The following is a 144,179-nucleotide window of genomic DNA, read 5'->3' as shown; positions in this document are numbered from 1 at the left end:
TACGTGGTTTCTCTCTCTTATTTGGATCCTGACAGATACAATTCTTTTTCAAAGCTGCAATGTCACTTTTTATAGTTATAGTTTCTTGCTGAAGTGTTTTTTCTCTTGCTGAAAAAAAATTTTTTTAAAGATTTTTTATTTATTTATTTGACAGAGAGAGGCACAGCGAGAGAGGGAACACAAGCAGGGGGAGTGGGAGAGGGAGAAGCAGGCTTCCCGCCGAGCAGGGAGCCCGATGCGGGGCTCGATCCCAGGACCCCGGGATCATGACCTGAGCCGAAGGCAGATGCTTAATGACTGAGTCACCCAGGTGCCCCTCTTGCTGAAAATTTTAAGATTGGCTTTTACCTTAATGAATGTAACAGGCATGGTTATTTCAGTTTGCATCTAGTAACCACTTCTGGAGTATCTGAGTCTGTTCCTAGTGTCTGCGTTTGTACTGATTCTTGTTTATTTGCCTCATCCCCTCATTATATTTGATTTTGTGTTGCTCATTACAATTTTACAACTATTTATAGAAATAAGTTGTGATAAAGCATAGATGTTACTTTTCTCCAGACATGTCTTACTTAAGTTTCTGCCAGGGTCTTAAACATACTAACAATACAAAATTACCTCAATATAATATCAACTGACGTTTTCTAGACAATCCAGAGGACTTAAGAGCAGGCTGCAGGTAATATCATGGTACCTATAGATTTTCCTTTACTCTCAAGGTGCAGCCCTTGAAGGCCCAGCACTAAGCACAGGGAGTTACACGAAGTCCTCACCGTTGACCATCCCTTGAGTCCGGTGTTTGTCCTTCTAGCCCTGGAAGGCTGTCGCAGTGCTGTTCAGCTACCCAGCCACCTCTTCTGGGCCAGCAAATGTCTTCTCAGCAAAAGCAGTCACAAATGCTAGACTTAATTCTCTGGATTCCTATTTCATCTTGGATCTTATCCTTGTAAACTTCCACTATCTTTTTAGTTCCTTGATGTTTTTAGAAAGATTTTTTGGGGTGCCTGGGTGGCTCAGTCAGTTAAGCGTCTGCCTTCAGCTCAGGTCATGATCCCGGGGTCCTGGGATCGAGCCCCACACTGGGTTCTCTGATCAGCGGGGAGCCTGCTTCTCCCTCTCCCTCTGCTGCTCCCTCTGCTCACTTGGGCTCTCTCTCTCACTCTCAAATAAATAAAATATTTTTTAAAAGACTTAAAAAAATATGTTGTCTAACTTTTTTGCTGGTTTCAACAAGATTGGGGTATTAGGTAGTTCAGCTCACACCTACTAGTAGAAGAGAGCCATTATTTATTCTTTACTGAAAACAAAGTCTTGAACCATGAACCATCTGTAGGCTTAATTCATACTCCAGAGCATCATTTCCCCCAGGAAGCTGTCTTCAAGCACCCACCTTCACCTTCCATAATAACCTGTGCATTTTTAATGACCTATTTAATCCTATCAGACTATGAGTTACTTGAAGGCAAGAATGGTTTCATATTTATTCTTCATATCCTTGCTGTCTATCATGGCGCCTTGCCTATGGGAGGTGGTCAATAACTGTTATGGGAGTGAAGGAATGATTAATCATGGCTTGGTTCTGATTTCTTAAATTTTTGACATTTCCTCCAAAATGCTGATCTTATCCTTGGGAGCAAGAGTTCAATCTGTTCTTCAACAACTGAATATTAAAGAAGAGCTAAGAAACTTGCTCAGGCTTGCTATAGACTCCTGTCTTTCTTCCTCTTTCTCACAGAGCTAATCTCGCTCCACTGAGAGCTTTTCTTTCCAGGTATTCATGTTTCAGCAAGTCAGAAGGCAAATGATTAGACATTAACTTAGCATCAAAAAGAAAGCAGCCTGGGATCACAAAGTGGATTTTTAGAAAATCCACACACAGAGAATTAATTTACTTTAAAGTGCTTTAATTTTCTTTAAAGTATTTTGGCAAGGACAATATGTAAATGTGTGTGAGTGTGTGTGTGTGTGTGGGGGGTGGTGTTTAAGATGCATGTAAGAAGTCAGTTTCTTTAATCAGGAAACTTGCTCTTCAAAAGCGGTCAACTAACATTTAACCTAATAGCCACACAGCAGAGTCAGCTACTACAAAAACTTCACTACACATATATGCTTTTTTCCCCTGGATTTTTTTTTTGCTCTCTTTTATATATATCTTGATCAATAGGAGAGTCTTTTTTTTACTAGAAAAATGAATGTCATATATAGGTTTTCAATTAGTGGCTTTCTAAACAATATGATGGGGGACACCTGGCTGGCTCAGTCAGTAGACCATGTGACTCTTGATCTTGAAGTCATGAGTTCAAGCCTCATGTTGGTGTAGAGCTTACTTTAAAAATAAATAAATAAATAAAACAAACACTAAGATGGATGTCAGAAGTGGGCTCTTTCCCCACAAAGAAAACTTTAAGCCCAGTTTGTTTTATAGACAAGTCTGCCTATTTGAAGAATAGATCATTCTAATTTATAAAGACTTTTTTAGAGAATGAAGAAGAAAGATTACTCTCCAACTCATTTCATGAGACAAATATAGCTTTGAATTTTTTAAAAAAATAGTAGGAATAGTATCCTTTAAAGTCAGAAAGGAGACAAAGATGCCCACAGTCACCAGGTCCATTCAACATGTCCCAGCCAGCACAATAAGGAAATTCAAGTCATAAGCACTAAAAGGGAGGAAAGAAAATTAGAATATTTTATAATGATACTATTGTCTTCATAGAAAACTGAAAGGAATTAACAAATTACTAGATATAAACAAGAGAAAGTTTGGCAAACTGATAGATATCAGCATATAAACAGTAGTTCCATTTTATTCAGTGGCAACGACCGATTAGAAAATTACACTTTTAAGAAAACACCATCTCATAGTAACAAAAACCTAGAAATAAATCTAATGAAAGATATGCAAACCCGATACAAAGTAAATTATACAACTTTATTGAAAAACTTTTAGAAAGACCCAAATAAAGAGAATGATAGTATGTTTATGGGCAGGAAAGTTTAACTTGAAAAAGTCATACTTCACACACTGATCTATGGATTTAATGCAACTCCCATCAAAATCCACAGCAGAGTTTACATGTTTGTTTTTGTAAAACATGACAAGTGTGTGAGGAAGAGCAAATGTATATTCTAAAATGTATAAGGAAGAGCACTTCAGAATATCCATGACACTTCTGAAAAGAAGAGGAAAGAGAAGAGCTTCGTTCTGCCAGATATAAAGACTTCTGAGAAAGCTACAGTAATTAAGACCAGGATGTCACTGGCTCAGAGACAAAGCAACCAATAGAATGAAACAGAGAGCCCAGAAACAGATCTATACATATGAGGGGCATTGATATATGACCAGGGGGTCATGGCAAATCCTCAGGGGAAAGGAAAACTACTCAATGACAGAAAACAGGTTATCCATCTGGAAAAAAAAAGGAACATGGATCCCTACCATAAAAACAAATCCTGAATAGATTAAGAACTTGAATGTCAATAGAAAGAAAATGTAACGTTTAGAAGAAACCATAGGTGACTTTTTCTAACCTCAGAGTAAAGGATAATTTTAAAGTAAGCCCTACTCTACAAAATACTTGACCAGTACTCCTCACAACTGTCAGGGTGCAAAAAGCAAAGAAAGACTGAAAAAACTGTCCTATACCAGAGACTAGGGAGACATGACAACTAAATGTATTGTGGTTTCCTGTATAAGACCTTGGAAGAGGAAAAGGGCATTAATGGGAAAACTGGCAAAATCTATGTAAAGCCTGGAGCTTAGTTAATAGTAACATTCCAGTGTTGGTTTCTCCACGTTAACATGGTACCGTGATAAGATATGATAACGGTAGGGAAAATGGACACTGGTAAGGGGGATACAGGAAATCGCTACTCATCATCCCTGAAATTCCTCTGTAAATCTAAAATTATCCCAAAAGAAAAATTCTATTTAAAAAATTAATAAGACCCAAGAATCTCTAATGATAAAACAAAATATTGACGAACTTGACATCAATAAACTTAATAACTTTTTTTACCCAAAATATTCAAATCGCTCATTGATAACTGTTAACAAGTGGTGTATTATTAAACTTTGGGTACTGGGGATTCATTATATTATACTTCAGACTTTCACATGTTTAAAATTTTCCATAATAAAAAATAAAAACACACAACTAAAAAAACAAACAAAAAAGATCCCCTAAAGAAAGTGAAAAGAAAACTATAAACTGGAAGAAGGTATTTGCAGTACACATCACTGACAAAAGATTACTACCAAATATACATAAAGATCTCCTAAAAATCAGTAAGTAAGAAAACACAACCCAAAAGAAAATAGGCAAAGGGTAAGAACAGGCATTCAGAGAGAAGGAAACACGTGGGAGCCAGTTATGAACGAGGGACTGCCATTCCTAGTGCAGGCCCGGGCAAACGTTCTAAACTTTCGGGAGGAAGAGCTTCCTTGTCAAAATGAACTCCCTAGCCCCGATTTCTAAAACAGGTCCCTGACCTAGAACATCTCCCAGCCATATTAAAATATAAAAATCTGTTTGAGATGGGAGATTTGAGGTTGCTTCCTGGGCCAGGCTTCCTGGAAGGGGGTGATCTGCTGGCAGAGGCTCTGCTCCCACAGGACACTGACCTGTGACCAAGGAGACAGACAGTCCTGAGGACAGCAACTTCCACAAAGCTGGGCTTGTTTCCTGTGGGTGCCAGGATGCTGCAGCTCGATGCCTGAGAGCGCTCCGGGGCAGAGTCTGCTGCTGTCCCTGCCCAGGAGCCTGTCTCCTTGGGGCCAGATTACACCAGATTTCTCAATAGAAGGATGGTCTGGTCCAGGGATGACCAAACTGACTCTAGGGTCCCTCTAGCCCACGATTCAGGCCCATGAGAGCTCTTGGACCACAGTTAAGGGAGGTGTATCAACTGGCTGTTGAAAACCCACCCCAAGCCAAATTATTTTCTAAAATTAAACCAAAGCATCCTAGATCTGCTAGCTTGTGTATTCCCCACATTAGGAAAGTGCCTGCATGAGTCTGAGTCATTTATGGATCTGTTGACTCAGCTCGTTCTCTATAGTTGTGTCTTGCAGTAACGCCATTTGGGCATATCAGACTCGGTTTTACCCTTGGCTTTCTCTTTGTTCTTTTCAAATATAACTGGAAACCTCTAAGCCAACATGAGAATTTGAGTCCCAGTGCAATGATTAGGAAAAAAGGCTAGATCTTCTCTTTGTATAAGTGGCTGGTCCTAGGACTGAACTCAGAAAGTACAGATGAGATTGAAAATTGAAACATCTTGTTGTCCCAGAAAATAAAGAAGTGCTCTAAAAATGAGGGGAACGTGTCAAAAAGACACAGAGACCAGTTTGGAGGAATTCACCCTGGCCAAATCTGGGACAATTTGAGCATCCAAATAAATGCTAATAATGAATTATAATCCTTTGAATGGAATAGGAAACCATAAGTCCATGCTGATATAAGTAAGGGAATAAATAAAGGTTTGGTGAAAAACAGGATATTTACATAGTTTCAAAACACCTCCCCATAACATGCTTTTTAATTCCAAAGGGAAAGGAGTAACCCTACAGTCTGGGAGATACCACCTGCCTCTGTCAGCTCAGGCTGCTGCAACAAAACAACCATGTTTAGGTGGCTTATAAACAACAGAAATTCATTTGTCACAGTTCTGGAGGCTGGAGGTCTAAGATCAAGGTGCCAATACAGTCAGGTTCTGTTGAGAACCCTCTTCTGGGTTGCAGACTGCCGACTTTTCATTTTATCCTCACATAATGGAGAGCAAAGAGATGATGTAAAGTCTCTTGTGACTCTCATGAAGGCACCAATCCCATTCATGAGGGCTCCATCTTCATGACATCATTTAATCCTAATTACCTCCCAAAGGCCCCAACTCCTAATACTATCACATTGGAGGTAGGGTTCAACATAAACATGGGGAGCGGGGGAGGGGAACACGAACATTCAATCCATAACACCATGTTAACATAGTGATCAAAGGCAATGTCACCTGTTATGGGACAAATCAGAATTATGGGCCACCTGATGGGATGCCATGAGGAAAACGTGACATCACTTGTGCAATATTCCTACCAAAGATACACAATAACCAAAGATATATCAAATGAGAAGGAAACATCAGACACACCCAGACTGAAGAGCATTCAGTAACTGAATAACTGGTCTAATAATCTTCAAAAGTGTCAAGGATTTAAAAGTCAAAGGAAGACTGAGAAACTATTTCAAATTGAAAGAGACAATAAAGACATGGCAGCTTAAGGCCCCAGGTGATCCTGACCTGGATCTTTTTGTTATAAAGGACATAACTGGAGCAATGGGTCATTCTTAAATGGAGTTGAGGATTAGGTGGTAGTAACATGTAATGTTAATTTCCTAATTTCCAGGGGTTTCTTGAGGTTGTATAGGGAAATATCCTCATTCATGGGAAACACATGCTAAAGTATTTAGAGGTAAAGGGGCATTAGGTCAGCAACATACTTTCCAATTATTGAGAAAAAAAAAAAGAGGTTTTTGTACTGTATTCAGCTTTCCTGTAAATTTGAGATTGCTTCAAATAAATGAAAAAGAAAGGAAGGAAGAAAGACAGCCAGACAGATCACAATGCTCCACCACCGTGAACGGAAACAAGGGACAAAAAGGAAAACAATGTCCACATATCATGCTTAGCATATAATTTGTAATCACCACGTTTTGCCTCACATTTTAAGCCAAGGTGTGACATTAACTAATGGGACTATTGAAGGTCATTCCCCTGTTTATCGTGTTCATCTTCCAGTAGTTACCACAGGAGTAAAAGCAAGAGTTAACCGCTCCAGACGACTGACAGAGGAGAATGGAGGAAGAAATGTTCCTGATTCCTGGAACCTCACCTGGGAAGTGATGGGACTTACAGCAAGGAGTGACAAGTCCTCCTAGTGGCAGGGTCAGGGGTCCCTGGGCTTCTGACTGAGGCAGCTGAGGGAGGGTTCCTAAGCCTGCACTGGAGGGGGCTGCTGCCTCCGCCCAGGCCCCCCGCTGTCCCCTGGGATGGCTCTTCCCTGCACATTCCAGTGGTTCTGGCTGTCCGCTGGCTGGAGGTGGGGCGGGGGGGGGGGGGGCAGGTGGGCTAGCAGTTCCTGACTAGCAGGAAAGAGGGGGGACAAAAGAATCTTCTGCTGAGATCTGCACCATCTCCCCTCTTTCATCAGCTGCCTTTGCAAACAAGGGCTGGAGGGCTGAGCAACAGACTGGCCAGCCGGGAAACCTGATGCTGGCCCTGGGGAGCCCCCATGCTTCAGGTCCACCCCAAGTGACATGCCATCCGGTGAAACTCATTTCTTGAAACTTCCCCTTACTCAGGGTGGGGCACTGGGTCGTTCTCAGTGCCCAGCTGTCTAGGAACCTTACCTGGGCAGTGCTCACTGTTTTCTTCTCCTGCTAAAGGGACAAAGATTCAAAAGAGGTGTTTTCAGACTCTCAAGTCCCTGAAAACACAGACTACACCGAATATTGTTTTTAAGGTCAGTTTCATCCTCATTGGAAACTACACAAACAAGTCTGGTGTTACTGGGCCTAAGACCACAATCCCTTTCAGAAGTCAGGCCTTACACCTTTCCGTGAATCCAAAATTTGAATCAATCACAGCACTGGGGACAGCATTATGGCTGCAACAAAGAAACTGAGCAGATAGGCTATGCATTAGGCAGAGTCTGCTTCCAGAGTCATTACTGCAAGGAATCAAGCCTACCAGTGGGTGACAGGTTAATGAGTAACAGGATATTTGACATGGTCTTAGAGTATATCCCCACAAATTGCTTCTTAATTACAAAGGGAAAAATAATAACTAAAGTGGAGAAGCCTGGCAGTCCCCACCTTAACCTGAATCTAATCATGAGGAAACATCAAACAAGCCCCAGTTGAGGGGGTCAATGCCCTGTGTCAAAGACTGACAGGAGCATGTCTGTGATTGAATGAGCTGGCTCTCGTCGTAGTCTGGGTGAGGGAGAGTGCACACCCTGTGATGTGGGGCTCTCAGTCAGAGGGTGTTAGAGAGCACTTCTAGGACTTGGGCCCTGATAGGGTGGTTTGGAGGAGGGCTTAAGGAAGCAGGGCTTTGCTTTGGATTGGATACTGTCAAGAAGCAGGAGTGAGTTGTAACTGGGCATCTTAACAATCTTGTCTATAAGGAGGGCAGGCTAAAGCTGTAATTGGTAAGGCAGCAGTCCTTCATACTGGCCGGAGAGGGAGGTACTTGGTGCTTTGTGGTTTTGGCAATGGTCATGTTTTGTCTGTATTCAGACATGATTATAGGCTAGTTTTGTTTTTATCATAATCCAGCATGGTCACAGAGTGGCCTCGGTGCTGTGGGTGTTCTGTGAGGTTGCTGGTTTCAACAGGAGAACACCAAGACCTTCTGGTGAGTGCCCCACCGACCCAGAACAACACTGGGGCCTAATGACAGTAGCCAGTCAGTGCCTGGTTATCAGGGGCTCCATTTCTCCTTCTCAGAGACACCCAACAAACTGCCTCCTACTCTTCAAGAATATGGTCAAGAAAGACAAAGAAATATTGAGACATGTCTCCAGATTAAAATAGACTAAACAGAAATGATAGTATATGATCTGGACTTTGATTCTGGATGAGAAAAGTATGAAATTTGAATATGGATTTCTTATTAGATAGTAGTATATAAATGTTAAATTTCCAGCTTCTGATTATTGTTCCATGAGAGAGACTACACTGAAGTATTTGGGGAGAAGGATAATGTCGGCAACTTATTCTCAATCTGTTCAGGAGGAAAATGTTTACATAAAGTAAATAACAAGGCAAATTGGGCAAAATGTAAATAATTGGTGTATCTGAGAGAGGGACATCACAGGGTTCCCTGTACTATGCTCACATTTTTGCACGTTTGAAATTATAAGATGAAAAGTCATCGAAAAAGGGTAAACCTTGAACACTGATCATTTTTATTAATTTTCTTCCCTCAAAAGGAGCTAGATCACAACAAAAATATAACTCAGCATTTAGAGCCCCAGAGTCTTTTCTTCCCTGGAATGTGGAGGGTTCAGGGTGATGGTTTCTCTACTAGGTTCAGGGAAGAGAACAGAGCTGGAATCTTTGACCAAGTTTCTGTGTTGCTTTGCTGCTTGCCAGCTTGGTAAGTCAGCCAGAAGTGGGATTTTAATCACTCCGTGGGTCTGCGGGGGTCACATAGACCATGTTCTTTTTATTTTACAAACATGAAAAATGAGGAGCAGCATAGTTGAAGTTTGTTCTTTTTTTTTTTTAAAGATTGTATTTATTTATTTGAGAGAGAATGAGTGAGAGAGAGAGCATGAGAGGGGGGAGGGTCAGAGGGAGAAGAAGACTCCCCGCTGAGCAGGGAGCCGGGCGATGCGGGACTCGATCCCGGTACTTCAGGATCATGACCTGAGCTGAAGGCAGTTGCCCAACCAACTGAGCCACCCAGGCGCCCTGAAGTTTGTTCTTTAACTGACTTCACAGAGATGTGAGAACAAAGCAAGATGATGTTTCTGAAAGAGTTTTGAAAAGAAAGTGGGACCATGAAAGTATAAGATATCAATAATAGACACAGATTTTTTGTTAGTTTTTGTTTTGATTTTTGTTTTTAGCTCAGATAAATTTGGTATAATTACACTCAAGTACAGTTTTCTTTCATTCTATTTCTATTTTATTCAGGGTTTTTAAAACAATAAATACAGATTATTATCAAATGACTTTCAGCAACTATTGACATTATTATGGAGATTTTTATTCTTTACTTTGTGATTGGATTATATCAGTAGATTTCCTGATATTGAGTCAACCTTGCATTATTAGTCAAAATTTATTATTTTTGATATGCTTTTTGATTGAATTTGCTAATATTTTATTCAGTAGTTTTTGTATCTGTATCCATAAAGGAGACTGATCTGTAATTTCATTCTTTGATTTGTCTATCAGACTTTGATGTAAATTATGCAAGATTCATAAACAAATGAATGAATTAGTTTTAATGGCCTGGAATAGTTTCAATAAAATTAGAATGAACTCTTCTTCAAAGATTAGATAGAACTGAACTGTGAAAGCATGTGTGACTGGCAGATTGTCAATCGGCTCTCCAATTTTTTCTATAGTAATTGTTCCATTTTTCTTATATAAATTTTGACAATTGTATTTTTCCTAAGAAAACATCCATTGCCTCTAAGTTTTCAATTTTGTCAAAGAATTGCAAGCAATATTCTCTTCAAATTACTTTAATATCTGTGTATATGTGGTTATGTCTTTTTCCTTTCTCAACTTGTAATCAGGCTCATGAGGGATTTCTCCATATTGAGTTATTCAAATAGCCCTAGGATTTATTTGTCCTTATAAAAAGAATTTGGTTTTCTATTTTATTGATTTAAGCTTTAATGTTTTTAATTCCTTTTTCGCACTTTCTTTTAATTTTATTGTTCTTTATAAGAATGAGTGCTAAGTTATTTTTTATTTTTGTTTTTTATTCTTCAATAATGAAGGCATTTAAAGTTATAATTTTTCTTTGGGATATAGTTTTAACTGTGTCCTATATATTTTGGCACAAAGTGTTCTAGAATTTTTAATTTTGATTTTTATTTCTTTTTTGATCCAAGGGTTATTTCGGAGGATGTTTCTCTTTATTTTTTAATTTACCTAGTAAAATTCACTCTTTTTCATATACACTGTTTTTCTAGGCATTTTGACAACCACCACAATGGAGATACAGAACAGTTAATCACACTACCCTCTCTCCCCAGGTAATTCCTTTGTGATACCACTTTGTAGTCAAACCCCCCCCCACACACACACACCATGTCTTAAACCCTAGCAATCATTGATCTGTTCTCCATCCCTATAGTTTTGCCTTTTCCAGAATGTCATTTAAATGGAATCATATAGTATGTGGCCTTTGAGTCTGGTTTCTTTCACTTAACATAATACATTCAAGATTCATCCACATTGCTTCTTGTATCAATAGTTCATTTATTTTTTTTTGCTAAGTAGTAGTCCCTTGCATGGATGTACCGCCGTTTGTTTATCCACTCAGCTGTTGATGGACATTTGAGTTGTTTCCAGGTTTTGGCAATTACTTTTTTTCAGGTTTTGGCAATTATTAATAAAGCAGCTAGAAATATTCCCATAGAGGTTTCTGTGTGAACATAGGTTTTCATTTCACTTAGGTAAATACCCAGAAGTGGGTCATATGGTAAGTACGTGTTCAACTTTATAAGAAACTGCCAAAAAGTTTTCCATAATGTCTGTGCCAGTTTATATTCCCACCAGCAATGTATGAGAGTTCCAGTAGCTCTGCATGCTCACCAGCATTTAGTATTATTAGATCACTGTGGTGGGAAGTGTTTCTTAATTTCCAAGTTTTTAAGATGACATTAGACATCTTTGTATTATCTATTTTTATTATTATCTAATTGGATTGCTATGGTTAGATAACATAGCCAGTAAACTTTCCATTAAAAATTTCTTTTATTTGAGAGGGTACGTACTGAATGGAGCACTGGGTGTTATACGCAAACAATGAATCATGGAACACTACATCGAAAACTAATGATTTACTGTATGGTGATTAACATAACATAATAAAAAAATTTCTTTTATTTGAATATAGATCACACACAATGTTACATTAGTTTCAGGTGTACAACAATGATTTGACAAGGTTATATGTTATGCTCTGCTCACCACAGGTGTAGCTATCTATCACCATACAATGCTATTAAATGTTCCATATTTTTAGTTAAGCTTTTCTCTGTTATCGATCTTTCTCATATATATATTTAACTTTTTATTTGAGATATGTTTCATATACCATAAAATTGAGATATATTTCACATACCATAACATATAATTAAATGGTTTTTTAATATATTCACAATGTTGCACAACTATCACCCTTACCTATGAAGATTTTTTAATCTCTCAAAAAAAATACCTCCAAACCCATTAGCAATTGCCCCACATTCCCCCTCCGCCTAGCCCATGATAACTACTAATCTACTTTCTGTCACTATGGATGTGTTTATTCTGGACATTTCACATAAATAGAATCATAATGTGGCTTTTTGTAACTGTAAATAATGTTTTCAAGGTTTATCCACGTGGTAGCATGTATTAGAATTTCATTACTTTGTGTGGCTGAATAACATTCTATTGTATGGATATACTACATTTTATTTATCCATTTTTCAGTTAATGGATGTTTGAGTTGTTGCCCCTTTTTTTGCGGTATTAATTCATAATACTGCTGCTATGAAAATTTGTGTGCAAGTTATTGTATGAATATACGTTTTCAGTTCTCTTGGGTATATGTCCAGCAGGGAATTGCTGGATCACATGGTAATTCCATCTTTAAATGGAATTTAAACCAGGGCGCCTGGGTGGCTCAGTCGTTAAGTGGCTGACTTCGGCTCAGGTCATGATCCCAGAGTCCTGGGATCGAGTTCCACATTGGGCTCCCTGCTCAGCGGGAAGCCTGCTTCCCCCTCTCCCACTCCCCCTGCTTGTGTTCCTGCTCTCGCTGTCTCTGTCTCTGTCAAATAAATAAATAAAATCTTAAAAAAAAAAATAAAATAAATGGAATTTAAACCAATAAATTTTCCAGAGCAGCTGCACCATTTTACATTTCTACAAGCAAAGGATTCCTATCTCTCCACGTCTTCACTAATGTTTGTTATCATAGCCATCCTAGTGGGTAGAAGTGGTATCTCATCTCACTGATTTGCATTTACCTACTGACTAATGATATTGAGCATCTTTTCATGTACTTACTGGCCATTTGTATATTTTCTTTGGAGAAATGTCTGTTCAAATATTGTGCCCTTTTTAAATTGGGCTAGTAGTCTTTTTATTATTGAGTTATAAGAATTCTTTATAAATATAAAAATATTTTTGATAATAGACCTTTATCTGACATATGAGTCACAAGTATTTTCTCTCATTCTGTGATGTAACCCTATACTTTTAAATTAAGTTTTTAAATTTTAATTCCAATATTGTAAACATACAGTGTTATATTAATTTCAGGTGTACAATGTAGTGATTCAACAATTCTATACATTACTCAGCACTCATCATGGTAAGTGTACTCTTAATCTCCTTCACCCACTTCACCCATATCCCTACCCACCTTCCCTCGGTAACCATCAGTTTGTTCTCTATACTTAAGAGTTTGTTTCTTGGTTTGTCTCTCTCTTTTTCCTTTGCTCATTTGTTTTGTTTCTTAAATTCTAAGTATGCGTGAAATCATACAGTAGTTGTCTTTCTTTTTTTTTTTTTTAAAGATTTTATTTATTTATTTGACAGAGAGAGAGATAGCGAGAGCAGGAACACAAGCAGGGGGAGCGGGAGAGGGAGAAGCAGGCTTCCCGCTGAGCAAGGAGCCCGATGCGGGGCTCGATCCCAGGACCCTGGGATCATGACCTGAGCCGAAGGCAGACGCTTAACGACTGAGCCACCCAGGCGCCCCTACAGTAGTTGTCTTTCTGTGACTGACTTATTTTGCTTACCATTATACTCTTTAGGTCCATTCATGTTGTTGCAAATAGCAAGATTTTATTCTTTTTTATGACTGAATAATATTTTGTACATATATACACTCCTCTTTTTTTTTTTAATATACCACTTCTTTATCTATTTATCTATCTGTGGACACTTGGACTGCTTCCATAATTTGGCCATTGTAAATAATGCTACAATAAGCATAGGGGGTGCATGTATCCATTTAAATTAGTGTTTTTGTATTTTGGGGGTAAATACCCAATAGTGCAATCACTGGATTTTATGGTAGTTCTATTTTTAGCTTTTTAAGGAAACTCCACACTGTTTTCCAGAGGCTGCACCAGTTTGCATTCCCACCAACCATGCAGAAGGGTTCCTTTTTTCTCCACATCCTAGCCAACACTTGCTGTGTTTTTTTAAATTTTATTTTAGCCATTCTGAAAGGTGTGAGATGATATCTCATTATAGTTTTGATTTGCATTTCTGTGATGATGAGTGATGTTGAGCATCTTTTCATATGTCTGTTGACCATCTGAATGTCTTCTTTGGAGAAATGTCTGTTCATGTCTTCTACCCATTTTTAATTGTATTATTTGTTTTTTGGTGTTGTGTAAATTCTTTATATATTTTGGATACTAACCCTTTATTGGGTATGTCATTTGTAAATATCATCTCCCATTCAGTAGGTTGCCTTTTAGTTTTGTTGATTGTTTCCTTCACTGTGCAGAAACTTTTTATTTTGACGTAGTCCCAATAGTTTATTTTTGCTTTTATTTCCCTTGCCTCAGGAAACATATCTAGAAAAATGTTGCTATGGATGATGTCAGAGACATTACCGCCTGTGCTGTCTTCTAGGATTTTTATGGTTGTCAGGTCTTACATTTAGGTCTTTAATCCATTTTGAGTTTATTTTTGGGTATGGTGGAAGAAAGTGGTTCAGTTTCATTCTTTTACATGTAGCTGTCCAGTTCTCCCAATGCCAATTGTTGAAGAGACTTTTTCCCGTTGTGTATTCTTTCCTCTTTTGTCAAAGATTAATTGACCATACAATTGTGAGTTTATTTCTGGATTTTCTATTCTGTTCAACTGATCTATGTGTCTGTTTTTATGCCATACTGTTTTGATTACCACAGCTTTGTAATATAACCTGAAGTCTGGAATTATGATAACTCCGATTTTGTTTTTGTTTTTCAAGATTGCTTTGACTATTTGGGGTCTTGTCTGGTTCCACACAAATTTTAGAATTGTTTGTTCTAGTTCTGTGAAAAATGCTATTGGTATTTTGATAGGGATTGCATTAAATCTGTAGACAGCTTTGTAAGATATAGACTTTTAAAAGATATTTGTTCTTCCAATCCATGAGCATGTAATGTCTTTCTATTTCTTGGTGTCATCTTCAATTTCTTTCATCAATGTTTTATAGTTTTCAGAGTACAGGTCTTTCACCTCTTTGGTTAAGTTTATTCCTAGATTTTTTTTTTTCTTTTTTGGTACAGTTGTAAATGGGATTGTTTTCTTAACTTCACTTTCTGCTGCTTCATTATTAGTGTATAGAAATGCAATAGATTTCTGTACATTGAATTTGTATCCCATGACTTTACTGAATTGATTTATCAGTTCTAGTAGTTTTTGGTGGAGCGGTTAGGGTTTTCTATATAAAGTAACATGTCATCTGCAAACAGTAAAAACTGAAAAGTTTTACTTCTTCCTTACCAATTTGGATGCCCTTTATTTCTTTTTGTTGTCTAATTGCTGTGGCTAGGACTTCCAGTATTATGTTGAATAAAACTGGTGAGAGTGGACATCCTTGTCTTGTTCCTGACCTTAGGGGAAAAGCTCTCAGTTTTTCCCCATTGAGTATGATGTTCACTGTGGATTTTTCACATTAAGGCCTTTACTGGGCCTTTGTTGAGGGTTTTTATCATGAATAGATGTACTTTGTCAAATGCTTTTTCTGCATCCATTGAAAAGATCATATGTTTTTTATCTTTTCTTTTATTAATGAGATGTATCATGTTGATTGATTTGTGAATAATGAACACCCTTGCATCCCAGGAATAAATCCCAGTTAATCGTGATGGATGATTTTTCAATGTATTTTTGGATTCAGTTTGCTAGTATTTTGTTGAGGATTTTTGCATCCATGTTCAGCAGAGATACTGTCCCGTAGTTCTCCTTTTGTGTGTGTCTTTTCTGGTTTTGGTATCAGGGTGATAGTGGTCTCATAGAATGAATTTGGAATTTTTCTATTTTTTTTTAATACTTTGAAAAGAATGGGTATTAATTCTTCTTTAATGTTTGGTAGAATTCACCTGTGAAGCCATGTGGTCCTGGACTTTTGTTTTTTGGGAGTTTTTTGATTACTGATTCAATTTCTTTGCTGGTTATTGGTCTGTTCAAATTTCCTATTTCTTCCTGCTTCAGTTTTGGTAGTTTATGTTTCTAGGAATTTATCCATTTCTTCTAGGTTGTCCAACTTGTTGGCATATAATTTTTCATTATATTTTCTTACAATTGTTTGTATTTCTGTGGTGTTGGTTGTTATTTCTCCTCCTTCATTAGTGATTTTGTTTATTTGGGTTCTCTCTCTCTCTCGCTCTCTTCTTTTTCATGAGTCTGGCTAGAAGTTGATCTTTTGAAAGAAACAGCTCCTGGTTTCATTGATCTGTTCTATTGTTTTTTCAGTTTCTATATTATTTATTTCTGCTCTAATCTTTATTATTTCCTTCCTTCTGCTGGTTTAGGGATTTGTTTGTTGTTCTTTTTCTAGTTCCCTTAGTTTCAGTTGTTTATTGGAGATTTTTCTTGCTTCTTGAGGTAGGCCTGTATTGCTATAAAATTGCCCCTTAGAACCATTTCTGCTGCATCTCTAAGATCTTGGACCATTGTGTTTTTATTTTCATTTGTCTCCATGTAATTTTTCATTTCTTCTTTGATTTCTTGGTTGACCCATTCATTGCTTAGTAGTATGTTATTTAAGCTCCATGTATTTGTGCACTTTCCTGACTTTTTCTTGTGGTTGATATCTAGTTTCATACTGTGGTGGCCAGAAAAGATGCATGGTAAGACTTTGATCTTCTTGAATTGTTGAGACTTGTTTTGTGGCCTAATATGTGATCTATTCAGGAGAATGTTCTATGCGCATTGAAAAGAATGTGTATTCTGCTGTTTTGGGATGGAATGTTCTTATTTTATGTTATGTTATGTTATTTTATTAAGTAATCTCTAAACCCAGCATGGGGCTCAAACTCACAGCTCCAAGATCAAGAGTCTCCTGACTGACTGACTGAGCCAGCCAGGTGCCCCCTTGGATGGAATGTTCTGAATATATCTGTTAAATCTACCTGGGCCAATGTGTCATTCAAAGTCACTGTTTCCTTGTTGATTTTCTGTTTGGATGATCTGTCCATTGATGTAAGCGGGGTGTTAAAGTCCCCTACTCTTATTGTATTATTATCAATTAGGTCCTTTATGTTTGTTATTAACTGTTTTATGTATTTGGGTGCTCCCGTGTTGGGTAAATAAATATTTACCATTGTTATATCTTTTTGTTGGATTGTCCCCATTGTTATTATTATATAGTGTCTTTGTCTCTTGTATAGTCTTTGTTTAAAGTCTATTTTGTCTGATGGGGCGCCTGGGTGGCTCAGTTAGTTAAGTGCCCAACTCTTGATGTTGGCTCAGGTCATGATCTCAGGGTTGTGAGATTGAGCCTGGAGTTGGGATCCATGCTGGGTGCTAGGTGTGGAGCATGCTTAAGATTCTCTCTCTCCCTGTCCCTCTGCCCCTACCTCTTCCCTCCCTAAAAAATTAAAATAAATAAGTAAAGTATTTTGTCCGATATAAGTATTGTTACTCTGGCTTTCTTCTGATATCTATTTGCATGGATATCAAGAAATATTAAAGACATGGAGAAAGAAAGAAACATGTAGTTTCTCCATCCCCTCACTTTCAAATCTGCAGGTGTCTTTAGATCTGAAATGAGTCTCTTGTAGGCAGCATATAGATGGGTATTGTTTTTGTATCTGTCACCTTATGTCTTTCTTTTTTTAAGATTTTATTTATTTGTCAGAGAGAAAGAGAGAGTGCACACAAGCAGGGGGAGAACAGGCAGAGGGAGAAGCAGGCTCCCTGTTGAGCAGGAGGAGCCCAATGCGGGACTTGATCCCACGCCCCTGGGATCATGACCTGAGCCAAAGGCAGACACTTAACTGACTGAGCCACCCAGGCGTCTCCTTTATGCCTTTTGACTGAAGCATTTAGTCCATTTACATTCAAAGTAATTATTGATATGTATTTATTGCCATTTTGTTACTTGTTTTATGGTTGTTTTTGTAGTTTTTCTCTGATCCTTTCTTCTTGCTCTCTTTCATGGTTTGCTGGCTTTTTTTAGTGACATACTTGGATTCCTTTCTCTTTATTCTTTGCATATCTATTACTGGTTTTTGATTTGTGGTTACCATTCAGTTTGTATATAACATCTTCATACTTCCTTTGTTCCTGGGGGTGTATTCTCATGATCCTTGTCTCTCTGGGACATGCTTTGAGATGAGCAAATCACTCTCCCTCCCGTGTGATCCAGGCGTTTTTCAAATTGCTGCTTCTACACTGTATCTCTGCTGACTCTATATCATGCTGTCTCTTTAAGGGCAGGACTCCACTTCCTAATGCCCTCTGGACTCTCCTAGATTGAGCACACCAATTTTTTAAAAATTCCAGCCTTTAAGTCCTGCTGGTTTTAAGAACTCACAAAATTCAGCCCTTCTCACTATCAAAGCCAAATGTTATGGGGATTCATCTTCCCCATGTGGGCTCCCCAGTGTGACAGTCTGTTTCTCGCCCTTCACTGTGACCCTCGTTCCCTCCTACCACAGATGCCCATAATTCATTTTGCTCCCAGTGTCTCTGTCCTTCCTACCTTCTTCTATATGGCCTCTTCTCTACCTTTAGTTGTGGAGCTTGTTTTGCCAGTCTTTGAGTCAGTTTTGGGGTTATTTGCACTGACATGAGTGCTATCTAGTTGTATCCATGGGATGAGGTGAGCTTAGGGTCCTCCTACTAAACCATTTTCCTTAATTACATCTTTCATCAACTTACACTAAAAAAGATTTTATTTATTTATTTGAGAGAGAAAGCATGAGTCGGGGGGAGGGGCAGAGGGAGAAGTGGACTCCCCACTGAGCAGAGAGCCCAATGTGGGGCTTGATCCCAGTACTCTGGGATCATGACCCGAGCAGAAGGCAGATGCTTAACTGACTGAGCCACCCAGGCACCCCTACACTTTCTTGATAGTGTTGTTTGACAGAGAAAAGTTTTAAATTTTGATGAAATCCAATTTATTTTTTTGTTGGTTGCTTATGCTTTTGGTGTCCTATCAAAACAAACAAAGAAAAAAAAAACCACCTGTTGCTTAATCCAAGGTCATAAAGAGTCACCCGATTTTTTTTCTAAGAGTTTTATATTTTAAATTCATACATTTACATCTTCAATCCATTTTGAGTTAATTTTTGTATATGGTATGAGGTAGGGGTCCAAATTCATTCATTTGCATATGGATAGCCAGTTCTCCTAACACCATTTGCTTGGAAGACTATTATTTCCACATTGAATAATCTTGGCACTCTTGTCAAAAATCAATTGACCATAAAATGTAAGGGTTTCTCTCTGGACTGTCAAGTCTACTCTATTAATCTATATGTCTATCTGTATGCCAGCAACATACTGTCTTAATTACTGTAGCTTTGTAATAAGGTTTAAATTTGGGAACTATGAGTTCCTCAACTTTGTTCTTTTTCAAGATTTAGTTATTCTGGATCCATATGAATTTGGGTTGGCTTTTACATTTCTGAAAGAAAAAAAAGGCTGTTGAAATCTTGATAGAGATTGTGTTAAATCTGCATATTGCTTTGGGGAGTACTGCCATCTTAAAAATACTATCTTCCAATCCATGAACATAGGATGCTTTTCCACTTATTTAGGTCTTCTTTACTTCTTTTTCAGCAATGTTTTGTAGTTTCCAGTGTACAAGTCTTTCACCCCCTTGGTTAAATTTATTCCTAAGTATTTTATTATTTTTGATGCTATTGTAAATTGAATTATTTTCTTAATTTCATTTTGTAATTGATCTTTGTTAAACCACAGGCATACTCTTATTCCAAAATACACACACACACACACACACACACACACACACACACACGTTGAATGCAAAATTCTCTGTATATGAAACTGCATATCTATTAAACTATATTAATTATCTTGTTCAATTTCTCTCCGTTTTTACTTGCTGTTTTATCTAACAGGCCATTCTGAGAAAGATACATTAAAATCTCTTATAATGTTAATAATCTTTGAAGCTGGGTAATGAAAACATTGGAAAACATAGTCATTACACTAGTCTTTCCTCTTTTATGTATGTTTAGAAATTTCCATACAGAGTTTATTTCTTAGATTTCAAATACAATCACATTTTTACTACATTCTCTTTGCATTTCTAATTATTTTTTGGCTTTATACATTTAGCTACTGTTGTTTGGTGGATACAGATTTATACCAGTTATATCTTTTTCATAAAGTCTGTCTTTATTATAAGGCCACTTTCTATTTTATTTTCTATTTTTAACCTTAAATACTACTTTGTCTAAGGTTAAGTGGCAACTTTGCACCACCCTTCCCCCACCTGTGCATTTGCCAAGGATTACTTTGCCTATTCCTTTATTTTCACCCTACATTTACTACTTTAAGTGTGTGCATGTGTTTTAGTAGAATGCACATTTTTTATTTTATTTTTTTTAAAGATTTATTTATTTGAGGGCAGGAGGGACAGAATGAGAGACTCTTCAAACAGACTCCCTGCTGAGCGTGGAGCCTGATGTGGGGCTCAATCTCACCACCTACGAGTTCATGACCTAAGCCGAAACCAAGAGTCGGATGCTTAAATGACTGAGCCACCCAGGTGCCCCTTAAGTATGTTTCTTATAAACAACATATAAGTTACAATGTCTGACTTCTAATAGGGAATTCAGTCTTATCACATTTAGTGTAACAAAGATTATAGAGTACTTGATTTTAATCCGTTCATACTATTCTTTACTCTTTATTTTATATTGTTGTTTCCTTTCCTTGAATTTGCTGATGTGATCACATTCTCCTTTCTCATCTCCCCTTTTCTTCTTGTTAATTTGGAGATTTGCAGGCAAGTTGTGTTCCAGCTGGAAAGAATGCTGGGGGGGGGGGGCTACTGGGGATACATGGGCACTGACTCTGGTCCCAAGGCAAGGACTTGATGGTTCTGAATTTGGTTCAAAAACCAGCAGAACTTCACTTGTATTCATTCATGAAATAGAAGTATTAGGGTTGTTTGTATAAATTATTCCTGAACAGGATTGCAGGTCCTAAAAATAAAGGGTTGTAAGGCATCATAGAATTGAACCTCTCATATTAAGCAAGATTTTAGCTGCACTGAAATGCACAACTTGTCTGGTTCTGTGAGGTCTCTTCACTATGTTAAGTTTCTGTATTCTTGGCCAAGGAAATGAAGAATTTCCAGTGTATGAATATGGGACTGGGGAGTGGGGATGGAGCAACAAACAGGTGTGTCTTTCTACCATTCCTTAGCTACCTGAGAGATGCCAAGTTTTACTCTAATTTTCCATTCCACTAGGGTAACCATCCTACACCTAGTACACATAAACAAATATTTACTATTACATGTAAAACCAAAAACCAAAAACACAGTACAAACTACTTCCCTACACCAAGGTCCTCCTTTCCCTCACTAATAAGATGAAATCTTGAGAATGCTCTAAGTACCCTATTTCCTCTTTGACCGAAATGGGACACATGGGTGGGCCATGGCTCTGATCATATAGTTTAGTACTTCTAGTTTCTGGCTATTATTGGGGTTTTGCTTATAGAATCATTTATGTTTCAATATCCTTATTTAGCACTCTGTGACCCATTCCTAGTCACTCTATCATCTTACCCTATATTACACCACAAACACACACACACCAACACACACCAGTTGCCATGAAAACATGACACTCTAGTTGGAGGGACAAAACTTCATGTCCCAAAATAGTAAAAACTCATCCCAATAATTGAATGTCTGAGTTTCTTACAAAGAATGCCTCTATTTGCCAGAACTCAAACCACCAAAGGGAGATAAAGATCTCTAGCAGAACACCATGGGAAACGTTTGTTTCCCCAATTCCTGCTTCCTCCCAGTGTCCCTGCCTTTTTCTGACAGTCTCTTAGACTGATCCTCCCACCTCCAGAACTCTTCAGATGGTCTCCTTCCAACCACAGCTCAAGATTTGTGACCTGACTCCTTTAGGCAGACAGACATGTAGCTTGCTGGGTTCATCTTGTGGAAAAGCAGAGGCATTCTGAAACACGTGAGCCCTCCCAAAAAATCAGTTCGCATAATAACCAGGAATTTTGACTCAAATCCAAAGGAGTCTTGAATAGAGAAATTTTAGACACTGAGGTGAGGGTGATGTTTGGAAGGTGTTTTTGGTCAGAGATTTTTCCAGACCCCTCAATTCACAGTGGCATAGAAACCTTAATACTTCTTCAATTCTAGAAAAGCAGATTTTTGGTTGTCCAAGCAATTTCAGCCTGGAGTCAAGAAAAAGGCCCTCAGTCTTTTCCCTTCTAGGAAAAAGAAACCAAACCACGCAGCATTTGTTGTCTCTCATGTTACCAATTCTTCTGGAGATTCTGGAGGTTCCTTTCATTTGGCTCACAAAGGGAACATCTAGAATGTTTACTCTAACCTGGAGAACTGGAGGCGTCTCCTTGGGTATTTCTGCTGCACATGAAAGACAAAGCTATTTCATTTAAGCCAAAAACATATGGAAGGGGCTTTTTCAGTATGAGGTTTAACTATTTGACTGTTAAGCTCCAATCTAACCCTGTGCATTAATCCTACTGGGGCCCATAAGACACAAGCCTGGGAACTACCATCTCTAGGTCCTCAGTACATACACTCAACTGTCTGTCCTTCTTGTTTGGAATCAGAGTGTATCAGAAACAAATTTCCTTGGTAATCTTGTTAGAATGTGTTAGGCCAGCTTTACTATCACCCCAGTATCTCACAGTCTCTCCAAACTGGGGCCTCTTGATCTTCTTTGCAGGGATAGCCCCATTCCAGCCTCCAGACTAAATCCCTGCAGTAGAAGAGATATATAGTCCAGGACTGCTAGTTCAGGCTTGTCTGGTGTCCATTTCTGATGAGTGAACTTCTTCCTATTTCTGAGACCTTTAGGCTGGCTCCACTTGGGTTAACTGAGGTTTTGTATTGCTTCTTGTACACGATCTCTGTTATAAAAAATGCTGGGTCTTGGCTTGCACATTCCAGACTCCATAGCTGGGCCCTGATATCTGCTGACTCCTTTGCTGATGCAGGTTCTGCTTGTCCATACTGCTGAGTGTCCCTTGCCTCCAGTCATGCTGATATGCTTATCTGCAGCCTACTCCTTGATACATAGATCTGCTGCTCTGCCGGAATACTGTCATTGTCTCTGGTGCAACCCATCTGCCATTTTCTGAATATGCTCTGAATGCAGAGTCAGTAAGTGGGATATGAGAGATAGAGTAAAGGAAACTCTAAGGTTTGGCCTGAGAAACTAGAAGGAAGGAGTTGCCATCAATGGAGATGGGAAAGGCTATAAGTAGAACACGTATGGGGTTGCAGAAGACCAGAAGTTTAGTTTTGGGTATGCTAACATAGATACGTTCATTAGCCATCCAACTATGGAGATTGAGTTGGTCATTGGACATACACTTCTGAAGAATGTGGGAGAGAGGCCTGGACTGGAGGTTATTTTGGATGTCACTAGTATGTAGAGAGCATTTAAGCCATTGCACTGGGGGAGATCACCAAAAAAGGTTGACGTAGGTAGAAAAAGTCCAAGGACTGAACCAAGAGACACTCCTACATTAGAGAACATGACCATAGATGCATGCTAGGATCTAACCAGAGTTTTTCCTGTTTCTTCACAGTATGTGCCACATTTCACACACAAATAGGATGCTACATACCATTGTCTGAGGCCTTTTTTGTATAGTTCTTACCATGGACTTGGGTTTGCTCCAAGTCTTCCTCATTTTCTCCTGGTACGTGTGGGATCAGTAATATGATTTCCATGAAGATGCAGCAGAAATGATGACTCTGTCCAGAGACAGTGCAGTTTATAGGCTCACATCAGATTGAATACAAGGTTTAACTACCCAAAAATGCTAACCAATGATACCTGCAGGTGAGCATTTGGCTTTTTGTGTATATATTCATCATCTGGTAAATGGTGATTCTTTGGGAACTATTTTCTCTATGTCTTTTTAAGGAAAAACTGGAAAATTTTGTGTTTCGTTGGCTTTTATATGAAAGTGTAATCTCCTAGCTAAAATATAAACTATTTAAAATATTAAAAGCCCAGAAAAAATTTTAAACAAACCCATTGAAAAAAATGTATAAAGGGAACTGTATTAGTTTTCTAGGGCTGCCATAGGAAAGCACCATAAACTTGGTGGCTTAAAACAACAAAATTTATTCACTCACAATTCTAGAGTCTAGAAGTCCAAAACCAAGGTGTTGGTGCTCTCTTCCTTGTCTCTTCGTTTCTGGTGGTTCCCAGCAATCCCTGGTGTTCTTGGCTTGTTGCTTCACATTCCAATCTCTGCCTCTGTCTTCACATGGTCTTCTTTCCTGTGTGTCTGTGTCCAAATTTCCATTTACTTAGAAGGACACCAGTCAATATATTAGGGCCCACACTAACACAGGATGGCCTCACTTTAACTTGATTACAAATGCAAAGACCCTATTGACAAACAAGGTCACATTCACAGATTCTGGGGGGATATGAATTTGGGGGGTGGGGGGGCACTATCCAACCCAGTAGAGTACGAGTAAACTTAATATGTAGCTAAATACAAGATATTATAACATTCTCATAAAAATGAACATACATGCCCACAGCAAATAGTTAACAAAGTAAACACTTAACAGAAGAGGACTTACCCTCCCAGTTCATATCACACTTCGTTGTATTTCTCTAGTGTATTTTCAGAAACCATAGCACTCTACTACTGTGCTCCACTGTGTTCCATGAGATTCCTTAGTTGGCCACTTGCTTGCCCTTTTATGAGTCATCCCTGATGGGTTTGATAATCTACTAGGGACAAAAATGAATCAGGTAGCTCTTTGGTTTTTCCTTTATCTCTGCTTCATAGAGAATCCCATATTAGTTGCCTCAAGCTCTTTCCCTAGGTCTCCAAACTTTTGGATCTAATCAGATTGGATTTATTTTTATTTTCTTATTTTTAAAGATTTTATTTATTTGACGAAAGAGACACAGCGAGAGAGGGAACACAAGCAGGGGGAGTGGGAGAGGGAGAAGCAGGCTTCCCGCAGAGCAGGGAGCCCGATGTGGGGCTCGATCCCAGGACTCTGGGATCACGACCTGAGCCGAAGGCAGACGCTTAATGACTGAGCCACCCAGGCACCCCTCAGATTGGATTTAAATTACTGGGCCAGCAGTGAGCCTTACTTCTTCAGAGCTAGTGTTGGCCTCCTAAAGGGACAATCTCCTATGGAATGCATACTGGCTCCCTCCATTCAGACATGGGTCAATGCAAGTGAAAGCACAAAAAAGTTGGGGTGTTAGGCTATGGACACCTCTTCCTTACTCTGAGTGCCACTCTTCCCTGTTTTGTGGAGCAGTGGACAAGGTGGCCCCAAACAGGGTCAAGCACATAGTTTACAAGTGGGGAGAGCATGCACCTGATTTCTTATACCATATATTTCCAATTTACCAAGTGGCTGGAGATCTTCATCTTGGCTGTCAACATGTAGAGATGGTTATTTTAAAATATACAATCTAAACAAGGAATCTCAGATATTTACTTCATAGCACAGATTTAAATTTTGTCGCTTCAGCACTATATAAACTAAAACACTAAAACAGCTTTTTTTTCTATTCAGCATTCAACTTTTCCTTTAATGTCAGAATATTTCTGCTGTATCAGTGGCCTCCTTGGGCCAAATATTAGGTACAATTTATGCTAAGCCAGTTTACTACTACTTAAAGAAGATCTTTGCTCAAACAATGAATCATGGAACACTACATCAAAAACTAATGATGTAATGTATGGTGATTAACATAATAATAAAAAATTAAAAAAAAAAAAAGATCTTTGCTTATCATGTCTGTCCTTTCTTCCCTAAGAGACAAACTAATAGGTAAAACCCACCCACTTTAAGAAGTTGAGGCTCTCAGCGGATGACTGAGTGCAGTGTTAGGGGTAGTCTCATGAGCTAGTTGATAAAACCAGAAATTTTTCATCTTTTCCCTACAACACCAAAGTTCTTCCAAGGAAAATATCAATTTGGCTAACCCACTAACTTTACCGGCTCCCAGGACTGCTAACTTCAACACAAGCTGTAATTCTTCAACTACCGTAAGTATAAATAGTAAGCTACTAACAGTGGAGAAAAATAATAAAAATGGAAAAACCCTTCTTTTCATGCTCAAGTTCTTTCCCACAAGTTGGTTCCCAAAGGTTCCTTCTTTTTGCTGAAAAATGGTACCGTTAAGCTTGTCAGGAGAATGCAAAACACTGATATATTTCTCCCTCAAAGGCAGTGTGTAACCAGTAGCTGACAAAGATTTGTGAATGTAAGAAATAATCATATGGCAGATTAACTTTTGGCTCAATTACCCCACTACCATAAATGTGTCCTTGCCTCAAAGTGGGATAACAAAGACCACTCACCAAAGTACAGAAAGACAAATCCTAGAATGGGTACAAACTTCTAAATATTCTCATCCCTTTTCATTCTTGAAGTTTTTATGATTCAAAATGTATGTAATACATTCTTTTGGCAATAAATATTTATCTCTAACCACATTTAACCTGGACATTGTTAAACTCATGGCAAAAGAGTCAAGGAAATGAGAATGGATCAAAAAGCCTCTAGGGAATGGTTTCTAAGATTCAGGGCAGGAACCTCTACAAAGCGGTTTGAGGCTGTAGAACCAACTGCCTATTCCATTCGGTTATCTCAAAAGCACATCAGATGCAAGGTGTTATACCCAAGCTCATTATGTTCCTCCCCCATCCTCGTCCTGTTCCAGGCTTCACTAAATTGCATTAGTTGTGAAAGCCAAAAATCTACAAGCCATCTTTGACTCATCCCTTTCCTCATTCACCCTAGCCCAACCCATTATGAAGACATGTCAGCTTCATCTACTTTATCACTCTGGAGATGGCTGCGGCCACCACCACCACAACTGCTCACCTCACCATGGTCTCGTTAAGTATCCACACTATCCATCATCAGCCCTCTAGACTCTGTTCTTCACATTAATGCAGGTTATCCATTCTCCACCGAAATGTGCAAACAGTACTTTGAAATAGTTCACAAACAGTAAAGAAAAAATATAAATATGTACACTATAAAGCATAATAAAATGAATATTCATGCACCTACCACCCAACTTTTTTTTTTTTTTTTTTGGCAAATGTAATTCCCCTGCATAAAAGCCACGTATTTTAGCCATACAGGTATTTTGGTTCTTAGGTTATGGCTGCCGCTTCTTACCTCAGGATCTTTGCTGTTACTATTTAGAATATGCTCTCCCGCTTTTTCTGCCCTTCTAACTTCTCTTACGCAATTCTCCTTAAGGTGCCCAAGATTTTCCTTCACAAGCACTTACATTAGAAATGGCATATTTATGACTGATCATTACAAGTCTAAAAGCTCCATGTTGGCACAGACCATATCTTTTTTGCTTGTCATTGCAACGGTTGTATCCACGTAATACCCTGGCACCAGTAAATATTTGTTAGATGATGAAAGGTGAATTGGCTGAACTATGGATGGAGAGCAGGGGAAGGAAAGATCCTTAGAATTTCCTGTATTGTATAGTCACTATATATGAAAGGGACTTTTCTCCCCATCAGTGAATCCTACCTTTAATGAATTCTAGCCCATGGGGTAGTATATCTGACATAAGAATTGCCTAATTTAATTGCTTCAGCTTTAGATATGCTTCATGAACTTCAACCAGTGGGCCTCTCCATATTATTTCTACTCATTTAGTTACAGTCTATGTACAACTGCCCTTAGGACTAGTACTTTAAAAGTTCACATCTTTACTTTGACCTTGCTCAACCAAGAATGTGTACTAGGAACCAAAATTAAGAGCTTAATAAATTATCTATTGCTACTACATAGTTGGAGAAATTTTAACTGAACACACGTTTGCATTAAGTATATATACTTGAAATAAATGTTCTATAGCTGTACATGTGAATGTAAAATATTAAATTTACAAGTACCCTTTGCCATGAATCAGCTATAAGCCAAGTTGTTTAACAATGTATATATACTTCTTAAATAAGTATCTTAAGAAACTAAAATATGAAGCGTTGATTCTCACAAATCACCTAGAAACAAATTTTTATTCTTTAAAGTCAGGAAAAACTATTCTTTATGTAAAAACTGAAGTTATTTCTATCTTATAGGCTATTTTATATATATATAGAGAGAGAGAGAGAGAGAAAGAAGGAAAGAGAGAGAGACTGTATTTATTAGGTCCACAATTTTGACTGGGATTTAAATTCAGGTTCTGCAGTTTCTGGCAATGACTCCTGGAAAACCCCTGATTTAGTTTCCTCATCTAGGAGAGAGGAGCATTGCCTGGTTAACAGGATTATCTGAAGTTCAAACAAAATAACATATGAGGAAGCACCAGTCACAGTCTGTACTCAGTAAAGGTTAAAAAAATTAACAGAAACTTTATAGCATTGTAGCATATACAGGTTATAAAATCCTATAAAGGTAGTAAGTTATAAATAAAGCAAAACACAAACCCCAGAAGTATCTCTTCTCTTGTTTATAGTAAAGCAAACTGTCATAAAATCTTGGACTAAACCCCTAGAATAAATCTACAGCAGCAATTAAAATAATCTGGTTTCAAAGAGGATAGAGTGTGAACAAAAGTTGCATGCTGTCTGGCTGAAAAAGGTTATCACTGACTCACTGTGTTAACTATCTCAGTATTAGTAATAATTTTTTAAAAGCTTCTGAAAGTTCTGCTCACATTCTTTTTGTTCCAAGATCCAGCACAGAGAAGCCTTTCCTCTCCTTCCTCTTCTTTCCCTTTTGTAGCTCTGACCCCCTCTGCCCACAGGGCCTGCCAGGTTAGTGCTCTGGGCCGTGTGCCAGGGTCTTCTGCAGTAATGCCTTCAAATGCTTGACCTAACTTGACCAGACTGCAACCTCCCCTTCATTCTCCTCAGCGGAAGGTGTGTGCTAGAATTCATTTGAAACACTGCTCCCTTTCGGATGGAGACTTGGTCAAATGTGTCTGGCCTCTTCTTCCTCACACACAAGCATATCTTTAATGTTTCCTTTCGGGTAAAATGAGAAAAAGATGTGAAGAAAACTCTTGCCAGTCATTTCTGTAGACCTCAGCACAAGTATTTTGTCCATTTTTCAATATATTTTCTTGACAATTTAGATATCAAGATAAGACTTAATTTAACATTTATAAATACTTAAAAAAAAGGAATCAATTTGGAAACTTTATCAACAAGTTATCAAAACAAAGGTTTGTTTTTTGACAGTGAATGTACAATATTAATATGGTTTGCCATTACTTCCTCTCTAGGAAGAAAGGTAAAATGAGAAATACAGTATATAAGTAAGTCATTGGAAGTTCAGTAGATTTTTTTCAACACTTAAAGAGACACGAGTCAGAAAAAGTGCAATCAAACAAACCAACTGTAGAAGCCATTTTGCAACGAATTTGAATATGGACCACATATTAGATGATACTAAGTAATTATTGTTTGTTAGGTATAATAATGCCATTATAGTTGTGTTTTTGTTGTTTTTTAAAAAAGATCTTATCGGTCAGAGACACAAACTGAAGTACTGTAAGTAAAATGATTCATGTGGGATATGCATTAAAATATTCCAGCTTAAAAAAATTACATTATGTGTATTGTAGTGGTGGTGGAGTAGACAGATAATACAATAGACCAGAGTATTCTAATACTGCTGTTAATATATATAGAATAAACAAAATAGTGGAATTTCATGTCCATATTAAGTGGCACCTGGGCATAATGCACCATACAGACAAAAAAAAAAAAAAAAGGTATTTAGGTTATGCACTGCTAAGCACACCTGTGACTTGTGAGAGTGAATCTAGTGTCAAAATGTTAGGGTGTGTAAGGGTAATATATAGGTAGGAGAATGGAAAGAATACACTGGTATCACAGGATCTCCTACAACTCAGAGAAAGGTAGAAGGGGAGGTAAGAGAGTTGGGGTATTTGTCTATATTAGAATTAATGTATTATGAAAATAGAAGACAACTTTTGAATGAGAAACTCTTTCTATGCCAGACTTGAGGCCACCACATATTATCCTCGTTCTTTATTTCTGTGGTGTAAGCATATCACCAGAAACTCTTGAGAGAATTAAATCAACATTCAAAACGCTCATAATCCAACACAGTTCCAATCCATAAAAATAAAACATTCTTTATGTTGAATGCATTATTAAGCATTCAAGAACAATAATCTAGACATTTTTCATGTAGGACTTAAGTAGGAGTAAAAGTGAATTAAACCATTTGGATAAAAATGCAACTAAAGCTGCATTAGCTGCTTTGATGACTCATGAACATTTATATATATACTATTATGTGTGATACTCCATCCACATAAAAAAAGGCATTCTATTTCTTTATTTTTTTTATTTGACAAGCAGCATTATCATGTTTGTCATTTTAATGTAGATACAATTATTAGGTTATCTGTCATATTACAATATTTAAGTTTTTTATTTTATGTCCTTTAAGATACATTAAAAAAAAAACACATCAACTGCAAACGTGAAGGGAGAAAAAGCATGGTACCCAACCAAATTTCCACATTTCAGCAATACTTCACTCATTCTTTTAATAAAGTTTTAAGAAATGTCATAATGACATGAGCTTGAAATATCTCTAGGCATTTTCTCTGACGCTCATGACGTGGCACTGGTGATGTTGTAAACAGCAGAAAAACAGGGGCTGCCAAATGACCAAATTATGGAGGCACAGGCCTGCTTTTTCCCACAGGAACACACCAAATGGTGATGGCAATGATCTTCTCACACCCACACTAGAGGAGAGCGACATCACGCTACGTAACTGTATTCATCTGCTGACGCTTGGCTGCGTTCGATGTACTGTTTGTCTATCAGAACTTCAATACACTTCTTAATCATGCTGATACTAGGATTAAACCTAGCTCTTGACTGGCTAATCACCTGTGTGAGAGAGACATGGATGTCAAACTACTGCTAATTAGTCAGCTATAAATAATTACTTTTAACCAATCAGCTGTGAAGCGCCTCAAATGTACTGAGGTTCCATCAAACAGACCTAATACATGTGGGAAAAGTATACTTAAAGTAGTTATGAAATCATATTAATTAAAATGAATAAAATCATTCTAAATGGATGGATGTGATACATCAAGCAAGTGAATGCCACGAACATTATTAAATTTTTTAAGCTCAGACGGCAGTGCACAAGGAGAGAGGAAACAATTAGATCAATGGTGATGACAAAAAAAATTTAATGCAAAATAAGGAAAAAGCCTAATGTTTCTGTTGTGAAGGAATTACAAAGCAGAACACAGATATAGCAAAATCCAATAATATTTATACATAACTAAATTAAACTATAAATTAATTCATCTATCTAAATACGCATCCACACTCCCCAGCTTCTATTTAAACTCCACTCACCTTCCAAGTCCTAGCTGAACTAACACTTTCTCAAGAAAACTTTCCCCAACATCCCCTAAGTCAGTACTTTTGTGTACATTCTCATACTACTGTAGCTCTTTTCCCAGTGCATGTTAATGTAATTTTATATTTTGCTTGCATACTATTTCAATAATGTACTTCTTCCCTACTAGAAGGTGAACTCCGAAAGGGCAGGAACCACATCTTGGGTTGCTCTGCATCACATCCCTAATGACTAGCACAACACTCTATCACATGTAGACACTCATATATTTATGGAATGAATATTTGAAATCATCAATTTCCTTCAATAACTGGACAGAAGGCTCAAAATATTGGTGAACTTTAGACCTCTAAATCTAAGCCAAAGCAAACCTGAATTTAATACTGAAATTATAAGTGAGTAACTGTTTTCATTAAGTAATGAGGCATTTCTATACGCTATTTGGGAATCCTATTATTTATGTATCATTTTGACAAAGAAACATTCCTAATCCATTCATTGATAATACCCGTTACCCCAAAAAGCCTTGAGGGCTTCTCCTCCTTTTACCTCTTGAATAAGGGCATTATGACGAAGTACTTTTCGTGCTTTCATGATACGAACTATAGCAGCCTGGAGATACATTTTCCGGTCCTCATCTACAGCACTTCTAGTCTGCTCCATTTCCTGTTTCACAGGGGGGAAAAAAAAATTAAATGAGACATTAAGTCACTGAACCTTTCATAATTCATTTTATCAGTGAGTTTACATAAATTTCCAATCAATACCGAGCATCAAATTATACAGTTATCATGTGCCCATTATCACATAACCATTACCAAACGAATACCTACAGTCAATTATTTATAATTTCTTGGGTTAAAGCTGGAAGGTTATTAAAAAAATTAACACTATTGTAAAATGTATTTAATGTAAACAGGCAATAAAGTAGAACTTAAATGACATAGAGCAGTAATTTTCAAGACTTCTGCTTGAGATTCTCTCTCACTCTCCCTCTGCCCCTCTCCCCTCAAATAAATAAATATCTTTTAAAAAATAAAATAAAAGATAAAATATAATCCAAATGTTACAAATTATTATTCATTACTCCAGAGAAAAATGGGATCGCAAACATTTTAGGGTTCAAATTTAATTAGCAATTAACTAACATCGGTCTCCCCATGGGGGAGTAATTCCTGGAGAGGGCCTAACATCTTATATAACTTTACATCCTGCCCCATGCCCAAGGATAGGGTGGCACACAGAAGGTCATCAAGAAACTTAAGAGACATTACCAGGCTATCCCATAACAAAGCAATAATCATTAGTGATTTAAAAGAATCAACAGCAGATGTTCACCTTGCAAACCAGCTCATCTGGTAGTTTGAACCGCACTCCAGACCTATTAGATCACACTTTGAGTATCAACAAGATCCCAAGTGGTTCATTTGCACATGAAATTTTGAGAAATATTTCTAACAACTTTTCTTTGAATGAAATGTTATAAAGCCTTTCCTTATTTTACAAATGAAAAATGTGAGAGATTATATTACTATTCAAGGTAGGAATTTTTGTGAAGAATGCAAGCAACGCTCTGCATTTCAATATAGTCTAAAAGCAAGTATGACTATACTGCAACACCATTTTCCTTAGACACCCATTATATTATTATTTTTATAATCTAAAATACTGGCAGCAGTTTTGTTTGCAAGATTCATAAATTCAGAGAATAAACCAGAAAAAAATGTATCACATTATTAATTTTGATGTGCAAAGTTTTGCATTATCTCAGTTACCACTTGTCAAGTTCAATGCTTAAATATTTCCGAAAGAAATGACTTTAAAAATCACTCACCTGTGGTGTGTCTTTCTGCATTGATGTAGTAATTTTAAATTTTGTTCTTTTACTGCTAAAGTTCATATTTAATGAAAATGAAGATTCTGCATCAATGTCTTCCTACAATTAAAAATAATTCATTTCTATTTATAAAAAGTAAAATCATTAAATAAGAGTTGTGCAAATAATATGCCATAAAATTAAATGACCAAAGAAGACTTAAACTCTCATCATTTTACATTATAAAGATTATTTAAGAGAAAAGTACCTGTCTTCTGTCAAAGAAAGAAAGAAGCAAAAAACAATTCTTTTCTAATTTTACACTTGAATTTTAATCTGTTTAGATTTAGAAATAAGCTATTTCCTGGCCCAACTATAACTACTAGGCTCAGAGTTTTTCTATCACCCCATTTTGAAAAAGTGAGCAACCAAATGTCTTTTGAAGTGTTGCAATAATATGGGACACCTGGGTGGCTCAGTCGGTTAGGCATCTGCCTTCGGCTCAGGTCATGATCCCAGCGTCCTGGGATCAAGCCCTGCATCGGGCTCCATGCTCAGTGGGAAGCCTACTTCTCCCTCTCCCACTCCCCCTACTTACTTGTGTTCTCTCTCTTGCTGTCGCTATGTCAAACAAATAAATAAAATCTTCAAAAAAATTGTTTAAAAAACAGTGTTGCAATAACAAAATACAGATTATAAATAACCAGACGACAGAAGCAAGTAGTTTCCAGCAGCACACATGACCCTGGTGTGGTTCTGATGAAGTTTACCCCTGAACTCATGTTTTATTCAGTCTACCTAAAGCAAGTGGCCTTTTCTCAAGTGAAAGTTAAGCCAATTTTTATATTCATAACTTCTCTATCAGGCTTAAAAAAGCCATTCTGATCATACAGTGAGTTTTCTCATCAGCAGGATCAAAAAGCACTTGGCAAATGAACTCATTCTCAATACTAAGCTAAGAAGTTCTGCTAAGGAACGTCAGATTCATAATTAAAATTTAATGTGCAAACAAGCAAACTATATTTTGTACATTCCTGGGCAGCAAAAGTAATACATTTTAGAAAACTATACAACTTCTTAAGCCCTTAAAATTTAGCTTACAAATTTAAACTTAAACTTTAGATTTTAAAAAATTCATGCTTAACTTACAATTAATTAATTGACTTAATTAAAATCTTAATATTAAGAATTTAGTATTTTGTTAGGATTCTGAAGTCAGAAAAATCAATCATTTCTCAGTATTAAGAAAAGCTTCATTTGAATTTCAGAATATATGCCATTTAAAGCTATTCAATTACAGGCTACAAAATATCATCAGTTAGGGTTGCCTGGATGGCACAATTAAGCATGTGACTCTTGGTTTCAGCTCAGGTCACGATCTCAGAGTCATGAGATCGAGCCCCACGTTGGGCTTTGCACTCAGTCGGGAGTCTGATTAGGATTCTTTTCTCCCTCTACCTCTCCCACCGCCTCTCAAATAAATAAATCTTAAAAAAATATATCATCAATTAAATGAATTGATGACAGAAACAGTAGGTTATTAACTTCACCAAAATAAAAATGATACCTCATTTACAAGAATTTTTTCTTATAGGCACAATCTGAATTAGATTTAACTCACATCTGTTGCTTTTGAACCACTTAAATATCCAAGATATACTATAACAATAACAAAAATTTGCTACTAGGAAAAAAATCTAAAAAGAAAAGAAGTATATTACTGGCTTGCTATTCTTGTGACAGATAGTACAACTATATGGTGGTTATTAGTTGAGTCCTGGAATGAAGGGACAGGAGACTGAGAGCATTTAGGATGGTCACACAAGCCAAATATGCATACAAATAATATCAATAGGTGGTCATTTCCTATTACAGAACCATGTAATTAAATAAATATCAATTAAACACATGAAAAAAAAAATACGCTACAGTTTTTAACCTCAAATAACCAGAATCCACCTGATGGCAATTCTTTCACAATTTTCAGTACACTGTCACAGTATGGGACAAATGAAATCAAACTATAAAGGGCACATAGGTACCAACTTCTCTGTGATTCCAGAAGCTCATAGCTGTAAGGAGCCTGCAGCACTGTTAGCTGACTCAAGTGCTTTCCAAAGTACAAAGGACATTACAAATTACAACCTTACTTTAAAAAACTGCAAACATCTCATGAAAAAGATATGTTTATAATGCTTAAATTCCTTGAAATACTACCCCATACCTTTTCTGAATCATGGTTAATCATTTTCACATCAAGTAATGACTTGATTGTTTTTGTCAGTTCCTTTTCGTTCATCTGAGTGCTGTCCTGAAGCTCTTTATAGCTGACGGTTTCACTGTTGTTAAAGGCAAGAAGAACTGCCATTTGGTATGTGGTAACCATGGCTACATATGGTTTGCCCAAATAGTTCATTTTAACTTCACCTACAATTAAAACAAAATTGTTGACAATAAACTGATCATTCAAAGAAAACATTTCAAAACTACTTGAGTAATAATTGTTTATTTCAGCTACTTTCTCCTGAGAGAATGAACCAAGGACTTATTAAATTGCTATGAAGCCATTCTTGCTAGCAGTGTAATCAGTTTGTTTGTTTGGGGGGTTGGAGGGAGGGCTATTAGTTTTGAGTATGCAGTATAAATCACAATTAAACAATCATACCTCTACCAGTAGGTAACAATGTCTTTAAATGTTACTAGAAGAGCTATGACTTGGGCAAGAAAAAGCAGTTAAGAGAAGGTGAGGGTAGGAGGAGAAATGGACAGATAGACAAAGGGAGAGAATGACAGCTTGCGACAAATAACCGCCTCATGTGCTGTCTCTATCTGGCAACGTTCAAGCACTCAGGGAGGTCTACAAGCATACAGGAGATGCTTCTCCAATGGCTCTAACCCACAGTTTCTGCTAAAATTTAACAATGCTATTTTATCTCATAAACAAACATTATTCTTCCCAGTAACTTCCTAGGGGCAAACAAATGGAAGGAGAGACAAAAAGACAGATTTATTATTTTGCTGAAATAGTTGACAGAATAAAAAAGTTATAGATTCTACATGACCCTGAAAGCTATAAATGATACAGCAGGTTTAGGCACACTATGGTTCTGCAACATCCCAGGGAGAGAGCACACTGAAAAGTTTGTAACAAACAGTATGACAAACATGTATGCACCACATAACATGTAAAATAAAAAGCTAATGCAAGTCAACGAACTGTTTCCTAAAGCATAAAGCTGTGGTTTAGTGACGGTATTTCTTTATCTGTGTCTCTCTCTCATACACACACACTCTGAATTATTCGATTGTTAATGGATTATAAAATAAACCACTACAAGATCTGGTTTTAGAGCTCTACATTTTAACTCAAGGAAGCTGTATTTCACATGAACTTACCCTAAGGCCTACATTCTTTCTCCCTATTAGTGGTAATTAGTAACTCTGATGAAGATTTTGTGCTTAATTTATACATACATAATTAAAAATTTTTAAAGGATATGAAGTCAATTCTCCAACTAACTTATTATCACAGAGATGCCTATTCTAACTTTCATTCTGCCTCAACCTATTTCGGAAACAACAGTTATTCAGATAATTATTTGGAAACACCTCAAGAAAAAATTCCTTGTCTCTGAATCTTCATGAAAGTAGGTTTAATATATTAATTAGAATAATCAATTCGCACAAAGAGTTTAAGTAAAAAGTTAACATCAGGAGTATCCTGCCAACAGGACAAATAATACTTTAAGGACTCTCAACATTTACGTTTGGGAAATGTGGTGAAAAGCAAAATATCACATAAATTGTATCATTTGTGCAAGGATTGTTTAATCATATGTCAGAAACAAGTACGAAACAATGCATCAAGCAAGTAGATGATGAAGTATAGGACCATCAGGCCACACATCCAGTGATGTATATATCAGATCCAATGCTATAATATACTGTCATGGGTTGGGACCCAGAATTAGCTTCTTGCCACACCAAATAGTCTTTCATCACCACCAGAACCCAAGGAGCATTAGGAGACAATGCCAGTAAAGGGTCAAAGTATCATTTAGTTATTAAGTTCATTCTGCAACACTAGGAAAACTAGTTAGTACCGTATTAAGGCCCTTTTCCCCCCATTTTTTAATTGTTGGCATTAGGGGTACCTCGGCCTCTTGCCCCTCTTTCAGCACCATTCTCCTTTTAGCTCACAGTTGAACAGACTGGGATAAGGGTAGAGGGCACATGTGGGGCAGGGAAGGACATCTCTAATTTGATGATTCATTTAATTACTGCCATGTAAACAGAAAAGAAAAATGACAGAACAGGTCATTTAACCTGCAGAATAGGTTATTCTCCAAACTAGAATAAAGCATTCTGATACACACTTACTTTAAAAAATACACCAAACGTAACTGAAGAGATATTTACAACTACAGGAAGTAATGAATGGGCAGAACTCACAATAATTTCATCCAAGTTACTCTTCTATTACCGACAGCTCCTTAGTCTCTAAGGGAAAGCCTTTCTTTACAGAAGAATGTCAGTTACTAAATGCTGAACAAGTGATAAGAGTATCACCAATTTGCAGCCAGTAATGGAATAACTGATTCAAGCCATGATCATCAGTGGGTGCCAAAGCCATTAGGTAAGGTTGTTCCTGAAAAAGGGTATTCATATGGGACCTCGGTATCACCCCTCGGATCACTGAAAAGGGGAAAAGAGTATCTTTACAATGAAGAGATCTGGTGGTCACCACCTTAACCAAGTGACCAACTTTAGTGTCTCTAATAGTGGGACAATCTGACATTACATGCCTTCAGATGTAATGCATTACGAAGTATACAGGACTGCCATTTAAAAAGTAATCTTGCTGACAATATGTAATTTGAATAGAATCAAACTTTTGGACCTAATTTAGAAATACTAATTTAGAGAAGTACAGGGAATAGAAAACAAATAAAATACATCACAAGTAAATAATATGACAAATCCAAACACTGTCTGGTCTTTTTAAAAAAGTATGTCAAGAGGGCTAAAGGGGGTTAGGGAAGAAGTGGTAGGGAAAAGAAGCAGGAAAACACTATAACCAAGTGCAATTAGTGACCTTTGATTACATTAAAAACAGGCAATAAAGTCTCTCTGGGGACAGTCAGGGAAATCTACATATGGACTGGACATTAGATAATGTTGAAACCCCTCACAATTTTAGCTGTTAAAATACTTGAAATCAATAATGAAAAGAATTCAGTTAAGGATAGAATGAATCACTACCTTTTAAGGAATGCGCAACAATATGGTGTGACTTTCATTTTGGCAAATAACACTTATAGGACACACAGTTCACTAATTGCTAGTGTGATCTAATTATATGTATTATTTATATATTATCTACATACTTATGTCTTAACCAAGGAAGTGTTATCTTCCTTGAATTCATTTCTCAACTTCTCTCTCAGCAGCTGACTTAGGATTCCTATAAAATCTTGATGTGCCATAAATAAAACTTATTTATATCCAGACAGTATAAGTTTCCGGGTTCCGTATTTGTTATTTCTTCATCCAGTTTTTCTCTCAGAATAATTCTATCCAATATCCTAGTCATAAATCCAATGGAATTTTCATCGTTCTCTCATTCAGTAGCTCTGTCACATCTCCTAGCATAGTTGCTTACTTCTTAGTAAGCATAGTTGCTAAAATTCTTACCTCTGTTGGTAATATGCTCTCAACATTCTTCTTTGCCTATCTTGGCTAAGTCCTATTCACACTTGAAAACCAAGTTTAGATGTTGTTTACTCAAAAGCTTTCCTTTACCAGTGGCTGTCTGCTACCACCAATCTATGGGAAACTAATACCCTGGGCTTGCCTCTCTATTGTAACAGTCAAAACATTTACCGTAATTATTTACTTGTCTGTCCTCCCATTAGATGTGAGCTCTTTGAGGGCTGAGCCTCTGTATTTTATCTGTTCTTAGCATACAGCAGTACTAGGAACAAAGAAGATGATTCTCTGAATTGATAAATGAATTTCACAAAGATAAAGATGAAGAAATAGGCTCAGAGAAGTTAAATAATTTGCTCAAGGTTACAGACTTAATAGGCTAATAACCCTACATGTTCTGATTCTAACTTCCTCCAAATACCACTTGATACCCATCTCCAACCATTTGTAAAAACTCTTGGATTACAATACAAAAAATACCTGGAAATGTGGAAATGGACTAGGAAAGAGTAATTTTGATTATATGTGTAAATATGAACGATAGGGGTTCTTGAGAAACAAAACTCTGAGTGATCAGTCCAGAATCAGAGCCAATATTTTAAAGGAGCCCTGGAGCCTTATGACAAATGTGGGGACACCAGAACAAGCATCTTAAGGGTGGATGGTGTTTGAAAACTTTTTGTTAATGAGTAAATGAATAAATGAGAAACAAAACCAAAATAAAACCTTAGCAAATGGCTTCACTGATAGATCACAGGTATTTTCAGTGCTTTCAGTGATTCAAAACAAGAAATGAATTTACAAGGCTAACATCTCTTTTCCAAAGGAATAAACTCTTTGGCTTTAATTAAGACACATATACGCAACACTAAAGTAAGACCAAAAAAAAGAACAAATGAGCTCCAAAAATCTGGTTATTATGGACCAGCCTGGGAATTTAGTATAGTTCAAAAACAGGAAAAGAATGTTGATATCTTTCCTATTTAGGTGTTATTGATAACACTTTTCAGGTCAAATTCCAATGGCAAAAACTATATATATATATTTTTTACATTTTATTTATTTATTTTTAAGATTTTATTTATTTATTTGAGAGAGAGAGAATGAGAGAGAGACAGCACATGAGAGGGGGGAGGGGCAGAGGGAGAAGCAGATTCCCTGCTGAGCAGGGAGCCCAATGCGGGACTCGATCCAGGGACTCCAGGATCATGACCTGAGCCGAAGGCAGTCGCTTAACCGAGCCACCCAGGCGCCCGGCAAAAACTATATATACAGTTTTTTCTTTATTTCTATATACAATGAGTTGCTGAACACCAAAAAAGTGAGCCCCTCATTAAAATACTTTAGGAGACAGGCTTATTATTGCTGAGGTAACTAGAAAAACAAAGAGAGTAAACTCCTAAAGACATTCAGGGGAAGTAAAACTAAATTAAACTCAAGTACATTAAGATATATTAGAAATTCTTTTAGTTATCTAAAACACTGGTTGAGTGGGGCGCTTGCGTGGTGCAGTCAGTTAAGTGTCCAACTCTTGGTTTCGGATCAGATAGTGACCTCAGGGTTGTGAGATCGAGCCCTGTGTCGGGCTCCCTGCTTGCGGGGAGTCTGCTTGAGATTTTCTCTCCCTCTGCCCCTTCCACTTGTGCACTCTCTCTCTCTCAAATAAATAAATTTAAAAAAATAAAACACTGGTTGAGCAATTTTTTTCCCTTAAAACCAATTATATTTACTAAATGAAAATAGAAAAAATTCATAACAGATGTAAAATTAAAGGTCAAGTACAAACTAACCACTTATTAAGAATATCATATCTCTTTATTTCACAAACTGCTGAAAAAAAATGTAAATGCCCAATTTGTTTAATAAAAATAAACTTGTATAAGTATATATTACATGTACCAATTATGTACTAATATGTACTACTAACATAATGAGACATTATATTACAAATATAAAGTGGTCAAATAAATGGCACTTAAAAGAAATTACTTAGATGAAGTTCCTCTTAATGAAATTTCTCTTACATGAGTGAAAGAATTTCCTAATAAAGGTTATGGCACCTGACTGATCAAATATTCTCATGCCATTCCTAAGAGATATATACCTTTTCCTTATACAGAAGGAAAGTTGATTCAACGCACTTTCAAAGCATATAGCTTTAACGAAAGTAGAGAGAATTTGAGTGTTTGCTTTGGCTAACATCTTCAGGCAACTCAGGGCAACTGCACATAGTCTACAATCATTCAGGTATTAATCCTACTTTCAAATAAGTGGACCCCACTGTTCCAAAAAGAAGCAAAGGACTGGATTCTGACTAAACTTTTCTAAAATTGAAACTACTGGGAATTAATTGCGACATTTTGGAAAAACCATTTACTACTGCAGTTCACTACAGCACCACAAATAAAAATCAAATGGTTAGATCTCCTTATGATGCTATAATGGTTAAAGAAATTTCTGAGGATTTCTGACATATTTAGAGAAAATAGTTTTTTAGGAGTATCTGACTTATCAAGTCTTGGTTTCTAGATAAAATTTCTTTTCTTTTTTTTTAAAGATTTTATTTATTTATTTGAGAGAGAGAATGAGAGAGAGCACATGAGAGGGGGGGAGGGTCAGAGGGAGAAGCAGACTCCCTGCCGAGCAGGGAGCCCGATGCGGGACTCGATCCAGGGACTCCAGGATCATGACCTGAGCTGAAGGCAGTCGCTTAACCAACTGAGCCACCCAGGCGCCCTCTAGATAAAATTTCTAATGTCTAGATAAACTGGTGTGTTACAGAAATGTAATAAACTATTATAAAATTTAGAAACTTTCTTAATAAGCATTAATAATATAAGCAGCATAAATTAATAAAGCACTATTAAAAAGTGCTGCACTTGGGGCGCCTGGTGGCTCAGTGGGTTAAGCGTTTGCCTTCAGCTTGGGTCATGATCCCAGGGTCCTGGGATTGAGCCCTGTGTCAGGCTCCCTGCTCTGTGGGGAGTCTGCTTCTCCCTCTCCCTTTGCCCCTCCCCCTGCTTGTGCTCTCTCTCAAATAAATAAATAAAAATCTTAAAAAAAAAAAAAAAGTGCTGCACTTAAACTTCATTAATACTTGGTTTAATGATAACCAGCAGGGTAGACAGAGGAAAAGAGGTTAAAAGCCATCATTAGGGAAAAAACTATCATTAGGCTATAAGAAATCTTTTCCTAAATTATTAAGATACTTGTATCAGGTAAATTTCACTACACTAGATATAATTAAATGCATTTTACCTGTACAGAGATAATGTAACCATGTCAGTTTCCTTCCACTGAAATGCTGGCTGTAAAATAATTCAAACTGTAAAGAAGAAAAAAAAATTATTTTCAGCTACTATAACATAACCTACTTAGCTATTACCACACAAAAAAAGTTGATGTTAGAGAAGACATTATAACCCATCCAGTATACTTACTCATTTTATAGATGAGAAAACATATCCATGCAAGTCCCTGACCAAGATCATACAAATATCAGTGCAGCTCTTTTCACTTAAAACTTTGTCCAGGGTTCTCTCCACTAAACCACAGCCCTCCACATTTGACTTTTTGTATAAATTCAGAAATGAGATAGTCAATGATTATCAGTTTTGAATGATAGCAATTTGGACTTTATAAATACTAATTACTGACCAAAAACACCATCATATAAATTTCAATATGAAAATGCAAATCATACCTTCACTTCTATTTTCCTATTTGCCAACATATGCCCTTGCTGAAGTGACAGGTTAATATTTCTGTGATTACCTATAAGGTGGTATCTACAATTTAACTTCCACATCCAGCCAAACACTAATATAAACAAAGCTTCAAAGTACTCATCTTTGTATCTTTTGTTGATATTACTGTAAAAAATTTAACATTCTATTAATGTTGCTTTGAAATTTAAAAAACTCCTTCCTTGAATTGAATGTATAACTGTAGGACATCAATCCAAAAAATATCTTTTAAAAGAGTCAGTACATAAATATATAGTGAGAAAATGATACTGAAATGTAAAAAAAAAAAAACAAAAAACAAAAAAACCCCAACAAACAAAACCCGAAACACTCAATTTCATTATAAAACTGAAAAATAAGCAAACACATCATATCACAATTCAGAATTGTGGACATACTTTCAGCATAATGTGCCACATGTAATATTTACACCTAAAGCTTTTAATTGTATCAAACTTAACCTTCTGTACTCCCAAAACAAAGTTTCAATAAAGCAATCAGCAATGTTTGACCTGCCAGCCAAGAGAATTAGTAAATTCTTTCAGCAGTCCATTCCAAGTTTGCTTAGTCCTGGTAAGCTAACTTGTTGAGCATGCTTTCCCTCCAATGGTACAAATCCACCAAGCCCCTGGCATGATAAATAGGAAATGACTAACACTTGAAATACTTAGGATTTTCTGCCTAGTTCTAATCTAGACAAATGAAAGTCAAAATAATGTCATAAAAGGATCCCAGAAGTAGGCTTTGACTAATTAATAACCTCCAAAGGTGTCAATAAAATTCAATTACTACTATATAACTCCTAATTTAATTATGAAACATTTATAATGACTTTGTGGACAAAAGCAAAATAAAACATTCTGAAATTGAGAAAACCAAACTTTAAAATGTTCTTTCTAAATTATTTAAGTGCAAGGATGTATATTTCAGGGATCGAGCCCTGCATCGGGATTTATATTCCAAGCTCTGAAGGCAATGTTTCGCTTCTTTCCACTCCTAACAACTAGTACTATCAATAAAGTTTTATTGATAATGATAGAGATATGTAGGCAGAAAACATTCCTTTACCCTTGAATTTAAAATCTGATTAAAGATTTTCATAAATAACTAGTCAAGAACAAAAAGATTGAGTACCAAATGGAAACATTATAAATTCATCTGGTATTCAAAGACAAAAGCTATAAAACCTTGCTTCATTATATCATTAAACAATTATGCTACCAAAGTTTATTAGTAAAAAATATATCTTGCCTAAACTTCTCATTTTAAAATAAATAATAGTCAGGCTAGGACACCATCCTTTAAATACCATTTGAGAGTATTAATTAGAACTCAAAGGACCTTAAAAATAAACAATTCATATTTACTTCTAATAAAGAGCTGCATTAATACACACTATTTTATATTTCTTGGTATTATTCAGATTTGTAGACCAGGTACAAAAGAAATACAACAATGAAGATTATTGGTCTAATATGCAAAATACTTTTAATTAAAGCTTCATTTCCATAGTTTTAAAAAGATTCCTATGTGTAAAATGAAAATCATTTTTGATAAACTGCTATATTTAAGATTAAGATATAAAATATATAAATGATCACTAAGGCAAGATGAATTAATTTATATGTGAAAACGTACGGTGTTAAGTACACAGATGAATTTTGAGTCCTATATAACTGAACACTTGGATTTACTAGGAAAAAATAGAAGGACAAACTCCCTCTACTGGTAATTAGAGAAAATCCAAATGGAGAGGACAATATTCTTGGAATCATAATTTTATAGTCAGAAAAGAACTCACTTCCTGTTTGCAAATGAAGAAACTGAAACCTGATGAAGGTTATACATTAATAAAAGTTGAAGGGGTTAAAAAACTGTTAATGGAAAATGATTAACTCAAGGGGAGAGAGAACAGCAACATAAAATTAGAAGGAAACTATTTCTGGCAGCCCCTATTCTCTGCCTTAATTGCAATTCAAAAACTCAGGTTCTTTTAAGAAGTAAGTTTTAGTACTGTTAAAGATGAGTACATCAAAATGCCTTACCTGGCTACCTCATCTCCTACCCCTAGCTTGCATCTATCCTTCTTGCAAAATCCATAATAACCTGCCCACCCAAATGAATGCTTTTCTTCATACAGTTTTTAAGATGGTTGTGCTATCATGCCTTTCTAAAGAAGACGCAAGAAGTCCTTAAGTTAGACTCCTAGTCTGAAAGTCTACCTTATGCTTGGTATCTTGAAATCTACCTGGTTGTTTATACTCTGCTATTATCACTACTACTATAACTATTACTTCTTCTATATTGGCTACCATTTATTGAGTACTTACTATACACCAGGCTAAGTGCTTTACATTATTTCATTTTATCTTCATATCAACACTCTGAGTAGTCCTATCATCAGAAACATCAGTAAGTTATTTACTCAAAGTCACAGAGCATAGTAAATGGCAGGACATATGAAACCAGAAATTATGATTCCAGAGCCTACACTGTGTTATTTTCTTTATAATCCTTATTTTGAAAGAAACAAAAAACACACTTACTTTAAAAAATGACTCAAATTACCCATTGCAAACATCTGTAGGAAACAGTGTAATGAAATACCATTTTCAACCTCAAGTTACTGCCCAAATGCAATAATGAAGATTTCTCTAGAAAAAAATGCTACCCAAACTTCCATCCAGTCAAGAAATAAGAAACCTCTTTTGGTGAGTTAGGAAATCAAAAAGGGTCAGTTTCAAGAGAAATGAAAACATGTCCATTCAAAAACTTGTACATGAGTGTTTACAGTAGCATTTTCATATACCAAAAAGGTGGAAACAACCCAAATGTCCATCAACTGATGAATGGACAAATAAAATGTGGTACATCAATACAATGGAATATTATTTGGCAATAAAAAGGAATTAACTATTGATACATGCTACAACATGGGATGAACCCTGACATGCTAAGTGAATGAAGTTAGTCACAAATGGTAAGACTCTGAGATGTCCAGAATAGGCAAATCTATAGAGAAAGAAAGTAGATTGCTTAGGGCTGGGAGGAGTGGGGAAGGGAGTTGGGGGAAAATGGGGAATGACTATTAATGGGTAGGGGGTTTTGAAGGGACAGTTCTGGGGCAATAAGAATGTTCTGAAATTGTGTGGTGGTTGCACAACTGTGAATATACTAAAAATCACTGAAATTGTATACTTTAAATGAATGAATTATATAGTGCTATGGTTTGAACATTTGTGTCCCTCCCAAATTCATATACTAAATCCTAAGGCCCAGTATGATAGTATTACGAGGTGAGGCCTTTGGGAGGTGCTCAAATCATGAGGGTGGAGCCCTCATGAATGGGATTAGTGCTTACTATAAAAGAGATCCCATAGCCCGTTCTACCATGTGAGGACACAATAAGTCTGTGACCCTGAGAGGGCCCTCACGTGACCACGCTGGCACCCTGATCTCAGGTGTCCAGCCTCCAGAACTGTGAGCAATACACTTCTGTTGTTTATAAGCTACCCAGTCTGTGGTATTTTGTTATAGGAACCTGAACAGGCTAGGACATATGGTATATTAATTATATCCCAATAAAGCTGTAAAGATACAGTCTCTTTAAAAGCTTTTTGGTAAGCATTGTAAGGTTTATATTCAGTCACACTTTAAAGCATTTTTTCCAGATTATTTCACATTCCATATATACTTACCTAAATTGCAGCCCAGAAATAAAAATAACTATTATAGGGGATAAATGTGGAGGCACAAAATTGGCTCCAAATTCAAATGAAAAGTTAGAAAATGACTATTTTAAGTACTGGGTTCTAAACTTTCTTCTAATACCAAAATTTCTGTAATTTAAAACTGCTTAAGAGCAGATAACTGATTTAATAAAAATAAGAGACACACTTTGACAAAGAACTGTATGACACACCCTTAGCATTTTAGTTTTAATATTAGGAACTACAATAACTTAACATTCTTCCTACAGGCAGACAAACTATCATTTGTGCATATACTTTTATATCATATAAGGCCTTAAGACTTTGGAAAAATATTTAAAGTAATATAACATGAAGACAATTATTAAAGTTTCTTTGGTCTTCTAACATATTTCCTGCAAACTTACCATCTGTACACTTTTTTCCAATTCCTGGGGAATTGCAAATGTAGATGAAGGAGCCTGAGTAAGAGGCCATGCACCAGCCTAGAAGGAAAAAAGTTAAACAGATAAATATCTAACTTAAAAATAAAAATTTATAAAATGATTTAGGCGACTAAAGCACCTTTTTGTTTTACCTTCCTCAAAATGTTGATAAAACCCATCAACATTTCTATCATGACACATTTCATTCCAATTCAATATAACACGTAACTTTAGAAGCTACCAACCACTGACTGAAAGAAATGTAATCAGGCATCCATATATTAATCCTTTGCATCAGAATATTTGAAATGGTTAATAAATGCCCACAATGGAACACATACTCATACCTGTAGAACATATATTTGAAAACTAATTCCCAAATCTATTACTGTGTCTTGATTTTTGATAAAATTGTTAAATTTATTGTTGAGATCGGCACTGACACTCATATCTGTATACATCCGATGTAGCTTGCTGGTAAACTCATAACCACAGGCTTGCTGTAAAAGAAAAAGTTTTTGAAAATATAAGATTTAAAAAGAAAAATAAAAAACCATATTGATTATTAAGAATGTATTTCTACTGATAGGTCTATGGTCAAAGGTCCTGCTTATGTATTTACTCCAATGGCCTGTATTATTCATAATCCAAAGCAGCTATTCAAAGCAAAACCTTTCAAAGATTTTTTCCTTTTCAATGCAGAATAAATGAAAATACAGATTTATGAAACAATAAATTTCCCTTTAAAATAAAAACTTTTCTATAAATGCATGTATCTTATTTCAACACTACAAAATGCTCCATTACTATATATAAGATACCTTATAAAGTTTACATATAGGATCAAATACACACGAAAGATGACTATGTATATTTGAGTCAGTGGTCAAGTTTAAAAAGGAGGATACTTAGGCATATTTTTAATACCATCTACTGAATAATGAAGAAATCCACTTCCTTGAAATTATTCAAAACTCTGTCATCACCAGTTCAGAACATTTGGATCTCTAATCCTGGGATATAAAATGCTTTGTGTTTACATTATTTTTAAAAATCAAAAGATAACTATTGACTGGTATATTTAAAAAGGACCACATAGTATATTCAATGTCTACTATGTAGGAATTATCAACTACTAAGTAACTCATGATAAATATGAATCAGGTACTATTTATCTCATCAGTGTGTATGCTAAAATGATATAAAAATGACCTGAAATTCAACTGCACTCCAAAACTTATACTTAAAGGAATACTTTAGCTGTATTCATTCATTAAGTAATACAAGTCTTTTGTAAAGTTAACACTGTTTATATCTTGTGGATGATTCTAAATCAATATAGAGAGATTTTGTCTTTTCAATACCGTATTTGCATATCCCACCACATGAATATACATTCTATATTTTTTAACCAGTTTCCTATCGATGAAATATTTTGGTACTACATATAATGCTCCAATGAATATCTTTATGTGCTCATGGAATAATTTCTAGGACATTATCAGATCAAAGGCTTAAATTACCTTTAATTTATTGATCATGGCTTCTTCAGAATCCATAGACATAGATAATCCATGAATTAAACGTTTTGCCAGCATTCTTGCGTAGAACTATATTAAAAAAATTTTTTAAAGATTACTTTCTTTCTGATGATTTGAAGTTCAAAACCAAATCAAAGCTGACTAAAACACAAATAAAACTTCTCTATTAACAACTTACCTTTTGAAAAACATCCTTATCATCGATATACTTGAAAACGGTAATGAAGCTCGTGAGTTTGTCCTCTACTTCATTCTCGGTCATCCCCTTCGCTGACTTCTTTAATAAGTTGTCACAGTACTTAGCAAGCTCAAGTAGAAATTGACAGTAAATCTTAGATAGGGCCCTTCTGTACATATCATGCCTCAAAGGAGGCAAAGTGGCAACAATACAAAATAAGATCAATGGGTAAGGTCTTTGCCATCCTAAAGCTTATGTTTTAAAAATTATGAATATGCCCCAAAGAACTTAAAATATATTCTATAAGGTTAAAAAAAAAACTAGAAATAAGTAAAAAAAAATCTAATCAACATGTAGAGCCCAATAAAGCATTGATATAAGTAATAAAAGTTTCAAAAGAATATCTAGATGAGTTTTGAGAGGCTCTGGTATTTTTTACATTAAACAAGTACTTTTTAAAAATCTTACAACAACCTTGGTAAGCAAATTTCCTGTAAAGGCTATCAAAAATTTACCATACAATTTCCTTTAGATTTCAGATAAAATAAAATCCCTATGAGAAGTAATGCAAATTATTCCAAAGCACACATACTTTAAATGCCAAACGTTGTGAAATGGAGTATTTTCCCTGTCAGTTATTCCTTTAAAAAAAGGCTTTAATACATGGCCAATTGCATTCCTTAAATAAATGCCAAATTATAAACAATGTACATAATAATTTTTATTTTTAATAATTTAATTTCATCTATTTTTCTGAAAGATACTATAAAACCAAATTAATTTGACGCTCTCCTCAGTTTTCTTTTTCTAATACTGATTTTCGGTAAGATTACTTTTAAGCAACCATCAAAACTTACCAGTTCAGGTGCTTTGCAAACAGACTTGGGTTCTCTGTAATTTACAACTGATGTAAGGGCCTAAATAAGAAAACAGACCAGTAATTAGCTCCCAGTAACGGGGTAAAAGTGCAGCTGGTTCCATATTGTATGCTATAATCCGTACATCCAAAAATTACTGCCTCACACAAAACATGGCATTCTGATGGTAGTGTGTTCCTGTTTTCATATTTAACACAGGGTAAATTTCTAACTGTAACCCTCATGATAATTATATAAAAAATTATATATACTCTTCCTACTGAAAGATATTCTCTATAATTCATTACTGGTTTTTGAACACAGATAAAATAAGACTACATTTTTTAAAAATCTTATAATAACCATGTAAACAAATTTCCTTTAAAGGATACCAAAATCCCAAAGTTTGTAAAACATACTGATTTTTATTTCAAATATTACTCAGTATAGTACCTTAGTATCATATTTAAAGGAAAAATTAGCACTAAAGGATACTAAAATTACATTTTTAATTAATTACACTTTTAATTTAAAAAATTGCATTTTTTTAGAAGATACTAATTTATTAGCAATTGCCCCCTATATAGCATACTCATGGGAAATTCAATTCCCATATAATTCAAGCATTCAATTTAACCACTCAGTTATTAATCTAAAAGTTATATTTCTATTTTGACTTTGTCTAGATTAGAAATCACATACACAATCAATTAGGAGCCCTAATTCTGAAACTGCCTGAAGAATGGTGATTAAATAAAGAAAATTATATATATACTTTAAAAAGTTACCTTATCCAATGCACTCATAAAGTGCTGATCACCATTTAAAACAGTGTTGATAAGTTGAACAAATTTACCATGTACTTCCAAAACTGACTCCACAAATAGTGTTGGCATCTAAAAATGTGAAATACAAAGTACAAAATCACATTTTAAGAAGTTCAAGGATAAAATGAGGCTTACTAAAAAATTGTTTAATTACGTGTAAAGTTTTCCCCAAGCAAATTAATATTACACACACACACACACACACACACACACACACACACACACAAACCCTCAAAAATGTTTTTAGCTAAGATGGCCTTAAAAATCTATAACTTTAAAATTGAAATTAGCTTGTCATTCAACACCAGAGAAATGCAGGACTGGAGTTCTTCTGCCAGAAGAACCCACTAAAAACACTCCTCTCTGTGTTGGAATACCATATCTTCAGGGTAACAAGATACAGCCTCTGAACTACCAGGCCTATCACTTTCATAGAGGATTATATAAACAAAAACTGCCTTCAAAGCTACTGAAGGCTGAGAGAGAAAGAAGAGTTAAAAAGCCAGAGTCTGTGAAAACAGAGACCCCCTGAATTAAGCAGTACAATTCCCCCACATCTGAGAGGGAAGAAGTATCTAGCAGTGCAAAAGTGAGTTTTTGAACTTAATGGAGGGAACTACGTCAGCTAAAATTATTTGGGTCTACTACAGATGTATTCTCTTACACTTCCACCCCCGTCCTTGACACGGCACCCTATGCCTCTTTGCCCAATATCATTCAACACCCTGAACCTAAAAGACTAATAATATAAACTAATGGTTTTACTTAATGCATTACTGTGGCAGAACATAAAATCACTGAAGTGATCAGCATTTAACAAATGCTCCCGAATGATGATGTCCATATAAAAATTATTGCAAATGAAGAGCCAAAGCTCTACTTCAGGAAGAGAAGTAACATTTCATGTCATGTCTATCTTATTGGTTAAGCCATCACTAAGTAATAACAAAGAAGTTCATCCAACAAGATTTGATGATAGTAACACACTTTGAGAGGAAAGACACCTTGCTGTAAATAGTCATTTGACCGGCAGGGAACTCTTCAGAAAGATAAGTATTAGAGACATGAGGTTCACTGCTGGATATTTTGGGTAGCAAGCATATATTTAGGGAAGACTCTTAATTTAAATTTGTTTCCTGGGCTACCAAATTCAGAGCATATATAAAGAAAGCAAATTGTAACTTGCCTATACTACCACTGATTAATACCATTATCACTACAACTATTAATGCCAATTACATAGAAACACAATCATTTAGAAACAGCAAACATATTTTTCTGTGAGCAGTTAATTAACAACTGCTAAATGAACACATCAATATGACTATGAAGAAGCCTATTTCATTCAATGATTTTCTAATAATACGACAATTCCAGAATGAGGCCAACAAACTACAGGTTTAAAACATTTTAATAAAGATATTTCATTTGTTATCATGGTAGGACTTTTCTGTCATTGTTTAAAACAGTAAAGTCATAAGAAAAACTCCATGATAATCTGATTAAGAGAAAAATATCCAGTTCCTTATATAACTCACATTTTCCTGAGTAAGATTACTGGTTGCTCTAAGGCCCTCATCATGGATATGATTTTGCAGCTCCTGAATCATATGAGGTAAACCAGTGGACACAGCACGAAGTAAGACATACATATTTGCCATGTCTGAAGAGAAAAAAAAATTTGATTATTAAATTTCCAAAGAGTTCAAAAAATATTTTAATGTATTTGGTAATGCATGGTTCAAAATGCAGAATTACAAGAGAATGCAAAGAAAGTCCCCTACACCCATCTCCCAACCATCCACAGGAAAGCAATATTGTAGTTAATAACAGTTCAAAGATGTTTCATGCACATTCAAACAAATACATATAGTCTTCCCTCTGCCTCTTTTTACACAAATAATGTAGCATATTTTATGTATTATTTGCAACTGCAGAACACAACATTTTAACTTAGAGATCTTTTTATATCATTACATAAAGGTTATTTTACAACTGCATAGCACCCCCATTATATAGCTATATTATAATTTCTTAAAAATTGATGAAAACTTGGTTGTTTCTAATCTCTTGATATTACAATATTACAATTAATAACCCTGTATATGGGCAAGAATATCTGTAGTATAAATCCCTGGAAGTGGGACTATTGTGTCAGAGCTTCATCTTATAGACAGATCCTTATAACACAGCTCCCAATAGCAGGAAGTTCCCTTGCCAACAACGTGTTATCAACGTTTTGATCTTTCCCATTGAAAATGATGTCTCAGTGCAGTGCTTTTTATTTTAAACTTTTTATTGAAATATAACACATATACAAAAAGTGTACAAACCATAAGTATATATCTCAATGAATTATCACACGTGAACACATACACACCCATGACATCACCCCCCAGGGTAAGAAACAGACATTCCCTACACCTAGAAGTTCCCTTCATACCTCCTCCCAATCACTATTCCTCTTGCTTTTCTGCAAAGGTAACCACTATCATGACTACCAACCCTCAGATTAGTTTTGCCTGTTTTGAACTATTAATAAAAATGGAATCATACAATTCCTTCATGTTTGGTTTCTTTCGTTCAACATGTTTATAAGGCTCATCTACATTTTGTATGTAGCTGTAATTGTAATTGTTCTAATAATATTCCATTATAGGAGTATACTGCACTTTATTCTACTGTTATTGGACATTTGAGTTATTTCTGGTTTGGAGCTAATACAAGTAATGCTGCTATGAACATTCTTTTACCTTTTTGTATATATTTGCATGCAGTTTGGGCAGGGGATTATATATCTGGGATTGGAAGGGCTGGATCAGAAGATATGCATACATTCAGCCTTAAGAGTCAATGTCAGTTTTTCAAAGTAGTTGCATCAATTTATACTCCGAGCCCAGGGTATATAACAAATTCTCGCTCCTCTACACACTTCCCAACCTTACTATATTTGGTCTTTTAATTTTTTTTTCCCCCAGAATCTCTTGCTTTATTCAACACTATCTAAATTTCAACAATCTCTCCAGTTTTACCCTAGTATTTTTTAAAATTTTATTATGTTATGTTAATCACCATACATCAGTTTTTGATGTGGTGATCCATGATTCATTGTTTTCGTATAACACCCAGTGCTCCATGCAGTACATGCCCTCAATACCCATCACAGGGCTAACCCATCCCCCACTCCCCTCCCCTGTAATGGTCTTTTAAATTTTGTATCAAAATGTGAGTACTGGTATCTTAGTGTGGATTTTAATTTGCATTCCTCTATTTTAATAAGATTGAGGGCCTCTGTATATGTTTACTGGCCACTTGGATATCCTCTACTCTGCAGTACCTGTTCAAATTTCTTGACTGTTTTGTATTTTGGACATAAACCTTTTTCAGTGATTGCAAATATATTACCCTATGATTGTCTTTTGATGCTCTTAATGGTCTTTTAATGATCCAAAGGTTTTTTTTAAATGCAGTCCACTTGATCAATCTTTCCTTTGTGGTTAGTGTTTTTTGTGTCTCATTTAAAAATATCTTTCCTTACTTCAAGGTCATGAAGTTATTCTCCTATATTATCTTCTTGAAGTGCTACTGTTTTACATGTAGGTCAAAAGCCTACAATGTATTGACTGAATCTGTATACGGTATCTGAGGTAGAGATCAAACTTTACTTCTTCCCAAGTGAATATCCAATGGACTCAGCACTGTGTGTTAAAAAGACTGTCTTTCACCTACTGCTCTACTATGTCACCTTGGTCTTAAATCAAGTATCTATGTATGCATGGGTTATTTGTAGGCTATTTTATTCCATTGGTCTATTTGTTTACCCTCGCACCAATGTCTCATTGTCCTAATTACTGTGGTTTTATCATAAGTCATGCTATCCTGCAAAGTCTTCCCATGACGGTCTTCAAGACTGTCTTGACTTTTCTTAGTCTAAGAGTTTAACTTTCACAATTAAAACAAACAACAAACCAAAAAAACCACTGCAGTTTTGAGTAGATTCTCCTGGATCTATAAATCAATGTTGCTTTCAACAATGTTTCATTTCCTGTGTGGGTCTGGCACATATCTTGTTATGTTTATTCCCTGTTATTTGAAAATTTTTAGTGCTATTTTCTCCTTTAAAAAAAATTCCATTTTGGGACGCCTGGGTGGCTCAGTCGGTTAAGCGCCTGCCTTCGGCTCAGGTCATGATCCCAGGGTCTTGGGGTAGAGCCCCACATCGGGCTCCTTGCTCAGTGGGGAGTCTGCTTCTCCCTCTGCCTGCCACTCCCCCTGCTTGTGCTCTCTCTCTCTCTAATAAATAAATAAAATCTTTAAAAAAATTCCATTTTTTATTGCTTATTATTAGTATCTCATTATATCTTTATTTTGTATTTTCTTCTATTTTGAATGAGACTGAGCATCTGCATATACTTAAAATCTATTTATATTTCCTTTTCATCTTTGCTTTTTTTCCTGCTGTTTATTAGAAACTCTTAATGTATTAAGGAAATTAGCCCTTGTGATATGTAAAAATGTGCAAACACCTTTTCCTAGTTTTTCTTTTGACTTGGAAAACATACCTTTCCAAAATAGTCTTTTTTATTAAGAATTGGTAAAAAGGCATATCAAATATTTTAGATTATTACTAAAAATGTCTGAAATCTAAGGAGGCTTGGAGATGATGTAGAAAGTGGGTTTATAATTTAATTTCTATTCACATTCACTGTTTCATATCACTTACCATTTTTTTTCTCTTGTCGGATGATATTATGACATTCTGCATGTAAGAACTGTAAGTGGTCTGCTACCATTCGTTGCTGACATTCATGAATCACTTTAGTATATGAACTTGGATGCAAGTATTTTCGACATCGAATTTCTTCATCTTTTAATCTACCTAGAACCTTTAGAAATATATTCTTACAGTCATGACCTACTATGAGGAAAAACTGTAATATCAGTAAGTAACTTAGGTAGCCTAATTTTAATGGCTCAATTAAAGATGGCCAGGTAACAAATAAGGATTACATAACCAATTTAAACCCACATTCCATAAATCATTTCAAATTTTTATTTAGGCTATTAGCTATCACCTACATTTTACCAAAATCTTATGAACACGAACTAAAGTTAAGTGGTCTGCATTTTGTCTTCATTTACTGACCCTGATCATCCTATTATATGGGAAATCTAACATGCAACAGGAAAAGTGAGTAAAAATTATTAAAAACCAGAACAGGTGGTCACTTTATGAATATTTAACTATCAAACTAAAAAATAGTTTACACCAATTGGATCAAGTAGATTAACCTAATTATTTTATGTTGGTCCCTCTTCTTATAAAAAGTAAATGTTATCAGTAATATACATGATAATTACCAAATTAAAGATTTCATTAAAATTTTTCAAAGTCAATTATATTTAGTCATACTTAAATATGTCAATCAAGAGCTTTAGTAAAGCTTATTCTATATAAGAAACACTGGGCTACCAACAATACACTGATTAATATTAACAAGAACCAGCTAATAAAGATAAAAGCTAGAGAATCTGGCTAATTTCTACCTCAAAACAAAACTACATTCGCAATTAAAATCACGCTAGCATAGCACATACACACACAAATGTTTAGACTTCGAAAACATTCTACTATATGAAGCTATAACTAGAGTTTCTGAACTTAACTGGTCCCAGAGAACTATATACAGTTAAGCCTTTGGAGAGTACTGCTGACTTTGCCTGGACATAAGAACGTAATACTGGGAAGTAAGGTGATGTTGAGAGGGGAAATAACACATCATTCCTGGATACCTCTCAGATACCTTTTGATGAAAATGAGGAACCTACTATGCTCCCTGGTGGAGCCAGAAGTCTAGGGCAAAGTCACAGAAAGCAAAAGTAGGCAAGAAGGTATCTGGACTAAAAGATGTTCAGTGCATATTTAACCAACTAAGAAAGTCATTTTTGTCAAAAAGTTTTTCTTTTAAAAGAAAACTATCCCTTAAAAGGATTATGCCTATTAGTCATTATAGCGTACTGTAACTTTAATGTTTATGGATTAACTAAATGCAACAGGAATTAGAGTCAGGAGGTGAGGGAGGATGAGAAAAGGAAAAAAATTAATGATAATGGCAGGGGAGGGGTGCACATCAAAAGAAAGGTAGACAAGAGTGGAGTGTCTCAATGAGGGGCTTCAAAGAGTTATAAAACCACTTACAGCTGGGGAGAAAAGGCCAAAACTACAGGTAAAATAGAGAAAGAGAAGCAGGAAGGCTACATTAGTCTGTTAATTAAATGAGCTAATCTTATAAATGCTACTTCCCAAACATAATTTCCAATGGCCCTCATTTTAACAGTTTGAGATATAATTTACTTATCATATGATTTACCCACTTAAAAATATAATTCAATGGTTTGGGGTATATTATATTATTAGTGTTTTCAAAATTGTGGTAAAATATATGTAACATAAAATATGCCATTTTAACCATTTTTGAGTGTGCGATTCAGTGGCATTAATTACACTCACAATGTTGTGCAACTGTCTATTTCTAAAACTTTTTCATCACACCCAACAAAAACTCTGTAACCATTACAAAATAATTCCTCATTCTCTCCTCCCAATAACTTCTCATCTACTTTCTGTCTCTATGAATTTACCTATTGTAGATATTCCATATTCTAGACAGTGTATGGCTCTATATAAGTGGAACATACAATATTTTTGTCAAGGGCCTCTTTTTAGAGCCAAATATAACAAGGAGTATATGTATCACTGATAATCCGTGCGCACTTTTCAGGATTGGATCTAGAACCTTTAACGAGAGTTTAAGAAGCATAAAGGGCTTAAAGCTAAGAGCCACTGACTTGGTGTAACCTGTACTTAATAGATGGAGAAAAATGTCCTAGAAGGCTTACTTGAGGTCCTAGAGCTAATCAGTGACAATAGCAGGAAGAGAATTGAACAACTCAGACTTCCAGACCCGGGCTTTGTGGAATTTATAACAATGTACTGGTATTTCATGACCTGTGATCTATGGAGGCCACTCTACAGCTATTCCACTTGCAACACATTATCTTCTTCACGAAACAAACTAACAAAAATCATCGGATAATAAAATGCTTGGAATTCAATACTGCAAATGAAAAAACCTGGCTAAAAATTTAATACATCTTATATAATGACTGACTTTGTAACACGACTATTCCTTTACTAAAAAAAAGTATACATGGAATTTTAAAAATAGTAATCAATATGTGTTGGTTTAAGGATTAATTAAAATTTCTTGTGGAGTTTTTTCTCAGTCTTCCAAAAACTGAACAGACCAAAAGAGTAACCTATCCAAGTATCTAGAATTATTATATTTTCCCTTCCATTTTAAAGAAGGAAAAGATAAAAACCCAAACACCTAGCTTCTATGCTTATCCTATTCCTCAAACATCTACTAACCACAAATATAATTTATTCTTTTGCCAAGAATGTGAATATTAATTTTAAAGACAAGCAAATCAAGCAATCAGGATTTATCAAGAAGCAACAACCATGATGAAAACTGGATAGAATTTTTCCTCATGGAGAATGCCACAGCAAGAACAATGATCTATCAATAGGTACTGTACATTAACTATAACTCAGAGTAATGATCAAACAAAAAAAACCCTTTTTCCACCAAAAAAGTATATTAACTAAGAAAACAAATGTTAAATAAAACCAGGCCTGATATATAACAGATGATGCATTTAACATAATATGTTCTTTCTTACCTTTTCCATATACTGTGAGCAGTTTGATTCTTGTAATAAATTTGAAGCTTCTTGTTTGTAATACTCTCCTGTTTCAGTCAGAAAGGGAGACTCAAAGATTTCCTGATAAAACTAAAAAAAAACAATTAAAATCATATTTAATAAAAAATAATAATAAATTAAAAATTAAAAATAAATAAAATAAAATCATATTTAAAAAATTAGAACAAGTAGTTTAAGAAATTAAAGGTCTGATTATGTTTTTAAAGGAGGCTTTTTACCTTTAAGGGGAATTTTTTCTTATACTGTTCAACATGAACAAAGGAGTTAATAACCCCATGGATTACTTTCTGGTTTGGGTCTTCTCCACCACGATCACTAAAACAAGATATAACAAAAAAATATTGAGAATACAAATTATCTGTGGAAAAATACCATAGTATGCCAAAATATGGCTGCTTATTCTAATCATATTATAAAGCATTTTAAAGGTCAATGCATGCTTGATGCTTAAAAATAAATTTTTTCATATCACAGCTGAATTAACATTTGTTATGATAGTTAATGTACTCATCAGATGTCATTTCAATAAAAGCTTTGATTGTTACATTGATACATTTGATTACATTGACACTAAAATGATACTTCTTTAATTTTAGAGTAGACATGAGCCCATTAAGACTTTAATTATGCTGGTTAAGAATATCTGAATTTCACTTACCACAAACTCTATTATTAGACGATTTGTTCTGAGAATTCAGTCTGAACCATTACAAGGATGCCAATAGTGATCTGAGAGTACACATTCCTCAAAGGTACACTTTATATATTATCACTCACTGAAGGGACTAATAGCTGTTGTTCTTTAAGAGATCTGCTAGAGCCACTGAGTTGCTTTCCATTCAAACACAAAGGTATTTTTCTTTTTAGAAATTTAGTGAGATATGTTTTTGTAAGGAATCTAAAATCATCTCAATTATTCATGTGACATTTGGTAAGTTCCTACTTAGCCAAGGCACTATGTGTAATGCAAGTTTTAATCACTATAAGAAATGTACCTGAGTATCAGGCTTTCTAATTACAGAAAGAGGAAAATGAAATAAAAAAAAATAGTTTGCCTAAAGCCAGCCTGGCCCCAAGTTGGGAATTTCTGACTCCAGTACTAATGCTCTAATCAAACCATTATGCAGTCATTTACCTTCCTTTTGGCAATCTTTCACCTCACTTTAAAATGTTTTTTTTTTTCTCTGAATTAATGATTATTTTACAAAGAGAGCAACAGGAAATATATTATCATCATTCCATTGTAAAAGCTTCTTGTTCTTTATAGTAGGATATAGACTTCCTAGCACTGTCCCTCCCTGTCTCCGTATCATGCTGCTAATCCTTTTTCATGTTTCAATTATCTGGATAGTCCAGGAAACGTTTTTTGTACATGAATTAATATGGGTACAGTAATTCTGTCAGTCATAGAATCTCAGATACTAAGTCTACATTTTGATATTACTAATAAAAACAATGAGTTTCTCTAAGGTCACATAGAGTGAGCACATTTCCTCTACTCACCTTCCATTAGTTCCTTCCTAAACACAAATTAAATCTGGTAAAATAATGATCTAACCGATCTTATCTATTTGAAACACACTGTTTTTTTTTTTTTTTTTTTCCTTTTAACTTTGCCTAGGATCAAATAAAAATCAGTCAAGAATGAGAAACATCTGAATATTTGGAAAATCAGGTTAGCCAGAATTCTTTTCATGACCAAATCCTATTCTCCTTGCTCAGCACCAGGAAAACTTCCACTACTGATACTCCCAACACTCCTGCCATTTGTTTCTGATCCCAAAAGGCCCAGATAAACTGGAATCAGGCAACATACCGTCTAGAAGAAACACTGATAGTCCCAGTGTTTAGTAACTAAGTTGTCCTCCCTAAAAAGGTAACAACTGAACACAGAAATTCTGAGGCATAATTATTCAATCTTTAAGATCACCACAAATTTTTATAACTGCACAAAAACATTATAAATATACAGCATTTGTATTAGGCTGCCAGATAATGAAAATAAGCTGTGGAATGATGCTGTTAGTAATATACAAAAGCACTGACTAAACTGGTCATCTGAATAAACTCAGTTTCATCTAAGAACAGTGGTCCCAAGAGATAAACCTTGAGAAAAGAATATGAAGAATTTTAGAAATATGGCTTATTATTTGATCCTAACAGGACTGTGTGGAAAATGCCTAGAGCAATCATAATGAAATTGCCAATATAATGAAACCACTCAGCTGGGATGACGGAGACTAATAGGAATATTAAGCATAGACCTTAAGGCCAAGATTTTGGAGTCTGACTGCCTGGGTTTGAGTTCTGGCTGCATTAATTGTCACCTTGGACAAGCATTTCTTAACCTCTTAGTACTCAGATTTCCTCATCTGTAAAGTGGGGATAATAAAAGTACCTAAACCTCATGGATGCAAGGATGTGGTAAAGATTAAGCATAATCCAAGAAAGCCTGTAACACAGTCCCTGGTACCTGAGTAAACAATAAACACCTATTATTTTAAGTCCTGATAGGAGCAAAATGGAACCATTTTTAATACATTATAGAGGAGAATAAAGCAAGAGACCAAAAGAGACCACAATCACTGACTGTGATTTTAAAATCAAGGCTTTTAAAGAAAACTAAATGAGCTTTTAACTCAAATAGCAGGCCAGATTTGTGATAGTCATCAAAAGTTAGGCTGGAACTCTGAAAAGCCCTGATACTGAAATATGACAAGGGACAACTTAATCTGTTAGTGAAACCTTCCTTTACCCTTATGTTTAAAATGAGACTAGGGTTCCAGCAAACTAAATGCAGTCTCCTGCTCCCACTCTAAACCTGAGAAATGACAGGAAGGATACTTTTCAACACCCCATTGTTGGAAATAGCCCTCGGACTTACAGAAATTGAAAAAAAGATGGAAAGAAGACTGAGTAATGTAGGAAAATAAAACTACACACCAAACCGCACAAGAGAATGTTACAAGGAGAGGGTGGGAAGAGAGTGGAGGAAGACAGGCCGAGAAGTGGCCGAGCCTGAAAGCTGGATGGCGCACAAAGGATGAGAAAAGCAGCGAGGTCACCAGGAACACAAGCCAGGCTGTGCAGCGAGGCAATGAGCAGCAGCTGTGTCCGCGTCCCTGCTGGAACTGTAGGCGGTGCGTGAGGCAGCTGAGCCCGACAGAAGGGAAACCTCTGCAGCCAGACCACTTGCTGCAGCCCTCACCGGAGAACACTCCTACTCTCCCCTGCTTCCACGCCAGAAGGCACAGGGAAATCAAGGGAATGTTTTCCCTTCAGAGTGGCAAGACTTCATAAGAGCAAGATTGCTGAGTGGTCGAGAAACAGACTCTGCTTGTGGAAGAACAAGCACTTCAGAGGGCAAACTGGCAAAACTCTAAACGCACCTACTCTGTGACTCCAAACAAACACCTGCATTTTGTGCACAGAAAAAGCAAGAGTTGTATTAGTGGAAAAACTGGAAACAACCTAATACACTCATGAGAAGAATTTAATAAAATGAGGTGGAACCATATCAAATATTTTTTTTTAAAGATTTTTATTTATTTATTTGACAGAGAGAGACACAGCGAGAGAGGGAACACAAGCAGGGGGAATGGGAGAGGGAGAAGCAGGCTCCCACGGAGAAGGGAGCCCAACGTGCGGCTCGATCCCAGGGCCCTGGGATCATGACCTGAGCCGAAGGCAGACGCTCAATGACTGAGCCACCCAGGCACCACCATATCAAATATTAAGTAGCAGTTTAAAAAGAATGCACTATGTACTAACAAAAAAGTTATCAAGATATATAATTGAATAAAAAAAGTATAAGTATCATTTATGACTGTCAAAAGCTAGAAAAAAATCACATGAAAAACGATCTCTATATTGTACTTATTTCTGTATGTAAATATAAAAATTCACAGGAAACGGTTTGTAAAGATAGTTAACCAAATAGTAACAGGGATTACCTCTAGGTAGAGGAAGACTGAGGGAAGAATCTAGTTCATTCCAAGTTTTTCAAGAATGCATCTATGTGTCACTTGTGTATTTAAAACTAAGTTTAAAAAAAAGGGGGGGGGGGCACCTGGGTGGCTCAGTCGTTAAGCGTCTGCCTTCGGCTCAGGTCATGATCCCAGGGTCCTCGGACTGAGTCCCACATCGGGCTCCCTGCTCAGTGGGGAGCCCGCTTCTCCCTCTGCCTGCTGCCCCTGCTTGTGCTCTCTCTCACATGTTCTCTCTCTCAAATAAATAAATAAATAAAATCTTTAAAAAAAATTAAAAAATAAAACTAAGTTTTTCATTGAGTAGCTAATTACAAGGTCTGGGGAAGAAAATGTACAAGATAAGTCTGGAACATCCTGACACACTAGATAGCAAGGAAGATAGCAAGGATGACTAGGGTCATATCAAAAAGACCAACTAACCAAAGAGAGGCAATTTAAACTTTAATAAAACAATGAAGAGAAATGAATCAAATGTATTTAGGTCTATAAGTTCATCACAATATAATGGAAAAAAAAAGCTAATTGGTCACTTTCTGAGGATCACAGCAAACCAATTAATTACCTTGACAAGTGAGTAAAGGAAAGAAACAAGCAGTTATTTTATCCTCCCTACATGACCTTTTACCATTGGGTAACCAAATAGTAGAGGAGAGGGAAGCATGTCTTTATAAGATTATTCCAGGTAAAAATGAAAACAAAATGACAGAATTAAAGTGACAGTTTTACAAACTTCAATAAACAAAAAGATGTCGGTGTTCAATATCAGTGGCTGCTTACATCCAAAAAAGTGAAAAAACAGACACTATGGAAGAATATCTATAGTCTTGCCGGAGGGAACCAATGAGTCTGAGTAAGCCTCTGGTCTGCCAATTTGCAGGAAATACAGAGGACAAAGGAACATATTTAAATGTGCCTCATGCAATCAGCAAAATCCAGACAATGGGGAAGTCTAAAAGATCAAATGGCCAGGGTTCATCAAGTACAAGGGGGGAAGAAAAGAGTGCAAAAGCAACTTGCTGATTAAAAGACTTAAAAGACATTTAAAGTTCTTTTGGATGGACAAGACTAAACTCTTAGAGAGTCTCGGAATATACATGTGGGTGATAAAACCATAAGAAAAAGAAGAAAGGAATTACCTTGAGAGTCAGGATAGTGGTAAACTTTTGGAGAAAGGGAAGGGATGGGACACATTCAAAGGTTTCAGGGGTGGCTGGCACGGTTCTATTACTTGACTCGGATGGTAGTAACAAGAATATTCACCTTATAATAATTCATTAGGCTGTACAATTGTGTTGTACAATTGCATTGTACAGTTTTCTGTATCTTGTATTTTACACTAAAAAAGTTAAACACACACACACACCAAAGCCCCCAAAAGTACAAAGAAAACTGATATAACAATATTAATATGTGCCACAATAAAGAAAAAGTACAAGATGGACAAAAATACATTACAATAAAAATAACCATGAAGATGACAACCCAACAGAGGTATGAAACAAAAAAGAACAACTGCAAGGAAAAAAGTTAATAAATCTAAAAATGAGCTGGGAAATTTTAAAACATATCTCTCAGGAATTGAGAGATACAAAAGAATAAAGACTACTAAGTTAGATTTTATCTTTATCTAAGACTGTATTTTTCCTCAATGAAATCTCCAACATCTACACAATTTAGAAATAGAATAACAAACACACAGATATATCAGAGAAAACACAGATCAGCCATAGCAGCCTATGTTACAGTGTTCCAAATTCAAAGGGGAAGAAAGAATTTCATTTTAATTTTTACTTTTGTTCAAACAGTACTTAACATTAGAAAGTTAACTACAGAATTACTGGAGAAAAGAAACGCAATTTTGAATCCTTTTAACATTAAAAACTCAGGCTTTTCAATAAGCAATTCCTTTTACCAGCATTTAAAAATATATCTATTCATTTGTTTTTATAATTTCATATATCCAGTTTTAATTTTAAAGATTTATTTATTATTTGAGAAAAGGAGGGGGAACATGTGCAGGGGAGGGCAGGGAAAGGGGGAGAGAGACTCTCAAGCAGACTTCACACTGAACACGGAGCCCCACATGAGGCTCGATCCCATGACCCTGAGATCATGACCTGAGCCAAAATCTAGAGTCGGAAGCTTAACGGATGGAGCCACCCAGGCACCCCTCCAATTTTAATTTTAAAGTAAAACTAAAATTCTTGCAGAAAATTTATACCACAATATTTATGTTTCCAATTATTTGGTTATGCTTGCCTTTTTATATATCACTGAAAATATTCAAATCTTACACTGTGACATTTAGATACATGAAGTTACAATTTTTATTTATTAAAATTATAAACAACTTTAGGTTGTTACTGCACTGAAAGTCCAGTTGGCAAGTCTACTATATTAATATAAAAGATAGGTAAGTTAGCATATGAATAAAATTTATCCTTCCAAGTGAACTAAACACTGAAAAATATGCAGATATACAATCTATGGTTACACCAGGTGTTTTCTTCCTTATATAAGAGGAATACCTTTATTTAAGGATTATCAATTACATTTTGTGTGTACAGATTTTGTGTTATCATGAAAAAAATTTTTAACCATTGTTTCATTGAATCTCTTAACAAAAAAAAATTTACAACCTACATTCCACTTGTAAATCTAGTATTTCTATAAAACACTTTTTTTCAAAACGCATGAAACTGGGATTATTCCTATAGTGTTTACATATCTCAAGAGAAGCCATCTTTTATAAGAACACGATTAAGCAAAAAGAGACCAGTCCTAGTTTACATCTTAAAAGCAGACGATGCATGATCTTTAAGCCATGAGCTCCTCCTTTTCTCCCTTTACATCATTTTAGATTGCTGTTTTCTGTCTGTGTTCTTTAGACCTTCTTCTTGTCCTTCCTGCAGAAATCCCACTGCATCCAATTACAACTTTTCTCCAAAAGTCATGAAATCCTAACTACAGTTTACCAAGTATTTCAGCATTCATGCTCCATAAGAATTTTCACTTAGTGGAAGATACTGATTTCACAAGGAAAAATCCTCCATTAGCCTGACAGATTACTTTACTCCTTTAAAGAAGTAAATTTTTCAATTTTCTGAAATCTTCCAAGAAAGTACCTTGGGGTTGGGGAATCTTTATGATCTATACATACATTTCTCTTAAAATAAGGAAATGTAAGATAGTTCTATGTACTATCATATGCAAAAATTCCTAGAGATATGGGTGGTGGTATAGCATAAAATACACCTAATACACCTTCACATAACCAAACTTACATTAGGGAGTCATCTTTTCTTTAATGGTGCCAACCAAATTAATTCATCTACTGATGAGTTTAAGACTACACAGCTGAAAGAGGGAGAAAGTACATTACTTTTGTTAAAAAAAATTATGATCATTATAAAATTAACTGAGGTAGAGATTATCTAACCCAAATTGTAGCAAAATAGCTATCCCCTTAGTATCAGATAACTACCTATGCAGTAGAAGCAAGCATTTTAGCTAAAGGACAGTGCTTAAGAATCATAGGGCTAAAATGAAATGTAGACAGCTGCTGGAACACAGTTTTAAAGTACCAGTACTTAATAAATGTTGAATATCTAAGTGCAAACAATATACTAAGTATGTAAGAATTAAGAAAGACACATGTTCTTTTCTTTTAGCAACTCTTGGCCATTGTGCTAAAAATAACCTTCAAACTACATTAAATAATTTTAGCACTGAGAGCCATCTAAGCAGGAAAAAACTACAGTTCTATCAGTCAAGGATTGCTTGCTCGTTATTACTGTCTACTCTGAAGTCTTTTCACTGTATAATCTTCTCTTCAGTTCCACTCATTTTTTTTCAAACTATGTTTCCTTGTGCTCTCAGCAATTTACCAGTCTCTTGTCACAGAATATTTATTATCATGCTTCTCATCATCCTACTTGACAGTCTAAATCTAATTAGACCTCATATAAAACCAGGTATCGGAAAACAGAAATTCCAAGTTGAAAGGGGCCTCCGAAGTCAGCTGATCCAACCTTCCCTATTTTACAGGTAAGGAATCCAATGAAGTAATTTACTCAGGAAACAGAGTATGTGAAGGAAATCAGAATGCCCTGATTACCAACATGTCTGTTGTTTATACAAATGATTCAGATAGGGTTGCTTAAAATTTAAAAGGAGGTAGGGGTCAAGGAATCAAGAAAGAGTAAGACCATGAAGGCTGAGAATCATTTTTCTGAATATATCTATGAATATTTTGTCAAGAATTTGGGAAGTAAAACAGTATTAACTTCCAAGAGTGAGAAAAAAATTGATCCAAAAGGCATTTCAACCTGATAAATACATTACAAATCTGAGGTGACTGGGTGGCTCAGTTGGTTAAGCATCTGCCTTCAGCTCAGGTCAAGATCCCAGAGGTCATGATCCCAGGTTCCTGGGATCGAGCCCTGCATTAGGCTCCCTGCTCAGCTGGAGTCTGCTTCTCCCTCTCCCTCTGCTGCTCCCCCTGCTTGTGCTATCTTGCCCTCTGTCTCTCTCTGCCTTTCTCTGTCTCTGTCTCTATCAAATAAATAAAATCTTAAAAATATATATATTACAGATTTGAAGAATAATAGATATAAGTTATCTGCATTCATTAGCAAGTTGTAAAAGGTTAAGCTGTCTTGACAAGCTTTACATAAGAACCTGTTTAAAGAAGAATATCTACATAAGTTGGATTGCTTTAGGGAGTTATTATAAAAAGTTTTCACTTGGATGTTAATTTTACTGACACTTATTGTATCTTATTATGCCTCAGGCACTGTAGTAAATACTTTATACAAATCATCTCATTTCATCTTAACAACAGTAATATAAAATGGGTATTGTTAACACTCTCTTTTAGTAACTTGATTTAGACAAAATTCTTTCGGCATCAAAGTAAAAATAGTTAGCAGCTAAAACACAGAAGTGTGTAAAGATATTCCCTGGGGAATAAATTACTCCATGCTGGTATTTGGTAAACTTTTAACTTTCAATCAATTTTCATTTTATTTTACTTCTTACTCCTAATTGCTCATTTAAAAAAATAAATTTCATTATTTTTGTAAATAAATTTCATTATTTGCAGTAGGATATATGGGCAGTTATGCAACTAATATTTCTTATTGTTATTCTTAAATATCTTTAAAAATTAACGGAGCTCTAAGTAATTAAAATAAGCTACAATAAGCTAAGTAAATTATTAATGTCTTCATTTCCTTTAACTGAGATTATCACATAGAAACAATTTTTAAATATCCAGAATTCTAAATATTGTCTCACATTAGGAACCCTTCCTCAACCTCCATACTATATACTCATATCTCAACTGAATGAATACCACAGATTACAGTAAAAAAAATACTTTGGTTAAAGATTTTGAAGATTCCCCCTCACCAAAGATTCTATGTGCATTTCAGCCCAATCTAAAAACACTCTTGTCTCCCAGAAGAAGGAAAGGAAAGAAAAGTAAGAATGGAATATACAATAGGGAAGATCAATAAGACAAAATTGATTCTCTGAAAAAAATGCAACAAAATACACAAACCTTTCACAAAAGTCATCAAGAAAAGATGCACATAAGCAGTATTATGAAAGAAAACATTATTCCAGATGGGGATTAAAAAGAAAATAATACATTAACCAAGTGATTAAAGTTTATCACAAGTAAAAAAAAGTACTGTTGATATTCTCAACTCTTTGATATTATATGATGAGAAGGAAGTATATATCACCATGTGGAATTCTTCCCCCAAACCCATAATCGCAGTCTAATCATGACAAAATATCAGAGAAATCAAAGTTGACAGACATGCTACAAAATACCTGATCACCCTAATTTTTTAAAAAAGTGTCAACTCATGAGACACAAGGAAAGACTAAAAAATTCTCCACCAAGTAGAGGAGACCAAAAGAGACGTGAGAGCTAAATGCAGTGCTGTGGTTTAGACTGGACTTGGGACAGAAGGAACCCATCAGTGAAAACACTGGGGAAATGCAAATATAATCTGTAGTTTAGTTAACAGTTTTATACTAATGTTCATAAATACACCATGGGTTGTGAGATGATAATATTACGAAAACAAGAGTATACAGGAACTTTCTGCACTAGCTTTGCAACTCTTCTGTAAATTTAAAGTTCCTTCAAATAAAAAGCTTATTTTTTATTTTATTTTATTTTTTTTAAAGATTTTATTTATTTGACAGAGACAGACACAGCAAGAGAGGGAATACAAGCAGGGGGAGTGGGAGAGGGAGAAGCAGGCTCCCCATAGAGCAGGGAGCCCGATGTAGGGCTCGATCCCAGGACCCTGGGATCATGGCCTGAGCTGAAGGCAGATGCCCAACGACTGAGTCACCCAGGCGCCCTCAAATAAAAAGTTTTTTTAAAGAAAATACTGTCAACAGCTACTTCCAATAATTCTGAAAAAATAATTCACAACTGACTTAGAAGAAATAAATATCTTACTGAAAAAACTATACGCAGTGTAAAAATCTTATTTAAAAAATTCTGTGACAACTGCTTTGGAATCCAGCACTCTACTAGAGACTGGAAAGATGGCAGAGTAGGAGGATCATGAGCTCACCTCATCCCATGGACAGACACACCAAGGCAACAACTACATCTACACAACTAACTCTGAAAATAATCTGAAGACTGGCAGAACAAATCTTCCACAGCTAGTTGTAGAGGAAGCCACATCAAAAAAGGTGGGGGGGACAGAGATGCAGTCTAGAACCAAACCCAATCAACTAACTACAAGGTGGGAGAAACATGACAAGCAAGGAGTGAGGGGATCCGACCCTACAGCAGGCACTCCCAGCCCTGGGGACCCACACTAGTAAGACGGGTCCCCATAATGTATGGCTTTGAAAATTATCCAGCTTAACTTCAGGAGCATTAAAAATCAGCAGAGCTTAACCCCTGGAGAGCTGGAGGGTAAAAGGAAACTGAGTCCCTGCCCTTAAAGAACCAGCACACTAAATAACTTGGCAGAAATATAGCAGAGAAGCAGCAGTTTGAAAAGTGCTTGGGGTATATGTGAAGATTTACTGACTAATCTTAGAACATGTGCTGGAGTGGCAGCGATCCACAGGAGATTTCTCAAGGAACTACACTGTTGGTGGGTGCCATTTCTCTTCCACTCCCTGGTCTAGATAACAGACACAGTTCTAACATTCTCCCATCTACATTGCTTCCACAGCAGGTCCTCCCTGCCCCAGTGCTCCCCTATAGACCTGCTCCACCCAATAAACCCACCTCAGCAGACATCCCTCCAAAGTGGCTCTTGCCTTGCCACACCAATCAGGCTGCCCCTGCCAAGGCCGGTGCCACTCCAAAGTGACTCCGGCCCTGAGAAGTTGGGAGACAACACAATGCACTAGCCAACCCCCAGTTCCTACAGCCAGTCCTCTTAGCTGGCTGCACACGGAGCAAGCCCTTGCCCTTCAATGTGCTTGCAGCGGTGGCAGAGGCTAACTGCGGACAACTAGGCTGAGTGCTGGCCCCAACCACCAGTTGCAGCTGGGCCTCTCAACAGTGTGGGGAGCAAATTCTGCCCAGTGTCCCAACAGCAGGCAAAGTGGGTTATAGCAGACAGTTGCCCATAGCAACTATGGCTCAGCCACAATAGGAAGGCACATGCAGCTCACACAGGGAACACCAATGGAGCAGCTGGTTCTGGTGACCGGGGGGGATTGTGCTACAGGGCAACACACGACTTCTTCTACACAAGGCTACTACTTTCAAGACCGCAACACAGCTAACCTAACTGATACACAGAAACAGAGAGAGTTAAAATAAAAAGGCAGAGGAATACATCCCAAATGAAAGAACAAGACAAAGTAACAGAAAAAGAGCCAAGTAAAAATGGAGATCAACAATATTTCTCATAAAGAGTTCAAAGTAATGGTCATAAAGATACTCACCAGCCTTGAGAGAAGAGTGCATGAACTTAGTAAAAACTTCAACAAAGAGATACAAAATATTAAAAAAAAGAGTTGAAGAACATAATAACTGAAATGAAAAATATACTAGAGGGAATCAACAGCAGACTTTTAGAAAATGCAGAAGAATGGATCAGTGATCTGGAAGACAAGGTAATGGAAAGCAACCAAGCTGAACAGCAAAAAAAAAAAAAAAAAAAAAAAAGGAAAAAAGAAAAACAAAAAAAGAAAGGATAACTGGGTGGCTCAATCGGTTCAATAGGAAATAACATTTGTATGATAGGAATCCCTGAAAAAAAGGAGAGAGAAGGGGCTAGAAAATTTATTTGAAGAAACAATAGCTGAAAATTTCCCTGATCTGAGAAAGAAAGCAGATATCCAGGTCCAGGAAGCATAGACAACCCTTAACAAGACAAACCTAAGGAGATCCACACCAAGATACATAATTAAAATGGCAAAAGTAATAATAGAGAATTTTAAAAGCAGCAAGAGTAAGGATACCTGGGTGGCTCAGTCGGTTAAGTGTTTGACTTTTGGTTTTGGCTCAGGTCACAATCTCATGGGTCATGAGATCAAGTCCTGGGTCAGGCTCTGCACTCAGCGGAGAGTCTGCTTGAATATTCTCTCCCTCTGCCCTTCCCCCCAACTCACACGCTCTTTCTCTCTCTCTCTCAAATAAATAAATCTTAAAAAAATAAATAAAAGCAGCAAGAGAAAATACTTATATACAAGGGTAATACTTTAAGACTATGAGCTGATATTTTAGCAGAAACTTTGCAAGCCAGAAGAAAGTGGCATGTTATGTTCGAAGTACTGACAGGAAAAAACTACAACCAAAATACCCTGCCTGACAAGGTTATCATTCAGAATTGAAGGAGAGACAGATTCCTAGATAAAAGTTAAAGGAGTTTATCACCACTAACCCAGCCTTACAAGAAATGTTAAAGGGACTTCATTAAGTGGAAAGAAAGGGCATAACTAGAAGAAAATAATAAAAGGTATTTAATTACACAAATGAAAACAAACATATAGTAAATATAGTACATTAATTACTTATAAAACCAGTATGGAGGTTAAAACACAAAAGTAGTAAAATCAATTATATCTACAAAAATCAGTCAAGAGATAAACAAATTAAAAAGATGTAATATATGACATCATATACGTAAAACGTGGAGGGAGGGCGTAGAAATTTAATGCTTTCAGAATGTATTCGAACTTGAACAACCATCAACTTAATATAGCCTGCTATACACATAGGATGTTATATATGAACCCAATGGTAACCACAAATCGAACACCTATACTAGATACACAAAAAATAAAGAGAAAAGAATCTAAGCATAACACTAAAGAAAGCCATCAAACTACAAGGGAAGAGAACAAAGAAGAACAGAGAACTACAAAAACAACCAGAAAACAATGAACAAAATAATATGTAATAAGTACATACTTATCAGTAATTACTTTAAATATTCAAGGACTAAATGCTCTAATCAAAAGACATAGGGTGATGTGGATAAAAAAAGAAGACCCATCTATATGCTGCTTATAAGACACTCACTTCAGACCTAAAGACACATACAGATTAAAAGTGAAGGGATGGAAAAAAATATTCCATGCAAATGGAAATGAAAATAAAAGCTGGAGTAGAAATACATACATCAGACAAAATAGACTTTAAAACAAAGACTGTAGCAAGAGACAAAGATCATTACATGATGATAAAGGGATCAATCCAAAAGGAGAATAGAATAATTATTAAGCATCTATGCACCCAACATAGGAGCACCTAAATATATAAAGCAAAAATTAACAGACATAAGGCGCCTGGGTGGCTCAGATGGTTAGGCGTCTGCCTTCGGCTCGGGTCATGATCCCAGGGTCCTGGGATCGAGTCTCGCATTGGGCTCCCTGCTCCTTGGGAGCCTGCTTCTCCCTCTGCCTCTGTCTCTGTCTCTGTCTCTCATGAATGAATAAATAAAATCTTTAAAAAAAAAATTAACAGACATAAAGGGAGATAGTGACAGTAGTACATTAATAGTAAGGAATTTTAACACCCCCACTTATATCAGTGAATAGAGAGATCATCCAAACAGAAAATCAACAAGGAAACAATGGCTTTGAAAAACACATTAGACCAGATGGACCTAATGATATATATAGAACATTCCATCCACAAACAGCAGAATAAACATTCTTTTCACGTGCACATGGAACATTTTCTCAGACAGATCACATTAGGCTACAAAACAAGTCTCAATAAATTTAAGAAGACTGAAGTCATATCAAGCATCTTTTCTAATCTCACAGTAAGAAACTAGAAATCAATTACAGGGAAAAAAAATTGGAAAAAAACACAAACACATGGAGGCTAAAAAAACATGCTACTAAACAACCAATGGGTGAACAAAGAAATCAAAGAGGAACTCAAAAAATAAATGGAGACAAATGAAAATGAAAATATAATAGTCCCAAATCTTTGGGACACAGAAAAGCAGTTCAAAGAGAGAAGTACACGTTGATACAGACCTACCTCAAGAAACAAGAATATCGCAAATAATCAAACCTTACAAAAAAACAAAACCTTACACCAAAAGGAACAAAAAAATATGAACAAACAAAGCCTAATGTTAGTAGAAGGAAGAAAATAATAAAGATTACAGCACAAACAAATGAATTAGAGACTAAAAAAAAAAAGAAAGAAAGAAAACACCAATGAAACCAAGAGCTGGTTCTTTGAAAGATAAAACTGATAAGCATTTAGATAGACTCATCCAAAACAAAAAACAAAAAAAAGGACTCAAATAAATAAAATCAGAAATGAAGGAGAAATAACAACCCACATCACAGAAATACAAAGAATAAGAAACTACTACTAATAATTACATGCCAACAAATTGGACAACCTAGAAGAAATGGATAAACTTCCAGAAACATATAATCTTCTAAAATTGAATCAGGAAGAAATAGAAACTTTGAACAGACCAATTACTAGTAATGAAAATGAACTGGTAATCAAAAAAATCCCAACAATAAAAAAGTCCAGGACCGGATGGCTTCATAGGTGAATTCTATCAAACATTTAAAGAAGACTTAATACTGACCCTTCTCAAACTATTCCAAGAAATTTAGAAGAGGAGGGAAAACTTCCAAATTCATTCTACAAAGCCAGCATTACCCTGATATCAAACCAAGAGAAAGACACACACGCACACAAAAGAAAAAACAAACACAACTACAGGCCAATATCCCTGATGAACACAGATGCAAATTACCTCAACAAAAATATTAGCAAACCACATTCAACAATGCATTAAAAGGATCATTCACCACAATCACCATGATCACCACGATCAAATGGGATTTACTCCAGGGATGCAAGAGTGGTTCAACACTCACAAATCAATGTGATACCTTGCATTAACAAGAACAAGGACAAAAACCATCTGATCATCTCAACAGAGGCAGAAAAAGCATCTGACAAAATACATCCATTCATGATAAAAACTCCCCGACAAAGTTAGAGAAACATATAATAAAGGCCATATATGAAAAACCAACAGCTAACATCATATTCAGTGATGAAAAACTGAAAGCTTTTCCTCTAAGATCAGGAACAAGACAAAAATGTCCACTCTCACAACTTTCATTCAACATAGTACTGGAAGTCCTAGCTGCAGCAATCAAACACAAAAAAGAAAGAAAAGGCATCCAAATTGGTAAGAAAGAAGTAAAAACAACACTATTTGCAGATGACATGATACTAAATACAGAAAACCCTAAAGACTCCACCAAAAAACTATTAGAATAAATGTGAATTCATTACTGAATTGTAAGCTTGCTGGATACAAAATTAATATACAGAAATGCTGTGTTCCTATACACTAATAATAAAGGAGCAGAAAAAGAAATTTTTTTAAAAATCACACTTAAAATTGTACCAAAAAGAATAAAATGCCTAGGAATAAATTAACCAAGAAGGTGAAAGACCTACACTCTGAAAACTATAAAATATTGATGAAAGGAACTGAAAATGCACAAACAATGCTTGTGAATTGGAAAAATCACTATCATTAAAATGTCCATACTACCCAAAGGAATCTACCAATTGAATGTAATCACTACCAAAATACCAATAGCATTTTTCACAGAACTAGAACAAATAATCCCTACAAATAAAATTTGTATGGAATCACAAAAGACCTTGAATAGCCAAAGCAATCTTGAGAAAGAACAAAGCTCAAGGTATCACAATCCCAGATTTCAAGATATCCTACAAAGCTGTAGTAATCAGGGTGCCTGAGTGGCTCAGTCAGTTAACCATCTGACTCTTGATTTCAGGCTCAGATCATGATCTCAGGGTCCTGTGATCGAGCCCCACATCAGGCTCCCCACTCAGCAGGGAGTCTACTTATCTCCTTTTCCCTCTACCCTTTCCCCCACTTGCACTCTCTCTCCCCCTCTGAAATAAATAAATAAATCTTAAAAAAAAAGGGCAGCAGAAATCAAAACAGTATGGTACTGGCACAAAAACAGACACATAGATATATAGAACACAATAGAGAACCCATACTTCTATGGTCAATTAACTAATCTATGTCAAAGGAAGCTAGAATATACAACAGGGAAAAGACAGTCTCTTCAATAAATGGTGTTGGGAAAACTCAACAGCTATATGCAAATTAATGAAATTGGACCAGTTTCTTACACCATACACAAAAATAAACTCAGAATGGATTAAAGATCTAAATGTGAGACCTGAAAGCATAAAATGCTTAAACGAAAACATAGGTAGCCTTAGCCTTAGCAACAGATTTATGGATATGTCCTTAGGAAAGGGAAACAAAAGCAATAATAAACTATTGGGACTACACCAAAATAAAAAGCTTTTGCACAGCAAAGGAGACCATTAATAAAACAAAAAGGCAACCCAGTGAATGGGAGAAAATATTTGCAAATGGCATCTAATAAGGGGTTAATATCCAGAATACATAAAGAACTTACACAATCAACATCAAAAAAAACAATTTAATTAAGAAATGAACCAAGGACCTGAACAGACATTTTTCCAAAGAGATACAAATGGCCAACAGACACATGAAGAGATGCTCAAATCACTAATCATCAGGGAAATGCAAATCAAAACCACAATGAGATCTCACCTCACACTAGTCAGAATGGCTAGTATCAAAAAGACAAGAAATAACAAGTGTTGGTGAGGATGTGGAAGGGAACCCCCATACACTGTTGGTGGGAATGTAAATTGATGCAATCACTGTGGAAAACAGAATGGATGTTCCTCAAAAAAATGAAAAACAGAAATATCCTATAATCTAGTAATTCCACTATTCGGGTACTTATCCAGAGAAAATGAAAACACAAATTCACAAAGATATATGTACCCCTGCAATTACTGCAGCATTATTTACTAGAGCCAAAAGAGGGAAGCAACCAAAGTATCTGATTGAATGAATGGATAAAGATGCAGTATGCATATACAATGGGATATTACTCGGACATTAAAAATGAGATCTTGCCATTTGCAACATGGATGGACCTAGAGGGTATTATGCTAAGTGAAATAAGTCAGACAGAAAAAGACAAATGCTACATGATTTTACTTACACGTATAATCTATAAAACAAAACAAATAACAACAACAAAAAAGCAGGCTCTTAAATACAGAGAACAAACTGGTGGCTGCTGGAGGGGATGTGAGTAGGGCGGGGATAAGCAAAACAGGTGAAGGGATTAAGACGTATAAACTTCCAGTTGTAAAAATAAATAAGTCACGGAAATGAAAAGTACATCATAGGAAATATAGTCAATAATATTAATAATGTATGGTTACAGATGGTGACTACACTTAATCGTGGTGAGCACTGAGTAATGTATAAAACTGTCAAATCACTATGTTGTACACCAGCAACGAATATAACATAGTATGTCAGCTATACTTCAATAATAGAAAATAAAGGCAAAGGTTAATTTGTAAACGTGAAAAAAAATTCTTCTTACAAAGAAACTCTAGACCCAGATGGTTTTGCAGGACGTTTTACTAAATACTCCAAAAAATGATCACCCCATGAACATTAAAGAGGGCATGTGCTGTAATGAGCACTGGGTGTTATGTAAGACTGATGAGTCACTGAACTCTTCCTCTGAAACTAATAATACAATATATGTTAATTAACTCAATTTAAATAAATTTTAATAAATGATCACCCCAGTTTTATACACTCTTTTACTCAAAAGAAAAAGAGGGAATAGCCCCTAATCCATCCTACAAGGATGAGCCTGATACCAAACCAAAGACATTATGAGAAAGAATATTTATAGGCCCATTCCATTCATGGATATAGATTCAAAATTCTAAATAAAGTATTATTTAGCAAATCAAATGCAAAAGTTTATAAAAATTATTATAGACAACAACCAACCTGGGTTTTATTCTAGTTATATGAGGATAGTTTAATATTAAAAAATCCATAAATGTAACCTACCACACTAACAGATTAATAGAAAAAAACCATGATCACTCAATACAAATAGAAATCATTTTATAAAATTCAATACCAAATTCAAATTAATTTCATCATTCTGATAAAGAATATCTAATAAAAAAACTAGAGGAAGCATCATTTTAAAAGAGGAAATGTTACATGTGTAACCTTTAAAATGAGGAAAGAGACAAAAGATGCTCATTATCCATCACTCCTCTTCAACATTGCTGTGGAGGTCCTGGTCATTGAGGTGTGTGTGTGTGCACAGCAAGTGTATGTGCACACACACAAAAAGGAAACATAACTATCATTTACAGATTATGATAGCTTACATAGATAGCACAAAAATAAGCACAAATTTTTAGAAATGACACTTTTTTTTCTTGGAGAAGAAGCTAGAAATGATGGAATTTAACTAAGTGGCTGAATGTAAAATTTATATATTAGGAGTACTGTATTTCAATACATGAGCAGAAAACAAATAGAATGGATAATTATACAAACTTTTTGTACCAGTATCAGAGAATATGAAGTATCTTGAAATAAATCAAACAAAATGAATGAAGAACATTTACAAATAAATTTATAAAAACTTATTAGGAGATAATAGGAAGATGTAATAGGAATAACTTAATAGGAAGGTTTAATAAAGATGTAAATTCTCTCCAAACTAACTTATATATTCAACTCAATTTCAATACTGCAGAAAATTTTTTCTAGGTAACTTATAATCACCTTTAAAAAAAAAGATGATTATGACCTGTATATGAAAGAGTAAAGGGTCAAATAACAGCAAGAACACTTCTGGCTTATGGAGGGCAAATCTGCCTTACCAGATATCAAGACTTATTATGCTATAATAATAAACACAGTGAGGCATGGGCCCAAGGACAGACAAACAAATGGAACAGAAAAGAGCCCTGATAGGGAACCACACCTGTAGGAAACTTTGGAATCTAACAGGGGTATGATGTTAGAATAGTGGTGAAAGTAGGAAGAGTTCAAAAACAAAACAAAACAAAACAAAAAAACCCAGGAGCTATGAATTCAAATTTTTTTTTCCATTTGTCACTTAATTCTTGCCTTTGTTTATGATTATACAACAGAGAGAGGATGCTAAAGTCATGACTGCTTTGCTGCTGAGTTATAATTTCAGAATAAATAAAACTTTTCCAATTTAACAAATATTAAGCACAGAGACTTATTTCAGATTACAATTTGCCAAATGATTCTCTTGGGGATAAAGAAGTCCACCATGTAAATTCTAAGGCAGCAATTCTGATCCTATGAATCCATAAACCTTCTAAAAAGTATGTAAAGTTTTGTGTGCATATGTATATTCAGTATCTTTATGGGGGGAGGCTCCAGAGCTTGCATCATCTTCTTAAAGGAATATAAAGATTCCACACAGAAAAAAAATAAATAAAAACCACTGTACTTAAATAAACAAATATTTACAATGATGGTACAACCATCATCAGTAGTTACTTGGGAAGAGAAGAAAGTTGCAGCTAAAAGGAAGAAAACTGGGATATTCACATTTTATGTGCCAGTTAAACTTAAAAAATATATTTTTTAATTTTGAAATAATTATAGATTCACAGGAAGTTGCAAACATAATATAGAGTGGTCCTGAAAACGGTCATCTGGTTTTCTCTAGTGGTAACATCTTACATAATTATGATACAACATCAATCACAGGAAATCAACATTGATTCAACCTATAGACCTTTAGATTTTTGACCTTATTCAGTTTTTATGCGCAATTATTTGTTTGTATATATGTAATTCTATGCAGTTTTATCACATATCTAGATTCATGTTACTGCCACTATATTCAAGATATACAACTACTTTATCACCATAAAGCAACTAACTCCCTCATACTACCACTTTATAGTCTCACACCAACCACTAATCTGTTCTAATTTTTAAGAAAAATATATTTTAAGTATTCTTAATACTTATGTAAACTCCGTGTGTAGATATATACATAGACACATCCATATAAATGCATGTACACACATATATATATGCACATATACAATCTTAAATGCATGGAAAATTTCTATTAAAAATACTTTAAATCCTTAATAATGGTTTGCTTCAAATAACAGAACTGAAGGCATCAGGGGAGAAGTAAAAGTCTTTTAATTTCTCTTTTTAACTTTCTTTACATTTTTAAGTATGTACAATCAACATATTTTACTTTTATAATTTTTTTGTAGAAAGTTAATGCTTTTAAACATCCCTTGTGTAAGCTTGATTTTCAGTGGCCAGATCTGAGAAACCATAAGTTCACAGTAATGCCCTTTAGAAACTTGTAGAGAATATCTAGGAACCTAGGGATGATTACAGGGAAAGGAAATTGTGAATAAGTTGACAGGAAATCAAACTTGTAATATGCTCTGCTAGATCTGAAAAGATTTTTTCTCTAAGTTTGCTGGAGCTCTTTCCACAAAGAAGTTGTAGGCACACACAATAAAATACTTCTTTGTTAGCAGCAATGGCAATGAGATGCAACTTCAGCAAACTACTGCTAAGAATATGTAATATATGGGTAAGACCACAGACTCAAGGACCAGAATGACCTAACTTCTGATTCTCATTAACCCATATACTAGATATGTGACCTGAGTAAGTTGACTATCCTCTCAAGCCTCATTTTCCCCATTTGTAAAATGAGCCTATGATAATATTCACCATCACATCCCATTATAAGGCTCAGACAAGTTTACCAATGGGGAATACCTACCAAAGCCACTTGTCCTTGTAATGGAAGTTATGATATCTGGCCATATTATCTCAAATGACAATGGATAAATAGATATTAAAGCAAAGCAGTGGAAATACCAAAACTGGAAGTTTGTAGGCATGGAGTCTCTTTCCTTAGCTATTTCAAATTCAATAAGTCATTTCTACTTATTGAAGTTCAATTTACTTACTTATAAATAAAACTTGCCCTGCCTCCTTAAGATCAAATAAAGAACTGTGTGTAAAATTACTAGAATATTCAAAGCATTATAAAACTAAAGTGTATATAAAAGCTAAAGTACTAGAACTAGGAATGAAAGAAATATTCTGTGAATTTAAAAGACAGGCATAATGGATTTAGAGTTTGCAGAAGCCATATTTGAATCCCTGGAATTAAGAAGATAGGGGCTGGACTCAAATTAGCTTTGTTAGAGTACCACCACTGACATCTTATTTGTAAAATGGGAATAGAAGTAGTATCAACATCCCAGAGTTATGAGTATTAAATGGGATAATGCAGGTAAAGCTTTTAGAATACTTCTTGGCACAGAGCTCCCATATTTTATTATTATCATTTTTTCCCCATATTTTATTATTATTGTTGTTGTTGTTATGCCTTAGTTTCCTTAGCTGTAAAATGTGGGATAACACCTACTTAATACAGTACACATGAAAAATGAATGAGATATTAGATTAGTAGGGCATGTCAAATAATACTTTCATGGAAGCTGATTATAACAACAAAATTAAGACAAGTTGGCCTAATATCTGTAACCAAATAACCTCTATGTCTTTTCCAAAATATCCTGTATTGTATTATTTTTTAATTTTTATTATTGTTTTATTACTATTGTACTATTTTTCATATGCAGTTAGATTTTCTTTAATTTCTCATCAAATTCATTTTTAACAAGCTAACAATCACACTTAAGAAGATTTACTAGGTTGGGACAAAACATATTAAAAGGGACATTTAAAAAAACTACATTTAGAAAATTGAAACAGTATTTTCAATAAACTTAATGTAAAATAGCTGAATTCCAAGTCAAGAAACAGTTAATATTTCATAGCAAAATAAATACATTAGAACCTACAAATATTGTTGGGAGTGTTCTTTTAGTTAATTATGGTTTAGTAAAGAAAAGAGAAAGAAAAAAAATTTTCCCACCCTACTCCTTCACTATCCTTTTCTCTCCATCTCCCTATCTTTGGGTAAAAAAAGGGTGAGCGACAGTTTTTTAAAACCAAGTTACTAATTGCTACCATCTACTTTCTACTATTTAGCATTAACATTAAATTCTAAAATATTCCCTTATCCTCTTTGGTGGCTTGTTTTTTGTTTCTGTTTATTTGTTTGTTTTTTTTTTAATGTCCTATGAGGACCCCATAGAAAGAACAATGCTTTCCTCTTCTCTCCCCTCACATAAAAAAACTCATATTTGGGTATTCTTAAAGAAAGCATTTTCAGATGGAGTGGCCATCATCACACTGCAACTCGCTGGTCTAGATAATTCCTACAACATCAGTTCCAGTAAAATGAAATTTATTATACACACAGCTGTATGACTGACTTTTAGTGCTTCTGATTCCCCAAAACTGAAGTCTAGTAAGAATTTTTTAGGCCAGGGGCACCTGAGTGGCTCAGTCGGTTGAGCGTCTGCTTTTGGCTCAGGTCATGATCCCAGGGTCCTGGGATCGAACCCTGCATTAGGCTCCCTGCTCCGCGGGAAGCCTGCTTCTCCCTCTCCCACTCCCCCTGCTTGTGTTCCCTCTCTCGCTGTCTCTCTCTGTCAAACAAATAAATAAATAAAATCTTAAAAAAAAAAAAAAAAGAATTTTTTAGGCCAGAGCTGACCTAAGGATCTTCTATTCTGGACTCCACAGGAAAACTTACTCTCTTAAATTCTATTCACACAGCAGTTAGGTAAAGAGTCCACCATGCTGGCCCATGAGTAGAGTGGAAAGCCATTTTCCCACAAACTAACCTCACATATAGACAAGTTACGAATTTAACACTGGGGCTAAGAGGTAAACAACTACCTAGAAAAATCTGTGTTCTCAAATAGGTATGTTATCCTTTCAAGATTTAAACTGAGAGAATATTCAGTTCAATATTCAATATTCAGTTCAATTCAGCTATGCCCTGGAAGATCCAAAAGGTATCAGGTTTGCAACAACAAATGACAGGTCAATTCATGGAAATCAATGAGAACGAAAACACATCAGTCCAAAACCTATGGGATACTGCAAAGGCAGTCCTAAAGGGGAAATACATAGCCACCCAAGCCTCACTCAAAAAAACCCAGAAAAACCCCAAATTCACCAACTAACTTTACACCTTAAAGAACTAGAGAAAAAGCAACAAACGATGCCTAAGCCACACATTAGAAGAGAAATAATTAAGATTAGGGCAGAGATCAATGAATTAGAAACCAGAAACACAGTAAATCAGATCAATGAAACTTAGAAGCTAGTTCTTTGAAAGAATTGATAAGATCAATAAACCACTGGCCAGACTTATCCAAAAGAAAAGAGAAAGGACCCAAATTAATAAAATTATGAATGAAAGGGGAGAGATCACGACTAACACCAAGGAAACAGAAACAATTATTAGAAATTATTATCAACAACTATATGCTAAAAAATTGAGCAACCTGGATAAAATGGATGCCTTCCTGGAAACCTATAAACTCCCAAGACTGAAACAGGAAGAAACTGACAACCTGAATAGGCCAATAACCAGTAACGAAATTGAAGCAGTGATCAAAAACCTCCCAAAAAACAAGAGTCTAGGGCCTGATGGATTCCCGGGGGAATTCTACCAAACATTCAAAGAAGAAATAATACCTATTCTCCTGAAGCTGTTTCAAAAAACAGAAACAGAAGGAAAGCTTCCAGATTCATTCTATGAGGCCAGCATTACCTTAACCCCCAAACCAGGCAAAGACCCCATCAAAAAGGAGAATTTCAGACCAATATCCCTGATGAATATGGATTCCAAAATCCTCAACAAAATCCTAGCTAATAGGATCCAACAATACATTAAAAGGATCATCCACCACGACCAAGTGGGATTTATCCCCGGGATGCAAGGGTGGTTCAACATTTGCAAATCAATCAATGTGACAGAACACATTAATAAGAAGAGAGAGAAGAACCATATGGTCCTCTCAATTGATGCAGAAAAAATATCTGACAAAATACAGCATCCTTTCCTGATTAAAACTCTTCAGAGTATAGGGATAGAGGGAACATTCCTCAAGTTCATAAAATCCATCTATGAAAAACCCACAACGAATATCATCCTCAATGGGGAAAAGGTGAGTGCCTTTCCCTTAAGATCAGGAACACAACAAGGATGCCCACTCTCGCCACTACTGTTCAACGTAGTACTAGAAATCCTATCAACAGCAATCAGACAACAAAAAGAAATAAAAGGTATTCAAATTGGCAAAGAAGTCAAACTCTCTCTCTTCACAGTTGACATGATACTTTATGTGGAAAATCCAAAAGACTCCACCCCCAAATTACTAGAACTCATACAGCAATTCAGTAATGTGGCAGGATACAAAATCAATGCACAGAAATCAGTTGCTTTCTTACACATTAACAGTGCAACTGTAGAAAGAGAAATTAGAGAAACGATTCCGTTTACAATAGCACCAAAAACCATAAGATACCTCGGAATAAACCTAACCAAAGAGGTAAAGAATCTATACTCTAGGAACTACAGAACACTCATGAAAGAAATTGAAGAAGACACAAAAAGATGGAAAAACATTCCATGCTCATAGATCAGAAGAATAAACATTGTTAAAATGTCTATGCTACCCAGAGCAATCTATACCTTCAATGCCATCCTGATCAAAATTCTAATGACATTTTTCAAAGTGCTGGAACAAACAATCCTAAAATTTGTATGGAATCAGAAAAGACCCCGAATCGCCAAGGAAATGTTGAAAAAGAAAAACAAAGCTGGGGGCATCACGTTGCCCGATTTCAAGCTATATTACAAAGCAGTGATCACCAAGACAACATGGTACTGGCATAAAAACAGACATAGAGACCAATGGAACAGAATAGAGAGCCCAGATATGGACCCTCAACTCTATGGTCAAATAATATTCGACAAAGCAGGAAAAAATATGCAATGGAAAAAAGACCGTCTCTTCAATAAACGGTGCTGGGAAAATTGGACAGCTATACACAGAAGAATGAAACTCAACCATTCTCTAACACCATACACAAAGATAAACTCAAAATGGATGAAAGACCTCAATGTGAGACAGGAATCCATCAAAATCCTAGAGAACATAGGCAATAACCTCTTTGACATTGGCCACAGCAACTTCTTTCAAGATATATCTCCAAAGGCTAGTGAAACAAAAGCAAAAATGAACTTTTGGGACTTCATCAAGATAAAAAGCTTCTGCACAGCAAAGGAAACAGTCAACAAAACAAAGAGGCAACCCAGAGAATGGGAGAAGATATTTGCAAATGACACTACAGACAAAGCGCTGATTTCCAAGATCTATAAAGAACTTCTCAAACTCAACACCCAAAAAACAAATAATCAAGTCCAAAAATGGGCAGAAGACATGAACAGATACTTCTCCAAAGAAGACATACAAATGGCTAACAGACACGTGCAAAAATGTTCATCATCATTAGCCATCAGGGAAATTCAAATCAAAACCACTTTGAGATACCACCTTACACCAGATAGAATGGCAAAAATTGACAAGGCAAGAAACAACAAATGTTGGAGAGGTTGTGGAGAAAGGGGAACCCTCCTACACTGTTGGTGGGAATGCAAGTTGGTACAACCACTTTGGAAAACAGTGTGGAGGTGCCTCAAAAAATTAAAAATAGAGCTACCCTATGACCCAGCAATTGCACTCCTGGGTATTTACCCCAAAGACACAGATGTAGTGAAAAGAAGGGCCCTATGCACCCCAATGTTCATAGCAGCAATGTCTGCAATAACCAAACTGTGGAAAGGGCCGAGATGCCCTTCAACAGATGAATGGATAAAGAAGATGTGGTCCATATATACAATGGAATATTACTCAGCCATCAGAAAGTGTGAATACCCAACTTTACATCAACATGGATGGGACTGGAAGAGATTATGGTAAGTGAAATAAGTCAAGCAAAGAAAGTCAATTATCATATGATTTCACTTATTTGTGGAACATTAAGGAATAACATGGAGGACATTAGGAGAAGGAAGGGAAAAATGAAGGGGGGGAAATTGGAGGGAGAGATGAACCATGAGAGACTATGGACTCTGAGAAACAAACTGAGGGTGTTAGAGGGGAAGGGGGTGGGGGGATGGGCTAGCCCAGTAATGGGTATTAAGGAGGGCATGTACTGCATGGAGCACTGGGTGTTATACGAAAACAATGAAGTGTGGATCACTACATCAAAAACTAATGATGTATTGTATGGTGACTAACATAACATAATAAAATAAAATTAAAAAAAAAAAAAAGAATTTTTTAGGCCAGAGCTGACCCAAGGATCTTCTATTCTGGACTCCACAGGAAAACTTACTCTCTTAAATTCTATTCACACAGCAATTAGGTAAACTCATGCTGGCCCATGAGTAGAGTGGGCAGCCATTTTCCTACAAACTAAGCTCACATATAGACAAGTTACGAATTTAACACTGGAGCTATGAGGTAACCAACTACCTAGAAAAATTTGTATTCTTGAATAGGTATGTTACCCTTTCAAGATTTAAACTGAGAGAATATGTTCAAACAATTCAGCTATGCCCTGGAAGATCCAAGAGGTATCAGGCTTGCAACAACAAATGACAGGTCACTTCCTTCAGGGACTTACTTATTTACTAAGCATATTGGGCTAAAGACCAAAGACCTATCAAAAAAAGATTATAAAACCATTTTAGAATATTGGCATTAAGATGGAAAATGAGGCTTGTTTAAGTAAACCAAGGCCTATGTCTAGTTAACAGCCATGCAACTGTACACTATTTGAAACCATTTCAAACAGCAAATTAGAATTGACTCAAGAAGACAAATATCAGTACTCACTTTTTTATTTCTCGGAGCAACATTCGGATAAGGATGGTCTGAAGTGGTTCAACCATCAATTTCCTCCACATATCCAATGCTAGCTGCCAGGAAAAATAAAAATTATCAAGGATGAATTACCTAGTATTTGTTTTTAACATTTATTAAAATGTTAAAAGACTTCTTAAAGTAAAAATACACATCAAGTATTTACAACTAATACTTCAAAAGTCAAATGAAAATTGAATATACATAAAAAAATGAATTTCTAATTTAAATTGAAAATGAGTATCAGACTTGTATAAAGAACAGAATTAAGGCTTCAATTAATTGAAATTGAATTGAATTCAACTGAATTAATTGAAAATCTTAAAGAAATAATTGATTTGATTTTTATAAACTATAATTTACTGGTTGTTAAATGCCTGGTATTACGGAAAGGCTGTATAAATGTCAAGACTAAGAGAAACAAAGGAATTATGTTAAAGTGATTTGGCTGTTGGCTGATTTTTAAAATTATAAAACCTCTCATACAAACATAAAGGGTAAGTCAATTAAAAGAATAATAAAATAGAATATCCCTGTATTCACCACCCAGTTTAAGAAACTCAACTTCCCTATTAGTGTTGCTCCAAACGTCCTCCTACTTTCCCCTCAGAGGTTACCACAACCCTGAATTTTGTGTTAAATCATTCCCTTGCCTATAGTTCTATCAAATGTGTACATATCCCCATATTTTTTTTAAATTTTAAGTCCAGTATAGTTAACATACAGTGTTATATTAGTTTCAGGTGTACAATATAGTGATTCAGCAGTTCTATGTATTACTCAGTGCTCATCAAGATAAATGTACTCTTTTTTTAAAAATTTTTTTTATTGTTATGTTAATCCCCATACATTACATCATCAGTTTTAGATATAGTGTTCCATGATTCATTGTTTGTGCATAACACCCAGTGCTCCATGCAGAACGTGCCCTCCTCAATACCCATCTCCAGGCTAACCCATCCTCCCACCCCCCTCCCCTCTAGAACCCTCAGTTTGTTTTTCAGAGTCCATTGTCTCTCATGGTTCTTAAGATAAATGTACTCTTAATCCCCTTCATCTACTTCACCCATTCCCCTCACCCACCTCCCCTCTGGTAACCATCAGTTTGTTCTCTATAGTTAAGTCTGTTTATTTTGTTTATGTTTCTTCTCTGACTTATTTCACTTGGCATTATACTCTCTAGATCTATCCATGTTGTTGCAAATAACAAGATTTCATTCTTTTTTATGGCTGAGTAATATTCCTTTGTATATATAGACCACATCTTCTTTATCCATATATCTATCAATGGACACTGGGGCTACTTCCATAATTTGGCTACTGTAAATAATGGCGCAATATACACAGGGGTGCATATGTCTTTTTAAATTTGTGTTTTCATTTTCCTTGGGTAAATACCCAGTAGTGGAATTACTAATTATAGGATATTTCTGTTTTTCATTTTTTGAGGAACCCGTTCTGTTTTCCACAGTGATTGCATCAATTTACATTCCCACCAACAGTGCATGGGGGTTCCCTTCCACATCCTCACCAACACTTGCTAGTTCTTGTCTTTCTGATACTAGCCATTCTGACTAGTGTGAGGTGAGATCTCATTGTGGTTTTGATTTGCATTTCCCTGACGATTAGTGATTTGAGCATCTCTTCATGTGTCTGTCGGCCATTTGTATCTCTTCTTTGGAAAAATATCTCTTCAGGTCCTTGCTTCATTTCTTAATTAAATTGTTTAGTTTTTTTGATGTTGATTGTGTAAGTTCTTTATGTATTCTGGATATTAACCCCTTATTAGATGCCATTTGCAAATATTTTCTCCCATTCACTGGGTTGCCTTTTTGTTTTGTTGATGGTCTCCTTTGCTGTGCAAAAGCTTTTTATTTTGGTGTAGTCCCAATAGTTTATTATTGCTTTTGTTTCCCTTGCCTGAGGAAACATATCCATAAATATGTTGCTAAGAATGATGTCCAAGGGAATACTACTTATGTTTTCTTTTAGGCATTAATTAAATTGTTCAGGTCTCATGTTTAGATCTTTAACCCACTTTATTTTTGTGTGTGGTATAAGAAAGGGGTTGTTCCATTCATCTGCATGTAGCTATGCAGTTTTCCCAACACCATTTGTTGAAGAGACTCTTTTCTCCAATGCATATTCTAGCCCCCTTTGTCATAGATTAATTGACCATAGAAGTGTGGGTTTGTATGCATGGGTCTTTTATCCTGTTCCACTGATCTATGTGTCTATTTCTGTGTTAGTACCATTCTGTTTTGATTACTACAGCTATGTAAGATAGTTTGAAATCTGGGATTATGATACCTTCAGTTCTGTTCTTTCTCAAGATTGCTCTGGCTAGGGGCGCCTAGGTGGCTCAGTCATTAAGTGTCCGCCTTCGGCTCAGGTCATGGTCCCAGGGTCCTGGGATCAAGCCCTGCATCGGGATCCCTGCTCGGCTAGAAGCCTGCTTCTCCCTCTCCCACTCCCCCTGCTTGTGTTTCCTCTCTCACTGTGTCTCTCTCTGTCAAATAAATAAATAAAATCTTAAAAAAAAAAAGATTGCTTTGGCTATTTGGGGTCTTTGGTGGTTCTATACAAATTTTAGGATTATTTGTTCTAGTTCTGTGAAAAATGCTATTGGTATTTTGATAGGGATTACACTGAATTTGTAGATTGTTTTGGTAAATTCTTGTGGTTTTAACTGGCATCTTCTTGTGTGAGGCTGGGCATCTTTTTGTATGTTTATTGTACATCTTAAGTTTTTTTCTGTGAAATGCCAATTCATCTCTTTTGCCCACAAGTCCATAGTATTTATCTTGTTCTTAATAAAAACTAGAAGTTTTTTATATATTGTAGAAATTAATCCCTTGACAGTTTTATATATTGCAGTCATAGTTTGTGACTTAACTTTTGAGTTCCTTTATAGTGTTTTTTTAGTAAAAATACATTATACTTTAATATCTCAAAGTTATCAATCTTTTCCTTTATTGTTTGTATTTTTCTTGTCTTTTAAGAACTTCCTTACTCTAATGTCAGGGATATGTGTGCTCTTATATTGCCATCCAAAAGTTTTCAAGTCTTGCCTTTCATATTTAAACTCCAATATATTTTTCCCATAAAGAGTACAAATTATTCCAGTATCAAAAATTGATTGCTCCTCTGTTTCCAATATAATTGCATCTACACAGCCATTATTCTGGTTTTAGCCTCTCTATTCTATTTCCCTGGGGTAACTTTATCCTATTTCAAATAAGTAAAAGCATCCGCCATCCCACAAGGACCATTCTTCAAGTTTTCCCTTATTTTTTGCTTTTTAAATAGCACAAACGGGGAAAAGGTGATAAAGAAAATGAGATGTTATTAGCTATGACAGGAGAACAAACTATGAAGCCTTTTGAAAGCAAACTGGAGGAGCTATCAAAATTCAGGGTGTGCTAGACCCAGAAAATCCACTTTCAGGTACCCACTCTAAGAAAATGTCTGCTTGTGTACAAAGAGATATATACATAAATGTTAACTCCCTAAATGTAAGATCTGTGTCTACTTTGTTCACTACTGTATTCTTAGTATATAGAAAAGTGCCTGGCACACAGAGGGGTTCAAAAAATTTTTAATAAATGAATAAATGAACAATGATATTCACAGCAGAATTGTTCATAACAACAAAGAACTAAAAACTAAGGAGAATAGTTTAATAAATGATTAATAAATTATTCTATATTCCTATTATAGAATACTGAGCTCTCACAAAAATAAACTTATGTGCAAAGAACTAGACACATTAACCAAAAAACAAAACAAAACAAGCAAGAAATACAAGTTGCAAGATATATAGTATGCTATCATTATGGTACATATGATATGATACCATTAATGTTTAAAATACCAAATTAAACCATCATGTGCATAGTATAAGTATTTATATGCAAATGCACAGGTAAAATTCAGGAAAGACATATTGTTTATGGTGACTTCCTCTGGGAGGAAGAGTGAGCTTGATGGTGTTGGTGATAAGGGACAATTATTAAAATATTCACTAATAGTCCTACGAACTAAAGCAACTACTATTTCCCACTAATCTGTTACTCTACATCCTTTTTCCCCTATAGTTTTATTCCTATTAAACATATAATGTGTCCAGATTTTTTCATGAAATATTTTCCCCTTTATTAAAGTTTCTATGAACTGTTTTCTACTACTAATTTATCTCTTTGCCTTCATAACAAAATCATACTGTACATATTCATCTATGTATAGTTTTTACTGTTGGATATTAGACATTTAGATGGTCTACCCATTGGTCACCCTTATTGACAATAATTATTTATTTTGGTGTAGTCCCAATAGTTTATTATTGCTTTTTAGGCATTAATTAAATTGTTTAGATCTTTAACCCACTTTAAGTTTATTTTTGTGTATGGTATAAGAAAGGGGTTGTTCAATAATATTTAATTTTTAAAGATTTTATTTATTTATTTGACACAGAGAGAGAGTGTGAGTATAATAAGCAGGGGGAGCAGCAGGCAGAGAGAGAGGGAGAAGCAGGCTTCCCGCTGAGCAGGGAGCCAGATGCGGAGCTCAATCCCAGGACCCTGGGATCATGACCTGAGCCGAAGGCAGACGCTTAACGACTGAGCCACCCAGGTGCCCCACAAGGAACACTTTTAAATATTTGAACTTTTTTCCTGTTATTTATTATTTTCACAGTACAGATTACCAGACATGGGATTATCTGGTTAACAGATATTGCGCATTTTAAAGTCTACTGAAAGACAACGACAAATTTCTTTCCAAAAGGATTATTCTAAATAAAATTTCTACTAATGCTGCATCTTAGCTGTTTATTTCTTTCATTAACACTCACCACAATTTCACATTAATTTCTATTCTTATTTGGCATTGCTTCCCCATGAGGACAGAGACCTTCTGTCTGTTCACCATTGTATCACCAGTACCTGGCTACTCAATAAATACATATTACATGAATAAACAAACATTGTACTGGAGTATTTCTTTCACAGTGAATATATGCTTTACGTAATTTTCCACATTTAAATTTGTACTGTACCTCAAGAATCTGAAAGAACTACTTGATCTCCACACTTCATTGTTTTACTCTGAACTTAATTACTTTTTAAAGTTAAATTTGTTATATCCATAAATCTGTATATCCTCTCTTTTAGGATCTCTTTTAGGCCTATGACCTTTGCACTTTATTTTTTTTAAAGAGAAGGAGCATGCATGCACATTAGGTGAGGGGAGGGGCCGAAGGAGAGGGAGCGAGAGAAAGAATCCTATGCAGGCTCCACACTCAGCATAGAGCCCGACACAGGGCTCAACCCCACAACCCTAAGATCACGACCTAAGCTGAAATCAAGAGTCGGATGCTCAACTAACTGAGCCACCCAGGCGCCTTGACTTTTGCACTTTTTAACTACAAGAATCTCAAGAGTATTTTCTGAATACTCTTAGAAAGTATTTTCCTAAAGACTTTTTATGAGCTTTTTCACATAGTGGAACTATTAACCTGTCATTTATTCATCCATCATTAATTTAATTATTAAAATAATACTAATCATATCTCTTCTGTTCTCATCTATGTGACGATTCTTAGGAAATCACTGCAGTGTTTTATTAACTTAACATTTAGGATGTTTTAAATCTCGACAATGTTAAGATAGTCAACATGGTGTCCTTAAAAAAAAGGACAGTGAATCAAATTCCCTCAATATATATAAAAACACTCTCATGTTTGCCAGTCATTTAAAGAATTTCCTACCTCTCCTATTTCCATAAGTGGTTCATTCATATCTACACCACCATAGCCATACTGAAGGTCAGCTTCTGTCAATTTATTCTTTTTAATAAACTGGGTGTTGAGATACCTGAAAAACAAATATAGTACCATTGGACACTATGTTAAAATCAGTAGGAAAACAAATAACTTGCAACTTGAAAATAATAATTTTAGGGTTATAAATCAACTACAGAAGAGTGTGGTAATATATCCAAAGAAATTCTGCAGAAGTTAGAAATATAATTTAAAAGGATCAAAGGTATCAGCCGAAGGCTTTAAGAGCAAAAGAATAACCTCTAGAGTAGGGGGAAAAAACCCTATTACCTCAGTCTCACTTTAAAAAACTCAAGGGTTTTGCTCTAAAAATTTCCAGTACTCATATAGCCCAACAGCTCCTACCCAAGGAGCTTCTACAATCCTTCTACAATATAATTTGCTCATTCCCAGATTCTTCTTAGAAAGTCAGGATAAGTTCACTTTGCAAAGAATTAAACCAAGAAATAGTTAAAAGATAAAACTCAGGTCAGTCCTTCAATTTATATCTATCACCAGGAAAAGATGTAACTTTTCATTTTTAAACAACAACAAAAAGAGATCAGATTAGTAGGTAAGAAAATGAAATAGCCTATTATAGACAGTAAGAAGTATGGGCAAAACTGACTAATGTAAGATCACTTTGTCTACGAGAGGAAAACAGCTTTATAATGTTTCGACATATTCTAAGACTAATAACTGTAATGAACTCTACAAATTACTGAGATGAATATAGATTTCTTTAAAGTAAATAAAATGTGTAGGAAGGGCTCAAAATATTCTAGCACTCACTTTTCACAATCTTAGATTTCACTATAATGCCTATAATGCTCACCACCTAAAAGTACTGACTTGAAAGGTTCTGCCATGTGTAAATAGCTATAGACAACCACAAATAGGCAATAGCCACGAAATCTCTATAGTAAAACACACTTTCTAGTGTTCACTGCATCAAAATGAAAAGTCCACTTCACATTTGCAGACAAATGAAACTGAAAACAAAGACAACAAAAATTTCAACTGCATAACTCCACCAACAACTCTAGGAGACAATGAAAAACACAATTCCTGGAATTAACTCCAAAGCTGTACAGATAAACCATTTACAAAAGTTGCACTCCCACACTAACTACAAGCCTCTAGACTCCAAGGCTTAAAACCTTGGTACTCTCTTTGACATTTTAGTCTCCTCTACCCATATGTTAAAATGTCCTATTATATTTTTCCTTCAAAATGCCATTTCACCCTTCCTTCCATTCTCTCTAGTAGTATATCCTTCTAATTTCATGCTGGCTTTTCAACCATGCCTTCCAATTGAAGAAAAGGGAATAGGACTGAGAGAGACAGAAGAAAGAGGTAGAGAGAGAACATCTGGGAGATCTGGACTGAAAAAGGGATATATAAAGTGGAGAGATCTTTTAACCCCTGGCCTCTGTCATCAGGCTCAAACACACTTCTCTCAGGCCTGATCTGATACCAATCCAAATGACCTTTAACTTCCCATCCCATTAAAGTAATTATACGCAACTGTTTTATATTTTTCACGGTACTTACTACTTTGTGAAATAATTCTTTTATTTGCTTACTTGCTCTGTATATCTGTTGCCTCTCTAGAATATAAGAACTACAAAGCAAGGACCTTGCTTACACAGCATCCAAACCAGCGGCAGGTAAATACGAAGTCCTCAAAAAATACTTCCTTGATGAACTACTGAATACATAAACGGATAGCATTCCAGACAGCAGGGAGAGCAAAAGCTAATATTAGAATACAAACTTAGAAAAGCAGCCTGGAGCCAGATCATAAAAGCCACAAATGCCAGGAAATAAAAGTAATCACTAACATTTACTGAGCTCGTGTCATGTGTCAGGCATACCCCTAAGCATTTTATGTGGCTGAATACTATGAAGTAGATATGTGTGGTACTACTATGACCCTCCTTTTATATGTAAGAAAACTGCAGCTTAGAGAGCTTAAAGAACTCGCCAATGGTCAATCTGCTAGTGGGTGACAGAGCTGGCACAGAAATTTCACAAGTTCTCCCTCTCTCATTCAACAAGTATTGACCAAGTGTGAACTCCAAATCAGGCAGTGTGCCAGGCCCCAGGGACAGAAAGATGAAAAACAAAAATGTGGGCTTCCTGCACAGAGTTTATAAATCCGGTAGAATATACAAACATAAACAAATACAATATTTCAACAGTAACATGTGCTCCCTGAGTAGTGGGAATTTAATTGTCGTATCTTTACCATTTATATGTGCCTTCCTATATGGATCCTTTGCACCAAACCAGTTTCTTTTTTTGGTCTGTGGTACCATGGCCATCCCAGTAATCCCACTAAAAGATTAGAAACATTTATCTCTCATCCTTCCATTTTACTCCTTTAATCAGCTGCTCTTCACGTCCTCCTAAACTACTACTCATCCTCTCCCATTACTTTCCTTCTCTCTTCCAATGCCTTTTGTTTAATCTCTGCTTCGATCATGTGCAACACTCCCATGACTGGTCTCTATTTCCTGTTTCCGCTGTCTCTAATTCATCTAAAATTTACTCACCTATTCAGAATACTAAGTAGCTCCTTTATACCTATAGAGTAAGTATAAACTTCTTAGGATAGTGGTTTGCTAATGCTGAACAAGCAGCTGCTAGATCTGCAGAGGTCTGGAATCACTGTTCCGTTTCAAAGATCTGTATGTATATTCTTGAGCCAGCATACTGCTTTAGTGGAGCTTTATGTTTTATATCTGATAGGACAAGTCACTATTCTCTTTACCTCATGGAATAAAACTTGAACTTACATTAACTGTATCTTTCTCATTCCAGATTTCTACTCCTGATGTTAAGTTTAAGCTTGATAGATAAGCTTTTAAAATAATTTAAAGATATAACTTAAAATGTAAACAGTGCAATTTTTCATTTTGATGTGGATACAATTCTTAACTTCTAAGTCACTGGGAGTATTTTACAGTCAATTTTATTCATCACACATTTGTTTTTAAATAAAGACATACGTTCTAGGAAATCATAAAAGAATCAGGTCCTAATAATTTCTTAAAATATTTTATACTCTACCACACAGGCAATACCTGGCTGTTCTGCTCACATATAATGCAATAGTTTTTATAATTTTTATAATGTTTTTATAATTTATTTCACCAACAAAGTGTTTAATAAGTATCCTTTGCTTTCCTGGAATATTAGCACTGACACAATTAAAAATAGTACTTGACAATAATGAATAGCCAAAATTTTGAAGCCTCAGAGAAACCAAGCATTTCAATCTGTCTTAGGAAATTCCATTACAAAAATTGTTCTCATGCTAATACCTACTGGATTTCAAGAGTTGTTAGTTCTCCAGCTAATATCTTACGTACTCCACTTCAAGAGCCAGTAGGGTCTAAAGAGATATGTAGTACTGGGAAACGTGACGCAGGAATATCATTATTTTCTTTAAAGTCAGAATCCTTAAATTACCTATGCTAATGCATATCCATCGTATAAATCAATCAGAATAAAGAAGAGGCTAGAAATTACTTCATAAAAGTGTTAAAAAATACTTTTAAAACAAAACTGAATTTTTCCTTTATATTTCTTTACACAGATTTCCTTATAGAGTATGACTAAAAATGATTAGCTAGCCTGGATAACCTCAGTACCCCACAATTAAAAACTATCATTAAGCAGTTTTCATCTAATTATTGCCAACTATATCCTCTATGAAAAGGATTTTACCATCTATTCTACCAATATAATTAAATAAATGATGATCAGCCACATGATGCCAACACCCCAGTGGTCAAATAAAATTCTCTCTAAGTGAATCCCATGAGCCATCAGTTCTAAGTCTTTGCTACAGACAGTGGACGGTTACTACGTGATTTCAGAGAGTGATCAGATGTGCATGTTAGAAAAAAATAACATGAATTCAGTAAATAGAATAAATTTGAAATCAAAGGCCAGAAGACTGGTTACAGGGACTTTATCATTAATAGTTCAGGTGAGAAATGATAAAAAGCTTGCAATGCAAAGGAAATAATGAATTTAAGAGACATCTGGAGGACCTGACCAATAGGGATCAGGTAGAGAGGACAACCGTAAGTGAAGAAAGGATAAGTGAGACTTCCGGCATCTATGTCTGTATGTACAGTATTACTACCAATTAAAATTAGTAATACTGGGGCGCCTGGGTGGCTCAATTGGTTAAGTGTCTGACTCTTGATCTCAGCTTGGGTCTGAATCTCAGGGTCGTGAGTTCAAGCCTTGCACTGGACTCCATGCTGGGCATGGAACCTACTTAAAAAAATAAATAAATAAATAATAAAAATAATACTGGGGACAGTGTGTATGTAAAAGATAACAAGCTCAGTTTTGAAATCTGCAGTACTACAATGTACCCATAGAATACCCTGAAGGTATAGGCAGGCTAGGTAAAAAAATACTCCTCTGAAACTCAGACCACCTGGGATAAACACATATTTTGGTGGTTAGCAACATATAGGTTGTAGCTAAAACCAGGAGTAACTGAAATCATTTTAGAAAGAATGCATAGTGTAAGATAAGGGATGAGAACAGAATCTACCTAAATGACTAAAAGAGTGTATCTAGAATGAGACTAAAGTAGAATGAAGAAGTGAAATAGGTTTAATTGGGCTGATCTGGGTTTAAATTGTGATTTTTTTTTTGTAGCTGAGTGACCTTGAGCAAAGTCTTAAATGACCTCTCTGAGAGCCTAGTTTCCTCAGCTGCATATTTGGAGACACCAACTACCTCATATGGTTTATATACACGCATACATTTGTGTATATAGCATATATATTTAATAAAACTTCACTAACAGTACCAATTTATTATTAATATTAGTATTAATTTAAATAGTACCAAATTATTGGTTTTGATGCAGGAGAACCTAGAAAACTAAAAAAAAAAAAAAGAAAGAAAGAAAACCAATTTAAATCTTTACTAAAATGTCTCAGCTCAAGAGGGAACCCACTGCACACAGCACACTGTACTGGCATACAGTCTAAATACTCCCTTAAGTCATCTATATACCAGTGGCCCAAGCATGTGGCCAAAGGCATGCATGTGCTCTCACACTCATCCTTAAAATTCCTCTAATTCTCCTCCACAATTTAGCTAGGGAATTCTTAAAAGTTCTATTTATGACTATCTTACTTTGGTGGACAAGGGAAAAAAAAAACAACCATGAAATGTCAGGATGTTTTATGTATGGCAAACACTTTTATAAAAGCCAAAGCCACGGTAAACCTTGTGCTTGTCAGCAACTGCTGGCTTCTGATTTTATTACATTTGGCTCTTCTAAGAAGAAATAAAAGCTAATGGAGGTTGGAATAAGCTCCAGTTTCTAACAGAGGCAACTTACAGTAAGTAAACTCCAGTGTTGTTATAAAAACCTACAGGAACATGAACCAGCGACAAAGGACAAACACGCCAAGAGAACCAAGCCCTGGCTTCAGTGTGGTAGTCCAGCAATGCATGGAGTCACTGTACAGATAATACTCTGACACCCAGCTTCACTCCTCAGTTTCTCACTGGGGAGAAGTGAGGAGTTTCTCCCCAGTGAGAAACTGAGGCAGGGATCCATCTCTGCCCATGCCACAATGCATAGGCCAAAATTATCACCGCCTCCATCGCAGGCCACAACCATTTCAAGAGCAGACACTCTCATTCCAAGTGTCAAAGGCCCAGGTGACTTAATGACACTATTCCTTATTTATCCACTATTCTTCGGTAAATAGGTTTCTGCCTTATGTACCCAGGAATTTATTTCCATTGTCTATGTGAATGGGTTAGAAAGGATCAGCGCAGAGTACCACAGGAACATGCAGGAGTGACAGTTAACACAAAAGATCTAAATAGGAGACTGCGTAGAACAAGGAAGAGGGAAGTTCAGAGACAGGAATGGTGGAGAAACACATCAGAATTCGTCATTCAGAGAAAGGAAGACAAGCAATCCAGACAGATACGACAGCACAAGGAGAGGCAGGAAAATGTGAGAGATCATAGGACATTATGACACTGTAGGTAATTGAATATAATGCCTAAAGGATAAGGTAGAACTTCAAGGGAACAACTGCTGAGTGCTTTAACTAAGTGTTTCCATGAGGCATAAAATACTGGATCTTAGAGTCAAGTAAGAGCATACGGGAGGGGAACATGGGTTTGGATTTACTCCACCAAGTTTCATCCAAGCTGAAGTTGCACTTTGGAACTCTGTCAAGATCTAACATGTGCCATATATATATAGAGAGAGAGTCCCAGACAATACGAAAAAAAACAGAACTATGAAATTAAATACAGTTTTAGTTTTCAGAGAATAACTTTCCATATACTGCCTGGCTCCCAAAGACTCACATGACCCAGACTACAGACCTTTCCCCATAGCAGACAAAGTCCATTGACTAAAAAATGCTTTAGTTTTGTTCATTTATTTAAAAATTTAAAAACAAAAAGCCAAAACCCAAAACTCCTTCAATTACTGAATACAGGCAACACTGTTTAGGTTGTCAAAGAGTTTAAAGGCGTACTTACCTATACAAGCAGTCCATATAGTCTGCACCTTTGCTATATTCCTCCCAATACCTATGATACATAACAAGTACTTGCTCTTCAGACTCCAGAACTGTCTATATAAAGAAGAAATATATTTTTACTTGGAAAGCACTAATGATTTTCATTTGTAAGCTATGAAATTTATAAAAAATGAATGTTCTAAAAAGTAGTCTAAATTACATTTACAAATTACATTCTAATTTAACTGCTTTTAGTAAAATTGAAACGACCAGAAAAAAGTGTGTCTTAGATATGAAAATAAAGCATTCATCCATACTAGAGAGTAAACAGTTTCATTCTCTAAAAGGATAAAATGTGATGGTGTGAGGTTGTCTTTGGGCTAGAATATCATATTAAGATCAGTTTAAAAGAAGATGTAATTCTACTGCCACATATCTGTGTGCTTCCTCAAATCCCTCACTTTTGATCATCCTGCTAGTTATAAAAATATATCATTACTCTGAATTATTCACTTATGTCAATAAGACTATTTATGAAAATTGACAGCTTTTCTATATTCCCCAAATAAGTTGTTTTATATTTACTTAACAGAAATCTGTTACTTTTTGAAAAATAAAAATCAAGCTTAAATCTGAGATCTAACTTTTTCAAAGTTATTTTTGAAGGAAATCTAGTCTAACAGTAAAAATACACTGGACTGATATTCAAAAGATATTAGGTTCTTTTATCTCAGTTCTTTCATTAACTGTCCATATGACTTTAAGCGAGTCATGACCTCAATTTCCATCTAATTAATTCTCTGCTGAAATGCTATGCTTTTAAACTTGGAATTTTAATAATTAAGGCTCAAGAGACAGAAACAACCTATATATAGTATCTTTTTTGCCTCTCATATTAATAAATTAATTAAAAATAGCAACTACTATTAATAATGCTGGGGGAAAAAGCACACTTAGAAACTGCTGCTGCTGGGTGAATAAATACGAGAACAATTTGTTACTATATATCAAAACAATAAAAAATGTTCATGACCTATGACTTAATAATTCCGTATCTAGGTATTTATCCTATAAAAAACTCAGCTACACAAAAATAATTTAGCTACCAGGATATTCATAGAAGCATTCATTGTTTATAAAAACAAATTATATATATTGCAAATAACCCATATGCCCAGCAGTACGACAATATTTTGTGTGTGTGTGTGTTTATTGTTATGCTAATCACCATACATCATTAGTTTTTGATGTAGTGTTCCATGATTCATTGTTTGTGCATAACACCCAGTGCTCCATGCAGAACGTGCCCTCTTTATTACCCAACACCAGGCTAACCCATCCTCCCACCCCCCAGTATGACAATATTTAAACAAATTGTAGTATCTCCACACAATGAAAAATTTTACAATCATTGTCAGGATTATAAAAGTCCATTTAATGACAAAGAAAGAGACTTATAATATTATTAAAATCAAAAAGATTATAAAGTGTATAATATGATTCCGTTTTCTAATAAAAATGGACGTCTACACAAAGCAAAAATATGCTAAGGACAAATATCAAATTTTATATATATATATATAAAAAAAATATATATATATATATAAACATATGCCCAAAGAGATGTATTTAAGTATAGATAATCAAAAATATTCATAGTAGTTAATTCTGGAAGTATGTTATGAGTATTGTTTCGGTGATAATTTTCTTCTTTTTGCTTATCTGTATGTTCTAAATTATCTAAAACGGCAATGCTGGGACGCCTGAGTGGCTCAGTCAGTTAAGCGGCTGCCTTCGGCTCAGGTCATGATCCCGGGGTCCTCGGATCGAGTCCCGCATCGGGCTCCCTGCTCAGCGGGGAGTCTGCTTCTCCCTCTGCCTGCCGCTTCCCCCTGCTTGTGCTTGCTCTCTGTTTCCCTCTCCTTCTCTGACAAATAAATAAATAAAATCTTAAAAAAATAGAAAAAATATAAATAAATAAATAAATAAATAAAACGGCAATGCAATACTTTAGTAATTAAAAAAGTTCCCTCCCCCAAATAAAATTTTCTTCTCACAGGTGAAACTGCTTCAAATCTGTTGGCTATGTTAATAATTTACTTTGTCATCAACATATTAGCCAACTTCTTTTTTGTCACAGGATCTGAGAAAACATATGGTATACAATTATGTAAGTATTCTAAACATTCGTAGAACTATTTCACATCATTTTAAAGTGCAATTATACCAATGTTAATTTCCTAGTGTTAATAAATGTACCACTGTTATACAAGATGTTAACCTTAAGAAGCTGGTAAAAAGGATATAGGAATTCTGTATTATTTTTGCAACTTTTCTGTAAGTCTGAAAGTATTTCAAATAAAACATTTAAAAAAACACAACCCATGCTACAATATAAAACTGCAAAATTTGTAAGTGCCTTACACAGGTAACAATTATGGTATAACCAAAGTTCACTAGATTATCATAGCAGAACTTTAACTTTAAAACTAAATTATTAAACATTGTAACAACAATTTAAAGTACCTGTTATCAAAACTGCTTTCATGAGCTGACAAATGCACATATTAGAACACTAAAATGTATCTGCCATGTATAATAAAAAGTAGAGCATGTCCTTCAAAAGTTTTAAAAGGGAAACATCACATGATCAATTGCGCTCTGGGGTTATCACCACTTTAAAACGTATCTGCACCTAGCCACATCCAAGGTTAGACACGGTATTATACAGTGTTATTGTATCTCCATTTTATTTAAATTTACTTAACATACAGTGTATTATTAGTTTCAGAGGTAGAATTCATTAATTCATCAGTTGCATATAACACCCAGTGCTCATCACATGAAGTGCCCTCTTTAATGATCACCCAGTTACCCCATCCCCCAACCCTTCTCCCCTCCAGCAACCCTCAGTTTGTTTCCTAGAGTTAAAACAGTCTCTTATCGTTTATCTCCCTCTCTGATTTCATCTTATTTTTCCCTCCCTTCCCCTATGATCCTCTATTTTGTTTCTTAAATTCCACGAGTGAAGCCGTATGATAATTGTCTTTCTGACTTATTTTGCTTAGCATAATATCCTCTACTGTATCTCCATTTTAAAGATAAAGAAACTTAAATTTTAATCCATAAGGGAGATTAAGTGAGTTGCCTATTGTCACACAGCTAATGTAAGGTAGAGTCAAGTTTCTAGCCCAGACAATAAGTGATCTCTTCCAGTTCCTGATCAGATCAGTAGTCCAAAATAAGAAATACTGTCTGTAGCCAAATCCCGCAAATTCTTTGTTCATACACAGATCAAGTCCATGGTGTTGCCCTTGTACATATGGCATACTAACTAAAATAAGTGGTCACAGGGACAGTTTCTATCATGCTTTTTAATTTGCCATTTCCCTTTTTCATTTTAGGTTTTTGTAAGATTTTATGTAGGATATGAAGAGGCAGCTAAATGGCTGAAAATAATAAAGACAGAAAACGGTTCTATAATAAACACCATCCAGAGGACATAGAAGCAAATTTTAAAGTTGAACAAACCTTGATTTGAAACCCCACTATTTCAGTTACTAGTTATATAATGCTGAATAACTAAACTGAGAATCTAACAACATAATGCTTAACTCATAAACCTTAAATATATATAATCAGAAAAATGCTATTTAGGAAACAAAGCAAATAACCTTAACCTGATATAAGTTCTGCACTGGAAAACAGTAAACTAGTCTAATAATAACTACCCAGCTACAAACATATTTATATCATGTCTGTACCACTCCTTACCTTGTGCAAATGCCGTACGTGATTTTCCAAAAAAATCTTAGTTTCTGTATAAAGTCTTTCTCCAAGGGGTTCAGGATAGGCCACACATAAAGCATAGATATCTCTAGTCAAATTGTTAAGGTTTTCATATTCATCGGGGAGATATTACTTTAAAATAAGAGATTTAACTCAAGTTTGCCATTAAAAAATGAAAAATCCTTTCAGGCAATTTAAGATTATACAGATATAGAAAAAGTAAAAAAAAAAAAAAAAGCCATGCTTACTTTAAAAAGCACTATAAGTGCTATTCATTTAATCATTCAACAAATATTTCTTGAGGATTATTAGACAGCATTGTAAGGAAAAGTGTTCTTCTCAAAGAGCTTAAAATTCAGAGTGGCATTCTGGTAATCAAGTTACCCAGAAATCTACAAAATAAGGTTTATGTAAGGATGGACATAAGCATAATATCAACAAAGGGCTATGGAATATCACAAGCAGATATGTCTATGCAATTCTGAGAAACAAGTTACAAAAACTACTCATTTGACACATTTTCCCACATCATAGCACTCATAACATCCTACAACCTACACACTATCCTTCAGTATTTATTCCATTAGAAAGAATTATAGTATGAATAGTAATATCAATTAATTAAGTTTTTGAGTACCAACTACCTACCTTGCTAAGTATCACAAGTGGTAGATATGCTGTAGCAGACAGTTCTTAATCAGGAGACAGAGGGTGCCTGGGTGGCTCAGTTGGTTACGTGACTGCCTTCAACTCAGGTCCTGATCCTGGAGTCCCAGGATCGAGTCCCGCATCGGGCTCCCTGCTCAGCAGGGAGTCTGCCTCTCCCTCTGACCCTCCCTCCTCTCATGCTCTCTCAAATAAATAAATAAAATCTTAAAAAAAAAAAAAAATCAGGAGACAGAGGAAATGGGATCTGATTGAGACTTTAGTTTTACTAGCCAGTGATCCTGACCAAGTCTCTTAACCTTTCTGCATTGCCATTTCCTCATCTCTAAGCTAAGGGTAATAAACCCTCTCTTGATATCTCTACAGAATCCTTTTAAGACCCAAATAAGTTCATGAATGTTAAAGTGCTTCATAAACTATGCATCACTGAACAGATGCTGAAGATAAAGCATACGTGAAGCAATCTGAGAACAGCCTAATTAGAGATGCAGATAAAAACTGAAAATAAGGTTATTTGGGATGGAGTCAAGTATTTAATATACTTAATATACTTTTATTTATATTATAAATATATTCAATATACTTAATATAAGGATCGGGAAATATTTCAAAATAAAAATTTTGTTTAAAACTATCGAGGTAGGGGGGCGCTGGGCTGGCTCAGTTGGAAGAGCATGTGACTCTTGATCTCAGAGTTGTGAGTTCAAGCCCCATCTTGGGTGTAGAGATTACTAAAAATAATAATAATAATAATCTTAAAAAATTTTAAGAAACAAACTTTCATTATAAAAAAATATACAGGGGCGCCTGGGTGGCTCAGTTGTTAAGCGTCTGCCTTCGGCTCAGGTCGTGATCCCAGGGTCCTGGGATCGAGCCCCGCATCGGGCTCCCTGCTCAGCGGGAAGCCTGCTTCTCCCTCTCCCACTCCCCCTGCTTGTGTTCCCTCTCTTGCTGTGTCTCTCTCTGTCAAAAAATAAATCTTTAAAAAATATATATATACAGAAGTAGGATGAAGACTGTTCCTCTTCTATATCTCCATAACATTTTATACATTCAGAAGAATGTATAAAGAAGAATCTATAGAACTTACTTTTATACAATAGAAATTATTTATACCTTTGTCATCCACACTAGCCTGTTCTTAATCATCTCTAGAGTCCCAGCTCCAAAGCACAATTCCTGGCACATAAGAGGCATTTATTAAACACTTGGTGATGGAAGGGAGGTAGGGAATTAATATCATGTGCTCTGTTTACCTAGCATCCTTACTCCAGAAAGAACAAGCAGCCCTCTCCATATGAGGTCAGGGATGGGTAGATTTTGGTCAGACTTTCCCAGGATCCTTCTAAATCCTTTTACTTGTTTTTAATTACATATAATTAGTAAATAATAGAATACCTTCATGTATATATGTATGCATTCTTCAGTACACTATTGTGCTAAATATGAACTGAAAAAATTTTTACAGTAAAAAAAAGCAAAAATATCCATATAGTGTAATATTGCTGTGCCAGGTTTTTGTTTTTTGAAGATTTTATTTATTTGACAGAGACAGACAGCATGAACGGGGGGCAGAGGGAGAGGGAGAAGCAGACTCCCTTTTCAGCAGGGAGCCCAACTCGGGGCTCAACCCCAGGGCCGTGAGATCATGACCTGAGCTGAAGCCACCCAGGCACTCCTGTGCCAGGTTTTTTTGTAGAAAAAAAAATATACAGTAAGAAACAAACTATTACGATTACTTTAAACGAGATATAATGAACCTTTATAAATAGATTTTAAAAATAGTATATAAGAACTATTTACCAACAATAACATAAAAATATTAACCTATATTACAAAGAAAATAGAAATTTCAACATACATCACCTAAGAAAGAATTTAGAAATTTATCTGGACACAAATTTTAAGAGAATTGATAATAGTTCGGGGAAAGGAGAAGGAGCAAGGTATGAATACAGAAGAAAGGTGCTCCAAAATAATGTATTAGATGAGCTCCTGGATCTAGCTTGGAGGTTTCAGCTATAAATTCCTAAGGGAAAAAAAAAGTCCTAATTCGCCACATAAGAGATTTGTTTTATCATACATTTATATTCAATCTCAATTACTCATCACAATCTTACCCTAGTAAAAACAAATATAAAATTGTTGTCAGAATTAAGCGTATTAGAAGTGAAGAGAGTAGTTACCCCTAGTGACTGAGGGGGCATGTGGGGTGCTTCTGGGATGCTAGGAGTGCTATTTATTGGGTACATGGTTACATTCATGTTATGAAAATTCACCTGTGTGTTACTGTCAGTGTGTATACTACACTTAAATTTAAATTTTTTTTAACAAAGATTAAATTTAGGCAGGATCTAGATCAACAATTTTTTTGGCTTAGGTGTTGATGCATTTAAGATCTTTAAGTTCTGAATACTTACTTCAAGAATTTTCATCTATCATATTTGCTTTTTTTTTCCTGAAGCCATACTTATTTCTAGAATACACAACTTGATACTGAAAAATTAACATGATTCAATACCATAATTTCAGCATAGTATGCTAATTATGTGCCCAAATGTTTTGTATCACCAAAATTAGTATCTCAATACATCCACTGCATGTACATGTAAACAAAATTGGCTGAAAGGACACACTACAGGACTTACCTTCTTTCCACTTAGGGAAAAAGGATCTGTGCAGGGCAGGGAATACAGGGAGACTTTCCCATTTCAATCCATATATAGGATTTATATACTGTTTGACATCATCAGTGAGGATGTACTTGTGTGTTTCTTTTCAATGGAGTCTACCTTAATAAATCTTTTAATTTTTTAACTCACCATAGTTTGGGGTCTCAGTTAACCACTGTATAATGCCCTTAACTGTCTAAAAGATATTTCTAAATATGCTATTTTTCTCTAACCTATTCAAATATCTAACTACCCTGGAAATATTAGGGCCTTAGGAAGAGCACCTAACCCCTACAGGATTCAATTATGATTTGGTTTTAGACAAGGCACTTTAAAAAACAAAAAATGAGAAATAACTGGAGAAGGCCAGTTTTAGATTTAAACACTGTCTTCTCCAAAGTCATCTTTTCCTTAAGTTACTCTTTAGGGAGCCAGGATATAAAAATTCCTCTATTATGAACTTCCCACTTATAAAAATTCTCAGACAAAAAACAAAACTGTTCCAGAGCAAAAGTTCTGAACTCTGTTACAACCAAAAGACAGTGTTGGCCAGCAGCAAAATCATTTATTTTGGTTCATTTTCTCTATTAAAGGTGCTACCTATGCTTGGGTTTAATTTTTAATTTTAACACTATTAATTCTATTGTGTAGTGGGTCCGAAACAATGAGTTCTACAATGGGGATATAAAGATTACCCACAGCAGCAGGACACACACCATCAACCATTTTCTAAGAAAGAAAATTCCCCACTTGGAAAGGAGGAGTAACACTGTTTTATTATTTTGGGGGTCTTGACACTGGGCTGCAAAATCCACCTTCCTTTTTTCTGTCTCTGCTCCCCCTCAACTCTTGCTGTCTAGTCTTTTTCTGTTTGGGCTCTCACCTCCCCCTACCTTAGGCCCTCATCCTGTGTGTCCTGGTCCTGCTGAGGGCCACTGCAGATGACTCTCATTAGAAACGAGAAAAAGAGGGGCAGCTCGCTGGCTCAGTCAGTGGAACATGAAACTCTTGATCTCAGGGTTGTGTGTTCAAGCCCCATGTTGGGTGTAGAAATTACTTAAAAATAAAATCTTTAAGACAAACAAACAAACAGAAGAAAAAAAAAAAAACAAGGACAGAAAACCAAGCCATGGGAAAAGAAATACACATTGTATGTTTATGGGTTCTTATTATGAAGGTTTAGCTTATAGGAGATTTATATGGATGTGCTTTTAAGTTATGTATATTACATATAACAGGAAACAAATTTTTAAAACAGTGCTGGTAAGTTTAAAAAAAAAAAAGAAAGCTTATCTTAAAATTGAAAATGGTACAATGACCAAAAAAGTATTGACAATAAAAAATAAAGATCTTTATTGACATTTCTGAAGAAAAAGAATAAACATGCAACATGTAAAAGATGCAATATCTATGAAATCATCAACTAGCAAGCAAGGATATAAAATTATTGGTTAAATGGAAAAACTTTAAAGTGTATAGCTACAGAATCACAATAATCAAATATTCGTCTGATTTAATTTGGAATAGAGTGAAAATGTTACTGATGCTTCAAGCAGAGAAAACTACAGATAAGACCTTTCCCAATCTGTACAATCTAAGAAAAAATGATGGGCTACTAAGTGCAGACACCAAGGTTAATAGGAAGTTCTCCTAAAATTTGTGAGGATCATCAGGGATGGAGATGACCTACTTCAGTATTTTTCAATGTAGTCAAAACTGGTCTATGTTTGAAAAGATGCCTGACAGAATATATATTAGAAATGAGGACAACGGTATGCCTGGTTTTAAAAACTGGTTTTCCTATCTGGGAGAAATACATTCATGAAGGCATTTTAGATTTCCCCTCAATCACTTTGGACTTACATAAAACCATTTAGAATCTAACTTGCCCTTAAGTAGGAGAGCTTCTATATTATACTGCAGGGTTTGGGAATTGTCTTAACAGCTACCAAAAGGCAGAAAACCACGAATAAAAGTAAACCAAAACAGCCAAAGAACTCCAACCCAGAAAAACACAACAGTAAATCTAGATCTATACCCAGCCTTACTGGAGAAAAGCACTTGATAGAAATCCTTAGTAAAGGGTAAATCCCAAACCACCCTAAGCTGTCATAAAGCTTTTGTTAGGAAGTATTATTACTCGTGTTAGAGAGAATTCCAAAAATGGCCTCCTAAGATTTTCCACCCTACTACCTGGGACTGCTACTTTACATGGCAAAAGGGACTCAGAGCACAAAGTCAGAATTATGATTACTAATCAGCTGACCCCAATAGAGAGAGTAGCCTGGACTTTTCAGGTGTGCCTAATCCAATCAAATGAGCCTCTTAAAAGCAGATCCCCATCTGCTTCTAGCCCTCTGTGGTTAATTGCAGAAGGGGAAGTGTGAGAGAGCACAGGAAGATTTGCCATGTCACTGCTGGCACTGAAGATGGAAGGGAGTCACATGCAAAAACTGAGGTGTAACAAGTCACTGAGAGCAGTTCACAGCCAAGAGACAACAAGAAAATGGAGATCTCAGAACTATAACTGCAACGAATTGAATTCTCCCAATTAACAGCAATGGGCTTTAAAGAGGCCCTGAGCTCTAGATGAGAGTTAGCCAGCCAACTCCTTAATTTCAGCTTTGTGAGATCCTGAACAGAGAACCCAGTCACACCATGGACCTCTGATCCACAGAACTGTGAGATAATAAAAGGATGTTTCTCAAAGACACTAAATTTGTGGTAATTTGTTATGTATTAAAAAACTGATGTCTTTTATTTACATTACCTATCAACCAGAACACCTTGCACTGTACCTGGATGCAGTACATTTATGAAGGATGAGTGTTAAGAAACCTGCTTATCAACACAATAAAAGAACTAGCTAAATATTAATGTTATTTATTTCACCTGTACAGTATGCTTAATGACATTTAATTGATAGTACCTATTCACTCACCAAATATTTAGTGAATACCTACATGTGCCAGATGTTGGGAATACAGCAGTGAACAAAATGGCTAAGAATCCCCGCCCTTATGGAGTTTATATTTAGTAAAAAATGCTGTGGACAGGGTTCCATAAATTCTGTACTTACACATGTTAAACACTTCAAATTACAGACCAAGCTTCCTTAATGCCCACTTCAAGAGCATAAGGAGACTTGAGCATTTTACTTCAGCATTCTATCCTACAATATGAGTAAGTCATCTTATCCCATCACTAAACCACGACATCCTCAGCTGTAAAATGGGGCTAGTAATACATATTTTACAACATCACTGGTAACAAATTAATCACATACATGTATAAGTTGAAAGAAAAAATTATGACACAGAAATATATACACAGCATGATTCAATTTATATAAAGTTCCAAACACAGAAAGAACCAATAATTGTTAGGGCTGTATACATAAGCAGTTATACTATTTAAAAAAAAACAACAACAGGAAACAATAGGTGCAAAAGTCACAATAGTAGTTCCCTCCAAGATAAGGAGTGGGCTTGTGAACTGAGACGGTCATGTAGTGGGGGAGAGTTGGTGGATCCTGGCAGTGTTCTAGTTCTCAACCTGTGCAGCGATTATGCAGGGGTTTGCTTTCTAACTATCTGTTCGACCCCACACGTACATCTTAGGAACTTTTCCACATATGTACCAGTTAACCCTTGAACAACGAAGGAGTAAGGGGTGCCAAACCCCCAGCAGAAGGAAATCCACATGTAACTTTTGACTTCCCCAAAACTGAACTACTAATAGCCTACTGTTTACTTTACCTTATCTGAAATATAAATAGTTGATTAACACCTATTTTGTATATGTATTAGATACTGTATTCTTACAATAAAGTAAGCTAGAGAAAAGACAATCTTATTAAAGTCGTCAGGAAGAAAAAATACATTTTCAGTACTGTATTTGTTTAGAAAAAAGGGGGTAAGGGGTGCCTAGGTGGCTCAGTTGGTCAGGCACCTGGCTCTTCATTTCGGCTTAGGTAATGATCTCATGGGTCCTGAGATTGAGCCCCATATCAGGCTCCACACTCAGCAGGGAGTCTGCTTGAGATTCTCTCTCTATTCTCCCTCTGCCTCTCTCCTCCCCAGCTCTCTCTCTCTAAAATCTCTAAAATAAAATAAATCTTTCCCCAAAAAACCCACGTATAAGTGGATACATGTAGTTCAAACCTGTGTTCAGGGTCAACCACATTACACTTCACACACCCCAAAAAATGCTTTATAAAAGATCAATTACTATCACATATGTTAATACACAATTTGGAGGAGGCTTCTTTTCATTTTCAAAAGATTAAAGTTTTATAGTCTCTAAAATTTCTACCTAAGATACCTAAGGGTCAGAAGTCAACCTCATATTTTTGGGCAAATTAACAGGGAAAAGGATTTTACTTCAGAACAATTAGTAACACAGTCCTTTATTTTCCAAAATAAAATTTAAAGTAAGAAATTCCATTCTTAATTTTATTGTTTTCGCAGATATTCTTTATTTTAAAGAGAGAAGAAAATTCATGAACAGGTAACTGGACTATCTTAGATGAATCAAACAATAAACATTTTAGAAATAAGTGACCGAAGCGACACTTTCCAGGGAAGTCAGGTATTTCTATGACCAACTCCTTCTTTCTCTGTTCATATTTTAGTTGAAATAGCCTTAAAACTACCTACGTACTTGTCTAGTGAAACCTTATTAACACACAAGTAACTTTAACATTTTCCATTTTATTAAGATTCCTATGCAAAACAATCCATGATGTTCCATAAAAAAATTAGACTAATTCAATAATAAGCTCTTCAAAGGCAAAATCCGTATCAATTATCCTCTAGATATACTGGCAAGTATAGAGAATTAGATGTTAGAAATCTCATATTCAAGTCTGTGCTCCTTCGGTTACTACCTGCATGATGTGAATATCAATTTCCTCCTTTGTTAAATAAAGACAATTATGTCTGCCCCACCAATCTGACAGGCTTGTCTGAAGTACCAAATAATATAAAAAATATAAAACACCCTTGCAAACTATGAAGGCTTCCAGAAACACCATCATTTTATTTATCTTTAGTGCCTAGAACCTAGGTAGCCTAACACATTTCTTAGTAGTGACTGCAAATGTAATGAATGAGATGGTTTGCTGTTGGTCTAAAAGAACCTCACCGTTCTTGCATCAACATTCAGCTTAATATAAAACTGAATTAAGCATTAAGAACAAGTTGAGTCACTGTTAATAAAATCCAAGCTTTTCTAAAGAGCATATGCCCACGTAATGAGGGTAGCCATCCCTTAGACCCAGAAGACGGCTAGAGGGCAGCACAGAGTTGGAAAAAACTGTGAATCTCCACACACATTTTGGTTAATACCTTCACATATTAACTTCCCTTTCTGGAGAAAGAATCTCTGGTTCCTACAATATCCACCCAGTCCTCAAGGTCTCCTGCAAGGCCCTGGGGCACTACCTTGCCATTTGGACCCAGAGACACCCGGGCCTCAACCTTACCCCCTTTCTTTACCCTGAGACAGGACATGTGTGGTGTTTCCTGTGGTAAAAGACTGAGGCAGTTCAGAAGTCTGCCAGTGAACATGTTCCAATGTACCTACGTTTTCCCCATGCCCACCCAGCCTTGGTCCCTGGCAGACATTGGTAGAGTTGGTGAGACTGCCATCCATGGCTTTGCCCCAGGTACCTGTGGCCAAGGGTTTCTAGAGACCCCTTTAACCTCCCAAATTCTAAGAAGCTGAAGTATTTTAATATTTGGGATTTTTTTCTTGGTGCCAGAGTTTATATACAGAATGCCAGGGTGCACAGTATTTTTTATATATAAGTAATATATACAGTATGTATATGTTTTAAAAAAAAAAAAAAAAAAGGGTTGCTGTCATGTAGGAATGCAGGACACCGGGATTCAGATTATTCTAGAGAAACCACTAATTTGTATTTTCATATAAAATTGCTAATTCACAAATACAGACAACCCAATTAAAAAACGTATTTCTAGCTATCAAGTCATTAAACTTGCCATTCACTCTCTACCTGGAACATTCTTCCCCCAGATAGGACTTGCTCCCTCGCTTTGGTCCAGTCTCTGTTCAAATATCACCATCTTCCTCAGAGAGGCCTTCCATGATCATCTCACCTAAGAGAGCTGCTTACACACATATTCCAACCATTCTCCATGCCCTTACCCTGCTCTATTTTTCCCTACAGAGTCTATCACTACCTGCTAGTAGAAGCAGTGGCATTAGGTTTTTTTAAATACCTGTTTATTGCCTGTTTCCCTTAATAGAATGAAGGGAAAGTGGTTTTGTGTACAGCTGTATTCCCAAAGCCTCGAATAGTACCTGACATATACATGAGTGCTCAATAAGTATTGTTAAATGAAAGGTTCTCAGATTGTTGACTGACACATACAGATGAACTTGGAAATGTAAACAATATATGTGAAAGTAGTCACACTGGCATTCTCTTTCATTTATATAAGCATAAACCTGTTCTCACTTTTCAACAAGTTTATCAATTTTAGGACATTTACTAATGTTCACTGATACAGTTATCGATACAATATCACTATCAATACAAGAATATTTATCAATGCCACTAAAAGGATACGAGAAGCGATCGTTCCATGTTGCTCTTTCGACGTATTCCAACATGACAACAGCTTTGATTGTCGTTAAAAGTTTGTTCCATGTTTCATCAAAATCTACTACTCTTGGTTTCAAAGACATTGTGCAAGTTTAGTGTTGAAATCTGTTAATTAAAAACAATAGTAATGTTAGCATGAATTCTACAAACAAGTTACTTGTTTTTAAAGCATCACATAATTCAACAGCACAATAGACAAAAGGGGTGAGAACAGAACCTGGCACATAGTAAAAACACAATAAACACTGGCCACTATCTTTTCATGACTATCCAGACAAGGAATTACATAGAATATTTACATTCATTACAAACTCTAGGAAATGGAAAGCTTTTACTACAAGTTATTTATGATCAAGTGTGTTGTTTCAAGGATTCAGAAGGCTCAATGTGTTGAGGGAAAAAAAAAGCTGGGGCCCCATTAGCCAAAAAGCCAACTCCCATCATGAGAAATATGCAAGAGACACTCAATAAAAAGGTTTTGGCTCCAAATCCTTGTATGTACTCTTTAAACTGGGGAATGAGGGTAGTATGTGGGTGAATATGAGAAGACACAAGAAAGTAAAAGGGTTTATCTTCCCAGAGCCTTAGTTTAGGTAAAAGATTAGGGAGGAAATTTACATTTCTATCAAAACAAATGAAGTGTAAAGTAGAATGCAAAATCCACGTGAACCTAAAAAGATAAAAAAATTATAGATTTATCAGGGTTGCAGCAGAGAGCTGAGGCTCCATCTTAGATTCTCGGAGTATCCAATTCCACTCCACTAATGAAAGCATGGCTCTAGCATGAAACCTCTGGTTCCGGTGACCTTAACCAGCCTAGAAGTGAGCTAAAAGATTTCTTTTGCCTAGCAGACAAGCCATATTCTAGAAGTTAGCCGGTTTCTGAAACAAAAGGGTCCTAAGGGTAGAGAAACTTGGCTCAAGTGCTAGATTCCAAATGCTTCTCAATATCACATCAGAAAAACAGATTAAAAGAGAACTCTTAGGGCGCCTGGGTGGCTCAGTTGGTTAAGCAACTGCCTTCGGCTCAGGTCATGATCCTGGAGTCCCTGGATCGAGTCCCGCATCGGGCTCCCTGCTCAGCAGGGAGTCTGCTTCTCCCTCTGACCCTAACCCCTCTCATGTGCTCTCTCTCTCTCTCATTCTCTCTCTCTCAAATAAATAAATAAAATCTAAAAAAAAAGAGAACTCTTTTAAAGTTAACTTTAACTGAAGAAGAACTGAACTTTTCTGACACACGTTTTAACATCCTCCCCAAAGTTTTCCATAATTACTAGAACTGTGAACACCAAGCTAGCCTGCAGACAAGGCCAAATAAGGAGGAAATCCTTTCTCTTGTCTCTCCTACTGTGTAGGAAAATAGGGGGGTAGGAAAACAATGGGGAGAAGGGGAAGAAGCATAAAGAAAAAAAGGAGACACGGAGAGGAAAGTGGCTACACACCCCCAGCCCACCAACTGGAGGTGGATCTAAGCCCTTCTTACATTTCTGTCCTGAGAAGAAAAGAACTCAAGGAGTCCAAGGAAGAAACTTCAAGAAAGAGAAAGAAAAGGAATCAGAGAGAAGCCAGACAAAATCCAAGAGGATGTGCCACACTGAATCAACAGTCTTTCCTTAACATACCAGAGACTAACCACCAGGCTTTATTTAAACTTCCAGTACTAACTAGAATGGATGAGCAGTAATCTGAGAGTAAGAGTGAGTGAGTGTAAGCGTATGTGTGTGTGTGTCGTGTATGCACATTGTGAGTAAGGGTAGGGGAGAAACAGGAAGGGAGGGAGGACCTAAAGCTCTAGCTCTACAAAGGGAATTAACCTTAACTCCTTCTCACCCTTATTTACCACATCCTATCGAACTGTGTTCCTGAATATTTCCTAAATTCATCCATTCCTATAATATTTATATAGTACTTACTATGAGCCAAGCACTATTCTAAGTGCTTTATATAAACTAATTTAATTCTCAGAACTATCTGATTAGGTAGGTCCAACTATTCTCTCCATTTTCCAGATAAGAAAACTGAGTCATAGGGTGATTAAGGAACCTGCTTAAGGTCACAGCACTATTTTAATGGTGGCCTCAGAAGGATTCAGACCTGTGCTGGATCCCATGCTCTTAACTGCTATATGCAACTATACTGCCTTACTAGCATCTTTGGTGAATCTTAAATACTTGCCAGGCACCATTCTAGCCTCTGAGGATACAGTGGTCAATAAATAAAATTTGTGACCTTCAAGGTTAGAATCTCAGAACAGGCAAAGACAAAGACAAAAATAACCTACCTACCAAAAAGTTGACCATGTCACTCTTGTACTTAAAGCCATTTGGTATTTTCCACTACAGATAGCACAAAGCTTAAGCTCACTGACAACCTGGCACACTAAGCTTCTATGATTTGACCTTATTAGTATAAGCATCTCTCCAGCTTCCTCTTCTCATGGGACTCCCTTCCTTGACATCATAATCCAGTAACTTCTCTCTGCTTAGAGGTCATTGAACTCAACAGGCTGTTACATACACCCAGCCTTTACTCTTTTTGTTTTCTTTACCTAAAATTCTTCTCTTTTTCTTCCTCCCTCTTTCTACCCATTCACCTAACTCTTAACTGATATTATAGCCTTGGTCTAGTATATCTGTCTTTAAAAAAACTTTCCTGGGCCCAGTTAAACCAGGTGAGGTACCCTATTTTATGTAGCACATGAGAAAATGCTGTACTTACCACTGTGAGAGCATTAACTAACCTGAACTGTAATTATCTGAGTGTTTCTTGAAGATAAGGTCTATTTTGTTACTGTATACCAAAAGTTGTCAATGTTCCCTTCACAATAGTTTTTTCCCCTTATAAAAATGGCATTATGCCCACTGCTTGTAAATTATTTTAATGGCTACATAGATTGCCTTTTACCTTTATTCAAGTTTTGACAGAATTAGAGTGACAGTGACTTCTTTGCTGAGACCAACAGGTTTATGGTAGAGTGGGTACATATGCAGTGATAATCCATTTTTAGATAGATGGAAAATATGGAAGTTAAGGTGAGAAAAATACTAGCTTAGTGAAACATGCTAGAAATTAATGAACCAATAGCTGAAAGTATGCTGAAATTGTCTCCTAAATTCTCTGCCTGCACAATAGAAAGCTCATATAACTAAAAATCTAAGTTCCTTCATCTTATTTAAATTGTTTACATGGTAATTTATTCATGAGGAATTTATATAAGAATGATACAGAGCAAATAAAGAAACAGGACCATGATCACTGCACTATTCTTCTACATCACCCAAGCTGTCTGGTAATTCGTAAAAATAAATGAGTCTTCTTCATCCCTGTGCTTTACTAAAGACTATATCATGGTCCTATGCCTGACATCCTTCCAAGACCATTTCCATCCCCACTTAGATTATGTCCCACTGAGTATCCGCAAAGTTCTCACATTACCGCCTTAGCTTTTTTCTGGGTTCCACCCAGGCAATGTTAGGGTTTTTTTTGTTTTGTTTTGTTTTTAAAGATTTTGTTTATCTATTTGAGAGAGAGAAAGAGAACACAAGATGGTGAGCAGCAGGGAGAAAGAGGCAGGCTCCCTACTGAGCAAGGAGCCTGATGTGGGACTTGATCCCAGGACTCTAGGATCATGACCTGAGCCGAAGGCAGACGCTTAACAGACTGAGCCACCCAGGTACCCCAATGTTAGGGTTTTTAACACTTAGGCAGTACACAGGTACTATGCCTAAGGCCCGTGAGTGTTACGAACCCTAAAAACAAATCACAGGCTCTAAATACAAAAAAGAAAAAAAAAATCATGTGTCATTACATTTCCAAATAACATTATGTCAACATTAATTATAATATCTATAAAATTTTCACTACATTTGAAAACAATTTATAGACTAGATTTTCTCAGAGAACCATTTCTAAATATGTATGATTATCAACAGTAAATTAAATAATTACAAAAGTGATTTACATAAACATAGAGTTATCATATGACCCAGAAAATCCACTCCTACATATATACCCAAGAGAAAACATGGCCACACAAAAATCTGTACACAAATGTTCATAGAAACATTATTCAAAAAGGCCAAAAAGCAGATATTAACTCAAATGTCTATCAACAGATAAATAGATATATAAAATGCAGTCTATCCATACAATGGATTATTATTCCACAATGTAAGAGAATGAAGTACTGTAGATGTTACAAAATGGATGAACCTCAAAAACATACTAAGTGAATGAAGTTGCTCAAAAAAAAAAAGTCGTCTGAATGCATTCTATGCTACACATATTATATATTCAAGCATTACTAACCTTCAACCTACAAGTCAGCAAAATCCAGACTGTAGGAAACTAACTGGATAACCAGTTGGAAAGTCTTTATTTTAAATTTATCAAGAGCCACACTGGAAGCTGGAAGGTAATATAAAGCTATGTCTTCAAAATTCTCAGGGAAAATGGCTAACCACTTAGAATTCTCTATCAAGAGTGGTATCAATTTACTTCCCACACAGCGTTTTTTCACAGGAAAATAGAAGATATATTCTATCAGGAGGGAATGAAACAAACCAAGAAAGACTTGGGATCCCAGAAACAGAGGGATCTAACAAAGGAGGAACGGGAATTTCTCAGAATAGCAACTATACAGAGTTTAAAAACAACCTGTCCAGAGAGACACATAAGAATAAACGGCTCCAGGAGAGCTATCCCCAAGAAAAGGGGAAAGAGGAACTAATAGATTGTCTCAGGTGTCAACAAACTTTTCTTGTAAAGGAGTCGATAAATACTTTAGGCTTTGAGAGCCATTTAGTCTCTGTTACAACTAACTCAATTCTGCATTGCAGCACAAAAGCAGCCACAGACAATAAGCAAATGAATGAGCATGGTTGTGTTCCAATAAAACTTTACTTACAAAAAACAGGGAGAGGGAAGGATTTGGCCCCTGGGCCATATTTTGCCTCCAGCCCTTCCTTCCTCACCCCTGCCTACTTTGCATAACATGTTTGGACACTGCAAGGAGTTAGCGGCTCTGGTGGAGAATAAGGGGATAATTTAGGTAGATCACATTAAAAACTAAGCAAAAGATTAAGCAAATATTTCCTAGTTATGACACAAAAAGCCTGAATCATAAAAGAAAAAACTGATAAAAAACTGGACTTCATCAATATTAACAACTTCTGGTCTTGGAATAATGCTGGCAAGAAAATGATAAATATATAGCAAAGATAGTGGATTATTGCTTATAAAGGTAGTTATAAAGGTTAAAAAACAAAAGTAGTAAAAATAACTATAACTGTAATAATTAGTTAAGCAATACACAAAATAAAAGGATGTAAAACATGACTTCAAAAACATAAAATGCGGGGGAGAGTAAAAATGAAGATAGAGCTTTAGAATGCGCTCAACCTTAAGTTGTTATCAACTTAAACAGTTACAAATATAAGTTGTTATATGTAAGCCTCATGGTAACCATAAAGCAAAACAAAAGATACACAAAAGATAAAGATACACAAAGATAAAGAAAAAGGAATTTAAGCACACCAGTAAATAAAGTCATCAAACCACAAAGGGAGAGAGCAAGGAAAGAAAGGAACAAAGAGGAACTACAAAACAACCAGAATACAATTAACAAAAAAATGGCAGCAAGTGCATACCTATCAATTACTTTAAATGTAAATGGACACAACTCTCCAACCAAAAGACAAAGAGTGACAAAATGGATTTAAAAACAAGACTCATCTATATGCTGCCTATAAGAGACTCACTTCAGATGTAAGGATACACACAAACTGAAGGTGAAGGGATGGAGGATACTCCTTGTAAATGGAAACAAAAAGAAAGCTGGGATAGTTATATTAGACAAAATCAATAAGGAAACATCAACCTTAAACATGTTAGACCAGATAGACTTAATAGATATATATAGAATATTTCATCCAAAAGCAACAGAATACATTCTTCTCAAGTGCACATGGAACATTCTCCAGGACAGATCATATATTAGGCCAAAAAATAAATCTTAATTAATTTAAGAAGACTGAAATCCTATCAAGCATTATCTCTGACCACAATGGCATAAAACTAGAAATCAATAACAAGAAGAAAACTGGAAAATTCACAAATACATGGAGATTTAACAACATGCTACTGAACAACCAAAGAGTCAAAGAAGAAATCAAAAGAGAAATAAAAAAAGACTGAAAGGGGTGGAAAATGAAAAATACAACATACCAAAACTTGTGGGATGCAGCAAAAGCAATTCTAAGATGGAAATCTGTAGCAATAAATGCCTACAAGAGACAAGAAAAATCTCAAATACTAGCTTCACACCTCAAGCAACTGGGGAAAAAAGAGCAAAGGAAGCCCCAAGTTAGCAGAAGGAAGGAAATAGCAAAGATCAGAATGGAAATAAGTGAAATAAAGACTAAAAAGATAATAGAAAAGATCAATGAAACTAAGAGCTGGTTCTTGGAAAAAATAAACTAAATTGACAAACCTTTAGCTAGACTCACCAAGAAGAAAAAGAGAACTCAAATAAAATCAGAAATGAAAGAGAAGACATTACAACTGATACAATGGAAATATAAAGTATCGCTAAGAAATGACTATGGACAAATAATATGCAAACAAATTAGACAATGTATAAAAAAACGGGTAAATTCCTAGAAACATACAACTTACCAAAACTGAATTATGAAGAAACAGAAAATCTAACCAGACTGATTACTAGTAAGGAGGTTGCATCAGTAATCAAAACCTCCCAGCAAACAAATGTCCAGGATCAAATGGCTTCACTAGTAAATTCTACTAACCATTCAAATAATTAATACCAATTGTTCTCAAACTCTTTCAAAAATATAGAAGAAGAAGGAACCCTTCCAAACTCGTTTTACATGGCCAGTATTACCCTGATACCAAAATGAGACAAGGATGCCACAAGAACAGAAAATTATAGGCTGATATCCCTCATGAACATAGATGCAAAAATCCTCAACAAAATATTAACAAACCAAATTCAACAATACATGAAAAGGATTATACACCAAGATCAAGTGGGATTTATTCAACATCCTGAACTCAATCAATGTGATAGACCACATTAACAAAATCAAGGATAGGGACGCCTGGGTGGCTAAGTTGGTTCAGCGTCTGCCTTCAGCTCAGGTCCTGATCCCAGGGTCCTGGGATCAAGTCCCACATCGGGCTCCCTGCTCAGCAGGGAGTCTGCTTCTCCCTCTGCCCCTCCCCCCCATGCTCACTCTCTCGCCCTCTCTCGCGCTCTCTTTCTCTCTCAGAAAAATAAAAAATAAAATATTTAAAAAATCAAGGATAAAAATCATATGATCATCTAAATAGATGCAGAAAAAGCATTTGACAAAATTTAACATCCATTTATGAAAAAAAAACTCTCAACAAAGTGGGCTTAAAAGGAATGTACCTCAACACAATAAAACCCATATATTACAAGCCCATGGCTAACATTGTAATCAATAGTGAAATGCTAAAAGCTTTAAGACAAGGTATCTACTCTCACTACTTTTACTTAACATACTATTGAAAATCCTAACTACAGCAATTAGACAAGAAAAATAAGTAAAAAGCATCCAAATTAGAAAAGAAGTAAAACTGTCACTTTTTGCAGATAACAATATTATATATAGAAAATCCTAAAGGCTCCACCAAAAAACTTTTAGAAATAATAAACTAATTCAGTAGTGTTGTAGGACACAAAATCAGTACACAAATATCTGTTGTATTTCTATACACTAATAACTAACTACCAGAAATAGAAATTAAGAAAACAATCCCATTTACAATTGCATCAAAAAGAATACCTAGGAATAAATAACCATAAAAATGGAAGATGTGTACACTTAAAACTATAAGACACTGATTGAAGAAAACACAAATGAAAAGATATTCCATGTTAAAATGTCCATACTAACACAACCTACTGAGTCAATGCAATCCCTATCAAAATTCCAATAGCATTTTTTTTTCCATAGATAGGAAAAACAATGATAAAATCTGTATGGAACAAAATACATACATACAGAGAACAGACCGGTGGCTGCTAGAAGTGGGGAGTAAAGGGTGAGCAAATGGGTGAAGGGGGTCAAAAGGTACAATCTTCCAGTTATAAAATAAGTCCTGGGGATGTGATGTACAGCATAATGATCAGAGTTAATAACACCATATATTACATACTTGAAAGTTGCTAAGAGAGTAAATCTTAAAAGTTCTCATCACAAGAAAAAATTTTTTTCTAACTATGTAACAGATGTTAACTATACACACTGTGGTAATCATTTGGCAATATATACTAATACTGAAATCATTATGTTGTAAACCTGAAACTAATATGTTATATGGCAATTATACCTCAACAGAAAAAAAAAATGAACAAAAAGAAAATGAAAAGCTGCAGCCTGGGAGCAAATATTTGTGAGATATAGATCTGATACAGGACAGATACACAACACACACACACACACACACACACACACACACACACACACACAGGATTAGTACCCAGAACTCTCAAAGAACTCTATCTATAAAGAACCCTCAAAGCTCAGTAATAAGAGAAAACAATCCAATTAAAAACTAGCCAAAAGACCCAAAGAGTTCAGAAATATTGATAGCAAATGAGTACATAAAAGATGTTCAACATCATTAGTCATTAGAAAAATGCATATTAAAGATACCACTGCACACCTACTGGAATGGGTCAAAAATCTGACAGAATCAAATGCTGATGAGGATGTGGAGCAACAAAAACTCTCATTTGTGCAAGTGGAAATTTAAAATGAAATAATGACTTAGGCAGTTTCTCTTAAATATACACCTTTCATTTAACCCAGCAATCCCCCTTTTGAGTATTTATACAGTAGAAATAAAGATACAGATTTACAAAAAAACCTAAACACAAATTTTCACAACACCTTAATTCATAACTGCCCAAAACTGGAAACAACCCAAATGTCCATCAACTGATGAATGGAAAAACAAAATATGGTGTATCCATGCTGTGGTATACTATTCAGCAATAAAATGGAATAAATTACTGATATATGGACAACAATAGATGATTCTCAAAAACATTAGCTAAGTGAAAGGAAAGATTCATTTGACTAAATACTGTATGATTCAATTTACATTACATTCTGGGAAAGGCAAAAATACATGGACATACATCAGATCAATGGTTGTCAGAGGCTCAGAAAGACTACAAAAGAGCAACAGGAAACTTTTGGGGTGATATTAATTGTGGTGGTACTTACAGGACCATATAAATTTGTCAAAATTCAAAGAACATATTTTTCTATGTCTAAGTTATATTTCCATAAACCTGACCCCTCAAACTCAAGATGTCCATCCTTCTGCAGTATTCCACATTTCAGTAAATGATATCATCCAGAGTTCCTCAAGCCAGAAATTTTATTAGTCATTCTTGATTTCTCTCTTACTCTCCTCTACAAATCAATCCAATCAATAAATCCTGTCAACTCTATCTTCTAACCATTTCTTGAATTCATCCGCTTCTTCCCATCCCCACTGACATCAACCTAATCCAAACCACCACCTCTTACCTGATCACTGCCATAGCTTCCTAAGTGACCTGCCTGTATCCTCCTTTGACCCCTTGATACATGTCACATACCATAACCAATGTAAACTTGCCAAAATGCAAATCTGATTATTTCACACACTCTGCTTAAAATTCTTCAGATTCTAACTTAAAATCTTTAGTATGTATCATGTATTTTGTATAACAAAAAAAAAGTTCTCTGTTGTCTAATTTATCACTCTGACATCTTTCCCATAAAAGTTGGTAAATATTTTAATAATATTCTGATGACAAAGATTTTAAAACAAGTTATCAGTTTTAAGAGAACAGCTAAGTAACCTATGGTAAAGATGAGAATAAAAAAGTAATCAGGAAAATCAAACTGATGAGTTATCTAGATTTCCGATAGAAATGTTTTAAAATCTCTTTTAGGTTTTCTCCTCACTACACATACTTCATTCCTCAGAACACTAAAAGCTGACCTGTCACTAAGAATCTTAACTTTCCAGTGAGTTTTAGGTTTCTGAGGCTGAAAGAGAGCTCCAAATGAACATGCTACTACCTAAAGTATGATGTGTTAACATAGCCTGACAAAATTGTTTTAAAAACAAATTTATGAATAATAGCAGAAATACAAAACAAGTGTGTCTCTCTGGACAGGTTGTTTTTAAACTCTGTATAGTTGCCAAGATCAGATGGATCTTAATTTGAAGCAGTATTGTTCTTCATTTGGACATTTTTCTTTTTTTTTTTTTTTTTTAAGATTTTATTTATTTATTTGACAGAGAGAGCACAAGTAGGCAGAGCGACAGGCAGAGGGAGAGGGAGAAGGCTTACCGCTGAGCAGAAAGCCCGATGCGGGGCTTGATGCCAGGACCCTGGGATCATGACCTGAGCCGAACAGATGCTTAACCGACTGAGCCACCCAGGCACCCATGAACATTTTTCATATAAAGAACTGTTTTGGATAATTACATTTCAGCAGGTAAAGAAGTAACAGAACCTCAAAATATTCCATTTTAGATACACAATTGATATATATATTGGATAAATATTTTATTTGAAGTATAAACTATTTTTGGAAAATGTATAACCATGTTTAACATCTTGATGAAGGTGACTATAGCTTAACTACTGATAAATGCTTTAGTGTGCCACATTTTTTTTTTTAAGATTTTATTTATTTATTTGGCAGAGAGAAACACAGCGAGAGAAGGAACACAAGCAGCAGGGGTAGGAGAGGGAGAAGCAGGCTTCATGCCGAGCAAGGAGCCCAATGCGGGGCTCGATCCCAGGACCCTGGGATCATGACCTGAGCCGAAGGCAGATGCTTAACGACTGAGCCACCCCCCAGTATGCCACATTTTTTGACTTCCAAAAGTATGATTTATGAATAATGTAAAAGGATAAACACATAATATTGTGATTCTCTTTTATAAGATGTATTTGAGAGAGAGTCCATACATGCATGTGCATACACACGTGGGGGAAAGGGGCAAAGGGAGAGGTAGAGAGAGTCTCAAGCAGACTCTGCACTGAGAGTGGAGCCCCATGCAGGGCTTGATCTCATGACCTTGAGATCATACCTGAGTGAAAAGCAAGAGTTGGAGGTTTAACCAACTGTGCCACCCAGGTGCCCCGTGACTCTCTTTTTAGTAAAAAAACAAAACAAAACTACCAAATGACGACTTCTTATTTCAGTATTGACCACTACTGACAAAAATTTGGCCATTCCAAGAATTACCAATAATATAATACTGGGGCCTAAATTAATTTCAGATAGTCAATGTACCATAGTTAGTTTTTCAAATGACATTTAATGGGCTTAGAGCAGGTTATATTCTAATTAATATCATTATAATTAATATAATTTGAAAGAAAATACTTAAGGCCCAATACAGAACATTATTAACTTTGCAGTATTTTCCATTTCCATAGGAAATGCTACCTCTACTATACAGACTAAAAATGCTGTCATTTCACATAAAAATAAGCTACAAGATTGCATCTAAACAATTTCATCTTACTGTATTCAAATGAGTGAGCCAATAGATAGAGCCAAAAGATATCTTTGTTATTTGATGAGGCATAGGGTACATGCTTTTTGTTGCAGTAAGATTTGATCCATGGAGCTCTAAGTACTCCACAAATGGCATTTCCATCATATGTTAAAAAAGGAAAAAAAAGACAAAGTAGGGGAAAAACGGTAAAGAGAAATACAGTAGCCTCTCATCAATCTTCCTGCAATGTACATTGCAGGAAGAAAACCCTTAAGTCTCAAAAAAAAGGGAGGACAGTGGGGAGTAAGGAATGTATTTATGCTACAATAAGTAAGTTATAGAAGGCAAGTGCTTCCAAAATAAATCCACCTGACCAGAATTAAAGATCCTTCTCTCCTCAAAGAACTTGAGATTCTCCCCAAAGTCTCTACAGACTGTACTTTTTTTCTCGTTTTCACATCGCTCTTATCAGCATGAAGTTTAATGTCCCTTTTACTAGCTTTCTCACTTTTTTCTTAATAATTTAGGCAAGGAATTTAAGACACCAACCAGCCTTAAAAAAAAAAGAAAACCATTCTCATATACCTATCTCAAATGAGTTAGAGAACTTGAATTTGTCTAACTCCCTCAAAGGTAGGCAAGCTCACACTGGCATGCATGCTAAACAAAGCTGTGACCAACCAGCCTTTTCACAAATAATTACAAGATCCAGAGCACAACTCCTAGACCGGATCTTCTACCCAAACATTAAAAAGGGTTACCCTAATCGTCCTGTCTTTGCACTACCCAAAGAATTGCAATATTTGTTATCCTATTCTTTTGAGAGCTAAATTAAATCACATATATTTAAAAATCTTGGATTTAAATCTTTTCTCACAAATACAGGCTAAGATGCTAAGATTAATAGTAATTTGCTTTTATCTGATTTGTTTGTTATGGGTTACCTAGCTTTTTTGGAGGAGGGAATCACATACTAATCAGTTTCTACTGGTTTATTATTAGCTATAATAAAATTCAGAGTCCTTGCTTCATCTTCCAATTCCTATCAACTTTATCACTATTTCTCAACTGGTCCTTTTTTCCATTCACATTAATATACTTGTGAGCTGCTAAATGTATTAACTCCCACTTAAATCCTGGCACAGCTATAGAAGACACAGACATGGGAGAATAAGAAAAGGTGATACAGCTATGGTGGATAAACATCAACTTTGCTGACCACCTCCTGTTTAAAATTCCAAAAACAGCATGGACAACACAACCTCTTACAATCCCATTCTTTCACTTAAGTGTCCCTTAAGGTAAAGAATAAAGACAATCCAGTGGCACCTGGGTGGCTCAGTCAGTTGAGCATACGACTCCTGATTTGGGCTTAGGTCGTGATCACAGGGTCGTGGGATTGAGCCCCATGTCGGGCTCTGTGCTTGGTGGGGAGTCTGCTTCTCTCTCTCCCTCTGCCCCTCCCCCTGCTCGTGCTTGCTCTCTCTCTCTCTCTCTCAAATAAATATTAAAAAAAATAATAAAGACAATCCAACACAGCAAGTTATAAAAAGAAATCCAAATAATGACACCAATTTTCCTACAGGAGGGACCCTAAGCAGGATGTACTTTGCCCATTCCTTACAATCATAACAGCATCTAATTACAGAGTTGTCAATAATAATAATAATGATGATGATGATGATGATAGCAAATCTTTATTGGCTGCATATATTCCAGAAACCATGCTAAATAAATTTTAAACATTATCTCATCAATTCTTCCGAATAACCCTAAAATGGCTATTATCATTCTCCCTGTTTTAAAAATGAAGAGACTGACATTTAGAAAATTTGGGTAAAATACATATATAACTATTAACTAGCAATCCCCGAATCTGAATCCAGATTCATCTGGCTTCAAGGTGAAGCTCTTATCCACTGTCCTCTACTGCATTTATTATTTGCCACTGTAGAAACTAGAGTTGGCTCAGAGGAAGTGGATGGGATGATAGTTCAGCCTTCTAGAAGAAGGCAAGTCCCACCTAAAAAGCTGAATGTCTTAGCATGGTGGAGAAAGTTTCTGCCAGATGTCAAAACATAAGAAAGAGGGGCACCTGGATGGCTCAGTCAGTAGAGCATGTGACTCTTGATCTCAGGGTCAACTCTTGATCTCAGGTTGAGAGTTCAAGCCCCACACTGGGAGTAGAGTTTACTTAAAAAACAAAACAAAACAAACAAGCCATGAGAAAGAAAGAGAGGAAGGAAAGAAGGAAAATACTGGTCTCAAAAATGAAAAGGTGTGAATCAAGAAACTAATATTCTAAACTGGCCCTGTCAATGACAGTGTGATCCTAGGCTAGCTACTTCACTTTCTCCATCTGCACAACGTAAAAACAGTATAAAAAGACAGTATTTATAAATACATCTCAAGTTTGCTGGACAACGCTAAGTTTAGGTAGTATTATTTTCTACTCTTTTCTGTAATTTAAGTTTTCCATCCATGTTTTTGAATCTAATGAAGACCAAAACTATACCACTGCTGAAATCTTTATGCCTTTACCTTTCTCATACTTTATTCCCATATATCAATTTAAAAGGCTTTCTTTCACTCTATCTTTCTCATAAGCAGTTCATTTTAATGTCCACCTGTTTCAGATAGGAAAAAATACAATTCCTTTCATCATAATGCCACACAATTTCCTTAATCCTCAATTACCTTCTTTATAACTGATTTTTAGCCCTCTAAAATTTAACTTCCAAGCTAGTCAAAGTTTGGAGATAAGCGCCAACATAAAGCATCTACTGATAATCCACACAAAATACACTGTCCTTACTTATATTATATGCAAAATTTAACTCAAAATGGAAGACCTAAACTTAAGATCTAAACATATAAAAATAGAAAACTCATACAAGAAAACACAGGGGAAAAGCTTTGACATCGGATTTAGGAATGATTTCTTGGATACGATAGCAAAAACACAAACAAAAGAAAATCAGATAACTGGTCTTCATCAAAATTTAACTTTCATGCATCAGAGGACACTATCAAGAGTGAGACAATCTACAGAATGAGAGAAAACATTTACATCTCATATGTCTGAAAAGAGATTAATACCCAGCGTATATAAAGAATACCTTAACAACAACAAATTTTTAAATGGGCAGAAATCCTGAATAGACATTTCCCCCAAAGATACACAAACGGCCAACAAGCACATGAAAAGATGCTCAACATCACAAGTCATTAGGGAAATGTAAATCCAAAATACAATGAGATACAACTTCACACCTGGTAAGATGTCTATTATCACAACAAGCAAAGATGCCAAAAATGAAAAATGGTGAGGATGTGGAGAAATTGGAATCCTTGTGTAATGCTGGTGGGAAATGTAAAATGGCGCAGCCACCACGGAACATTTCAGCAGGCCCTCAAAAAACTAAATACAGAATTACCATATGAGAGCACCAATTGCTCTTCCAGGTATATACCCAAAGGAAATGAAAAGCAGAGAATGAGAAAGATACTTGTGTTAGAATGTTCACTGCAGCATTATTCACAAGAGCCAAAAGGTGGACAGAACTCAAGTGCCCATTAACAGAAGAATGGATAAGCAAAATGCAATATACGTAAAAGGAATATTAATAATTCATAATAAAGGAGTAAATTCTGATACATGGTACAACATGGATGAATCCGCAAAACAGTATGTCAAATAAGATATACCAGACACAAAAGAACAAATACTGTATGATCTTCCTTTTATAAAGTACCAAAGGAGACAAATTTATAAAGACAAAAAGTAGACTATAGGTTACCAGGTGCTGGTAGGAGAGGCAATGGTGAGTTATTGCTCAATGGTTGCAGTTTCTATTTGGGATAATGAAAAGGTTTTGGAAATAGTGGTGATGGTTGTGAAGACACTGTGAGTACAATTACTGCTAGTGAACTGTACACTTAAAAATGGTTACAATGGGAAATTTTGTTATGTATATTTTACCACAATAAAAAAAATACAGAAAAAGGTAGTGTCCTTCTAAGTGTTTAAAATCCAGATTATATGGACAACAAAGTTCTGATGCAAAAGAAAGTATCTGAATCTCAGTGCAAAGTGATCTCTAAAAAATTCTAAATGTAATTAAAACAATACTTAGAACTATGAGGACAAAAGGTGATTACTTCTGGTTTATACAGACTTTTACCCAATAAACGAAATATTTTGAAAGCTTAACATGTTTCTTAAGGTTCAGGACTATTTGGGGATCTTCTTGTTACATTCATTATTCTGGTAACTTCATACCAAAGTATGCTCTATTTCTCACTATCAGAAAATAGTAATTATAAACAAAGGGGGACGGCTAGCATAAACTCTACAGTGTCTGGAATCAGAGTTATCAGTATGAACTCGTGGTTTAATAACACACATAGATAAAAAGATACAGAAATAAACATGGATGTTTGCATACGTGTGGATTAATGTGTACACATACATTTATTTCTAGCTCTGTCTGCTGAGAGGGCCTAATAGAAGCAATGACACCTCAGTAGCAATAAGCACACATCACATCCAGAACTTGGTTTCTAAATATCATCTCCAATAGAAGGAACCAGAGCTCCTTGGACAAGTGACTGATTCCAGGGTCTCAGCGGAGAAATATAAGATAAACCTAGAAAATGTTATCACGCCAGAAAAAGAAGTACGTTCCTAAAGAAAAGACCATGGGGGCATGTTGAAAAGACAAAGAGCCAACCTGAAGACCATACCTGGAACAATCTGAGCAACAAAATAATGACAGCATTATATTATAAACCATAGAATAAAACAAGTATCTATGACTCAACACTAATAAACACAAATGACTAAATAAATAAATAAGGGGTAGTTCTTCCCTACAGAAAAATTCCAACCAATAAATGTAGAAGGAAATGAGTAAAATAAAATCACCATCAGGCAAACACCACTATAATAACTGTTACAGGCAAGATCTACCAAAGAATACTGAAAACTGGGCAAAATTTGAGAACAGGGATATCTGCACAGTTTCAAAGAATCTTCCCAAGATACCTTGTAATTACAAAGAGAAAAATGGTGACTTTACAAGTAGAGAAATTTGAAAGACATGAGGCCCACCAAATGAGAATTAACACCATCTCAAATAGAATATACTGACATCCTGTACTCAACACTAGTAATGCTGAATGTAGGACTCAACATTACACTCAACGTTACTTCTATAGTATTTTTGCCAAAAATCCAAAACTTCAATAAATCAAGAAAACATCAGACAAACCCAAATTGAGAGACATTCTACAAAATAAATGACCACACGTTCATCACAAGTGTGAAGGTCATGAAAGAAGAGAAAAGACTATCACAGATCAGGTAAGATTAGGGAGACACAACAACTAAATGCAATGTGGGATTCCTGAAACAGAAAAAGGACGTTATTGGAAAAACTGGTGAAATTCAAATAAGGTCTGTAATTTAATTAACAGTATTGTACCAATGTTAATTTCTGGTTTTGATCACTGTGCTCTGGTTGCATAAGTTATTAACATTAGGGAAAGCTGGGTGACCTGGGTGAAGGTATATTTTTCAAAATTAAAAAAAAATGTTTTTAAGTATCCTATTATACATTCTCTCCCTCAAGTGAGTTAAAACAAAGTTGAGAAATTCAAGAAGTATTTATACAGGGTAGGTAAATCCAACATTTCAATATTTGAAAAGCAACCTACGTTGAAACAAGACTTAAGTCATTAAGAGATACTTATGTATTTACAGGTGCTAGAGATGCTGCCTTCAAGAAACTTACAGCTGGTAAGAGAAACAAAAACGATAAATTGTCAACTTCGTTGATAAAAAAAATTCTGACACACACACAATCAGGTTATAATCCAATTATTAAATAACAAGAGTAACATCATTTATGATGTTAAAGTATATGTGAAAATCATTTAGATAACTAAAATCTTCAAATAGAACATTAACACTTATACATTTACAGAATTTTAGTTTAACACACTCACTACACATACTTCAAATGGTAGTCTTATACATAATTAGTGTCTAATGCTTCAAAAAGTACTATTAAATATTTTCCATCAAAGATTATATTTCTCCAACCTAAAAACTAGTAGCTTAATCTCCAGCAAAAAAGAATACAAGAGAAGTAAAGATAACAAAAACGACCACAAAAATAAAACCAAACAAAACAATTCTTAAATCAGAACAATCTCAGGGGTGCCTGGGTGGCTCAGTCAGTAAAGCATCTGCCTTCGGCTCAGGTCATAATCCCAGGGTCCTGGGATCAAGCCCTGCATCGGGGTCCCTGCTGAGAGGGGAGCCTGCTTCTCCCTCTCCCTCTGTGCTCTCCTTCTCTCTGTCTCAAGTAAATAAATAAAATCTTTAAAAAAAGAAAAATCTCAGGAAAAAAACAGGTAGATAAAGCTACATAGCAAGTCACTGGCTAAAGACAGCTAACTGAAAATCAAAATGTCAAAACCAATATATAAAGCATTATAAATTCATTAAAAAATATTCCATCTTCCCTCCTCCAGGTAGATCAACAGGGTTCAACTGCACCCCAAAAGTTGTAGAAGATGCTAATGATCTTAACACTACTCACTGTCTCAAAACTTTTAAGGATCAAAAGACCTACACTGTTCTAGTATCTCCAATAAGCCTTCCCAAACACAAAGTAGTAACATAGGATGACTCTAAATATTCTTAAAGATAATAATACAAGGATTATGCTAACATCTGCAATATAATAGAAACATTACTGTTAAGATTCAAACCCAGGCAAAGAGCCAGATCACTCTGAATAGATATTTTGATCAACTGATTACTGAGCAAGGATTCAGTCATACATCTCAAGTATCAATAACTTGTTATAAATCTTCTAACATTCCAAATTTCTGCCTGTTTTTCCTAGACTTAACAATAACCAGTCAAAAGTCTTCATAACATTAAGATTCCAGGGCGGGTCCTGTCATCAATTTTCTTGAACTTAACTGACAGTATATACATGAAAACACTGCCTTCAATTATAATCAGACATTTTCCAGTTTATAAAGAGAACAGGCAGATAAGAAAGGTGGAACAAAAAAGAAACAGTGCAAACTTTTGTAAAAAGTCTCACAAAAAGTAACAACTCTTTAAACAACTCCACATCTGTAGGTCCAAAACTCAGAGAGCAGGGACCAACTTAGAAAATGCTGCAGTATTCCAGGGCTTTTTCCACTTCTCTCTACATCTTTCCTTAGGTGGTCTCAACCTGTTTCATAACTTAAAACACCATTTCATACTCTAAAAAATACAAGGGGTCAAGGCAGGTGAAGTATGTTACCATTCTGGCAAAGTGGGGAGAAGAATATATACATATTTGCTTATATGTGCATAAAATATATCTTTGGAAAAGTATGTAAGAAAACACGAACCCTGTTTAGCGCTACAAAAACTGGGCGTAACGGAAGACAAGAAATAGGGGAGATTTTCACTCTGTACCCCATCGAACATTTTAAATTTTGAATCATGTGAATGTAGTTTTTATTCAAAACATAAATAAACCAACAGATAAGTGCTGATGATGCCCCACCTCCTTCTCTCCTCACTAGAATTTAAGTCCCATGAAGACAGAGATTTTTGTCTATTTTTTCACTACTATAGCCCCACTGCCAGGTCCACTGCTGGTGCTTGAAAAACATTTGTTGAATGAATGACTTCTTAACCTCTTCTCTAAACTCCAGATTGTATATCAACTGCCTACTTCTCACCTCCACTCGAACATCTAATAGGTCCTACTTAACATGTCCTACCTATTCAAACTTCTCCCCATATAACATACTTCCCTCACCGCCTTCTCATCTCAATACATGGCATCACCATCCTCCAGGTGAAGTCCAAAACTCAGGAGTCACCCCTGTCTCAACCAACTGCACTTTCATGCAAGCCACAAGTTCAATCAATACTTTTAGCTCCAAAATACACCTCAAAAATCTTTAACTTGTCTCTAACACACCAGTCACTACTCTAATCTACCACGGCCTTCTAACTGGTCTCTCTGCTTCTTTTCTCCTTTTATCCAATCTCCCCTGCAGTCAGATTGTAAATCAGACCAGATCACTTCCAGTTTCACAAAAATTCCAAAAGATTTTCAATGTACTTTAAGAATAAAAGCCAAACTCTTTTGGACAATAAGACCTCACCAGATCTGGCCCTTGGCTATGACCTAACTTATCCCTCACTAGGGTCCACATGCACTGAGCTTCTGTCAGTTTACTGACCCCAAGCTTGACACGACCTCTGGGAACTTCCCTCTGCTATTCCCTCACGTAGGAATGCTCTTCCCTCAGACTTCCAAAGGCTAAACTCTTCTGACTTTTCAGATATCAGGTCAAAGGTCACTTCAGACAGGTCTTTCCCAACCACAGCATCTGAAGTAGTCTTCTCTCAGTCACTACCACAACTTCCCACTTTATTTCCTTCATTGCACTTAATGATTCTCTGAAATTATTTTTATTTCTTATGTCTTATCCGTCTCTCCCTCTCCCACCAGAATTGAAGTTCCAGGAGGGCAGAAACTTCACATCTTGTTTATTGTTGTATCCTTAATGCCTGCAATAATATTTGACATACAAACCAGGTACTTAATATTTAACTGATAACTAAGACAAAACTAACTTTAAAGAAGGTCCACAACATTTAATTTAATGACAAACTGGTGAGGATAAAAGACATGGATAAACCATCTTAACTTTCATAAACCACTGAAAATCACCAGAGGATGGAGTGAAGTAAGATTATTTAAGATGCATCTGAACATTCAAATACATAGGAAAGGTATGTTTCACATTCTATGTGCATGCACACTGTAGAAATGTTCCCCCAAATTATAAACAGCATCTGAAAAGAAAAAAGGGATAACTCAAAACACTGTGTCCATCGTAATTTCACCTCTGACTCTTTCGCAAGGGTCTTCCAAACACTGTATTTGGGTAAAAGAGGCAAAGTATAACCAATTTGTCTGCCTTGGAAAGTAATGGGTGATTCTAAAGGGTAGGGTACAGCCTTTTGAGTGCTTTTAAATATCTATTAGGTAGTCGGTAGTCAATGAGAACAAAGTGATTATTTCCCAAATTTTACTTTGAATGTACATTTGGGACAGATCTAATTCGAAGACTTTTATATTGTCAAGTCAAAGCACCTACAGTGTATGTTAATATCTTCAAATCTTATCTATTCTAGTTATCTAATCTAATTATGTTCAAAATGTAAACTTACACAGTGCCGCCCATCAACTGGTAATAGTAATCCCTGAGGGAAAGGGGATGATTTAACAGTAACAGTGTGCAATTCACAGATGTTTTATTTACATGCACGTATCTGTGGGGTTGTAGGGAATGGTCCAGACTCCCTAGTGTGTAAGTGCTCTGAGGAGTCTAAGGATCTTATTTCACCAGACCCTAAGCGTAGAGACAGGTCTGGAGTGCACGTAGGTTACTCCTCCCCATAGCTATCAATCTTCGCTGTCTGCGGAAACAAAAGTGAAAATACTCGTGGTAAGGATGTAAGAGATTGATGCCCCCCCAACACACCCCCAAACACAGAGTTGTGTATCCGTGTGAGCTCGTAAACAAGCAGAAGAGTACACGCACTCTCACCTTCCCTCCTTCGGAAGAAAATGGGGCCGAGGGAGGGGCGGCCAAGGCCGGGTAGGGGAGGCCCGGGATCCAGTCCAGGGGGTGGCCGGGCTTAGGGGTCAGCGCTCCGGGGAGCCGGGGTCACTTACAGGACACCATCTTCCCTCGCCGCCCCCCTTCCATCCCTTTCCCTCCCCCCTCCTCGCCCCCAACTCCTTTCCTCCGCCCCATCCCCGCCACCCATTAACCGGGAAGGGAAGTTTCCCGGCGCCTGCAGCCCGGCTCCCCGACCCTCAGCGGGGTTACCTTCTGCAGAAGCGGGACTAGGGACAGGGGACAAGGGGAGGGGGAGGCAGCCCGAAGGAGTGAAGGACGAAGCCCCCGGCGAGGAAGGTGGGCGGCGGCGGCTGTCAGCTCGCGTTCCCCAGCTCACAGCGCTGCCATTACTGTGCGCCGAGGCCGCCTCCCCGGCCGGCCGCCGCCACCGGCCCAGGAGACACGGGGGGTGGGGAGCGAAGCCCGGGGAGCCCGCGCGCCGGACGCTCACCTGCCACCGCGGGAACACAGCAAAGCTCAAGGCTGCCGCCGCTCCCGGACGGGACAGGGGCGGCGGGGAGAGGGGAAAGGGGAGTAGGAGGAGCTGGTTACGGGATCCGTAAAACAACCGTCCTCCGGAGCGCCCGGCTTTCCCCCCCCCCACACCCTTCGGGCTCCTTCTTCCGCTACCTCCAAATCCCCCCTCGGAAAGCAATGGTAGAGTCCGCGTTACGGCAAGCGCAGAGAGCCTGATTTAGTGCCATTGCGAAAGGCCACGGAAATCAGTATTCGAAGTGACTCCTTGCGGTATTCCCTGTTAATGAGACAATCACGGTTCGCTGAGCTCAAGCGACTCAGTACCCACCAAGTTTTGGCACTAGTAGTAACAATATGTCAGAAAGGTGTTTTCAACAAAAGTACTTTCCCTTTGAGTTGTTTCAGACCTATGTGAATATTCTGAGATCTACAATCTCCTTGCCAACAGTTCCATGGGCTTTTCAAATTGTCAAAAATGTATTAGCAAAAAACTATGTTCCCCTCTGACATACTCCTTTTCTAGTGGGTTTTTGTCTATAGATAAATTCTGAGACATAAATGTATTTTAAATAAAGGAACTTCTCTTCACAGTCTTCATCACTGAGTCCCCACCTCCCCAAAGCCCCCACGACATCAACCTAAAAGGTGTTAATTCCTTAATTTTAACCGGTAATGTTGACAAAAATGTAGGTTCACCCATCACCTCTTCCTATACACAGAACCGCAGGGAACAAAAGCCTGGCTTTATTCTTTATTTGCCTTTCATATCCACAAGATCTTAGAGTCTTGTTCTTCAAACTTTTTCCCTTCTAACCCTCTTTCTTAAAACTATTTGTACCAATCCTTTAAGGCCATTAAAAATCCTGTTTGCTTGCTTGTCCACGATTACAACTCTCTGATATTCTCAAATAAACCCATCTTTTGCTGGTAAAATAACTGGCAGTTTGATTTGTAAAGTTAACAATAGCTTAAAGACTTTAGTGCTATTAATAAGTGGGACTTTTTGATAATGATGAGATATGTCAATGTATGAGAGATCTACATGACACAGTGAACCAATATTTTCCAAATGACCAATGCAGGCCATTAAAAAATCACGCATGGATAAAAGATCCATTCAAAGTGCCAGATAGACCAATGGATAGATCAATATACGCATGTGCATGTGTGTGTTTGTGTGTTGCACACACATAAAAACAAAGTACAAAAGATTCCTTGATATGGTTTCAGATTCTTCATTGCAAATAACTTTAAGAAATTATCACTTTATCAAATTTTCTGTAACATCAGAGAAGAATTTCCACACTTAACTGAAAAGACTATTAAATTCTCCTAAGGCCTCCTATTTTCTTCATATACTTGAATCACAGAGAACGCTTTTTTTGAGTCAGATACTAAAGAGATATGCAAAAAATGTAAAGCCATGTCAAGATAAGTAGAATATCTTATTTTTTTAAAAGGTTTTATTTATTTATTTGACAGAGAGAGATAGCAAGAGCAGGAACACAAGCAGGGGGAGTGGGAGAGGGAGAAGCAGGCTTCCTGCGGAGCAGGGAGCCCGATGCCGGGCTCGCCCGATGCAGGGCTCGCTCCCAGGACCCTGGGGTCATGACCTGAGCCAAAGGCAGACACTTAATGACTGAGCCACCCAGGCGCCCCAAGATAAGTAGAATATCTTAAAATGGTTATTTTTCATACAAACGTGATGTATGTTAAACTGTGTTTGCATTTATTACTTTTTAAGTTAATAATTGGGTTTTAAAACTTCTTTTTAATTCTAACATGGTAACTATTGCTAGATATAAACCACATAAATATAAGCTCTTTGAGTCCCTTAATAATTTTTAAGAGTGTAAAGAGTTCCAGAGACCAAAAAGGTTGAGAACAGATGCCCTCAGTCATGAACTTCCCTGGTCTTTCCACTTTGCTTTCAAACTCTAGCTGGAGACTGGGTGGCTCAGTCATTAAGCATCTGCCTTTGGCTCAGGTCATGATACCGGGGTCCTGGGATTGAGCCCCGTGTCGGGCTCTCTGCTTAGCGGGAAGCCTGCTTCTCCCACTCCCCCTGCTTGTGTTCCCTCTCTCGCTGTCTCTCTCTCTCTCTCTCTCTGTCAAATAAAAAAAAAATCTTAAACTCTAGCTGGAGATATGAATTAGCATGAAGAGTGCCAAACATGAATCACTATAACAACCCCTATTTCTTTTTTTTTTTTTTTTTTAAGATTTTATTTATTGGGACGCCTGGGTGGCTCAGTCAGTTAAGCGTCTGCCTTCGGCTCGGGTCGTGGTCACGGGGTCCTGGGATCGAGTCCCGCATCGGGTTCCTTGCTCAGCGGGGAGTCTGCTGCTCCCCCTGCTTGTGCACTCTCTCCCCGGCAAATTTGCCAGAAAGAGAGAGAGAGAGAGAGCGCGCACAACCAGAGGGAGTGGGAGAAGCCGGCTCCTTGCGGGGCTCGATCCCAGAACCCCAGGATCATGACCTGAGCTGAAGGCAGATACTTAAACAACTGAGCCATCCAGGACCCAGGACCATGACCTGAGCTAAAATCAGACACTTAATCGACTGAGCCACCCAGGCGCCCCTAACACCCCATATTTCTAAATTCCAGAGACCTCTCATCCCTTTAGAGCTTATCCAACCTATATAATAGGGAAATACATTTTGAAAAAACTTATAGTATCCAAGCCTTTTAATATTAAATTGAGATTAGTTCTTCCTTCCAGAAAAAAAGATATTGTTTCTGGCCAACCCTTCAACCCACTACTTTAAGCAATGGTTGGTCTTCACCCTAAAACCTAACTCAAACCCTAGTTCATCTATGAATCCTTTCTTTGTTTTAATTTTTAACAGAAATTACATATATTACTAAAAAATGTGTTTTGGCTTTGTAAAATGTTTATTGAATTCATTTATTTTTTTTCTTGATTTCTAAAGTAATAAATGTGTTTTTAAAAACAGAGAGAGAGAGGAAAAAAACCCTACCAATATTGCAGAAATAGAGGACCATATTTAAGTTGATAAATATTCCTCAAAATTTTTCCATGAATATAATTAAATATGTTTATGCAAATCAGATCATATTATAGATATACTATTTTGCAGGCAGCTATTTCACTTCAAAATCTTTCTGATTTTGGTCTGAGAACATTAAATAGTTCTTAGGCAAAGTAATTTATAAATTAGTATTTAAAGAGGAAAATTAATGAAAAATATTTTAGGTAGAATATCTTAAAATGTCATTACATAAATCAGTTAAAAAAGTTTGTCTATTTCATTTCCCACTTGTGAGTGTACACAATTTTCTCTTTCAAAATTTTCCAAGTTCTGGGGTGCCTGCATGGCTCAGTTGGTTAAGCGTCTGCCTTTGGCTCAGGTCATGATCCCAGGGTGCTGGGATGGAGCCCCACATCGGGCTCTCTGCTCAGCGGAGAGCCTGCTTCTCCCTCTCCCTCTGTCTGCTGCTCTGCTTGCTTGTGCTCTCTCTCTCTAATAAATAAATAAAATATTTTTAAAAAGTTTTTTCCAAGTTCATTTCCTAATTCCTCTGTAACTACTATTTGAGGAGCCCAACCAGAATCATCTTCTATCTTTATAAGCTTCCTTTATACACATGAAACCCAAAGAGCCCTTATTATTCCTGGACATTTATTATTTCAAACAATTTATCTCACTTTTACATTCTATATACTAAATCTGAATCATCTCTCCTTAAATCTTTACTGGGAATTTGCATTTCCTGGTTATATCACTTATTAAACATTTTTCCACCTTTTGGTTTTAGTAAACAAGAAAAAAATGAGATATTGGAGAACAGTTTTCATGTTTGGAGTAGCTGATTAAGGAGCTACTTTGTGCTTACAAAAGTGCAAAGCTCCTCTTTGGAGAAATATCTGACCGTAGGACTGGGGCATAAACACACAAGATGAGCCTGGAGCACCTTGTAGTGTAAGAAAATAAGGAAGTACTCAAAAATAAAAACATCCACATTGATTGGAGTATATCAAAGGGCACAAGAGCCAAGTGAAAGAATTTCCAATGGCCAAAGCCAGAACAATTTGAGCAAGAAAATAAAGTATTAGTGGATTATAACACAAAGTATAAAATAAATATCCATGGATTCATACTAATATAAAAAATAAATATAAAAATTATCAAATAAAGAAATAAATGGGGGAGAAGAAACAATCTTACCTCAGGCAGGAGAATTCCAAATAAATTATGCGTATACTGCACCTAAAGAAAGGGGAGCATGACTCCCCACTTTTTGGCTGTGCATCATAAAAGTCATTTCCTTCCAAAAAATAAAAAGAGTAACTTTACAGTAGAGAAAACTGACAAATGTCACATAGCCAGATGATTAAAGTCAACATTAACAAGATGACTCACTGTACGTTCCCTTGGAGTGAAGTGATGAGAATAGCACTATATCTCTGTGATCTTCTCCGGCAAAATGCACAATTCTAGTCTAAACATGAGAAAATCATCAGACAAATTTCATTAGAGGGGCATTCTGCAAGATGCCTTACCAGTACTCCTCAAAACTGTTAAGGTTATCAAAAACAAGTTAAGGCTGAGAAATTGTCAGCCAAGAGTAAACATGACCACTGAATGTAATGCGGTATCCTGGATAGGACCCTCAAACAAAAGAATACATTAGGGAAAATCTAAGGAAATCAGAATCATATGGATTTTAGTTAATTACAGTCTATCAGAATAGATCCATTAATTGTCACAAAGATACCATACTAATGTAAGATGTTAACAGGGAACACCGGGGGTGGGGGGGGGTGGGGAAGAGGGTATATAGGGAATTCTCTATTATCTGCTCAATTTCTCTGTAAATCTAAAACTATTCTAAAAAAAAAAAAGCCTATCAATTAAAAAAAACCCATACAACTGTACACTTAAAAAAAAAAAAGTACGAGGTTTCTAATCAGAAAAGCTAGGAGCCTGTAAGATGGTGGATCCAGATGAACAGGTTATATCTTTGCTTCTCTTAGACAATTCTGGTTGAAAGCTATTTAAAGAGAAAAGAAAAATCATTCTCTTTTAAATTTAAAAAAATGCCTGTAAATCCTTTATATTTTCTTTGCAGTCACATTCAGGCAAGTAAATTAACAGGAACAAAGCTGTGTTAAAAGAGAGCTCATTTTAGGGGCACCTGGGTGGCTCATTCGGTTAAACGTCTGCCTTCAGCTCAGGTCATGATCCCAGGGTCCTGGGATAGAGCCTTGCATAGGGCTCCCTGTTCAGTGGGATGCCTGCTTCTCCCTCTCCCACTCCCCCTGCTTGTATTCCCTCTCTCACTGTCTCTCTGTCAAATAAATAAATAATCTTCAAAAAAAGAAAAAAAGAGCTCATTTTAAAGAAATACTCGTAAATTTCATGATTTGAGATAGTACATTTAAGAAGATGATTTCTCAGAATTGGAAAGAGAGTGAATCTGAGTAATGATTACAATAAATAATATGGGATATGTGAAAGAAGGAGAGGTGACGTTTTCCTCAACTGTTAGATCATATTAAAAATACATGTGTCACTAAGAGTAGAACATGAATTGTGATCCACCCAAAAAAGTGTGATGGAGAAGACGGGAGGACTTGTAACATAATAAAAATAAGCAACGTAGGCCATCCCATTTGAGGACAAAGGGACAAAGAAAGCAGAGCAAATCAAATGTGTCAAGTCTGGAAGCAAGCTAATTTAGAGAAAGGGTAGATGGGCTAAAAGACAGTCTTCAGGCAAAGGAGGGTAGTCGATCAGTAGTGTTAACTTGTGCCAAGTGGGTCCTAAATGCTTAAGCGTGCTCAACATCAATGCTGGAAATAGGAACTATACAAGATTATGCAACCAGACTTCTAAAATAGAGTATTTAGGTATGGCAAGGTTAAGAGCCTTAGCTGGGCATCAATTTGCAATAAATAGCATCCACGAGTCAAGTAAGCAAAGAAACAAAAAAATACCCTTATTAACCTATGGTTTACTTGGCTAGATCTCTGTAGGAAGCAAGTAAGACTAACACTATACTAAGAATTGCACAATAGTTTACTATTTAATAAAGCGTGCTGTAAAAACGATTCATGTAACACACAAACCTAAAAAAAGTTACCAACCTCTCGCTTCCAAAAAGATGTACTTTGCTAGTAAAAAAGGAAAGAACAAAGTGAAACATTCACAATATATAGTCTTGGAAATCAGCATGTGTGTAAATTTGGTTGGTCTTTTAACCTATACTATTTATAACAAGTTACTCACCATATAGCCTAGATCCTCATCACATTTCCTTTATGACAGGAAAGACTGAAGGCATGGCCTTCTTGCACTGTTTGACACTTTGTTTTCTTTTCCTTTTTGTTTTTAGAGAGAGAGAGAGAGCTGGGTAGGGGCAGAGGGAGAGGAAGAGAGAGAATCTTAAGCAGGCTCCATCTCATGACCCTGAGATCATGACCTGAGCTGAAATCAAGAGTCTGATGCTCAACCGCCTGAGCCACCCAGGTGCCCCAATACTTTGTTTTCTGATTTTATTTATTAATTTTTTAAAATTATCATACAGTAAAATTAGGGGAGGAGTGTACAGTTCTAATAATTTTAGCACCTGTAGAGTTCTGCGTAGCCACCACACAATCGGAACTCAGAAGAGTTCCATCACCCCCAACAAGCTTTCATGCTATTCCTTTATATCACTTTGTTTTCTTTCCATGTCATCCTGGGTTCTCATCCAAGTCCTTTCTCATTTAAGTTTTTCTCTCATCTCTGATTTCTGATCAGTTGACCCTAGCAAAGAATACGGTGAAGGACGATGCCTATATCTGTGGATGTGTATCTAGCAGTAAAAAGAAAGAGGAAGAAGGAATAAGGAGAGGAAGCCCTCTGGGTAGTGGGAAAGCAGGAAACGTATTCAGAACACAGTTTACAGGCTTCCATCTGGAAAGTCTCATAACCAAGGAAGTCTCAGCTTCCTCACCTATGAAAGTAAGAAGTTGGAGAACTTAAACTTATGTAAAAGACACAGCACCTGGAAGTCAAGATGTTCCTACAGGAACCCCATAAATGAATTCTTTTATAATTTTAACAGTTAATACATAATTTTATTCTAATTCAGATGCTGTATTATCTAGAGTCTGTTTTTTAAAATAGGAAGCACAAATTGTGTAAAAATTTGGAGGAAGGAAAACATAAAATTGAAAGATTATGACTACTAGCCTAATGTTTTCTTTTATGACAATTATTTTTTACCTTTAGTGGTAGAACACTTAAGTCCAGGTAGCAGAAGAATACTAGACTAGGGGAGTCCCAAGTTTACTTCCAGATTCCACATTTTACAATCCTATGCACAGGCTTTACCTGTCTGTGCAGGAAAAGAATATATGAATTGTTGAATCGGTGAGTGAGGAGCAACATTGAAGCCGACCTGACTATCACTGCCACCCCTCACTACACTATGAAATGTGAATCTGCCCCTGAGATAAAAGCGCGGCATCAGGGGTGCCTGGGTGGCTCAGTCAGTTAAGCATCTGCCTTTGGCTCAGGTCATGATCTCAGGGTCCTGGGATCGAGCCCCACATCGGGCTCTCTGCTCAGTGGGGAGCCTGCTCCTCCCTCTCCCTCTGCCTGCTGCTCTGCCTGCTTGTGTGCTCTCTCTCTCTGTCAAATAAATAAAAATAAAACCTTAAAAAAAAAAGGGTGGCTTCAATGTCCCCATATGCAAACACAATGAGTGTGGCCAGGGAGCCACTAACAATTGACCAAGGTTAGCATGAGAGTTGAAATGCATTTGCTATTCTTGATGTATCTGTTTTGTGATCCAAGGACATGTAATTGATTGATTCCATTATAAATTCAAATCAACAGTAATGTATGAATCACTATAAAGAATAAAGCACCTAATGATAAATGGTTACTGTCTAGATCACTCAAGACTGTTTCAACAGCAAATGACAGAAACTAGTTTAAGCACAAAAGAAATGTATTGGCTTATGTAGCTGGGAAATCCAGAGAGCAAATGTCCAAACAAATGACCTAGAGATCTTGTTAAAATACAGATTCTGATTCATAGATGTGGGAAGGGCATGATATTCTACATTTCTAACAAGCTTCTCACTGATGTTGACACTACTGGTCCATGACCACACTTTTGAGCAGCAGGCTCCTCAAGAAAAGGTGCTAAAGGAGCGCCTGGGTGGCTCAGTCGGTTAAGTGGCAGCCTTTGGCTCAGGTCATGATCCTGCAGTCCTGGGATTGATCCCTGTTCAGCAAAGGAATCTGCTTCTCCCTCTCTCTCTGCCCCTCCCCACGCTTGTGCTCACTCTCTCACTCACTCTCTCTCAAATAAATAAATAAAATCTTTATTAAAAAAAAAGGTGTGAGGCACGTGGGTGGCTCAGTCGGTTGGGCATCTGCCTTCAGCTATGAACCCAGAGTCCTGGGATCGAGCCCTAAATCGGGCTCCCTGCCCAACAGGGAGCCTGCTTCTCCTTCTCCCTCTGCCATTCCCCCTGCTTGTGCTCTCTGGCTCTCTCTATCTGTCAAATAAATAAATAAAATCTTTAAAAAAAAAAAAAAGCTGCTGGAAGGGGTGCTGGGTGGCTCAGTCAGTTAAGCGTCCGACTCTTGATTTTGGCTCAGGTTGTGACTGGAGGGTAATGAGATAGAGCCCCGTGTTGGGCTCCAGCCCCATGTTGGGCTCCATGATGAGCATGAAGCCTGCTTGAGATTCTCCCTCTCCCTCTGCCCCTCCCTTCCCCACCCCTGGCTCATGTACATCCACTCTCTCTCAAAAAAAAAAAAAAAAAAAAGAAAGAAAGAAAGAAAGGAAAAGGTGCTGGGAAAGTCACTAAGAGAGTAAATCTTAGAAATCCTCTCATCACAAGAAAAAAAGAAAAAACATTTTTGTAACTATGTGTGGTGGTGGGTGATAATAGACTTACTGAGGTGATCATTTTGTTATATATACAAATATCAAATCATTATGTTGTATACCTGAAACTGATAGAATGTTATATGTCAATAATACCTCAAAAAATGCAACAAAAAACAAAAGGTGCTAGGCACCACATTGCTCTCAAGGAGTTTTCAATCTAGTCACTGTTATTAATGTATATGGACACCATCTAAGTTGGTAAAATATAATAGAAAATACTCTGCATTTTTTTATCCACCACTCTTCAAATCTGCACTGATTATAGCATTCAGAGGTATTCTAATTGGTCTCTTCATTTACTGGGTGCTATGAGGAAAATAAAAAAGGGGCATCTAACCCAGTCTCAGAGATCAGAGATAGTCAGCACCCACTCCCATTCTCTTCTCTTTTGCCTCCTTCTAGCAGCCAGAGAAGACCATGTGACACACTTCTAGCCAATGAGGAGGCAGGCAAAAGTCCCAAGGGAAACATTATCTTTGCTGAATAAAAAAAACAAAGTCTCACAAGAGGCTTTTGTTCTTTGCCCTTTGTCTCTTATCATTTTCTTCCTGCCTGAACTTGGGCACAATGCCTTTAGATGCAGCAGCCGACTAGTGATTTTAAAGGACAAAAGGCACGCCCCAAGGATGGCAGAGCAGAAAGAAGAATCCTGGGTCCTTATAAATATCTTTAAGCAAATATACCATCCCTGTATTTGTTATTTTGTGAGAAAAATAAACCCATTACATCTTTAAGTCACTGTTGATTTTATTTTACTCCCAGCCAAATGCATTTCTAAACAATACAGATGCTTTCCTTATGGAAAAATATATAACCTGAAAGCCAAAAACTAAATAGACATTAACCAGGCAAAGGGAGAAGAACAATATGCTATTTGTGTTTAAATTCATATTCAATTTATTAAACGTGAAATCAACAGCAGAGCTTGTCAGAGCCTTTAAGCTCAATTTACAAATTTTAGTTCATTTATAAATCAAGTATACTTTGTATTAAAATTTTTAAAATACCCACCTTCACTTCTTCCTGTTATTAATGCTCAATTAGTTTATAATTTTGACAGATTAAAGTTCTCTAAATCTTTCCCAAACATATACAAGCTTTAGTAAGTAGTTTCTCTTAAACTTTTTAAACCACCGTCACAAATTCAGTATGTCAAGGGGCGCCTGGGTGGCTCAGTCGTTAAGCGTCTGCCTTCGGCTCAGGTCATGATCCCAGGGTCCTGGGATCGAGCCCCGCATCGGGCTCCTTGCTCCGTGGGAAGCCTGCTTCTCCCTCTCCCACTCCCCCTGCTTGTGTTCCCTCTCTTGCTGTCTCTCTCTCTGTCAAATAAATAAAATCGTAAAAAAAAAAATCTTAAAAAAAAAACAAAAAACAAATTCAATATGTCAAAATTGTTCAAGCGTTTCACACAGTAACCAAAGCAATGCCAACGTTAAAGCAATAACGACAGATCTTCATTGGGACATGAATACTTTTACAAACCTATTCTACACATACCAGTTTACTAAATCTGATCCTTACGATCACAGTCTCTTAAATATGTCAAATTAAAACTAAATTCCCTCAGTTTTAAACATTTTAAAGTACAAAAGTAACACAGGCAAGTTATACAATTGCCATAAAGCTTATGCCTAAACCAAGCAATAAAGTATTAGTACCATGGCGTTAATTTACTTTCATTTTTTCTACATTTCTATCTTTATTTCTACCTCTTCCTGGGCTTGCCAAGTCACTTTCTCAGCTTAGAAGAACAGCAATATTGTCAGACTAGCTAAGGTCACCCTGTCTGTGATTCAGAACTGTGTCACAGGTGGGGAGTTAGCTTCTAGTCAGAGACTCTGGACTGGGACGTGGGTTCGGAATGCTACTTCCATGATGATTCTGCTTTATTTTGCAGTAACACACTAGCCCTTCTTGCTGTCATCATCTACCTGCTTCGGTAACAAGGGAACCCATCCAAGTCCCTGACTTTCAGTTAGGATTTAGAGTAGGCTTGGATTTTGTATAACTTTTATGTGTCCTCTGGGTATATCTTAAGTTTCAACCTTACCTGTTTTCTTACTTCAGTTTGCTATACAATTTCATATGACATGATTAAGATAGACTAGAGTAGCATTCTTTTCTGAATTACAATCAGTAACTGCAT

General features: G+C 36.1%; 1 protein-coding gene across 5 annotated transcripts; it reads right to left on the bottom strand.

The window, feature by feature from the left end:
• Positions 1-28,070: 28,070 nt before the first annotated feature.
• CUL2 (cullin 2) lies at positions 28,071-133,266 on the bottom strand. 5 transcript variants are annotated; one of them, XM_032395635.1, is made up of 21 exons: positions 133,087-133,266; positions 111,315-111,455; positions 101,367-101,469; positions 97,612-97,706; positions 91,009-91,114; positions 85,215-85,297; positions 58,163-58,259; positions 57,903-58,013; positions 54,880-55,042; positions 51,695-51,819; positions 50,118-50,225; positions 49,330-49,389; positions 48,473-48,601; positions 48,277-48,363; positions 47,101-47,253; positions 46,736-46,813; positions 42,131-42,197; positions 35,388-35,590; positions 33,182-33,283; positions 31,897-32,013; positions 28,071-30,860 (listed from the first exon to the last, which is right to left on the bottom strand). In XM_032395635.1, the coding sequence occupies exons 2-21, from the start codon at positions 111,431-111,433 to the stop codon at positions 30,729-30,731; spliced, it is 2,238 nt and encodes a 745-aa protein (XP_032251526.1). In that variant the 5' UTR covers positions 111,434-111,455; positions 133,087-133,266; the 3' UTR covers positions 28,071-30,728. The 5 variants fall into 5 exon arrangements, with proteins under 5 accessions (XP_032251526.1, XP_032251528.1, XP_032251531.1 ...); XM_032395637.1 differs by lacking the exon at positions 133,087-133,266 and adding an exon at positions 132,846-133,029; XM_032395640.1 differs by lacking the exon at positions 133,087-133,266 and adding an exon at positions 132,561-132,827.
• Between the last annotated feature and the right edge of the window lie 10,913 nt (positions 133,267-144,179).

Source organism: Phoca vitulina, unplaced genomic scaffold, assembly GCF_004348235.1.
Source record: "Phoca vitulina isolate PV1807 unplaced genomic scaffold, GSC_HSeal_1.0 scaffold86, whole genome shotgun sequence".
Taxonomy (NCBI): domain Eukaryota; kingdom Metazoa; phylum Chordata; class Mammalia; order Carnivora; family Phocidae; genus Phoca; species Phoca vitulina.
This window is presented reverse-complemented; position numbering and strand designations above follow the sequence as displayed.

What these genes read in the sequence shown, in the direction of transcription:
- CUL2 (XM_032395635.1), bottom strand. Translation starts at nt 111,433, where the DNA reads ATGTCTTTGAAACCAAGAGTAGTAGATTTTGATGAAACATGGAACAAA. An exon ending in ACATGGAACGATCGCTTCTC is followed by an intron (nt 101,470 to 111,314) that starts GTATCCTTTTAG and finishes CAATTTGACTAG; the next exon opens with AGATATCTATGCTTTATGTG. An exon ending in GTAATCTTACTCAGGAAAAT is followed by an intron (nt 50,226 to 51,694) that starts GTGAGTTATATA and finishes TCACATTTTTAG; the next exon opens with ATGCCAACACTATTTGTGGA.